At 39.1% G+C, this 108,176-nt stretch overlaps 1 protein-coding gene across 1 annotated transcript; it reads right to left on the bottom strand.

The window, feature by feature from the left end:
* Window positions 1-5,754: 5,754 nt before the first annotated feature.
* OSBPL10 (oxysterol binding protein like 10) lies at window positions 5,755-103,365 on the bottom strand (the record flags this gene model as incomplete). The annotated part of the gene is made up of 12 exons (XM_079538321.1): window positions 5,755-5,799; window positions 6,537-6,690; window positions 8,224-8,406; window positions 9,472-9,658; window positions 17,864-18,347; window positions 24,606-24,752; window positions 41,290-41,444; window positions 50,206-50,416; window positions 64,086-64,271; window positions 71,633-71,712; window positions 72,974-73,149; window positions 103,058-103,365. The coding sequence occupies 12 exons, from the start codon at window positions 103,363-103,365 to the stop codon at window positions 5,755-5,757; spliced, it is 2,316 nt and encodes a 771-aa protein (XP_079394447.1).
* Between the last annotated feature and the right edge of the window lie 4,811 nt (window positions 103,366-108,176).

Genomic DNA, 108,176 nt, shown 5'->3' with positions numbered 1-108,176 from the left:
CAGTAATGAATGCTATAGAAACGTACAGCTGAGCACCATACTGTGGCTGGTGCTTCAGAACTGAAACTAAACTATTTTAGGAAAATGTTTACATTAGTAGAACAAGCAGAGCCTGTTGTAGGAAAGAAAAAGGTTGACAGGTATACAACCCCTTTTCTGTGTCTGGCAGTGGTAGAGGGTTTACAAACCTCTTCGCCCTCACCACCTTCACCTGCGAGGGCAGAAGTTCTTCTGGAAATCTGTTTCTCTGCATCTTTATTTAGTGCTCAAATCAACTGAAGAAATCCCTGCTGTAGCGCTATTTGTTTCCTCTGTCTTTTATACTGATTTCTTGTTTGTTTTTTGTTGTTTTTCTTTTTAAAGAAAAAGGTGGTGAAAACTGTCACATTAAATGCACTAAAGTAATATAAATGGAGATTGAACGTGTTCACTTTCCAGCTATAGGGAAGCTTTATACAAACTTGAACATTTTCTTTTGATAAAATGCAAGAAAGGGTTTTGCAGTTTGTTTTCCTGCCACAGATTGTAACTTTTTACAGAAACAAAACTTGCATCAGTGACTTGATGTGAAGTGCAGAATAGTATGTACCTTTCATGAAGAAAATGTAAATTTACAGTGTCCTTATGAGAATGTTACTGCTGACTTCTTTCCCAAGGTGTAGAATATTTTTGATTTACGAACTCATTTCCAACTCCAGTGGTTTTTTACAGACCAGTACTACAGCTGAAGCGTTTTCACAGAGGTAATTAAATCTGGATTTCTGGCCCCGTCATTTGGAGATTTCATTTATTTTGTTGCTTTCAAGTTCAATGCAGACCAGTTGTTGACTGTAGGGGAAAATAAAGTTAATTCAAGTTTTGTGTTAATAAGGGTGTTGTGTTGGTTTTGTTGTGGTTACTCAGTAATGTGGTGCTTACAGTCCTAGCAATAAATTCATGCATTCAGACTGGGTAATGCAAAGTTACTGACCTCAGGAAGTTGCTGCAGTGAATCCACAGCAGCTACTTACTAAAGCTGGAAGGTGTTAAGTTAAACACAGGACCTCTGCTGTGAGGAAATCCAAAGCAGCTGTGATAGTTTCAGGGAACACACCCTGCAGTGAATACTGCCAGCAGCTGGAGAAGCCTGAGAGGTCGCCATCACTTACATACAAGCAGAAGGGTGATGCATAACTTGTAGTATTCCAAGCAAATCTACACCTTGACTGCTCAGCAGCGGTACGAAAAAAGCAGTCAGGCATTTGAAAGAATGTGCAAAAGTCAGCTGAGCAGGTGCTGCTGGTCAGTCTGCTGTTTAGCTGTAATGCAGCCTTGCTTAAGAGGTGACCCTTCCATCTCCAAGTATCTTTACAGTTCTGTGAAAAAATACTTTCTATGTTAGCTGTCAGCATTTTCCTACAGTAGAGCAGAAATAACTACTAATTTTATAGTATTTTTAAAGCAACATGAAAGGATAAGCAGCTAACTCCCAAGAATCTCAACGAGCCTGGGCCCAGGTTTAACTACTACTTACCTGAGCATTCTTAAATCTAATCTGACTTCAAGGCTTTTACTAGCAGTCTGCATTACAATGAAAATTTGCTTTGACACCATTAGGGAAAAAAAAAAAAAGCCTTTCCAACATACCAGCAGGCATTGTGTGACCTTCCTTGGTCCCTCAGGAACCAGCACATTGCAGGTGCCCACTTCTCCCATCCTTGGTGCTCTTACAAGAGCTGAACCCCCCTTGTACCAGCAAAGGGCAGCACGCTCCGTTCTCGTCATTCTCAAACCTACCTTCCATCCCGGGGTGCTTCCTCACAGCAATCTTCTTGTTGCTCTACTGAATCAAGGGTGCTAGAGTTTGAAGCACAGTTACTACAAAGGAGTAAAAATCTAAAGGGAAAAATATGTTTGAGCCAGGCTCAGCCCTTCAGTTGCCGAAGAACTACACCTGTGCACCCATAGCTGATGCTGCTCAAGTTTGGCATCACTTGGGCACTGCTAGGAAGAGCAAGGAGAACACCACTGCTGTTGTTTATCCCAGCAGAAACGTTCCGAATTGCAGAAGAAATTCCGAAAGAGGAGGAGGAAGCTGTTTGTTAGTTAAGTACCTATCTTGGTAGATTACTCTTGGAAGCAGCAGTTAAATGCTTTGACTCAGCCCTCTGTACATATCAATGCCACTGAGAGAAAACTGAAATGAAATCCCATTTGGCTGTGACTAAAGCTGTCAGTAACGATGCTTAAAACACGCCATAGCCCTGAAGCAATGCAACGAGAGGTGAGGAACATGACTGAACGGTATTTCCTGTCTCATTTACAGCCACGGTTGGTCTCTGTTTTGCATTAAAACGAAGTCCTCTGGCATGGTGTTTCCCAACAATGTGGATGAATATTTAAAACAAACCAGACACATTATCCGACATGTGAGAAATGCAGACCACACCAGTGTCCAGTGCTGCAGTAATCCAGAATTTTATTTTAAAATAATCTCTGTTAATGATGAAATTTAAATGGAACGAATTTCAGAATTGAGGGAACATCTGAACCTTTTTCCTTTTTCTTTGCCAAAACAAGGCCTGTGCTTCCCAGCCTTTCCAAAACCACTGCTGCCCAGCCCTGTGCTCTCTGTGTAGTGCTGCCCAAATCAAACACCACCAGCTGTATGGTGTCTGGCAGGAGTAACAGGGAGGGAACACTCAAGTACATAAACAAAAGGCAGAGTTCCGCTGACCAGAACCATGGAAACGGATCACATGTGCCCTCAGCACTGTGGTAGCCCTGAACCTGGGAATAAATGCTCCTCATTAACTAATGCTTCAGTGGAAAGAGAGAGGGCATCCCCACTACTAAATGAGACACCTTTAATTCACGAGCATCGTAATTTTAACTTCACAAATCATGAAAGGAAGGCAAATAAGAAGAGACTGCCAGAGCATCTTTTAAAATGTTGAAGGTAAAAATTTCTGTTCAGAAAGTTCTTTCTGAACATTTCTAATTCAAGAAAAAAGTTGCATAGGCCTTCCACAGGTGTGCACAACAGAAATCTGAAGTACATGGATTACATTACAATTCCAAGTGTATACACTGGCTACTTAAAATGGAAAGTGATCTCTTGCAAGCCAGGCCAGCTACTGGAACACCTTACAGAATAAGGCTTAGGAATACTTAAGTTTTCGGTCCTGTAAAATGTACTGAACACATAACCATCAGAAAAGTAAAATGACACTTCTGAACATCGTTCTGAAATCTCCTGCTGATGGGATCTTTAAATAAGAAACTTTAATGTTTGTCTCTCCCAAGTTAGTTGGGAAAAGTGATGGTACCTGGGGACTCAGCATCAAGAGACATTTATCAGAGCACAAGTGGAATGTTCTCGGTATGCACCACCAACCAACCATGCAGACAGAAAAAAACCTTCAATTACAAGCATAAAGTTACTCAAATGTCCTAAGAATGACTACAGTATCTCTGCAGCTGCGACAGTGATGCCATCGAAGCCATGAAAGCTCTGCTCTTCTCCTAGCAGGGGCTGGAACCTCACAAAGAAGTTTCCAATGGTGATTTTCAGTGAGTGTGTGACAGTCAAAGGTTCTGGGAAAATGTTCCATTTGTTTAATTCTGCATTTAGAGTGGTCTTTGTGATGATGCTACAAACTGCACTGATTGCTCTAGTTACTTAGCAGACTAACCTGAAACAAGAGCAGAACCATGACGGGCAGACTGCCAGCAGGTGGTAAGGAATGCATTTTCCTGACGATACCTGGTGGTGGTATTCAGTGATTACCACAACTGCATCACTGTGGTGGTTACAGAGAAACACTGACTATAGCTAAAAATAAGATATTTCTTTAAACAAAAAACATCAGTTACAAAACTAAGCTCATTCGGTCCACATTTTTCTTAAGAAATAGTATTTAAATCACTCATAACATGAATCTTTCTAACGTGCAAAAAAATAGAGTATATCCAAGCAGACAAATAACATTCATGAGAGAAAGGCCACACTTCACTACACAGGGTTCTAAAGTTCAGCTTGGGAAGACTTATCAAGAGTTATATCCAGTGAACTAATGTTTCCTTGCACACACACCTCTGTATGGCCATCAGTTACTCAAGAGATTTTAATATCCAGCAAAAAATAAAGCATAATAAAATGCACAACATACAACAACAGATATAAGCAACACTTTGACCTAAATGTATTAGCGTAATAGGTGCAAAGCAAAAGTCATCCTGTTAATAAAGCAGACAAAAGGCACAACATAATCCACACTACTGCAAGACAGGGCCCCATGCCAGAGGGTGAGAAACAGAGGGGTTTCTTTGCAGAGTGCTGTTAGAACAGCACTGAGCAGAAGTCAGCACGTCTTACATCTGTTTGCTGTCACTCCTCTCGAAAACACACCTTCACTTGTAATGAACACAAACTAAAAAGCAATGAAGGTTTAAGAAATGTATAGAATCCACATTCTTTGTGTCACAGTGGTTATCTTACAAAGCAAGATCAAGCTGCAGGATTGTTTACTCTTTTATTTTACAAAACAAGTTACATCCCATTTCATTCATTTCATTAATAAAGTTCTTGTTTCAGTGTAGTAATTTACTAAATCATTACTTGGACATCAGAAAATCATTCATCTGAAAAGGCTTCTTATCTCCTCCCACGAGGAAGCATTCAAAGCGATCACAAGCAAAAAAAATGAAGGTACAGCTCTACCTGACCAAGGACTGAGGGGCTCTGACTCCACAGCAGCAGTGGGCATGGGCAGCTCGGAAGGCTCAGACCCACTGCAGCAGCTGCACCCAACTCACAGCCTGGCATTTCTGCACAAGTGCATCAGCAGCAGTTTGATTTTAAAGGCAGGGCTGTGAACTGGGGCTCCTCAGACACAGACTGGGAGGGCAGGGAAGCTGAGGCAAGTTTGAAGACCTCAGCTCTATCTGCCAGGAGGGATTTAGCAAAACATGTAACCAAACGCATCGGCATGACAACAGCCAAAAAACATCACACAGCAAGACCAAAAGCAGCTGGCTAGGAGCGACCAGAGACCTGTGAAACTTCTGAAGTAGGAACAAACGAAACAGTGAGGACACGCCGGGTTAGTGCCAACAACGTTCTTGAGAAGGTATTGCTACGTCTTGTAAGAGCAGAAAATTCACACCGCAAGTGACAGAAACATGCTCTCAAATCAGCATCCCAAAGAGCGCTGTCAACGCACCATTCACACGTCAAAGTGAGTTACCCCGTGACTGCTGGAACGGAATGACTGCCATTAAGTGACATCACGTTTCAAGTGCAAAACATTTTTGGCAAAAGTGAAAAATAGAAAACCTTAACCAGTACTAATAAAAAAGTGGTTTTTAAATACTAGCACAGGGCCTGATCCTGCAAGCACGCAACTCGGGAACCCCAGTTGATGGCAGCCAGAGTTCTGTGCCCTAAGGTTTAAAGGATAAGGTCTTTAAATCACCATTAGTGTTTATACTTTGTTTATGTGCAGTGTAAGTAACACACACACAAACACACATGCATACTGTGTGTCTGTATGTGTGTATATCGTACACGTGTGTGTGTCTGTGTATCCATACACATCAAATGGCTCCTGAATCACCTTGAGCTTGTGGCTATTTGAGATGCACTGTTCACAGTATATAGCTTCTCATTTGTATCTTCTGATAACGAGACCTACTCAGTGACATTTTACAAGTTATATACTGTGTCTTTATAATGCCTTTAAGGTAAGGTTATAAGACAATTCCTGCATCTTGTCAAAGGCTCTTCCAGAGAGGATTCAAGTATTGCCAACCATCTCCCTGTAAGAAAATTAGGGACAGGTTACAAACAAGATTTATTCATAATGCATCTGCATACATCCACATAAAAGCTAAAACGCCACCAATCGACACTAGAAACCATCCCTGTTCTCTGCAAACTCTGTGCTTAATGAACTTACAGGTAATTTTTGCAGAATAGAAGAAAATTCCCAACGGGGAAAAAAGCAAAGGGAAGATGCAGCAGCTGAACTACTGGTTTAAATAACTGCACACACTAGCTAACTTAAACACATTTGTGTAATGATTCTCTCAGTACATCTTATTTCCCCTTCCCCACTTCTCTAAGGGAGAACAAAGATGAACTTTGTAAAATCTATCTCATTCTGAGCAGATGAATCCCAAGGCTGCTTACTTACATTGGGCAAATGTCCCTAAGAGCATGTTCACCTTGCCATGCTAAGAACAAGATTATCAGGAAAGGTATCTGCAAATCTACCTTCAGATTTCAAGGTAAAAAGCAAAGCTTTAGGTGCCTGCCACAAGATACCAAAAATTCAGTGTTAAATTCAGTCTAATTGAACAAAAGCAAACAAACATACAAAATAAACATGAAACAATCTATTGCTTCTCTCTAAAAGCCAGATTCCACTAAGAATAAAATAGTCAGTGATACATAAGAACACTGGGCCATGGTAAAACCACAAAGGTCCATCTGTACAAGCACTCATCTGCACAAAGATGCTACTGGTCTTGAAAAAGAAAACATAATGCAGTACCTCTTTGGCGAAATATTTTGGCTTCCACGGGGTTGTAAGAGCTGCCCGCTGCCTCTCCTCTGCTCGCTGCCTCTCTTCAAGGTGGTGTTTGTGTTCCGTTGCCGCATCAATGTTGCCTTCCTTCAGAGAATTGGTGACGTGCTGCCAGAGGTGCCTGTGTGATGGGGAAGGAGCACACGTGACAGTCAGCGCTGTGCCCCAAGCAGGCATAGGGCTACAGCAGAATGCAACCAGCGTTGAGCCCGTGCTCACCACAACTCACACGGTGCTGAACCACCGCTTCCACTACAACAGCATTTGTGGACCACATCTGCAGAAGCCCAGTTCCCTGCAATCCACCACATTTCTCAGCAGCTTTTGTTCCTTGACTCTTCACAGCCTGACCGTTTTTCCTCAAAATTGCTGAATGGTTTTACCATTTCCTGTTCTAATCCTTTACTGATGACCTACCCCAAATGACAAGCATTTATTCTGCGTGTCTTTGCAGCCAGCTTTGGAATGACATGGGAATGTACGACAGAAGCCAAGAGAACATTAACCCGGGACACGGACTGCTCCTAGGCTTCCTAACAGAGGCGCTGACACACTGATAGTCAGAAGCCCTTCAAGGTCTATGCACTTATTTCCAGTTGACAATAACTATCAGTACATAAGCACATTTGTTTTCCACCAGCATTGAGATGAAATGCTTCCTCACACTGTGTTCGCTGAGCATCACCTTGGCCCCAAAATGTACTAAGAAACTGACTGCAACTCCCACATATTTCCAGGAGTGTTTAAGTGAGTTTGTTGACAATCTGATAAACTGCATATCCTGCAGAAGCACCAGGTAGCTGTAATTTGCTCACCGGTGTCAAAAAATACAACAAATACACTGCAGAGTTACTGCTTTCATTATTTACTACAGCCTTTCCTTGTTATTAAACTAGAGGGAAAAATGTGTTTGTGATAAACAGATATGTCTAGAAAGTACAAAAAATGACATCTGACCTTGCACAATGCCTCAAGATACACCACTTACAATAAAGAAATATATTTAAAGATTATAAAATGAAGTTCAACTTGTGTTTTTAAATCCTCCAATAAAATGTTTCATAAAATGCTCCTAAATTCAATAAAAATATTGATTTTTCTGAAGTGAAAACAGTTATTGATGGAGAATAACAGAACAAGTTTTTTTCTAATATACCTGAATCAGAGTAGGAGCATAACATCAGTTCTGACAGCCTAGAAACACCTGCATGAGTATTTCTGTGGCACTGTATCATATTTTACATTTCTGTATATACACACACATCACGTATATTACATGTATATGTATAAAATACATAAAATGTGCAGTTCCAGCATGAACTATAAGATGCAAAGTTACCTGCAATAAATGCACTAGTTTGGCTGTCAGTGTTACAATCCAAGAAATATATAAAAAACTGCATTACCATTTTCAAATGCTCATTAAAATGCATGTGAGCATTTTTCCCCACTAGAAAACTCATGCTTACATCACTACAGTGTCATTTGTATACCAAAGAGCCAATACATGGCTTCAGCTACTTGCACCTAGATTAACGTGCTAAATGAAAGCAAGGGTTTTTAGAACCACGCTGTTGATAACTGCAGGTTGCTTCACCATCCTGTTTTCTCACTTGGGATTCAGCAGCAGAATGCTGTAATTACTCTGCCTTACCTCGATTCCAACGGGCCTTGTTTTGCTATTGGTCTAATCTTCTTCTTGGTAACAGGCAGTTTGCTAGTGTCAATCACTTTGGTTTCTCCATTGCTGTAAGTGAATTCCAGCGTGCCATTCCATTCTCCCTGTGCCTTGCATACAATGGTATTAGTGGGATTATGTTTCACTTCAGCTGTAACCCTAATTCAAGAAGAAAAAAAAAAAAGTAATAACTGGTACCATTCATTATCAGTGTATGAAAGCATTACCACTGTACCGCTGCTAAGGCTACAAGCATGTTCTTACATCTACGGAACAGTTTTTCAAGCATAAAGACTGCTCTCCAAAAGACCCAGCTAAAACGGGAAGGAGTTTCCTGTGTGTGTGTCTGTATGAACAAGCACACTGTGTGCTTCAGCAGGTTGTGTCAAGTAATCTGCAAATTTGCTTTTTTAGATGATTAAACTATCACAGCCCTGCCCATTTTGATGGGCACCAATTAATCTGTCCCTTTTAGAAAAAGCCCTGTCAAAACAGCCCATGTCAATTATTAGCCAGAGCACAGTGTTGAAGTGGTTGGCACACATATGGAAGAATAATAAGATCAACTGTAATTAAACAGAGGCAACCGTGCAAAAGCACACCTTCCCAACAGGCAGCACAGCCATGGAAATGGCTACAGTCTGCAGCAGAACAGGAAAAGGAGCTGTGTGTTTTAATTATCAGGTCACCAACTTACGCATGGAAGGAAGATACAAGCTATCTTGCATCGCTCTTCCTGACACTCTCATAAAGGGGAACCAAAGACATATGAGCAATAGTTTCATTCAGAATTTCAGTGCGGAAATGGGACTTCTCAGTGTGGAGCTACTACTATGGGCAGTGACATACTCCTTAGGGGAATAAAAGCTGGCTCCACCTGCACCATCAGCTCATCTAACAGCACTTGCACAGAAACAGCAGCTGGTTTGGCGGAAACACTGCCTCTTCTGTATATATGTTTCCTCATCCTGCACTGTGCAGAGGTATACAGGTTATAAAACAGGTAACTTGAGATCAATGAGAGATATTAATCTAATTTGGTCAAATGGTATGAAATGTGCAACCACAATAAACTGAGCTCTAAAGCTGTAATCCACCTGAGACACTAATACAGAAAGAAATTCAGATATCTATCTACAACGTGGTGCAATAGAGGAATCTAAGAGATGGCCAACTAAGTCTTTCCTTGAGATTCATAGCAGGTCAGCAAAAGTAATTCTCTACCTGTGGACTTTCCCTCCATAGAAGGGCTTGGTGTGGAATGTGACTGTAGCAGAGTAGCCAGTCCTGGCACAATTGATGTTGACTTTGCCTCCGAGCTCCACCCATGGGATGGTAAGTATCGATCGAGCATAGGCACTGGGCAGTGTGAAAACATATTCTTCTTCGTGCTCCAGCAAGTAGAGAACACCTACATAAGGAGGTTGACAGAAAAATGGTAAAAGCTCACTGATAAGACCTGAGAGTCACTGATCAATTATTGTCATTAAAATGCACTTCCACAGAGGGCACAACATGAAACTTGCTTGAAGGAGTGTACTGCCAGCTCCTCTCCACTAAACTATTTCTGACTAATTTGATGGTGGGAACAAAAGGTTCTCGCTGGACCTGGCTGGGTGCAACCAAGAACCAGGCTTAAGGTAACCTAGGAATTTCCTAGAAGTTTGCTCCTTTCTTTCAAAGTGCCCAAAAAGTCTTACATAACCAGTGGGAGGTCACTTCTCTGTTCCCACTGACACCAAACTCTACCATGCAGAGAAAATTGCTGCCAACTCCATTTCATTCTGTAATGGTTTCTAACAACAAAACAAGCAGCAGCCATAGTTTCCACAGTGTATTATTTGGACCTATAGTCCAAAACAAGCAGCAGCCATAGTTAGCCATAGTGTATTATTTGGACCCATAAAGTTAGTACCATATCTGATGAGAAGATCAAATCAGCTTTCCTTAAGGTTACTGATACAGCTCTATGTCCATAACAGCTGTACTTCAGTCTTTAAGACGGCAAAGAATGGGACATAAGATCTAAAATCAGGTAAAGAGCACTTTAAACCTTGTTCAAAGAATTAGGTAATGCTAACTACATGTAGTCTATTTTTATTACAGTTCTACACTCTTTTATATCCAATTCAATACCTAGCTAAAGGCAAAATTACATTTTGAAAATATTTTTTCACAACAGGGAACAAAAATAACCCATCATGAGAAGTACTTAGACCCCAGAAACCTCTGAAAATATCAGGAAAATTATCTTGACATACAGAAATTAATAGAACAGTTCAGCAACAAGATGAGCATAAGCCGATTTACCTCGCCCTGGGGTGGAGAGGGGAAGAATTGCAACGCATTAGTAGATGTATTTATTAGTTTGTCTATCTGTTAAAGATAATAATGATACATCTTGCAAAGTGATCTGAAATGTAACGATGAAAAAGCACCGAATAGAAACACCACTAGTACTGTCAATATAAAAATGTGCCCTTAATGCTGTACAAAAACACAAGCCTAAGTGACATTCAGAATTTAAAAGTACAGTGTTCTATGAGAGTCATCATTTTAAATACCAGCTCCACCTGCTAGAACAAAACAGTTACAGGAAGCTTCCTAACTTGCTGTTCCCATTTTTCAGTAATCTCACTGCTTTCTGCAGCTGTTTCAAGATCTCTGCAACTGCAGCCAGACAGCAGCAATGCAGCTAGCAGTCTATTCCAGCAACTCTGACACAAAAAATCCAGAAACTGCAAAAGCATGAGCCCAGTACAGAAATGCCACCAAAGAACCTTTCATCATTTTGCCTTAGCAAGTCACAAGCTGTTTGTATCATGTGCCGAACCCTCACCTCACTCTATGGACAGAACACAGCTGGAACACACACACATTTTGCCACAAGTATCCTCAGTTCCACTCCTGTAAGTAAAAGCAAGCTTAACACCTTGCAAGAAGGCTGAGCTACATAATCCATCCTGGATGCCGACCAGGAAGAATTTCTACCTAAAAGGCAGGCTACGCTTATCACAGAATTCACTGGACCTCATGGCAGCCTACAGCTCCTCACAGGGCAGCGCTGAGCTCTGTCTGTGTGACAGCAACAGGGCCTGAGGGAATGGCAGGGAGCTGTGTGAGGGGAGGGGCAGCTGGGGGTGAAGGACAGGGTCTGTGCCAGAGGGTGGTGGGCATGGAACAGCCTGCCCAGGGCCGTGCTCAAGGTGCATTTGGACAGTGCTCTCAGACACTGGGTTTGGGTTTTGGGAGAGGCTGTGTGCAGCCAGGACTGCACTCAATGGTCCTCGTGGATCTCAACACAGAATACTACATGATTCTTTGCTTTTATGACTCTATAATGGCTACAAATACACAGAAGCTAAATGTCTGCGGTTGCACAATTTCCAAATGGAAAATTGTTACCAGTTGTAGATCCAAGCCCATCAGCCAGCAAAAGGATGCTGAAGCTCCCCATTTCCCACAGCCTTATAATTGTCAGGGCCCAGGCACCCTCCTCTGACATAAGAGGATCAAAACTGCATTGGCACAGGTTTGCTTTCATCACTCTGATGGGATCAATAGCTCTACTTCTCCATGCAGGAATGGGAGGGATGCAGAGTTCTAATGATCAGTGCCAAGCACACTGAAAAGTGAATGGCAAATAATGGTGGTGACCTTCAGTGTAAATATTTAACAACCACAGCAGGTTATGTATTAAAAATTGAACCAGCTTGTTTAGCAGCATTTCCAGCATTTAGTAGCTTCACTTTTTTTTTTTTCCTTAAATTCCTTAAACATCTCAATAAATACATTTCCTTAATGAAGTGCTACCTCTCTTGAAACATGGCTCCAGCTCAATGATTACAACCTAAAGAAGAACAAAGGAAAGATGTGAAACATCCACAACTTGATAGTGCTTTCAGCACCAACAGGTGACTGCCAGTTTCCCATTCTAACACTTGCAGAGTCCACCTGCAAAACCTCATGTGCCTGAAGCAGCACACGGACTGCAGCTGCGCCCCTGGGCCTGAGCTAACAGCCACATCTCTTTTTGAAGAAGCCAAAGGGATGCTGAGACACAACAAATATAACTGCTACCACCACTGGAGTTCACGTTTTAGCCCCCCAGCTTTGAGAAATTAAAAGGCACTAAAAAGAAAACCTAACAGTTACTTTTAAATGGGTTCCGTACTTTCAACATCTGCTGTTAAGTGTCATTTCATTGTGATTGAGTTTCAAAAAACTCAGGTAGGCCACCTGTGGGCTATGTTTCTTCTCTTGCTCCCCAGCTGTAAGGGAACATTTATATTTTGAGTTTTAAAAAATGGTTACAAATATACAAGAAAAGTCATCAAAAGATTTTCCTCCCCCTCCTTTCTTTTTTTTTTTAAACTAAAGTTTCCTCCTCTCTCATCAAACAATGATTTTGGAAACTGCAGATTCCTTCAAGAAATCGTTAAGTATTTATAGGCAGCTATTATAGAGGGAGAATGCATCACATAAGCACTCTGGGAAGAAAAGTGGATTTAGTAATCTAGCGTATTATTAGAACAAAATCCCATAGAGAAGAGTGAATTTTTTGTAAACAAGCACTGAATTTTGATATCTCCCCTTGAAATATCCTCAACACCACTTACTCTTGCTTTGATTAAGGCAACACATTCACAGACACGCTCCTTTCCATGCCTCCCCAGCCCACATGAAAGGAAGCAATGTTCGTGGCATATCATTTTGCCCATTTGACTGTTACCCATCCCTCGCTGATGCTGTAGCTTTGTGAATTGATTTTCCAGTAACACATATTGACAGAATACCCAGAGGAGACTCTGGATCAACAATTGCAGAAGAGGCATGTGAAATTTAATGCTTCCCACTGATTGTTCGGAGATCAATCTGAACAACAAATGGTATGTGGGTCATAAATGGCCGAGGGCAGTTTCCTGATTTAACTGGTTCTTCACAGCCTGCATTATTCATAACAGGGCACAAACAGAGCAAGTTACACACTGGGATGAAGCACACATGGATGCAGCCCATCAGCAGCCACCACAGTTCACACAAGATGCCCTTGTCTCAAATGTTCTAGCAAGCTGTTCTGCACTGCTTGTTTTCCAAAAGCTGGATGCATTTGCTAAATTCAGTAATGAGGACCGTGTCATACAGAAAGTTCTGACAGCACTAGGCTAAAAAATATTAATTTAAAAAATTAATGGTAGGGAAATATTTTGTTAGTTCCAGATGCGTGGAGCAGAGCTGGTGAATTAACAAGTCACTAATGCCTCAGGAAGGGAAGTGATATGCTTTGTTAGATGCACAAACAGATGCACATACATACATGTGAATGGAAAAAAACCAAGAAAAACAGCACTTGTTGCTTTCATTTGTATTTATCCTGGAAAGAGCACTGAGCCTTTCCCTATCTATCAATCTTCTTCCGGGCTGATTTCAGTTTTAAGAAATAATCTCTGAAAGCATGCATCTCAGGAGTTTTTAAAGCATTTAAAAAAGAAGTAAAAAACCAAGATGTAACTAAGCCACTTGATTGTACACAGCAAACCACTTAAACTGCTTGAGCTGCAAATTAACCCGTGAATCAAAGGTAACACTTTCTGTTGGATTTTGCTGCTTTGCAACAAAAACCAAAGACAGATTAGGAGCACACAGTGAGGGTTTTCTACCAGAAAACCCTTATCTTACACTCAGAATCTGTTTGAAGATTCCTTGGACCATGTAAAGCACATTAAATATTTACTCTGACTCTTCCATCCCCTGCTAATTTAAATCCTAATACAATTCTATTCATTACACCCTTCTCCCCTCCCTCGCTCTCTCATTACTACATAATTAACATTAATCAGAATTAGGGACTATGCATGCAACGTGAATTCTTACATGCAAAATACTCTCTCTTCTAACTCTACTTTCTCCGGGGGAAACTCAGCTTTGGCTGCTCTGAAGAACGTTTTTGTCATACAGTGAAGACGCTAAGAATTCTCTTCAGCAAACCAGATTTGGAGCTCTCATAACCAAAGATGAAGGCCGAGCATAAAAAACTGCCTCTGTTATGGACTTCCAGCATTGCCTGTCTACTCATTCTGCATCACTGGAGTTAATAAATAAAAATCATAGTTGAAAATCTTAGTAACTCTGAGTTGCAACATACACTAAAAATTGCACAATTTGAATACATTTGTATGGCAGAACATACTGTTGTCAAATCCCCTCATTATTTAACTTCCTATAGAAGCCTTGGCAGCTCTGCTGCATCCTATTTCAGCAAGGCATAAAAAGCAGCATGTGCTGCACATCTCAGGACATTGTGACAAGTTGAAAACACAACTTTGCGAAAGAGCCACAGAAATGTTATCGGCATATTCCTTACACTATATAGGTCCAAACATTCAGTACTACACTACCTATCTAAATAGCAAAGTGCAATTCAAAAACTCGGATGTCTGAAGGCCTCATACCCACAAAAAAAAAAAAAAAACAACCTTCAGGAGATAGCTTCCACATACACCACACATATTTGCATTCAATGCTAAGGTCACAACAAAGTCAGAGGGTAAACAAAAGGATTCTGTTAAATACCTTAAGTAGAGTAAGATAGTCACTGCTACCACTACATTATGTGAATTCAGCAGTTTGTTTCTCTGCTGCTCTGTGGGGAAGGATTTTTCTTCCCCACATACATCAAGCAGTGTTGAATGAATACACAGGGTAATGAAACTGCCATATGAGCACCAGAATGATCTGAATATCATCTCAGAAAGGACATACACATATGGCAAGTCAAGAAAATTGCCTTTTCAGAATCTAGAATCCAAACTAATCTAGCAAATATTCAAAGGCATCTACATGTACAGAAGTAAACTTGATAGGTTATCTTAGACACGCATCAACATCACTGAATACATATCCTGCAAGAGCAAGGAAAAAAAGCTGAATGCTCATAATGAAAATTAAAAAAAAAAAAGAGGACAGAAAAAAAAAGTATGAACATGACATGATTAGTTAGGTCATTGAGTATGGAGTAACAAAAAAAAGAAGCACAAGAAAACACCAAATAGGGATTTCAATGATTCATGAGATGTCAATTTGCCTTTCCCCAGAAGCAGCCGTATTTAAATCACTCCCGAGAAACTTCATCCATCACGTTTTAACAGCTTCTAATAGTAAGACTATACAATCCTGTAGCCAACCTTACAGTCAGAAAGCCCCTCCTGGTAGCTAGCTTTAGTTTCTACCTCTTTCAACTACCTTTTTCTGTAATTTTTGAGTAATAATGTGCCTTTTCATCATCTACTTTTTTCTAGACAACAACCTCCATTTGAAATGCAGCAATGTGTACATTGTCCTAAAACATCAAGAACCCTCCAAATGATGTTTCATGTAAAAAAATTGTTGGGCTCTGCTCCACCAAACATGTAAATACAAACACAGACTTCCACACCATAAGCCCAGTGGCTACTTTTTATTGGTTCAACAACATATTCCCCAGCTTTCATGCTGACCTCAATCTAACACAGAATTTGTACTTATGTAAGACATGATAAAGAGAAGCCTGCAGCAGCTTTTCATTTTCGTACAGCTTGACAAATCTATACACCAACTGTATCAGGAAGACCTCCCTGGGACTAAAATAAAAGAAAAAAAATCTATATTGGAACAAAGTATAGTCTTGAGTGAAGAAACCACACAGCAAGCAAACATTTTCAATAGAGGCTGCCAGATTTGAGCTGTCTGTTCTCAGATTATAGAAAAGATTCCCTGGTACAATTTCCTGCTGCTTATTGCTGGTTCTCCACACACAACAGAAATGCCTGGGCTGCACTGGCGTTTCTCTATCACTTCAAAGAATTGCTGTCACCATGAGTCCACACGCTTCTGCATTGCTTATGTGAACAAAAAAGATGAATGACAGCTATAAATTGGTAACCCCAAACTTCTTCCACAAATGTTCATCACAAAGACAGTGGTAAACCTTACACTAAAAGGGTTTGTCACTACAGATGATCCCCAAAGAACGCCTCCACTGATGGCACCTCTCTGGGATCACATAGGAAGGAAATTTATTCTCACAAATGCACACTAAACAATCATTGGAGTGGGGAAGCAGTTAATTCCTATACCCTTTTCTCTCTCAAAACTGGGACACATCAGGACTTTGAAGTCTTAAATAATCCCCACAGTAGACACCCCCAATCCCAGGGAGCTGTATGCTAGCGGCAAGAAAAAGAAATTTTCTCACTGCTAAAAAGGCTTTGCTTTTGATTGTAATTCTACTAAACGGCTCCCTTCACTCAGAAAACAGTATCAGACTTGTACATGTACCAGAAAAATGTGACAAGTGAAACCAAAGACTTGGCCTGTAAGTAGGACAATAAGGAGATGGACAAAAGGACCTGCTTCCCTTCTGATTCTCTCTTCACCCCATATTAAGATAACGAAATCTCTGGAAAAAGAAAACAGCAGCACGATTATGGACTTCAACTATCACAACTACCACAATATCAGATCCAACAGCAAACAAGTTTCAAGGTTCAGGTACGAAAAGTGAATATATTGACATCAGGAAAGAAGCTACTGCAGCCATGTCTATTGTTTGACTTTGCTGCTTACTTCCAGCAGGAACAACAGAACATATCTGTCTGCTCTCAAGTATCAGGGTATTTCGGCACCCCAAATGGTTGTCCTCACCCTCCTTTGTTACTATCTTCAATGTTGATATTATTTAGCATAATGGCAAAAATAAACAATTACTCTAAGTTGTTCTGGTGTTTCTAAGATTTCCTATCTGCCTAGAAGCTAGTTAACAAAAAGGAATAGATAACACAGACAGAGATTACCCTCAAATATCAAGAGGGACTAAACTGTTTTGAAACATTAAATTAATAAATTAGCAGTCAGTAACAAGATGGATACAGGCGTGTTTATCAGTTCATATCACACATTAATAATTTGTTGACTCCCTGCTTTTCTGAATTCCTATTCAGCAACAGTTTATCACAAAGCTGAATGCGCACATACGAAATAGCAAATTGTGATTAATACCTCAATTATTTGGCTTATCACAAAGCTTGAGACAATACATTACTATAGCAAGCACTACAGAAGCCACGATTCTTTATTGAAACTGTGAGAAAGGAATGTTGAGCTTAAATACAAATGCTTTTCCTTTCTTATTTCTTCGCTCCACTTGTAAATCTCCAATATCTAATTGGATATTACTTTAAAAGCAAACAAGAAAACTAAAACCGTTCTTACAAAATATACTGTCCTCAGCCAATTGCTACTGCAGCTTAACATAGGACCGTATATTAGGAAAAATTTTTTCCTTGAAAGAGCTGTCAGGAACTGAAAAAGGCTGCCCAGGAAGGTTGGAAGGAAGGAAGGTTGAGTCACCATCCCTGGAGGTGACTAAGAAGCATGTTGGATGTGCTAAGGGACATGGTTTAGTGGGGAAATACTGATGGCAGGTAGATGGTTGGACAAGATGAGGTCTTTTCCAACCTTGGTGATTGTATGATTCCATATTTCAGATATAATTAACCACCGCGTATAAATATACATTCCTGCTGTTTTGACTCTAATAACATTAGCTCAAGAAATAAAATAAAGTCACATTTCTTACCTTCACCTACCATAGAAACACCTATTGACATGCCCATAAACTTGCTTTTGGTCCATACGTGAGCGTTCACACACATTTTCTTCTCCTTGCACTCACAGTAAAAGCAAGATACCGGTGGATGATGGGACACTTGTTCAGCCACAAACCTCAGCTTGTAGCACGTGGACTGGTCCTGGCCAGACTCCTTGGCTGGGTCCTTAGAAACCGCAGAGGCACCGTTAGTTCTGAATGGTTTCACTTTATCTTTAGGCACATCCCATGAGCAATGAAACGTTTCACCAATTATAGGGTTATAGGGCTTCTTGGCAACCGCTCCCTTTCGGCCTTCATGAAAAGCTGTTAGATAATACTCCACAAAGCAGATAATTCTTTCCTCAGGAGTGGCTCCAGCTGCAATTGACAAAAACAGGTCTGGATGGGCCATGAAATTTGCATACATCTCCAGCAGGGATCTTTTCTCCAAAATAAATGTTGGAAGCACTACCTGTATGCAAAGCAGACAAAGGCAGATATGATTTCCCCATGATCATACTACGAGGGGTAGGGGGGGAAAACAGTTAAGACAGCTGCAATTCTGGCCTAGCCAACTTTCAGGATAATGTATTTTCCTCCCCTCTGTAACAGCAATTTCCCTTCCTCTGCAGTGTATATAAATGGGTAAAGGAAAAAGCAGCAGTGTTGATAGCTGCGCCGGCTGCTTCCTATTTCATTATGATTCTCAACAGCAGCTCATGCAACAGAGATGTGCTGTTCCAATCTCATGGAAATTCTGCTTTTCCTCTCCTCTTAGTTAATAAACAAACCATTGTTCTCATTGCTCTCCTGGCTCACAAGGCAGAAAAATACCCATACTCTGATGTAAATTGATTTAGTTCTAACATCAACAGACCCAACTGATTATGACTCTCCAAAACAAAAGCACACCTTCCCAAACCATTAAAAAGATGGGTTTTGTACATAAACATATGCATCCCAATCTAAGTGATGGACAATATAATGTGCACAGCTATCCAGTACCTCAAGCACCTGGGCTCCCAGTTTCACTCCAGGTCCCCGGCCACCCACTGTGCATGCGTATGTAACTCTGTTCCCTTTTAGTCCCTTCCAACCAGGCTAACAAGATCCAACCCAAGGTAAATCTTGAGTGGGTTTCCAAGGATAAAATCACTCCAGAGGCCTTTCCCAAGAGGTTCTAAGGCAGGAAAATGCTTCAGGTTGGACTATGCCTGCCATACCCTGTCACTGTATCCCCCTGACCTTCCCACTCCATTCTCCAGTCACCCCAGAGCATGTGGCACTCCTCTTCCACTTCACCCCCCACCACATGACTGCAGGAAGCCACTGCATGCCTCTACCTTATTTCACCCAAGTTGAAACAAACAAGTGCACAAGCTGTTACATCAGTGTCCTGGGACTAGAGAGGCCCATGTGGCCTAGAGGGATGCTGGGACTGAGTGCGAGTCAGGCTGCACGGCAGGCAGCCGTCCCGAGTGAATTGGGCACAATCTCGAATGGCTCATCTGGCAGCACAGATGTCACCAATGCCCCCCACTTCCCACTTAGGAACAAGGCTTTGTTGGAAGTTTTCAATAAAACTTCTTGGAGTGACTTAGAATAATTTATTTCTCTCCATTTTTCCACATTCCCTCTTCCCCCTGCCCTCCATACCTTGTTCAGGGAAGCTCAGAGCTCACTGCTGTGCAGCCAACAAGGGATTTCTGGCACAGATATCCCTCTGGAGTCAAATGGGTTGGTGATGCCAATTACAGAACTACTGCCATCCTCTATTAAAGCAGCTCTTCAGCTTTCCTCTTCCAGCTCGCTTCCTTTTCCCTTTTAACTCTCCTCCATATTTACTTGTTCCCTTCCCCAAAAGGGAGGGTTATTCAGAACACGCAGAAAATCACTTTTCAAACAAATACATTTGCTCTGCCCTTTCATCTCATACATGGAACCAAAGCCCAGTTCAGATCTATGCATCCCATGGATAATGGAACAGAAGCCATCAAATTTCTATCCACAACTTAGTTCTTTCTAAAGAAAACTCGCAAGTGTGAAAAAAAAATTCTCTTCATGATGGCTCAAACAATCTTAATTCTTCACAGTAAGTCATCATACCCCACAAAACAAAACCAGATCGCTGCTCCGTTTGGTAACATGCATGCTCATTTTCTCTCTCCTTCTGTGCACGTGTGAGTATAAATAATACAGTCATTCTTAGGCTAATATTTTTACAGGTTTAGACATAAATCAAGTGAAGTTCTCTCTGCAATATTCCTCAGACTCTGTAACACTTGAGGACTCTACACAGTTTCTATTACTAAACTAATGAGCCCCTGAAAGACGCCAAGACCTTAACTTTACACTATTCATGGTAATCTACTGAGTGCCAAATACCATCCTCAGTGCCCTGTGGTTCTGTGATGGGTGGAGAAGTAGCTGAGGAGGTTGCTTTTGAAAGGTGAAAGTTAAAATCTGGAAGTAAAAGTAGAAAGAGATCTTCTTACAGTATTTTTAGCTCTCGAAACTACTCCCTTTTCCTTGCAACATTCTCATTCTGACCAAATATTCGTTTTCTGATATCACCTTTAAAAACTTAATTCAACATTAGTGACAGAATCTCATTTTAATATGAACTGTACACTAAAAGACCAGGGTACCAAAAGGGAAACAGCCAGTAACACAGAAAAAGCCTACCACTGCTGCCTAGAAATGCCAGCAGTTGCTATCACTGTACAGAATAGAAAGGGCAGGGAAACTCATCTGAATAAAAAGCACTGCATCTCTCTTCATGTCCAACTGGCCCACTCTAAGAGTGACCTTTATTAGCACAAATGGAGGAGAAGAAAAGGAAGCAATGGGCTATGCTTAAGATCATGCAAATCTGATGATACAACATTAAGACTGTTGTGGTTTCATCCTGTTGGCTTGCCTGAAAACACAGCCTCGCACCCACTCTCTCGGACACCAGTTGCTTCACATTATATGCTTAACACAGCCATGCTAACACAGTCACTAAAGAGACATTATGAAAAACCGGACATTTTTGTTATTCAGTTTCAGTAATCAATTTGAAATTTGGAAGCCAGCTCACAGGATCTTGCTTTGAAAGCCCGACCTACAATGGAAAATGCACCCTCAACTGTAGCAGGTAAGGATCCTTTGCAAAACAGAGTAATTAAATTGTTTCCTCAAAAGGAGGCGTAAGTACATATGAAAACTGAGTTTCAAAGCTTACAAAGCTCTAGTGTTTTACAAAAATATCTAGAAAACACTGCCCCTTGTGAAGTAATCTCATTGCCTGGAATCTTCAGTATGCAACACCATCACCCTCTAACAGAGTCAGAAAATCACACTAGGAATTTTTTGTTTGTAACTCATCCCTTCTTGATTTCCTCAGGAGAAAAAAAAAGAAAACAAAAACAAACACATACAAACAAGTTTGGAAGGCACACTGCATTTTTCTTGCCAGCACAGGATTGCCATGCACTTCTGCTACTACTCTATCTTTCAAATGAGTGAGTTTTTGGACTCTTCTGCAGTCAAACAGAACTCATTCTAGCAAAACACAATTACTATGTATGTTTGGGTTGTTTTTTTTTGGGGACTACATCAGCTTTTTTTTTTTTTTTTTTTTTTTTTTCTCATTTTTTTAATTACATTAGGTCAATGCTATCTCATATTTTCCTATGAGGAGAAGCTGTCATGACAACTAAACAGACAGCAGAATCTCTCCAGAATAAATATCAAATTACCAAAGTCTGAAGCAAAGAATTGCCTGATGGTGCACTAAAATGTTGACTTCCACTCTTGGTCTCCCTACGAAAAACAAGTTGTTTAACTGATATCCTTCCCTTTCCCTTGATGTTAAAAAGAGGATTTGAATTCAACATATTTAATCAGATCTGAATGCAACTGAGAAATGTACAGCATAAGTTCTTACAAATAAAGATACTGATCACCATTTCCATGATTTACTAGGAGGCAAAAGATGGGTGTCAGCACTGTAACCCACTCTTTCAGAAACCTGACCAGCACACCCCAAGCTGGGATTTTCACTACCTTAGAGAGACAGAAGCCTTCTACGGTCATCTGCATTGTTGTGGGAGTAAAATAAGGGTCTTTTCCACCCACTTATGTTTTTAATTACAATATGAATTCATCTTGCAATTTTAAACCATAAGACGTTGTGAACAAACTGCAGAACTAATTTACAACAGACTGATAGACTGCAAAACTACCAGTAACGCTTCTACTCTGATCGGCAGCCCCTTGTTTTTCAGTACAGTTACAATGCACATGGAAGGTAAGGAAATGGGGTGAGCAATCACCCATCTCTACAAACTGTTAGCACTAATTTCAACCCATCAGATGCCATTTGCCAACACATTTATTAGGCTAGAAGAGATTTCTGGTACTGTTTTTTGTTTTTGAAAAGCCCAAATAATAAGCAATTTATAAGTGTGACAGGATTTTCCTTTTGTTTTTCTATCTTTTCTTCTTCTCCTCCCCATAAATGCCAATTTTAAGCGAAATATAAAGTCTGAAACCAGTCCAAGGCATCGGTGCTGTGTTGTGCTCTGCCACCACAAACTGCTCACCCATCTCTCAGTGGCTGTTGAAGTCCATTTAGCCACCACAGGGCTTAGCCTGTTCTAGCAAATCCCCGTGCAGATTTGATTCTTCATTGTGGGGTTTTTATTTCACAGCGATGTTTTACTGTTTAATTCTTCATTAAAAGGCATGGCAGCATGACACGTTTCAAAAGTGAAACACCTCTACGACGCTAAATGTGGCTATTATCACTGTAGGAAACTCGTGGCACTGCAGGCAAGGCCAGCACTAATGTAATGTTGTTTCCTCTGACGCGATGCAAGAAGATAATGATTACGCATCCAGAACCAAAAGTCAGCAAGGGCTCAGAAGAGCTGTTTGTTCACGTGCACCTCATCCTACAGTCCCTAGCTCATAAAAAAAAATAAAGAAACAACCCTAGGGAAGACGGCAGAGGAAAATGCAAACATACAAAAATATCCTCTGATGTTAGCAACTACTGTGTCAGAAGCACTTCCAGCAGAAGCTGACTAGCACCAAGGCTATCTGAAATCTGACTTCCACAGGAATAATGAACAGTAAGCGGCACAGCCAACGAACTGAGCTTTATTGTCACACGTCTGTGGCCCTGAGGGCCTCATGTCAGTTAGCAAAGTTAATAAAAAACAAGAAAAAAAAAGCAGCCAGCTGTCCTGTAATTTTTTATTTTAATCCTTAAAATGGTCAGAAAAGTGATGTGCACATGTGGCACGTCTCATCAATACTCATCATATGTGTAGCCATGCATCACACACACACGAGAGAGATCTAACTCTGCCATATGCCTGCTCTTCTTTTCAGGTTGTAGGCATTATACACACATTCATGCACACAAACATTCTGCCGTAGCACAGATCTGATGATACTCATTGCTGCCCTCAAAAACTATGCTCCAAGAACGTTGCATAAGAAATAGGTTATCGTATTCATTTACCTACATACTTTTCATATACATGTCTACACTTCTCTTATTTACAGAAATTTATTTACATCAATGGTGCATCTGGGATTTTTGCCTCTGAAGACAAAAAGATGACACCAGGAGTCAGAAAGAAAAGTCTTATTCAGGTAAGACAGAATGTTATAATGCACACAAAACTAATAGATAAGGAATCTTAGTCTAGTTTAAACATCAGAGATTCCAGCAGCCACAGCCAACCAAAACAGAGAAGAGGAAGGGTTATTAATGACTGAATGACAGAGAAACAAAATAGAAATGAACTGTACATAACACCAGACGTACTAAGAAGTGACAAGTATAAATTATGAACAAATTAAATGATTAAAATTTGTCCTCTTTAGAACAAAACATTAACTTCCCAGTAGTTATTCAATAGCTATACTTAGGAACAGATCATGGGATTGCTCAGTCTTAAAAATATAAGTATTTATAAATAGTGTCAATTGTTTTAGAAGAAGCAGAGAAGACTACATGAGAAAGTCTTAGTTTGTACAAAATAGTAAAAACAGATTTTGATTAATACATAAGATTAAAAGGAAAGCAGATGCAACTCTTCAAAATACACAAATGCCTGTGAAAATAATCTCCTGCACAGCTACTTCATAGCTACTTATGGGAAATCTCTCAGTAACCATAACTTCTCTGTTCACATCTGTATGGATAAGCTCATGACAATACTGGCTCCAAAGCCAGGAGGATGTACAGAATGTCTATCTGCCGAGCTGCTGAGCACAGACATGCATTATGATACACTGAAGACTGTCCTGTTTACCATTACTTTTTTCTTTTTTTAATTAATTGAAGCTGCCAAGTAATTAAAAGGGATTCAATCCGCAAAGCAGTAACTCAAGCACAGATCTCCTTAAAACTGACACTATGGCTCCTCACATGCTTGATGCACTCTGACTTAATATACATGTGGGATATATACAGTTGTTTTGGAGGATTTGTAAAAAAATTAAGAAAAATTTCTTAAAAAAAAATTTCTAAATCCATTTTTTTCCCCCTAACAATGTCTTTCATGTGAAAGCCTGCCTAGCAGACAATAGGAGCCCACAGCTGTCCAGAACCACCCTTTTATGAAGAGGTAAACATCTTTGTCTATTGGGTCAAGCACGCACGCACACACACACACACACACACACACACACACACAAACACATTAGGAAAAAGATACTGTGCCCATACCCTGGTAAGGTCCATGCCAAGTTTGAGTTGAGAGATGAGATGGAGAATTACACTACGTTGATCCTCCATGACTCCTAAATCTTCCTCTTCGTTATCTTCTGTATCCGTCGCTTCATCTTCAGCTAAGATCAAGTCAGATGTTGACCGCTGAAATGAAAAGAAAAATCACCATCCAAAATGACAAAAATTATTTTCTCTACTACATACATTTAAAATGAAGCTGTTCAAGGGAACAAAAGACAAGCTGTTGAAAAAGAAACGTACGAATAAAAAGCCAGTGATGGGTTCACAGAGTATCTTGATCCTTTCATTTGAGCACCAGTATTAAGTATCAGACGCTAATTTACACATTATATTCTTATCTATATTGCAGTCAGATGTCAGGCAAAACAAAAAATAAAAAATCACAGCATGTTAAGTAACAGCATGTTAAGCTATTTAATAATCAGAAGTACACAAATGCAAATAAGCCTTCACAAGTTTGTTGCACATGTATCTTCAGCACATATTCATGTATCACCCAGATGTTGTAAGATCAGATTTAACACTTTCTTTTCCCCATTCTTTTATCCCAGTTCTAAAGTTTGATACCTAAGCAAGCCTCAAATAGAACATCAACCAGCAGCCATTGGCCACTATAGTCCATACTATTAACTGAAGAAGATAAAGAAACTATATACATCCTAGGGAAAGAAAAAGAGAGAGAGAGAGAGAGAGAGATGACTGAAGGTAGGGCAATGCCATGAATCCTTGACATGTGCAACATTATTCTGCTTCCCAGTGTAACAGGGGCAATGCTGCCCATTTTGCAGACAAGCCAGCTGAAGCTCAAAAGACATCAAGCCACCTCCCTTCAAAAGGAACTTGACAGCATATAGAGACCATGATTTGTGATACTATTTCCCTTGGGGTTTTACAATATATTAACCACACTAACTCAAACAGGTGCTAGTAGTTTTGTTCAGTCCACTTTGCAAGCCTTCCAGATTTTTATTTTCTTATTTTTTTTAAATGAAAGATGGGTTATGTAGTCAAAAAAATTTACAGCCCAGAATTGCATTATTCCCCATGAAGCCCATGCTGCAAATGTGCCAACAGCACCCGCAGAAGTTAGCATTCCTTCATGCTCAGCAGCACATTCCCACAGAAACAGCGAGCTTGCTGCGTAGAAGGAGAACATTTTCAGCTCAATGAAAGTCTCTGCAAGTGAAAGTTTCATTAAAAAAAGCTGATGCACAGAATTGGGTTTCAAAGGAAGTACTTCTGAATATCACGTTAGTGACCCCGCAGGTGAGCAGCTGGTGTAAGAAGGATGTTGCTGAAATTTAGTTGCTGCACCTTTTCAAGATTTTAATTAAGCCCTTTCCACTTTCTTTTTAATTAAATACATGTTAGGTAACTAGTTGCAAAAGACTATCTATTTGGTGAGACCCAAGGACAATTAAAAGACACCCCGCAATTACTTTATTTAAGGCAGTAGAACACGTAGCTTACATAAAACAAGATCTGGTGAGCTGTAACCCCAACAGCTTAAAGCTTTTCAAAAGAACAAAACCACACTTTCCTCTTCCCACTCCCTCAGAAAATAAAAAGACAGAACAATAATCCCTTTCCTCCCAAAGCACACAGCAGCTGATGCCTTATTGACAAGTTCAATCAACATAAACCCGACAACCTCACACAAAACTATCAGTCAGGGGAGACATAAAACACGAAAGCCCGGCTCTGTTGTCGAGGCGACGTTTCATTTGGAGAGGCTGTGGAAAAAGCAGAACTTACAGCAGGCGTTTCCACAGGAGCTTTGCCTTTGATCCAGCTTGACCTCATTGAGAGCACCGAGCTACTGGGTAAGCACTGCTTCTTCGTTACTGCCATGAAACAAGCTCGCGGCAAACAAGCTCCAGCCGGAATTAATAGTGCTGGGGAAAAGCAAGGGAACCTCCCTCCTCACTCCCACCCCCTCTTCTTTTTTTTTTTTTTTTTTTTTTTTTTTTTTTGGCTATCCAAAGAGTTGGAGTGTGTGTGCTGGACGTCAATCTGCTCCGCATGTTGCGAGTCATGTGACACTGGGATCAGTGAGCTTAACTGCAAGCGGCTCCCGGGGGGAAAACACTATTGCTGTTTCCCATACGACATCCCACTGGGCTGCCCTCCAGGTTTGGGCTGGGGGGTGGATGAGGGAGGAAGAGAGAAAGCACTTGCAAGTAACAGCCAGCATCAGAAAATAAAAAAGCTACACATCAACCAGTTAAAAGAGGAATAACATATAATTTTCTTTTGCTCCTGAAGACTGCAGACTCAGCCAAGGACAGAAACACTTCTTCCTTGCCTGCTAAAACAGGTATTAAGTTTTCCATGCCTTTCAAAGTGATGCTAGCAAAATGCCACCTGCCTCCCATTGCTCCTGGACAAAATGAACACAGTGGGTGGGAGCAGCTCTAGAATCAACAGCAGTATTCAGGGAAATAGATTTTGCATTGTTTCAAATGAAAGACTTCCAGCTCCTCAGGGAGGATAATAAGTACAATGTAATACTGGGATCAAGCATCTTTAATGACCATTCTGCAGTAAGGACTGCGTTTTTCATTATCTTAACTATTTTAGTAGCACACATAAGGACACTGAAAATCCTCTACTCCTTCTTCCACTACTAGAGTTTTCAGTTCAACAGTGATCTTCATGCATGCAGAATGACATCACTTCTCCATAGCTTTCCTCACTTTCCAAGAAAATCAGAACACAAGTAGCAGTCTGCTCCTTATGTCACCAGACCTGAATAGTCATGCTCAGTAGCAATATCCTGTATGTGTTTTCTTCTCTTCCCATTTGCTGTTCCACGTAATTAATAGTAGAAAACAGACTTCTCTTTTAAGAAATGCAAACTTTCTTAAAAACAAACCAATAAGCAAAAAATCCACCATGTAAGTACAATACATTGAGTGTGCACAGACAGCCACAAAATGCAACACTATAAATGCCATAAAATGCAAAAGATAATTTATCTTCAAAATGTCATTAAAGTGCCACCAAGTTTTTATTTCTTCAAACAGAAAATAGTAAACAGTTTTGTATAAACCTATACGTAAGCATGCAGTAAAATCTAAGGGATTACACTGACCGATCATCCCTTAATGGCAGCTTTTCTGAATTATTAGACAGACACGTAAATGACTTTTCCCCATTAAATATAATTGCATAGCTGAGGTAGGAAAGCAGTGATTTGCTTCATTCCTGAGTGGTTGGCGCACAAAATAAAAGCTTTGGAGCTGTGCAACTCAGCCTGGGAACAAACAGCTGAGCAAGATGGATGCTGAACCCAAGAATCAGAAAGAACCACTTACAAACAAACACCAAGAAGGCACTTCTATTTACCATCAGTGTATGTTTCCAGCACTACACATTTCCAACACCGATCTGAACCACCAAGATTTTTCAGAAAACACAATTTCTAGAAAACCCTTTGAAGCTTACTCCTTAGACTTTAAAAGCAGAAAACACATTATGGAAGAGATCTATTTTAAATAAGTTATTTCATTAGAACTGGAATTTAGAAAGGTCATCTCCTGGGATAGGAAACTCATGTTCAAGCCAAACGTCTTGGGAAAGAAGAAAGAAATTGCTTCTGAAAGAAATATTGCAATTAAAAACACTCTTCTGGAAAAAAGACATTTCTACAAACTTGGGACAGAATCAAAGAATTAGAAATTACATTTCTGTCAAAGGGCAAAACTCCTTCTGTTCTCCCAAAGACTACTCCACATATTCCAATTTTCAAACTGTAACTGTTTACTGGAAGTTAATTTCAGATAATTAGTTATGTTATAAGGTTCAGGGCTCAGTTTCCAACATACTCATAAGTCACACCATGTAACAGTTTTGTCAAGCATGGCATAGATCTTGTTTATTTGAAGGAATGGAGCGTAGAAAAAGGAATATACAGAACCACTGCACCAATTATTAGGTTAGAAAAGATCTCTCCAGATCATCTGGTTCCAAACCCATCTGCTCAAACAGGGTTGACTAGAGCCAATTGCTCGTAACTGTGTCCTAATCAGATCTTAAGATCTCCAAGAAGTGAGACTCCACAATATCTCTGTGCTACTGTGTTTGACCATCCTTAACAGTGTTGTGCAGAGGAAAAGGAGCACTTCCCTCAATCTGCTGGCAGCACTCTTCCTAATGCAGCCCAGGAGGCTGTTTGCTGTTTCTGTCATAAGGGTACGTTGTTGGTGCATCAACAGCTATCTACCAGGACTCCTGGGACTGATTTAGTGCAGGGGCTTATCTGCAGATAGTTCCAGATGCATTACTTCGCACCTCCCTGTGTTGAACATGAAGACATTTCTTGCTATGCTGCCTGTTACAGTCTGTTTCAACAGCAGCACAGCCCTCTAATTTATCAGCCAACCCCTTCCAGCTCTGTATCATCTCTAAGCTTGCTGAAGGTACACTCTGCCCTCATCGTCCAGGTCATTAATGAAGATGTGGGACAGCACTAGACCCAACAGTGACCCTTAGGTACATAGCTAGTGTACTAGCCTCCAACTGTACTTTGTGCCACTGACCACAACCCTCTGGGACAGGCCATTCAGTCACTTCTGATCCACTTCACTACTTAATCCATTACCCATCTGTCTATGAAGATGTTATGGAAGACAAGGTCAAAAACCTGAAACAAAACAACATACACTGCTTTCTCCACATGCACCAAGACAGTCACCTTGTAGAGGACTTTCATGCCAGCATTTTAAGCAGGTAAGCTCATAAACATATACTGACTACTAGTCACCCTTCTGTCCTCTGTGTGTTTGGAAAAGGATTCCAGGGTCAGATATTCAATGACCTTTCCAGGCACTGAGGTGAGGCTGACCAACCTGCAGTTCTCCAGATGTTCTTTCTTGCCCTATTCAAAGATACAAAGGGCATTTGCTTTCCTTCAGTCTTCATGAACCTCTTCCAATCACCATGACTTTTCAAAGATAACAGAGAGTGGCCATGTAATTACAATGGCCAAGTACCTTCATGCTCAGAGATGTACCTTGTGGAGGCCCACAGACTTACGCACATCCAGTTTAAATGCTCCCTAATCTGGTCCTCCATGTGCAAAGGTATATCCTTCTTACTCAGCACCTTCTTGGAGGCCTGACAATCCTGAAGGTCAATTTTAGAGCAAAGAATGAGGCAAAAAAGGCATGGCATAACTCAGCCTTTCTTCCATCACAGCAATAAGTGCTCAAGCACAGTAATAAGCAGAGATCTACATATCCTGACATGCACACAGTGACAACTTGTACAGGACTCATAAGGCAATTCTGCATGTAACTGGACCAAAGAATTTTAAAAATTTTTATCAAGATATGGAAAAGTTTTATGTAGTACAAGAAGACCTCTAGTCAGGTGCAACACGATGAATTTGGAAAGCTTATAGCATTTGGACAAGAATTTCACAATATTCCAACTGAAGTAGGCATTAAATCTTTTTGTATTTAAAAAAAATGGCAAATGATACTACAGAGTAACAGAGTCTGACACACTTCGCTATTAAGAGAAAGGTGGAGTAAATTAGTTGCAAGACTTGTTCAGAACCCACATTAAACACAATTAGAATTCTCAGACTAGTCAAAGATTGACATGTTTTCCATAGAGTCATCTGATTACAATTAGTCCTAGAACTGCACATAAAAGTCAAAGGCTTAATTTTAATTTTCAGATTCCCTCCTTAATGATAGAGGCTTGCAAATATCATTTACATTTTTACTTGTGTAACTTGAGAGCTCGCAAACAGGTTTTCTGTGGGTGTAAGATTAAATATAACTTGTAACTCCATGTAAGGCCAGAGAGTTTTAGCATATTTACACTAACGCAACAAATTGACTCCATACAATTTTCATCACACTGAATTCCCAAATTAGAATTCTCTCTGTACAGTAGATACAGTAGATACAAAAGTGGGTGTTGTTGTATAATTAGGCACTGGCTTCTTTCAGGACTTGTCACTATATTAGAATTGATAAAACTGCACAAACCTGTAGTTGGGTCACTTGTCTTTTTCCAGCAGGTACACTTTTGAAATATTTAATTACATTTACTATCAGTTGTGGCATGCACCTGCCAGGAAAACATGTGAGCTTACATCACCCCGTACATTATTGGAAATGATCTGAATCTCAGATAAAGCTTTTACCGTATTTATTAAACTATTTCATGTGCAGACTAATTCATTAGCACGCAATGAAAGGAATAATTCTCATACAAAGTGTTGAAGTGAACAGAAATTAAATAAGATTTCAGTTCAGACATTAACCTGGATCTTGAAAGAAAACGCTCAGATGCAGTTGCTTTAAAACCCATGATAAAGACAGAAATCACCATCATCTATGCACTTCTCTAACTTACAACACGTTGCCATTCACACATTAACACTTTTTAACCAACATGTTCTTTTTTTTTTTTTTTTTTTTTTTAAATATATCCAGGAAGATTCTAATCTCTCTTAAAACAAGCTTTTCTCCTCCTCAAGAGCACTCCAAATAAAACAAAGAGAAACTACTTTTCTCAGCACTTATCATCACGCTATTAAACAGTGTAAGCACACTGTGAAGGAAGAGAAATAAGACGTTGGAAAAGCAGTGCTAGGGTGAATTGAGTTTACTCACTGCTTGAGCCCTGGCCTCCTCCATCCTTAAGTTGAAGCCTACTGAAGCCTTAAGTTTTGCTCCTGTTAATGCCTTGGACTTTGATTATTGCAAAGAGTAGATGAAGGATGAAACTTCAAATGCGCCAACACCTTATACTCTGATGGCAACTCTGGCACTCGGATACTGAAGTTCCAGTGACTTCCAAAGAGATTTAAGGGCCCCCATTTGTCAAGTGTTTTATTTATTTATTTACTTATTTTAAATATGGCTTAACAAGCCTACATACAAAGCAGAGCTTAAATGGGGAAGTTAGAAAGCAAAACTCATTATAGCCCACACACCTCAATTTTGCCCACAAAAAGGTCCCTTAAAAGCAACAAAAGTAGGTGGCTGAGCTGATTTTTTTCATTTATTCAGAATATTTCCATAAAGCTGTTTCCTCTACTACCTTTGTTACCAGCTTTTGATTTAATTGCTAGGAAAAATTTTTCACGGTATTAATATACAAAATGTCTGCCACCTCAATGAGAGAATAAAACACACAGTTTTTTCTAGAATTCAACTGCTATAGCTTAGGGCTAATACTGAAAAAATATAACTTCTTAAATACAGATGTAAATACTAGAGGATACCAATCAAAGGAGAAAGATTTTAGAACTAAAAAGTGTGCACACCATAACTTAAGTATAAGTATAGCAAGCAAAAAAGTCCTTCTTTTTGCTTTGACACAGTCATCTACATACAGATCCAATCAGCAAGACTGTTTCTCTTTCTTCCAAACCGCATAAAGGAAAAAGCAGAAAATAAGTTGGTTTTCTACTTACCTTATATTATAGGTACCAAGATATTTTTCTATATCTAGATAGGTAAGTAATCGCTGCTGGGATACTGTGCTCATCACTGACAATTAAATAAAGAATATTTGGTAGGAAAAAGCGTATATCAGGAAAGGAAGCCTACAATGTGCTTTGAAATTAATTTCTTAGCAAAGCTGTTATTTCAGTTTGCTAATTCAGATCTCCAGAGGGAAAAAAAAATTCTTCAAAGCTGAATTATCAATGATAAAACATCTAAATTTCTTGTATGGATACTTGATATGCATTTTGTGGGTTACTGTATTTTGCTTTGTCAGAATATACTACACACTTGGATGTCCATAAAATTTATCCAGCAAGGGACAAGTGCAAGGATCAGAGATCAGCGAGGTGAACGACCTTTCCATTACACAAGATCTTAGATACAACATGTAATTGCAGTCATTTATGGAATAAAATAATACCTTGCTCATTTTATGAGATGCTTCACTATGAAGGAAGTATGTAAAGTCCATTTTGCAGAGATGATCTTGATATTAACCACTTAGTAAATGCAGACAAGCTGACATACAGATGGTGCAAGCAAAGAAAATAATTACAAAAACTAGCTCCTGGAGTTACAAATAAATCTGCAGTCTTTCTTCCCAACAAAACCAATCTGACAAGCATCTTGGGGCAAGAACATTATCTGGATATTCACTATCTTGAGAGTTCCACTAACGTGTTTTGCTTCCCACCCCCACCCCCAAGTATCTCCAGTGACAGAGGTCTTTTTACACATAAATAAGCTCAGAAAGCTTCCCTTTCCTACATGGCATAATTATTTAAACTCAGCAAATATAACAACATAGTAGTGAAGAGGGCCAGACAGCATAGGAAATTTAAGAATGGAAAGCTCTGATGTGTGGTAAGAACAAAATGAATGTAACATGAAACATGGGGCATCTTCGTAAGCTTTCAGATAAAAGTACTGGAAACAAACTATGGAAATGATCTTTTAAGATTAAAGTAGTAGTCAGTGAGCCAATACCCTTTTAAATGCAGAGATCCTTACTTGGATTACTCATAGCACTGTAACCCTGTCCAGCATCAAATCAGGTCTGACAACCCAACATGAACATATTTTCTTTGTAAGAAAATTCTTCTTTTATCTTAATTTTCATTAAACCCCAAGTACTCAGTACATAAAATCAGCTGAAAAGCAGCTCATTCCTAAACATAGACTTGAAAGAAAAAGATTAAGTATCAGCACCAGTCCACACATCTTGTGAATATCTATCATGAAGCAAGCGCAACTGAATTATGACACTGTTTAATGTGAATCCTAAAACACCAGAGGACTTGGCAATATTGCATAAATTCAGTATGAACAGGGAATAAATATTTTTCATCACTGTTATCAGAAAGGGTAACAAGGAACAGCAAGTAGAAGAACATACTAAAAAGAAAATGCTCAAAGAGAAAAGCCCTACAGACTTGTCCTAAATTGAGGCAAAAAAAAAAAAAATCTTGAAGGCTACAATAAATAACAACAGTGAATTTTATACTAACCTAAAAATACATGAAAAACAATACAGTATCACATCATCTAATGCCATACAGACACTACTGAAGAAGAACTTCCTGTAATCAGTTTTGTTTTGAGAATTAATTTCTTAGAACCAAGATGGCTTTAAATACAGCATCTGGCAACTCAAAATAAGTTCTTTATGATTTACAAGCTCGTAAATTCCAATGTTTGGAAGCCTATATAAAGACTCCCAGCAGCAGCCAGGCAAAACTTCAGAGACTGCGAAAGGTCTGAAAGTCGTGTGCCTGTGACTCTTCCTGAGCTAAAGACAAAAAACTGCACGGAGCAGCAGGCTGGTAAAGGAAACAAACATGGATGAAAGCACAGCAGAAAGTTTTACCCTCTTGATTTCCTCCTGTATCCTCACTAGACTGAGATCCTTGCGTAGAACCTTGATGAACGTGGAGCAACTTGTCTCTCACACCCACAAAGTAGGGAAGACTTTTTGGTAAGGGACTCAGCAGGCAATGTTAGTCATCCACCATCCCATACAGCACACTGATAAGGAAAGCCATCACACTCAAATGAACTTGTGCTCATATTGATAGAATCCCAACTTCAGTGTTCTACTTTGACCAGAGAAATACTAAGGAAGAAATGTTACTCTATCGGTCTCCAGAGCAAGCAGTCACTAATCAAAAGAATACAGGTCTGATATTTGATAGTTGGAAATCACTCTCTTTACAGCTTAAGGGATATACACAACATCTTTCAACAAACAAAAGACAAAAGAAGATTTGTATTTTTTTTCTGGTATGCTTTCATAACTATAAACTTAACATTTACAATCATCTGGTCTGGCAAGATTACTCCATACATATATCCATTTCTTGCTTTGCTACTACTTCTATGCAGAATAACGTGCCAGGATATTTATCAGAGGAAAGAAACAGAAAGGATGCTGACACAGGCAACACTAACAATACTTCCAAGGCAGCAAACTCATTAAACTATTATGATTCCTCCTCTCTCCCTCAAATTCTTTGTCCCATCCACCACATACATTCTCACTGCTGCCACACACAGGCACAAAAGAAGAGGGGAAAAAAAAGAAGACAGGCTTGAGTCTTTCAAAACATCCTCATAAGAGAATGTCAATCCATATACGAAATAATCTGAGCCTAAAAAACTACCACCTTTTACATGGCTACATTCTCGAGACCAATTGAAAAGCTTCAAAGATTTGTTCTCACTCTCATGAATCACTTGGTTCATTCTTGACCATAAAGAAATCTGGCCTCTGCCAGTTTGCACTGTAAGGTAAAAGAGTCCTGACTCCTTCACTTTCTCCTGCCAACTCCTCAGCTGAGGTAAAGTTTTAGTCTTAAGCACTTTCATCCCACCTGTTACCACAAGCAGAGCTTTTCAAATAAAGAACCACTAAAATTCATCATCACAGGTGGAAAACCCTCTTTCTAGCAAGACCGGATGGAACAGCTGAGGTCAGTTTGAATGACACTTTGCTTAAAAAGATAAAGCATAACCAACCCGAGACAAATACATACTGTGAAAAAGTTCAATCCACCCCACTGAAGTCTAGGCAAGCTACTGATAGCCTTAAAGAGATGGGTACGCTTACTAATGGACAGTGTGGCCAAATCTGCACACTAGAAAAGCGAAAATGATAGCACAAAGCTACTCAGACAACAAATCAGTTAGTGCACAATCCTGAAATAAAATTGATATTGGCTTTGGAAACAGATTTACAAGGGGGCACAGGTTTTATAATTAATAGAATAAGCAATCTGTCTATTTTAACTTAGTTTTTAAGTCTTGCTGCAAGTGAATCTGATTTTATAATGATGAATTTGCATTGAAATTCACTATTAATTATGAAATGCCAAATAATCAGAACCTCATGTTTATTCAAATTAAATATAAATTTTGTATTAAAGCCTCTCTTCTTGTTTGAGGCAGAATATACTCCCGAGTATATTTTACAGATATTAGATGGAACATACGTATTTGGGGCCTTCGGCTGACAAAATACCACGGCTTTGGCTGGAGATCAATTTGCATCTGTTATTTACATAAACAGATTTAGTAGATTCTTTGCTGACACAGTAATTACTTCAGAAGGTTATAAAAAAAAGTAAACCCAACATCGGTTAGCCTACCTTAGTCATTTTCTGTCAGGGCTGCTGTAGCAGGCCTATGTCACATAATTCTACTTTCAGTATAATTGTATATTTAATCCCTACGCATACTTTTCCTCAGAAGTTTTCAATCGATTATCTCAAGAGTTCATTTTTCAGATGGCCTGATAGAGAATAGATTAACTGGTACCATTTTTGCCTAGAGGTTAAATTTATCTAAGTCATTACAGTTCATTTACTGTGCTCTTCAGCCCAAAAGCACTTAATCACGCAGAAAGCAAAACGCAGGGCACATTTAGCAATTCGGTAACATCGATGCTAAACAGTGAAAAGGGACTGTGTAATACCATTAATATTACTTTCCCACACTGATCTGTTTCCTCTCCTTTACTGGACTTGCAGATAGCACTGCCTGTTCATTGCTAAGCTGACCTCCCAGCACTGATTACAAACACTTACGTCAAGTACAGAAAGGAAATAGGAAACACTGGGAAAAGTTTACCAGGAAATAATTCAGAGTCTTGGACAAGACTGCCTCAAGACAGATGTACACAGAAAAGGTAATACCAAATTAGAAATTATTTCCCTTATCTAGTTTTGCTTCTAAAATGACAGAAACACTTAAAATTACTTCTTACCATCTCTAAATCATCCGTTAATGGCTCTAAAAGAGAAAGGACTCTAGAGAGGATGAAGCATCATCATATTAGGATCCATATTAAAGACAGAAAGCAACTTCATCCTAAAAGACACAATCTCCTGAACAGATTGGACAAAAACATATCTTCAAGAACTAAGAAGAAAACAATTCTGCAGTTCCCTCTTGCATTTGAAAACATCAAAGTTCAAATCACCCAGGGGACAGAAATATCCTTAATGATCAGGACTAGACTACACTTGCAATCACTATCATAGTGAAAACCTGGCTTAACAGTTAGATAATCAGAGCTAAGCCTCAATCCTATAGTGCTGAAACTTCAATCCTATTAAAAACATACTTTTGTATGGAACACGTGTACAGTTTCTCATGCACGTAAGCAAGGGAAAGTTAAGAGACAGGAAAGCACAGAGACTGCACAGATGCCAAATCCTCAGGACAGCAAGAATCAGCTGGCATGGCAAGTTAAGGAATTAAAAAAAATAAAAATCACAAGAATGGACATAAATTGCAGATGTAGATACAGCATATTACAACATAATAGTTCTTAATCAAACTATGAGATGTGAAGAAAAATAGCATTTCCCTCTCGGGTCTCCCCTAAGAACCGCCATTTGTATTTGGCTACCAGGGGAAACGTTTGGCCTGCAGTCCCATTCTCGTTGCTCAAAGGGGGACTTTGACACCCAAAATGACAATTAGTTGAACTGGAAGAGCAGCACACAGATGGAAGTGATTCACAGCTTTATTCTACTTAGGCACAAACTTTATTACAAAACTCAATAAATTAATCAATTTCAGAACGTCAAGAAAGGAATTTCCAAGTTGTAAACAATTATGAGCAGGTCACTGTTTGTTGCAGACTTTACAGAGATCAAGTTCACATCACAGCTCTGAAAGGTGTACAAAGGCATACTTGTCCACTTCTGCTTTAAGGGGAAAACTCTGTAAAATACCTTATAACTTACACCAAAAACTCCAGGCAGGTTCATTAGGGGTTGCACAAAAGTATTTTAAGTCATCTCACAGCAGATGTAGAATAGCTCTGTTCAGATCAGCCCTTAGCCCTGATGAAAACAATATGAAAAAGCTACCTGGCATTTCACTATTAGTGGTAACCTCTTCCAGTTGATATGACAGGCTTTAACCTAATGCTGTTTTATAACACAAACTTGAAAGGAAATTCTCATCTAGGAAGAAAAAGCAATAATAACAATAGTAACAGCAAAGGAGATGACAAAATAAGCAAGTAAGTACACATGGAAATCAATTCTGCTGCACGATCTTTTCCTTTCTGAGCTACTTTAAGAAGTATCTCAAATGACATCCCTCTGCACTTGGAAACAAGAAACATTTTAAATAAGAAAAGCAAGTAAAGAGCAACAGATTGTTTAAAAATAAGACTCTCTAGCTGCTACATCGTTTCACCACGGGAGAAATTGCAACCTGAAACCTTAACTGGGCAGCAAAGTAAAAACGCTTTTTTTTCCCCTTTAGTTATATGTGCCATCAAAACCCAGCTCCACAACTTACTATACTCCTCAAGGTATTAGGTATTAAGATTGCATCAGATAAATCTTGTCCATGCTTTCTTTGTAAACATTAAAAAAGAGAAATTGTCTTCTATGTGTTAATGACATTTTTTAATGCACAGCTACAAAGAGCCTACCCACCATGCTGAGAATTAACTATCACTAAACACATTTAGTAACTCGGCCTTGTGGCCAGGGAACTGCTGCCAGCTTGTAGCCTTCTGTATTGGGAACAATTCCTTACAATCTCTTTCCAACAAAACAAAGGTCTCTATTCTCTTCTTCAAAAGCACCATTGATTCACATACCTAAAATGATCTTTTCCTTATAAATAACATCCTCTAACATAAGCAGCTAAGTCAGTTGTTCCTCAAGGGCAGCAATTTAATGGCATTTTCTATTTCAGACCACAGGTCAATTCACAATTTGCTTAGTTGGTACATCTAATACATTATGCTGAATGTCGGCCAAAAAGCTCTCTCCCATTCCTTTGGGGCATAGCTTCTGACTAAGAGACAGAGGAGATACTATCAAAAAAATAAAGAATTCTTTCATAAAAATCCAGGCATGGCCAAAGAAGAAACCAGAATTAACTTGATAGCACTGAAAGAAGAAACAGCACTCTCTTCTCAGAACTTCTTTAAAATTAAGGCACTTTTGAAAACTAGCCCAACTTACACACTACCAACTTGTTCAGAGATGAAGATCAGCCAGGGCTCAATTTGTTGCTTTTCTTTCTTGGTGTCAGGGTTTGGGTTTTTTGTTTAATTTTTAAGAAAGCCATTGAGATGCATGAACATCATTTGAATGACACTTTGTGGATTCCTCTTCTTTTTTTCCTCCTACACCTAAGAGCAACTGCCAGGTAGACAACAAGAAGTCATGGTGTTCCACATCACAAGTTTCTTCAACAGTGACACCTAGATGGATTATCTCAGTCTCTACTGATGCCACCACAGTTACTAACAATATAGGAATTAACATCTGCACTAGGAAATAAGTGGAGTGCGATGACTTGCAGTTGTTTTTATATATAATCTCACATACTAAGTAATTATGTGAACTGGCTACTCGGTGTCACTCACTCTTGCCTCAGACACACAACATGTCTGAGTACATCTGAAAATGAGCATTAAGCAGAACACCTCTGATAGCCTGGGTGAAAAAACAGACAAATTTTTTAAAAGTCAGATATCATCTATTGGGTAACTGCTGGATAGCATCCTTTGTGGGCTAACAGTTATGCTACTCAAACTATTTTTCTTTTCCTCCTTCCCATAGTCACAGCAACAGAAAGCTTTGCCTTCTACCTGACACTTTGCTCAGCTTACACAATTGGGCAGAAAACTTGCAGCTCTCTCTGAGACCATCTGTTCCAGTAAAGAATCTGACCACAGCAATCAAGAGATGTGTAACCTCTGTAACAGGCCATGACAGCATGCCAGATCTGAAGTTGAACACGAAAACAACAAAAAAAAATCCAACTTCAATGGGCTTCAACCTTCCAAGCATACAGTTACGTTGATCAAAACTGAAAATCTATCAGCCACTTTTGGAAGACAATTTCTATCTGTGAGCCAACAGTATCAATCTTGGACAACTTGAACCACAAAGACTCTGTGGAAGGAATATAGCTTTGAAAAGAGCTTCCAGGAATGAGTCCTGATTTACGTCCTTTTTTGGGGCAAAACAGAATTTCTGCTTGAGAAATTGTACTACCCTAACAAAAATTACATGCACAAGATGCTTATTGTTGCTTCAGTCTACTAACTTCCAACTACTGCTTGTGCCAAAGCCAACATCCTGAGCTTTCTGTAACCTGTTCCACTTCTTTTTTTTGTCTGTTTTTTTCCCTTTTGTAAGTGCTAGTGCCCCCAAGGGATGCAAATGCAGGCTGCTGATTTCAGAAAGATGGTCCACAAAGCACTAAGTATTCTGTATTGAAACTAGTATTATGTTCCCTTGCTAATATCCATCTCCGGAAGGATATTCCCTCCTCCACAAATTATGAGCTCCCATACCTCAAGCCATATGCAAAACTCAGTATATCACATTAGCAAGAGAACGAGAAGAGCTGAGTCTTTGAAAAAAATAGTTGTAATTCAAAACAAATCATAAATGGCTTGATTCAACTGGAAAAATGATGCTCTCTAAAAATAAAAAATTATTTATTATATATTTATAATAGTGAGTACAGAAAGCTCTCAAAAGAATATTCTTAAGAAAATGCTGTAAGAATTGTGGTTGGCTCATCTAAAAAAGGAATTATACAACCTCCTAGTAAAAAGCAAATATAATTCATTTAAACACTGAGATTATTGGACATTGTAAAATAGCAGAACTTGAAGCTGCTTTTTAAGGACAGAATTGGAAAAGAACCAAAGTAACAAACAACTGAAAGAGAACCAAAGTAACAAGCAATATTTTAAAAAATCTACTTTGGTTTAGCCCAGGATTTTTTAAACTATATTCAACTCAAGATACTACAAAAGACCTAGAAAAAACAAACAGCTTTATTGATCTCCCCAGCCATTACAGTTTGTTAAAGGCAATATATTTTCAGTTAAGCAATTCCAATTGCCAAAGAGCATTCACTTGTAACAAAGGGTTCCTTCAGCTCTCAAAAACGTCTTTCCAGTTCTCCAGGTCTTGTGTGCTCCAGGTGCCCAACAATCTGTGAAGTCTCAGTGTGAAGTGTTTTCCTGGTGGGCAGCACTGGTATCCAAAGCAGACAGCAGAAGCTGGACAAGTTTGACATGGTGAGAGAGTTTCAGTGCACCAGATGCCTGATACGCAGCTATGAGCCTCCTCAAAGAGTCGACGCTTCAGAACTGCCCTTTACCAAGTAAATGCCACAAAAGCACAAATCAACAGGCTGGTGCAGATGATGTGAACAACTTTGCCTATAATCACTTAACAAGAAAATGGGCCAGAAAGCAATGCACAATTTTGAACTCAGAGAAGCTGTGCCCAGAGACATTCAAGAGCAATTAGCAACATAGAAAAATGGGTAGCAAGCAAACCTTGTGGTCCTAATGTCTCCTGTCTCAAAGAAGAATAAAAACCAAACAGCTTATTCTATCATCAAAGATAGATACGTATACTGAAGACCACTAATGGGTTTTAAACTAGGAGATGATATGCTTTCCATAGTGCACTGTCTCTCAGTATCACGGAGAAGCAAAAGCACAGAGCAACTCATAAACATTCTGTTCTAGTTTTCGGAGTACATTCTTGCATAAAACACCATTTTAGCAATTATTTCATACAGAACGATAAAAAGTACAGTAAGTAATTCATAGAGGCATCCACTATTGCACATCTTTGCATCTGATCAATGTCTAGTCTCAAATACAACAGAAATGGTCTGCTTACCTCAGTACCTGGCTGTAGTGTCTGCCCATCTTGGGCTGCAGATGGAACTATGGCCCATGTGATGTTGGCACTAGCAGATGATAAGGAGCTGAGGGCACCATTTTTCAGTTGCTCTGAGGAATGCGACTTGGGCCCAGGCCATCCCAGGATACCATCTGAAGCAGAAAACAGGTACCAACTTACAAGAGGCAGATGACTGATTTTGCCACTCCTCTCAGCATTCTACTCATATTAATGAACTGCTATTTATTCCCTGTCCCCATGCACAGTTTTACTTCTGTAATAAATGAATGAAGGAAGAATATTTTACAGTTTTATTCTTACTGCCAGACAGAATTACACATAAATTATTACACATAATTATACATAAAGATTATTCAATCTGACACATTTTTGTAATTAAGCAAGCATTCTCTATCCAATATTTTAATAGCTAGGAAATTATCCAGCATTACTGCACCTAATACAGTGCAGGTGCTTGCCACATCTTACATATAGATCAGTACCAGAAGACAGATGACTAACCATCTAGCTTTTCCATCAGGCCCCAGGCCCAGGACTAGCTCAGGTAATACGCTGACCACCTCTTCATTCACTGTGCCTGAAACCACAGTTCTAAACTTAACAGCTGTATTCCATTTCTGCCAGAACTTACACCAAAGCTTTCCCTAGATTAAGTGCTAAAACGCTTTCCTTGTACCAAGAGGACAGTTTAGAGGAGCTCTCATTAGAAAGATGCGCATTATATATGAATCAAACAGAACTAGACATCAAGACAACCCCTACTTCTGGAGGCACCTAATTTCCAAGACAGGCCAGTATTGAGGGATGCTAAGGCAGAAAAAAACAATCAGCTAAGAAGGCTACAATGTACAATGTGTAAGAAGGCTACAATGAATCCCTCCTCCCTCACTGCTCTAAAACACAGTGTTGCATTCATATCTGTAGCCCTCGCTACAGTGCTTAAATTTCAGCTATCCATTACATGCTGTTATAAAATAGAGAGATATGGGTAAGAAAATTGTGGTTTTTCAGTCATTACCCATAAGAAGTGCATTAAAACACTATTAGTGTCACCAGGAGGATCTCTTTCTCTCATCACTGCCAACATTTTAAGATGATCTTAAAGAACAAAAAGTACATTAAAGATCACGCTATTTGTTTTCTCCATATCACTGGTGGTTAACAGAGGTTACTTCCTAATTAAGACAGTTTGATCTGGTGAGATAATCTAGGTACTAGTATACTAACCTAATATTTGTATTGTTTAAAATGAGTCAGAAGTCCTATAGCTGAAATCCTCTGAATTCCAAAGATAAAACAATTACAGAATATTCCTCTCATCTCAGATGGTACCAAGTTATAATAATATGACAAAACTACAGATCTACTTGCTTAGCAGGATTTTGTACCACCTTTTGAAGAAAGCATAAGCAAATGATCTGTAAAAAGTGTAATATGATTTTCAAAGATCAGAGAAACTAGCAGAGAGAAAATAAAACATTAAATAAAAAAAATCAAACGTATTTCACACAACTCAAATTTCCCACTGACAAAGGATGAATATCTTGGGTGCTATAATATCAGGCCTTTACTTTTATATGCTGCAACTTCTGGATTTTAGTAATTCTGAGTACTGTGTCAGTAGATATTCTTAAGATTAAGCAGAATTACATGAATACACGAGGAAAAAATGGTGTTTGTTTGATTTGCCCTACATATTAGTTCAACACACCACAAAGTCAACATTTGCTCCCATTTCAACTGAATTAAATCTACACAATGCTGGTATACATAGGAAGGAATGCAGAGCTCATGACTGCAGTCATAGTAGCACTCTGTTTGTTAGGAAGAACGGGCAACCCCAGATCCCCCAGAATAAGCTCTGATTCAGAGGATAATCTGAAGATTGCTCTGGCAAATCCAAAATGGACTCTGCATGGGAGGAAGGAAGGAAGCATACCTTCAGCATTTAAGGATAAAAGCAGAAAACCTAGAAAAACTGTATGTGAAGAAATCTTCACATAAACTGTGAGTTCCTTGAAGGGAATGTGTGAGGCTATAAATTGATAAACAATTTTTTTAAAAATCATTCTAATGTTAATTGATACAGATTTCATAGAGAAAACCACATCAAGAAGTTAAGTAAACTTGCTTCATTTCAATAGTTTTATAGAGCACAGCTATCCTTCTCATTCTTCATTACTTTGCAATGTTGTAACTGATCTGTTTTTCCATTTCTCCCTGTCAAGCAGCTGAATATTGAATTATTACTGTTATTTTCCTATTACAGAGAAACTAAAAAAAAAAAAAATTGAACTGACTGTTCTTTATGCAACTCTTTGAAAATAAGTCATCCACTCATTTCCTTGGGCTATCAATTTTCTCTCTTCACACACAATCTATTTTGCCTCCGCTGTGAAGAATTATGCTTTTTAACTAACATTTTTAAAAAAGCTCATTTCTGTAAATAGCCATAAGAAAACCATTTGAATAAACACCTCGCTTCAGGGGAAATTTGCAAGCGTGAACATTTACTTAACTGTTGTTTACATATTTTTTAGAATACTGGATCAGTTTTCAGTACAAACATACCTAGTAAAAAATGATTATTTTAGTCTTCATCTTTCTCTGCACATTTTAAACTCGATCACAAAAACAGCATCTATTAGTAGTATGCCAGCATGTTTTTCCATCTGTCCCAAGGGCAGTGATACTCCTTCAGAGAACGATGCATCTTGTCAGCTTAGACAAGTTTTTAAGCGGATCTTAACCATGCTTTACAAGAGGATGTTAAGAGTTGAGGTCCAAAGGATAAATCACATCTAATAACATCACATTCAATATGCAAATGTACACTGACACACCAGTATTCTCGGGTTGTTCCAAGGGAGTTGCCTTATACCTTACAGAACTTTACTTCCCAGACAAATGCAGAGTATGAAGAGAGGATCATTAGAAATAGTCTGAAAATCAAATAAGAATCTCTACATATAGAACGTTAGAGGACACAAAAAGCACTAGGCTAATTAAAGCAAAACATCTACTACTCTATAGTACAATGCAGAAATCAGAAAGATGTATTAAGTATGATATTTGTATAATCAACCAGATCTCTTCCACTTGTATGGTGTTGGGTACGTGGTTCCAAAAGAGAAAGTCAATTCTAAGCCCAATTACTCTGGCAGTTCAGTGCATATGTACACACAGTATGATGGCTCTTATGGAAAGTACACAAAAATGACACCGATTTCTACTGCAACTAACAGGCAGCAGGTAAATTCCGACAAAATAGAGAAGAATACTTCCAGGTAAGCTAAGTGCAGCACCCAGACACAACCTGATCTTCCTTCCCTTTAGCAATGCTGCAGTTCAGAAAAATCATCCATTTCAGGTGGCACAATACAGAGTATTCTACAGAAGTGTCCTCAGGATAAAGACTTTACCCCTTAAGAGTTGCACTAAGCAGGAGGTTCTACCAAAAGAGGAGGTTTGGATGAGATTTTTCAGTTAAGCACTATCATTTTCTTTTCTTTTTTTATTCTGATGTACCTTCAAACTATGTTTCTGTATTGCAATTGATGTATGAAATATGCTTAGCACCTACATCAATTCTGTAACAAAAGAAACTTTTAACTTCTCTGCTCTTGGCTTATAGACAGAAAAAACCAACATCATTTTCCCTTAGCACAATCATAAACAAACAACTATTGATAAAACTCTTACAATACATTGTAACTACACTATAATAAATATTCCCTTAAGAATTCTAAGTAGCTCTCAAGGAGAGACCAAAATTGGTCCCTGCTGGGCTGGAACTAGAAAATAATGTTATCTTGCAAAGCAAGATGAGCATGTAAGGAATGATGTATTAGCATATAGATAGAAGAGCAAATTGTTTTGGTTAGTCCCAGCAGAAACAAGTCTAACACTGACACATTTAAAGGAGACCTGACTGACTAGGGAATTTAGTTAAGCTACACAGGTAATAATTGTTTCTCACCTGTCTTCTTTCCTCATTCTTTCCTGCACCTTCAGGAATTTGGGGGTGGGGGGGAGCAGGGGGAAGGGTTGGGGATAGCAGGTATTAGGCAAGAAGGAGGATTCCCCTGCTTGCTCATTTTTCTCTCCTTTTGACATCTCAGCTAAAGGAGAATCCACAGCTGTCATGTGTCATCAAGTTGAAAGCATCTGGATTTCATCTTTCCTGGCCACTTATTTTCTCAAAAGGAGGAACTAGAGAATCTGACAAAACAAAGAACATTCTGCTCCTCCTCCTCCCCCCAAACTCCAGACTCCAGTATCACCTTCAGTCTATCTGTTGCCATAGAAGCCAAAATAAGCAGCATTTGCACATCCAAATGAACTCCAGAAAATACATAGTGAAGGTGGGTTTGGGCTTTGGCTTTTGTTTTTAGAAAAGAAAACAAAAATCACCCCTCAAAAAGGAAGAAAATAAGAAACATTATATTTTCTACCCAGAAAAGACAGGCAAGAGAGACTTAAAATTATATCAAGGAATTCATGTCTGGTAGATGCTTTGTTCAGTAAGCGAGCATGTGATGCAAGATAGTTCAAAATAAGGGATATATCTGTACACACTGCTGATGACTGCAAGGCAGGATTCCAATTGCAAAAATATTAAAATAAAGAAGAGTCCTAAAGCACAACGTAAGGTGATAAATTAGCTTTAAAGCAAATGCTCAAATTTGCTGCGTTTTTAGTTTGGAATAGAAGAAAGAACATTAACCACAGCAGTCAACAGGCTCTAGAGATACTCTTCTGACAAAGGCTACGCATTAGGAAAAAAGTAACACCAAAGATTTTAAGGTTTTAAATAGAGATAAAAGTTTCTTCTCTGTAGTTTTATTTTGAAAGCCATCTGTTTCCTGTTGCATGCTAAATAAACTCGATCTTGTCATATGGCACTTAATGCTGAGTAGAACACACTACTCTGCTAGGTGACACCCTGGAACAATTTTTGGCTCTGTTCAGCAGCACCCATCTGAGACAACCTGCTTGACAAGCTTTTGAGGTTAACGGTTACCATGAGCACAGCAGTAAAGAGAAACATATGCGACTGGGCGACACGGAGAAACCATTTTCAGCTGTTGCTCATTTTGGGCATTCAAGCTGACTTACGGGGGTGGTCACACAACCAACAAGGCATCACTGATCCCTGGTGATGACTATCCCCACTTTATAAACTGTTTGCTAAGATTTCACTCTTTACTATCACTAACTTCCCCATCTTCCCCACATGTCTCAGCTGCTTAGAACTTGCAATAAATCAACTGGACAGCATTTGTCTTCTTTTACTGCTTTAGTCTTCCTCCAGATATATATAGATAGATAGATAGATATAGATATATAAATGTCAAACCATCTCCTCCAATAACTGGAGCTGGACAGCATGTAAAAAAAATCTTTGAAATGTTTCTCCTCCCTACAAAGACAGCAGAAACCCAGAACTCAATACAACTTGTAGGTACAGATGGAATCACTCATTCTTTTCCCCATTCTGTATGTAATCAACACTTCTAGCTAATAACATATTTTTCTGGCATATCTTTCAGTGAAAGAAAAAAATGACAAAACTCAGCCAGAGATCAATGCAGTTACTTTTAACAAAACGGCTAGGTATGTTTGCCATTATTTTGTCTCAAAAGCAGAAACAGACAGGATTTTTGTCTCACTGACTGTTCCTGTTGATACATTTCCAAAAATCAAGCACTAACAAATAGAGAATCACAAAAACCTTTCCTTGAATCTTTACAGTAAGACTAAAACATGTGTTGACTACCCTTCAAAAAAGATTGAAGATTTCAGTTTAATCTTTAAAACTGCTTGTAGACTTGAGTTATGTGACTGACAACTTCTGAGAAACATTAAAACGAAAGGCAGAAAAATCACATCTTCCTTAAGCTATTCCATGCCAAACAATATCATAAAATATTTAAAGTCAAGAACTACATAATTTTAGATTTTTGATATGATTTTATTGCACTGACTGCTAAAATGCTTTCCTTCTATTCACACTACTAAAAAACAAAACAATAAATAAATTACATCAAAAAAGGAGATTTTTTTCTTTTTAACAGTAACAGCCCACAAATCCGTTTAAAGTAGCTTCTACTAAATAACTATCTTTGCGATTGCAGTTCCTGAGTATTATGTCAGAAACCCAGCTACCTTAAGTCCTTGCTGTAGCAAGCATTAAGATTGTAAGGCCTACAATGCACAGAGAAGTTAACAATCCTTATCTAACTGGCCGTAACAATTTCAAGAACAGAAGCAGAGCAGAGTTGTTCAGAAAATAGATACGTATTACCCTTCAGGCAGTTCTCCTTATTTGGAACATAACAGTAAGAGGTTCTGATGCTGAAGTAAAGGTAATCACAAGGATAAGTCAAATTCAGCAAAGCTAAGTCACTGCTTATTTCTCACACTCTACACGAGCAGCACTGCTCTGCTTTGCTGGACTACTTTTGTGAACTGTAGGGCTAGAAGCAAGCACGTTATCAAATACCTATCTCATGTGTCAATACAAAAACCTGGGGGATTCTAGACCAGGATACCCACTGCCTTCTCACAGAAGTTATTCATCATTATCTTAGACCTCAAGTAGCAGGTAATTAGACAGCATCTGAATAGAAACATTTGGCAATATAGTACATAGGGCCATCATATCATATAGGAAAGGTGTTTTGGACTTCTTATCAGAGGAACCTGAGGCTTTTAAAATAAGAAGTGATTTTCACCTGGCAGCATCAAGAGGTGATTCTTTGGTTGCTCCTTCTGGATATGCAATTTTAAAAAAAATCGCCAGGAGGACACAATCAAAATGAAAGATATTATCTCTCAGAATTAGAGTTTCCTAGAAGATTACTTCTAGTCTGATTAGGTATGAGTTTATGCAGCTTTGATGACTCAAACTCCATCGACTCAGCAGAAACCTTAAGTCCATCAAAGTACGTCTGAAAAAGATTAAGTGTAGGAAAATCAGTAATCAAGACTTTCAGGCCATGTTCTTTCAGGCAACTGTGTTGCATAATAAATCCTGGGGAAAAGAAAAGGGAAAAAATATAATAATTTTTGCAGACTTTTGGTTAAGGAGAATAGACTAAATATTTCAGCAGCTTTTAGCCCTCTCCTCTCCCCCTTCTTCCCTCTCTCTAAATCACATACCAAGCGGTAAGCACACCTACACACTGAAGAATTAACTGTCTGCATTCGGGTTCTCACAGTTACACTGAAGATTCTGGTAGGAACAAGTGCTACAGAATTCCTGAAAGAATTCTCGTGCAAGTTTAAGGTCTAAGGAGAAGCGAACAACAGCATTTATTAGACTTTTTAAAATACTTCATAATAGTGACTTCCAGAATTTTTTTAGAGTAGGGATTAAAAAAAAATTTAATAAAAGATTTCAACAGCTTTTCCCCATTGTGCACGTATCTACAAAAATCATTACTAAATCAAAATAGATACCAATTTAAAAGAACATTAGTTGGACACAAATTCAAGAGCATGTACAATTCAAGCCATCTATCTCTGACAGCTCACTTAGATCACATGAACATGGGAAGCAACATCCAGAGAATTTGAAACTGGAAACTGACCTTTCTTTGAAGGATGCTTTTCATCTTCTATACAACCCATGCTGTTTTGAAATGGCATTATATCAAAGAAATCTATTAAATGCCCTTCATCATTACTATGAAGATGTGCACAAATTTTCTAAATTAAAACCAAAGTGTAGAAAATAGGGGTTTTGTTGTTCTCCCTTGTTCCCCTATGAAACATCAGAAACTGGATTAGGGAAAGTCATAATACACCACAGTACAGGCATAACAGTTTTTAATGTCTTTTTTTCCCTACTTCTCAGCTGATCCTCTCATATTCCACTTTCCCCATAGGGAAACTCTGGAGAGGGCCTGGTTTCTTAACCAGTTGTCTCAGCAGCTCTGAAGGTATATTTGCCCAGAAGAAAACCTACTGTAAAAGTAAGGATGTTTCGCCTTTTTGGTTTTATATCTTTTTTTTTAAGGGCCTACTTGAAGTCGGGCTTTGTTATTGATTCACCTACAGAAAACACACAGAGCCCCCATATCCAGAATTCTGCTGTTGCTCTTCCTCTTATATCAACTCCTGCTCCAGTGCTTAAGCTGGATAGTACAATAAGAAAGCAACAAGTACCCGTTCAGAAAGGTTTAACATCTTATATTATGGACAGAGTTCTAGAACTGTGTGAACTGAAAAAAAAACTGAGCTACATGGAGATCGAGAGCTTCATGCCTACAGAGCTAAATGCAGTATCTAACTGTTTGATATTTTAGGCTCACAAAAATTTGTCAAATATATATCTATATTTTAATAGCAGCAGGAAAATCTCTTCCTAGATTTAAATAAAACCAGTGACTGGAATAAATCTGCTTGAATAGGATCCTTTCACATACGAAAACTGGTAATATGACTTTTCAGAAAACAACTGAATTTTAACAAACAAATCTGTATTGGGATTTCTCTCTCTACAAAAAAAAAAAAAAAAAAAAAAAAAGGTTCTGCACTGTCATTAAGAATACAGGCTTATGCACCTGTTCCCCATGCCATCTTTTTGTTGTTGTTGTTATTATTATTAACCCTACTCTGCCTTTCTATCTTCAGAATCTGACTTCCTGTGAAGACTTGGGACATCTTTTTCTCCCCTCTTCTGTTTCCAACTGATTTTGTGGCTATTTTTTTTTTCAGATTAAAAGAAAAATCCTGATGCCTGATGTAAAGTTCTGTAACAAGTTGCTCCATCCAACTTGCTTTTTTAAGGGAGGGTTCATTTTGCCTGCTTCAGTAGCATAGTAAAAAACAAAAAACAAAAAACCCAATACACACAAAAAAATACCCAAGAGAGATTATGCTCACCTGAGGACAGTGTCCTGTTATGGTGCTGGCCCACTTGATGCATGCTTTGCTGTAGCAGAGTCAGGCATTCTCCAAGGCAGCTCAGGGTGGCAGCAGAGGTAGCTTTTAAAAGCAGCAAGTCCTGATCCAAGGCAGAAAGGGGGCCAGAACTTGGGAGAGCTTCAATGGCTTGTACAAGATTCTTCTGTTGTCCCTCAACTTGGCTCATCATCTGTAAAGGTGCAAAAACATCTGATGTCACAGGAGATATCACAGACTCCTACAGCTCAATATGACAACTAAATGTAAAGAGCTGCCTCAAATGAATGTTAACATTATCATCCAAACAAACCACAAACTTACAAAAACACAGGGCTTGAGACTACCACATGTCCATTAAACCGTTAAGACTACAGTAGAGAGAACAGTCACTTAAAATAGTAGGTTCACTATAGATTAAATAATGGCTCACATTCTCCGCAAGTCTTCATAAAAAATACATGAAATTTCTATCTCCTTGTCCATTACTAATTTAGATTTACATTTTCTTTCCTTGGTATATGATCTGAGACACCCAAGGAAGATACAGTATCCATCTTCTTCCTTTCCTACATAAAACATCTAATCACAGTTTAAGAGCTGATATTTTTCATTTCTCATGCTTCAGTAAGGAACTGCTCTCAAAAAACACGGTGACTTGGAAGTTTATAAGCATTAACATGGGATGCAACTTAGAATACTTTATTTACTGTCAGATATGAATACCAGCTGTCAGGGAGAAAGTTAATCAGTTTCTAGATTTTAACCAGACGAAGATAAAATGCATGCTAGTAGTGCAGATAAAAAACATGATAGAAGTAGGCTGTTCTTAAATAAACTGGCAAGTTTCCAAAGTCATTCCTATAACCAAAAGAAAGAGCTTATTAAAAATTCTATTTTTACAGTCTGTAGCAAATTGTACATGCACATCGACAGGCCTCTTCATTTCACTTACCTTTCCTTCAAGTGAGAAGCCACCTTCATGTATCACACTGCATCTGGCAGTGTCTTTGAAAAAAATCATATCATACCCACTTGGGCCAAAACTCAAATTAACTCTAGATGTTTTTTTCTTTAATGCCCTGAGATACTACCAGCCTATGCCTAAAGAGACAGAGTTTATATACCTCATCTCAGACAATAACTTTAGTTAAGCCTTCGCAATATTTGTTTAGTGACAGAGCATTACACTTCTTCCCTTCTTCACCCTTTGGCAACATAGAGCAGAAAGAGTATCTACTACCAGACAACTCCGTTAACATGAACTGAGTTGCTCAGTATCTCTTTCTCCTGCAGGTGCAAGACCTATCAATATAAACCCAAGATTCAATTACCTGTGGGAGCCCATGCTAATCAATGGCTGACACGTGTTGAATTATCATCCCTTTCCTGAAAAATTTCATGTTCATTTCTTTCTACTTTCAGTACAACTGCAAGTTTATGATCCTAAAAGGTGGACACAGAAGAAACAACCTACCCATCCTCTGCCAGATCGATACAAGAGAAAAGTCCTTTTATAAAGCATGCAGCATCTCATAAACAGCTTCCAAAAAAATAAAGGATAATCATGTGCCAGTCATTCTTCCCAACAGGAGATGAACGCATTTACTGTATTCATCTCTGCATTCCTATAGGAGGGTTTCTTAAACTAAACATGACATTTATTCCACAAACGTTTCTTTATTACATCCCCCTTCCCTCCCTTCTCAGAGAGTCTGTTTTGCTAAATCTGATGTTTTGACATAATCTAAGAAACTGCTATTTGAAGAAAACAAGCTTGAAGAAGAAAAAAAAAAAATCAATGCTTAATAGGTTTATTAAGCTAATTCAATCTCACATCTGAAGTTCAAACTCTGAACATGACTAGAGATGAATCAAAGTCCATCTCCTTCAGCTATGTGAATGAATCATATAAGGCTGAGATTACAGAATGGGTCAGCACTGAACCCATTTACCATGCAATTTACCACACTAACTGCAATGTTCCTGTATTAGTTCACAGACTCCAACCAAGCTTAGACAAACACATTTGGCTTAATTATTACAAGATTCATGGGACAATGTGGATTTTTATTTAATGCAACAATCTGTAAATCCATTAAATTCCAAAGAAAGCTTTTTGAAGTAGGTGCTTTTGATTTGGGGTTAACTTGCCTTCAATCTCTTTATTCTACATATACGCAGCATTTAATACAACACTGATCATGTCTCCTCTAATGCAAGTAAATACTAAGCCAACCAGATCAGAACACCTGAGGACACCAGCACAACACTATCACTGACCACAAGAAAGTTATAACCCAGTTATAGATACGAAAGATGTTGCTATGCAAAGTCACAGTTTGAAAAAAGGCAGTCTGTAATGCTGAAACGCTTGACTATAAAAGCAAGCTAGATGCACTCTGGAAAATTCAGAATGTTGAGATGCACTTTGCTAAGTAAAGTGTTTTAAACACTGTATCTTCCAAACAGAATACTTTCACTAAATACACACACACACACTTGAGATGTCCAAAGCTTTCAAAAGAAAAGATTCATAAACAACAGATTCAAATTCCCGTTGTCCAAGCTACTACAGTGTTTAAAAAAAAAAAAAAAAAAAAAATTCACGAGCTTCATCAGGTTTTTAATTATTACATTTTTGACGTAGGGCATGCTTCCTGTGGCTTCCCTACACTGTGGCAAATACACTGATAAAAAAGGCTACACTGAGTGCACTGAAAAGAAAGAACAGAAACTGAACTCGAAGAAGCAAATAAACATTCCAGTAAACAAGCATTCTCAGCATGCTAAGACACAGTGATTTCAAGCTCCTTGAAGAAAACAAAGAGTGACATCAGCCATTTTACCTCAAAGGGCAAGCAGACACTTCCCTTTATCATGTATGGCCATGTGGAGCATGGCACATTCATTGAGGACTCACTTTGCTCTGTCAGTCAATAGCACCCTTTCTCTGCTTCAGTATTCTTTGTGTGGGCTGTCAACAACACCACTGCTAGCAGCACATTGTCTGCCAAGTTACCTCTGGGCACCTCCCCTGGAAGATTCAATGCAGTGATTTATTTATTTTAAAGCTTTTCCACTGCCGGCTGCAGTAAGCTGAAAACGATCACAAAAAAATTGGAAAACAAACAACAGTGTTCATATGAAAATCAGAGCATCTATATAAATAAACAAGTGACCACAAAAAGACACCTCTCACAGGGGAATGACAATTAAGTAACAGAAATTCAACACACATCACTTTTTTTTTTTTTTTAATTCCAGAAATACATCAAATTGTATTTGGGAGAAAAGTATCACAAATACCTCCTAGTACTATCAATTTCTTGCTTTTGGATAATCATGACAGTAAAAAAGCATTTTGAAATACATTTGGAAAGGACAAAAGGAGAAGTCAGTTTCTGAAACCTCCTGAGAGTAGGTCCAAAGTGATGAGTCCAGACCTTGGTTCTCATTTTTAAACAACTGTGTACCACAGGGTTTTTGTTTTTTTTCTTTTGTTGTAATGTAAAGCATTGCTTTTCTTACAAAGAAAAGCAGACATGAAGGAAGAACCAAGCCCACACAGAAATAAAAACCTTCTAAGGTACTGTGAATCAAATACATTTGATTGTTACCTAATCCTAATAAAGTTAACTCTGACCTTGAGCAAGGACTCCTGGCTTGATCCAGGTATCATCAACAATCTTGACCCAGATATCATCAATAACAATATCAATCATCACATTACAAAATTAAAAGTTAGAACAGTCAATCAATTTCTATCAAAGCGTAATATAGAGATTCATATACCAAGTATATATCAAAATGTAAGGCAAACACATGGAACTCCAATGTCACCGAAGTAATCATGCCAGTCACTGATGTGACACTCTGGCTAATAGCACAACTTCATGATTCCCCACATGGTATTTCCATGAAGCTTTCCCAATTTCAATTATTTATTCTGAAAAGGAAACATGCAAAAAACAAACAAACAAACAAAAACCACTAACAAATATTACTTCCTTCTTTAGCTTGTTTTCAGCTACATCTGGAGAATTCAGTGCTGCCAATCACCAGCTCAGAAAGTATACCTCTCCTATTGAAATGTCTGTCAAATGAAGATAAATTCTACAGTTGCAGTAGAAGTGTGGAATTTGGGTTTTTTTTCCCTCCCATTTGATATGTTCTTATTTTGAGTTATAACCACTGCAGAGTAAGAGCAGTTTCCTTCCCTGGACCTAACCTCTGAAAATTCTCCTCCAACTTTCTCAAGATCACTTGATACACCTTCCTACTTAATGAAGGATTTCCTGACAAGGATTTATAGGTTTACCCCTTTTCTTCAGTAAAGTCACCTCCATCAACATTCTAGTGGGATTCCATCAACAGTATGCAAGGTAGAAAGGCAAAATTAGAGCTTAATATATAGTTGAAGTGAAAGAGTTATATACAAGAATTGTTGCTAAAGGTGCTGCAGTACATAACACCAATCTCTTATTAAAGAACTTTCTGCTTTTCAGTCTTGAATCTGTTTAGTGTAGAAAGGTACACATGACCATACGACTACAGACATGCTTACTCTACAATTAACAGACCTATATGCTTTGCTTTCAATAAAAAAAAACAGTTTTTGACCAAAAAGGGCTTTCTTGAGCTGTACGCAGAAAGAAATTCTTCCCACAGAGCTTCAATCTGGACAAAAATACACAGCAGCCTCTGTGAACATTGTTATTCTAATGAAAAAAAAAACTTTGCCAAAGGATCCTAGGACACTAAGTGAAATATTCTGAAAGCATCTTGGAAAGATGGAACAGGATAATGATATCCATATCAACTGCTCTTTCTTGATTAATACTCCCTTCCATTATGAAGAAAAAGCACGCAATTCTCCATTATTGTCACCTCAGGATAAGAACCAGCTTGACCTCAATTATTTCAAAGATGCAAACAACGAAGAGTAAATCTGAAATGACTCTGTTATATAATAGTTATTAAGGCTTAGACGCACACATCCTACCAAAGAAGCTTCAAAGGAGCAAGTTAATTTTCGCTTGGCATGTAATTTGCAGACAGAGGCACAAAAAGTGACAGAACAAACAGAACTATACGTCTGACAAACACAACAGCAGCTAACCACCAGGACAAGTTTTCCTTGCAGTCCTTGCTCCTTTTTCCACAATTCTATTTCCTTCCTTGCAGAAATAAAAAATAAAATGAAAATAAAAAGCACAAGCCTCCCCACTCCCATCTGTTATTTTGTTCTGTTTTCCCAAACCAGAAATTCACATAATCTGTTACAGGAAAAGCCAGTTCCTACATATCCTATTGTCTCAGCTGACATATAATAGCATAATTTCCTTTAGGGTTTTGTTTTGGTTCTTTTGCTCTGTGTACTTGCAGGGCACTCCACAGGGCGATTCCTGTTGTGGAAACCCTTAAAGAACAGAGAAACAAATGTTATTAGACTGGACCAATTCTGAGCAGAGCCTAAGACAACCAGTAGGAAACAGAATGATTTGGTTGCTTCTTCCCTTTCCAATCAGCTCTACTCTTTCCAATCTGCTGTTTCCACTGATGATGACGCTGTTCCACTGGTAACCATTAGGAGGGGCTGTGAGCTCCCCAGGGACTGTGGCACAAGATGTACACACCAAGGAGCAGCTGGCTCTTAACTGTCATCTCCCACTCTTTACTTTCAAAACTGACTGCTTAATCTGTCCATATATTCCTATGCTCCACTCTTCACCAGCACTACACATTCAATCTATGGTTTATACTTTTTAAGATCCATAAACTGATTACTTGCTACATATCCTTATAAGACAATATCACTGCATTTTTTGAAAATATGATTCATTACTTAATTATCTATAGACTTCTCACTCTTCGGCCTCCTGTCCACTAACTTATTAATCATATATTCAAGCTACTTTCCTGCTAATTGTACATTTACAGCAATCAGACTGTATTTAGCAGGTCTGCACACTACCTTTTTTTTTTTTAAGCCCAGAAGGCTGTTGGGTATTAGAGTGAGGAAGGAAAGGGGAGAGAAGAGTATTTTCTGGTTATTGATCTGGAAGCTCTAAACATTGCTTCCAGCACTGGAGGAGAAAAAGTAACCTTCCCTGACAAATTCTCAGACTATTGCAACCTGGGCATACAGGACATACCTCCTCCTTTCCTTCAGTGTTTTAAAACAGGCACAAGCTCAGTAAGAAAAGGAGCTGATTAGCCACCTGTTTTACAAAAGCATTTCTCTGTTCAGAAAAAAATAAACAAAAAAACGCACAGGATATTCTCAACAGATCTCATCTTTAAGTACTAAGAACTATATGAAAATCTGTAACTGTTAATATTCTCTGAGAGTCTATTTGAGTGCAAATACTTTATTTGGATGCAAACATTCTGAGTTTCCAGGAAATTCTGTTTCTCTCCACATGCAATGATAGATGTGAGGGAAAAAAAGAGAGGTTGCCACAGGTTGCCTTTGCAACATATATGCAACTTTGCAGAGAGCATTCAGCAATTCTGGCAGAATTCCCAAGAATGCTATCAGAAATCTCAGTAAAACAGCCCACTTACTTGGGGGCAAAAGACATCAGGTGTTTTTCTTTGCTGTCTCAGGCAGACTTACTACCATACTTTGTTAAGATCACACTTTCAGACTTAAGATTAAACACATGCTTTCTGTATACAGTCTGCCCTACTCCTCACCTGGGAAATGAGATAGTGAAAGATGGAAAGAGGAAATACTTTTCATCTTAATCAATATCCTGAGATATTTACCTTCTGGTGGCTCCCTACTGAGCTATTAAAAAAAAAAATACTGCCAGTTCTCAGTCTCTTCTTTTTCCTTAAGATCAAGAGAGGACAATAGCTCTCCCTTCTAAACCAACATACACTTCAGCTTCTTTTCCTTGCATAAGAGGAAGATTTCAAAACAAACTAAAGTGCTAAAAGACTGAAGTAAAAAGAATTGCTCTGATAGCATCAGCTATCTTAAGAATGTTTCAAAGAGCCACTAAGCAAGCCTTTGGGTGAGAAGTCAAAGCTTTTTAGTAAGATCTGGTTTTTGTAATTAACACTCAAGTAAAAAAACATGATTCAGACAAACAGTATCAATGAGCACTGTTTTTCTCCACAAATCAGAGTGCGTGGGCTACACTTTTTTTTTTTCCTCTTTCCAAAACACAAACTATTAATCTAGCAAAGGCCATTTTGCCACTGGAGGGAGCTGTCTCGGCATCAGGATCTATTTCATAGCAGTAGATAATGACCGGTTTTCTTCATTGCCTGTTTTATTAAAGCTCCCTTTGGATAACCTGTACATCTACAGGTAATGTTTGCCATTTGCTGCCAACAAAAGGCTGAAGCAAAAAGTACAACCAGTATATAGTAACTATCAGGTTCCCCCTGCTATCTTAAGAGCTCTTTCCTTGAATATTTGTTTGCCTACCTGTTAGATTAACCATATCCTATTAACAGCTACTTACTTAGACTTAACATTTGCTATTAAAGATAACTCAAGAGGAGCAGAACACAAGGATCTTGAGGCAAAAACAGAGAAGAGTAAAAGCAAGTAGCAGCTGTAAAGGTTGGTGGTGTTTTGTTGAGGATTCTTTTCACCCACTGGAAGTTGCTTCCAGTGATCAAGAACCAAAAATTAAGAACCAAAAGGAAGAAGCCTGCAATTTCAAGTAAATCTTGGACAGCAACTGGCTGCCATCCAGCCAAGCAAGAAGTGCATTTTTGAATTTTAAACCACAGAACATAGCATTGAGAACACAGATTCTGACAAGCTTCTGGTGGAAAATTAGATTGTTTCATTTCACTATACAGATTAGTTCAAAATCTGCGAGGAAAGTTACTTTTAATGATTGTGTTACTCACAAGTGCATGTTATCCTATGAGCTCTTCTGAACAGCAGTTTCTCCTACATTAAATAAGGATCAGTTAATAGTTACAGCAGAAAACTGGAAAGCATATTTTGATTACTGGCAAGTAAGGCACATTTGTGACTGTTAAGCATTCAAAAGGACACCTAAAATGTTGCTGCTAGTCATTAAGTCAACATCAGCAGTCACAGAAATATTCTGTTACTTCATCACTGTATAGCATACTATTGACAAAAGCTATTGTTGGTAACTTAAGCTGCATTGCTCTAGAAGATGAATTATACATTTCAGAGGTAGATTTTTATGCGAGGTGATTCTCTGAGAACACATCACTAATAATTTTGGATTTTAAAAGAAAACAAACATTCTATCTCACCTCAGAATATACAGAAACACCTCTGGTGATACAGAGTTGCCCAATACTCCATACAGGTAATTCTTACAGAGATTTCCAATGTATCTATAATGGGTTTAAGTGGCAAGGGCACAGAAGCTGCCCCATGTCAGATATGAGCCAGCTCCTCCAAAAGAGACACCCTGCAAACACCCAGGTCAGTGCAGAATGAGGGCAGGAAGTACTCTAAGCACTTCAGAACTTCCCTGCAGAACTTCCCTGCAGAGCGGAACTTCCCTGCAGCCCAGGACTGGCCAACAGAGGAGCAGACTTTCCCCCTGCAGCCCATGGGCACCACACAGAGCAGATCTCCGTGCGCAGCCATGGAGGAGCCCGTGGTGCAGCAGGGGATGAGGCCTGAAAACTTTCTCCTGGAGGTCATTTACTTAAGTACTTTCTGTAATTAACATTTGAAAATTGACTAGCCACCTAACAGTACATTGTCATCACTGAGAACACTTGAAAATATCTTCTACTTCATTTAATAAAAGTTGAATTTTAAGTAGGTTAACAAAACAGCCCATGCATCTTGGAAGCAGTTACTGCTGTTATAAGCACAGCTATCAAAATTAAGCGCACCTTATCTCATTAAGGACTTGCTGTGAACATCACTGCTGCACCAGCTAGCCAGAAATGTGCACTGAAAGGAAGGCTGCTAACAACCAGCCGTGACATGACATCCTCACATCTCAAAAAAAGGTTTGCAGAACCATGTTTGCTTCAAAGCTTCATTTCCAAACTGTCAACTCTGAAACAAGTGCAGTATCAGCGCAAGAGAACAGCCTGGTAGGTTTTCAAAATGTAGATAAGCATATGATAGGGTACAAGCCTTTTTCACACAGAACAGGTGAATTCTGCTTTATGTTCAACATTAATTGAGAATTTTGAAGGTGTGAGGATGATGAAGACTGACTTTCCCCTCAAATTTCACTTCTAAAGCTCCTTCACAAGCTTTCTGTTTAGTTAAAATTTAATGAAATGCTCTGAAAACTGAAAACAGTAATCTTAGCTTCTCCAAAATTGCTTTAGAAAACGAATGCTGCAGCAGCCTCCAAATGTAGCTATCATACACGTAATATCCTTAATTTATAAAATTGCCATTTAAGTGATTGAAAATGATCATCTTTCCACATACTCAATTACTACTAAACTACTGGCTGAGAAAAATTTAATAAAAAGAAGCCATGTTTGCATTATTAATATTTTTCAGATTAGGAGTAACAACAACAAAATTTAACAAATAACAAATGACATTCACTCTTGACATTACTCACACGGGCAAATGGTATAATTCAGCAGAACATTTGCTCTATGATTCCCATAGCAACCTTAACTCTCCCTGCTTGTGTATTTGGAGACCAAGATGACGCTGTGTTTGATTTCACATTCAAGCAAAAGTTAAGAGCAAGGTGTAGTTTAGAAAGGTGCAGCTCGTATGCATTGAACTACAAAGACGAGGTGAAGATCTGCATAATAAAAGTATTCCACTCTTGCCTACACAACTTCATAGTTGTTGTTTTATAGTACTGTAATTTTTATAAGCACAAGCACATTTACTACTTGGCCTGATACCCACAGAGATTTAAGCATCCCATTTATTCCCTAAGGAGACTTTTTTTTTTATTAAGTTAAGCAACACTAACTTGTGGTAGAACCAATAGCCTTAGGAAATGACACATCTACAAACAAATCAAACAGTCTCCAAAGAAACTGCCCTGCAAGACATCAAATAATTGTATCTGTTCCTACGTGGTCTAATTTAACTTTCTGTCTACAACAGTATGGATAGTAATTAATCACACCAACACTGTTGGACAGCTAGGAAGAAAGTGCAGCATGCTTGCACTTCTCATACTGTATGAGGAACACAAATTTCTAGAGGAAGCAAATAACTTACCAGTCAGTTGCGTAATTCCTGCAGGGATCAAAAGGTAATGATATACATAATAATAATAATAATAATATATGGCCATGGAGAGGCAAGAAGCAGCAGGATTGTAATCTTGCAAAAAACAGTCCTCACCAAAGTCAGGGACTGTCCACCTGTGATGTATATCGCCTTGGTGGAGGCCTCATGAAATCCAGATCTCACTACATGTGCTCAGAACACATGCCAATGATAAGTCCATTATACAGTATCATAGCTTGTTAAACACACCATATTCCAGAGGGATCCAAAATTTTCTTTTCACTCCTCAAAATGATGGAAAATAAATATTTCTCTAGATTTCTTCCGGCTAACCCTATTTCATTTCTCCAATGGTCAGGAAATTATTAACGTACGTTGTTACAAAACATTCACATACTGCGATCCTTGGTTCTTCAACAACAGCAGTAACCCTGGCAGAGGCTAGATTCTAATCACTTATTCTTAGCCAAAACAAACACTGTTCCAAGATAAAGTGTGCCACTATTACTTAGTTCCATGGCAGCTAAAATTTAATAAGGAACGTGATGCAGCCACTTGGCTTTATGTTCCAGCTAATTTTAACCACCTATAGGAAAGAATTCTGCAGGTATAGCTCTTATCACAAATTGCAAAGAGGATAACGATACGTATAGTTTAAAAAACAGAATGTGATGTCAAGACTACACACACTTTGATTACTATAAAATAGTCAAAATCATTCCTTTAGTGGTAAGTTATGGCCAAACAGAGAGGTCAGATCTGCATATATACATATGCAGAACTAGACATACATATATACACACATACATACATATCCGTTCTTCCAGGTCAATATATGATGAATTTCACTTCTGATGAAGTATTTCAAAATCAATACAGACTGGACAATCAAGATCAAGTTAATTAAAAATCTCATTTAAGAGAATAGTAGAATTTAAATTAAAAAATACACCATACTGAAAACCAATGGTCCTTAGCTTCTTTTTAACTCAGCACTATGGAAAAGTATTAAGTTTTATGGCAGTCAAATGCTCCGTGTTACTGCTTAGTTTTACACTTAGATCACTTTTTAAAAGTTTTGGTAATTTTTGATTTTGAAAAGCTCTGATTTCAGAACAGAACCACTTCACTGCATGAGTCATTTTGGGCACCTACACGGGCACTTATATAACTTTTATAAAATTTTGCACAACAGTTTTGTTCTAATTACTCCTCTTTGGTATAGTTTATTTTATGCTTCAATTCTCTATTTTGTCAAAAAAAATTAAGTCAGCCAGAACAAGCAACAGCAGAAAACAATCTGTTGTTAATTTTAACTATAAAGGAAAAAGAACAACCAAGTATCACCAAATATCAGTGCAAAATGTCAGCCATTCGTTCTATCTGCTACACAGAGATGCACTTCACTGTTTGCAAATAACTTCATCATATCAGAATAAATCGGTCCAGAATTGAGCAACAATTTCAACTTTCCAAGGATATTACACAAGGTAGTGAAGACTGTACATCCCAAGTGAAGGATGAGCTTTCTGCTGCATTCCTGTTCTTCATAGGTCTCACAGATGAAATCACAGCATTACTATAACGTTGTTTAAAATATTTCCCTCCTCTAAAAAAAAGGAAAAAGGCTTCTTCTCATTTTCCAGAAGCACATCAGCTCCTTCCATTGATTCAACTACTGCATTTTACAAGATGTAATATGCTAATATAGTCCTCTTTATAGCACATTAAGGAGAAAAAAAAAAGCTTATTTGGATGTCGAAGTTTCAATTACTTCATCAGGGAGGGAACATTAACACACAGATCTGTAAACCTCTTGCAGACTTGTCTGCACTGTAACCATACCCACGTCCAAATAAAAAGCAAAGATTCAGCTGTTGACTCTCTTTCTGCACTTTTACATTCCACCTTTCCTCTTTTCACATAAAAAAGGACCAGATTTAAGGGCAGTTTTGTGAATGCCTCTGGCCACATCTCTTAATTCATTAAAAAATCCTTATAAAAACTTTCTATATTTATCTTAGCTTAATTTTCTCTCCTTGAAAAATATTCATTTCTTTGAACTTTCAAACATATGTTCTCTATCTTTTTTTTTTCTTTTTATTGTTGCTCTTGAAGCTTTTCTCACAGGATTTGATGCTCTACCTGAGCTGTGACTCACATAAAATATAGTAAAGTTATTATCTATAATTACAAAATAAAATCCTGTCATATTTACCTTTAAGCAGTGACATCACACTGCAATATTCTATAAACAAATGAGTCAGCATTCACCAGCACTTACTGTAGAGATAGTATCGTGACATTTTTTCTGTTTAACATAAGCTAGTATTCATTTCCTTCCCAAATACAGTCTTTCAGATTTGTTGATTTTGTCCCTTTCCAAATTATTATGAACAGTACACATTAAATCTCTCCTTTTCAATTCCTTTCAGTCTCAGTCAGTTTTATTCAATGAATCTGCTACAGCTCCCACTGTTTATTCTATTAATTGAAGTAATGTACTCTCTGGATTCAGCCTATAAGAGCAAATACATTTAGTAAGGTAGAAACAACTTGAGGAGATGACAAAGACAGGGTATTCTAATGAAAAACAAATAGATGTGTTTTCTCTGTAATATAAAGTCAATACCAGTGACAATCAGTGGCAGGGAATATCAGACAATCAGAACAAGTATTGTTAATACAGTACTGAATACAAGGGAAATTCTCACTTTTACTGTTAGCAGAAAAAAAGCATTCTTCATCAGAATGTGTAATCCAAGTCCTCACTATTAGAGCATACAAAGACAATTTATTCAAATTCTTACTTTAAAAGTCCTCAATTCATAAAACATTCCAGGAGACAAAACTTAAAAGTAGATTCTTCAGATTGTAACTTAAAGGATGAAGGCAGATATTTTAAACTAACGTGATAAAAGAATGCTTTAAAGTTAGGCTGCCAACAGTCTCTTTGGTAGAAAAGGTGGGAAAGGGACTTACAAAGGCACTATTAGAGAATAGCAAGAAGTTCAGACAAAACAAAAATAAGAAGGGCTGAAAGATGAAAGTGAGCTCTGTGAATGTCTGCCACATTAAGCTTTATCTCTGTACTATTTTTGCTGCCTAGAAGACAGACTTTAATCAGTATAGGAGTTACAGTTTTTAAACTGTGGTAGACACACATAGAAATAAACATTTTTTCTTTGTTTGTTTGGGTTTTTTTATTTGTTTCCTAAGAACACATCATTCTTCCATCGCAGGCCAACAACAGCAAAATGTCAACGAAGTGAAGACCACGGCCGTATAGAGACAAACTGCTGATGGGGGGCAGCTGCTCCTTCTTTCACATTCATTCATCAGAATAATTCTTTTCCAGTTACACTTAGATCTTTTACGGTCCTTTTTCCAATTGAAAAGGTTTTGCTGCATGCAGCTTAAAAGAGATGTTCCTCCAGCACTGAAGCACCACTGCAAAGTCTGGGTGCTACTTCACCTTTTAATGTATGTGCACAAAGAATAAAAAGCCTGCACACACCAGACTTCAAGCTGAACCAGAACTAAAGAGAGGCTTTTGCTCAGCAAAGGGATCAAAACAAAACAGTTATAGAGAGTAGGAAACAAAGAGAAGTATTGACTTGTCAGACTAGACTGTTTACTCCAAAGCAATGCAAGAAGTCTTATCAGATTCTCTTACCTCTCTAACTTCATGGAGTTGGCCAGAACGCTGGCTCTTAGCTCTTCGAGCAGCTGCAGGTGATTTGTGATGTGTGATGGTAACAACAGTTGGCCCACTTTGATTCATATGCTTCTGGCCACTAGGAGAATTAACTGTCCCAGGTGGCAGCAGAGATGAGCTTCTACTTCGGGAAGATGAAATGCTCTAAAACAAGCAACAGAATGTTGATGTTAACAATCTTTACGCAAATCATTAATCTGCAGTTCAGGCTATAGATCTGCAGTGTTCTGCCTTCCTCACAGACTTGGACCTGGAAATCTAACAGCTCAGTATTGACTTATTTCTTTTGAAGCATCTGCATTGCTCAGCACAGATCTTCTCAGAAATATTGTGGCCACTGCCTTTCTAGAATCATCTGAACTTGGCCTCCTCAATAATCTCCACAAAATCATAAGTGAGAACACACTTCTAGACTCCTACAAGCACACTTTTTAGGAAAGATTAGGAAGGATTCTGAAGACTGAATAATAACATTTGTCAACACAAACATTTTTAATGAAGATGTTGACCCATAATTCAAACTATTTAGTGAATAGCAAGGAAGACATCTTATAATAATGCTTTTACCTGATAAACTTTTGAAACAATATAGTGCTGAAATTTTACCATGAAAAGAGCTGTAATTTTGGCAAAGCCAATGCACAATCCGTTCAACTAAATATGACCTATCCAAAGTATAGTTTAAATTGTTAACAGGTGTTGGAGTGAGCTTAGGATAAACAGAAAATATTTAAAATTTAAAAGGCTAGAAACAAGTTTCCAATAGTGTTTGCAGCATGAATACTCCTTACATACAGCCTATAAAATTCATCTAAACATTCAAGAACTTTCTTCGTTCTTATCATTAATCAGTGTTGCTACCTCTGTTTGTTTTCTGTTGCCAAGCTCAGATATGCAATAGACCACTCTGACATATCATATATGGGTACAATATAAAAAAGCTTTTCTATTTAAACTGTTCATTGCATCTGTAAGGTTAAAACTGAAACAGAATAACTACTACCTCATAAAACAGAAGCCAATTCAGAGCATGACATTTACTACCACTTTCAGAAAGTGAGGTAAATACACAGTGCAGTGAATGAAAAAACATTTCCTATCTCCTACCAGCTCTGCACAAGCAATGACAGCAGCCTTCAATATTTCTGAGAGTTACTGTGAACGTGGGAAACTATTTCTAGAGTCTGTTGGCAAGTACACAGAAGTATTACTTGAGTACAGTCTTTCTCCCTGTACGTTAACAAGTTACTCACAAGCACTGCAATTCTGTAGTTATTAAAAGAAGACAAAATACAGGGTAGACGAGTGTCAGCTAGCACTGGAATTAAAGTCATGCATTACCACTACAGTGACTGTAGATGATGAGGCAGATTATCTGGCTCAGACAAGATGAAAGAGTTAACTACGTTACATCCCCCTGCCACCCACTCTCAAATACAGAGCATAAGGGTGGAATTTATCATAAAGGAAACTGAGTTTCACCATTTCTTAAAATTCATCTTTCATATGACATAGCATTGTTTAGAAACAACCACAACTTAAAATAACTGAGAAAAAGGTATTTCAGAAAAGGAGTTGAGTAAAACTGGATGTGACTGAATTTTCTTTCTAAATACAAGTCTCACAGAAAAGGGTTAGTTACCCCTAGCATGATAGCAGAACATATTTACTCATTTTCTTTCCTAACTTGACTAGCATGAGAATACTTTCACTTCACTCTTCAGCATAAGAGAAACATATCCTTCAGTTTAATAAAAGTTATTTTTAGAATTAAATCTTCTGAGAATCACTGATGTTCTAGCATCATGCTATCACAATATGAAAAAAAATCCACGACTGCTACCTTTATATAGCTACACTGATCACAAAACATAGATAAGCAGCAGCAATTTAAAACAGTGAGTCCAGCCATTAGTTTCACTTGAAGGCAGGCAACGCTCTATGAGAATTTTAGTTTTATTATGGTTTTTTATTTTCTTTGGGGAAAAAAAAGTTATAGATCTGCAAATAACAAAAGAAATATAAAATAAATAAGGAAAGGTCCATGCAATATCTCTGTTTAAACACAGAATCAGAAAGGAATGAGAGAGAATGAGCTTTCAGAAAAAACAGCAGTCAAAATAATTCCATTTAACTTGCACGGTTTGAGAGACATTCATAAATTGACTCGTACATATTTCACACAATTATTTTATTTTGCTTCAAGACGTTGTTGCAAACCACCATGAACTGCTTGCAGCTGGGCCATGGATCAGAACAGACTGAAAGTGCTCCCAGAGCTTTTGAATGCAGCTGACACCACACGTTCTCTCTGACAGCATCTCCACACACAACACAGCTTTCACCAAATGTACTTCTGGAAGTCAAAGACTTGATAGGGCACCATTAGCACAAAAGCTGCAGCTAGCCCACCATACAAATCTTCTCGCATCTAATCTTGGAATTATTCTTTAGAAGATGCCCATAACATACAGAACCCAGATGAACTCTACACGAGGACCACTGGCTACTCAGAAAGTTCACCCTAAGCGCATCCCAAAGATAGGCATAAAACCTCAGCTTGCAAGTAATCTTTCTTCTGTTCCGTGCCTTAATTCATGAGACTGGTGCAAAACCTGAACAATGACCAAAATGACACAGAACTGCAAGGAACTGATACTAGTAAGCATGAAGCACTTAAAGATGCAAAATGCAGAAGAGTGTTTGCAGTAGGCAGTTTCTACAATCACTCAAGAAAGCCTTCTGAAGTGGAACAGCACTCCCCAGAAGCTGGAAGCAGCAGACCTGCCCCAGGCATCTGTACCAGCAGCAGAGCACCGTGCATACATAACCCAAGGACATAGGGCTGGTAACCAACTTCTGCCAGATTCTTCCTGCAACTTCCAGGAGAGACCTTTCCTGGAATGACACACTCATCCCTTCCTGTACTTTCTAATTTTGTTGTCAACACTTACATCCCAGCCAAGCACTTGACTCTTCTTTTGCAGAACTTCTTCAAACAAAAAACTGGGAATGAAAAGCATCTTTTGCATTTAGACACACAGCTGTGCAAAAATCAACTTTAGTGTTGCTGTTAAAAATGTTAAAATCAATGGGATTTTTTAATTCTTTTTTAAACAGCCAAAAGCCATCTAATTACACAACATACTGCAACAGTGATTTTCCCAAATTCACTCTCCCAGGAAATCAAACTGACAGAACTTTACTCCTAATCTCCTGCTCTTTCCTCTATTGCCATAGATGTTTTTCTTTGGTGCCGCTGCCTTCTGGCTTGCAAGTAGATAGAAAAAAAATAATAATAATGAAAAGAGAGACAAAAGGAAGATAGAAGTTCTTCAATAATCAGTAATGCATGGTGCTAGTAATGAGCCAGGAAACCCACAAGCTGAAGCATCTGAAAGGGATTACAAATACCCTTTCCTGAGGCTACACTTTACCATGGCTCCAACACTCTGCCTGCTAGTAAAAAGAACCCAATCAAAGAAAAATACAGAAGATAATAAAAGGTTATTTGTACTCACATTCATCCTTGTTTTATGACCTAAAACTCTCTAAAGTATGCCTAGCTAATATAGTCCTGGGTTAAGCTCCTTATTTTGACTGTCCATCTCCAGGAGAAAAAAAGCAATATACTGAATGCTTCAATTTGGATATGAAAAATCTCAACAATTAAATAATGTAACCATAGAACAGCAAGTTCCAGCTATACTAATGTTTCAACTACACTAATGTTTCATGACTCATTTTCCCTAGAGGTTACTCTTTCTCCTCACAGAGAAGAGTTTTTCACCATTTACCAGAAGCAAACAGTTTTGTTTATTTTCAAAAGCAAATGCAACGTTCCAGAGATCAATAAACTAATTTTTGAAGTGAACTGTCATATCTGTTTATGGATGATAATCATCATCTGCTTCAGAGGCACTGTGCCACAGATGTTTTCTACAGAATAATAAATACTGAAACGACATTCCTCTACTCCTCCATATACATATCCAGCACAGCACAAATCCCTGTGTACAGCTTTAAAGCAGTGAAAAGTCAGTCAGAAAGTAATTACTACTGAGACACCACCATTCAGTATTTTAATTCCTATCTATTTCTTTCTCCAATGCATCCTAAGTAAGCAAATACTGAAGAAGAATATGCACAGATCTGTTTAAATTACATTCTGATCATTCAGAAATATTAAAATGCAAATAACAAACTACATAAAATCCAAATTCTAGCATTGAAAAGGGATTAGCTTATGGAATCCTCTGCATATTTGTGTAGAGCTCTATCTACAGCACTAACTTTTCTAACAGATTATTACCATGCTTTATCATCTTTACGTAAGGCGATACATTCGTCTGCTTTTAAGCAAGAGACTAACGTTTATTTGCTCATAAAAATATTTTATTTGTCAAGAATCATTTCAGCATGTTTATGTTCAGCCTTGAATATTTTTTCTCCAAGACTTCTTTCAAAGATTTTGAAACCAGCGATGTGAGCAACTCTATCTTCATGCAAGTTCTGAAGGGAAGTGAAAAACACATATCTACAGCCAAGCAATGCATCCTTCTCAGCCTCACTACAAGGATTATTTCCAAAGCGTGTTTTAATTAGAAGCACGATGCTTTATTACAGTTCTCCAGATCAAGAAGAGAGAAGTGGAAAAGCATACCAGGCAAAAGGAAAGGCAAAAAGAAATCTGAGAGAACTGAAGAAGAGCCTGCAAAGATCTGACAGTCATTCTTACAGCTGTAGAGGAAGTAGTACACACTCGCCTCAATTATTTCAGGCAAGTACTGACTTCTATTCCAGATTTCCAGTAATTTCCAGAAATTACTATGGGTGCTGTTTCTAAATTACAAATAAGTCACTGCAGCTGTCCCAGGTGGAGCAGTTTTAGTTTTGATCTTCATTCTTTACTCTCTCTCCATACAATGATGCCCATTGACTCCAATGACAACAATGTCAGGGAGTTAAACCAGAGGAGAGACAGAAAAGTAAACAAAATTCTCTGCTAATTTAGTTCACCAAACAGCCTTTCCAAAGGGCCAGACGATGGTTGTAACAGGCACGAGGAACAATGATTGAGAGGAAGGAGAGCCAGAAAATCTCTCAGAGACAAGCAGTCATCAGGTTGGCTCAGTTTTAAATACATAGCCTGAAACTAAACCAGAGGAAGGTTAGTTTCTAGCCAGGTTCATTTTGACCATTCTCAATTCAGGAGGAGGAAGACAGCAGGGCTTTACCATATGATAAGCAGTGTCATGTCCCTTGCTTGCCTTTTATCAGCGCTCACCTGATTCCTCAATGAGCCAGTTTCTTATGCCCAAGCTCCCATAGGTGTGAAACACAGCAGAATCTGTACAAAAGGTGGCAGCAAAAGGAAAGGGAAGACGGGATAAGGTGAAACAAGAAACTGCACCACTCAATTTTCTGCAGCTCACTGCTCAGCTCTGAGCTGAGTGTTGGAACAAGGAGTCTAGTCCTTTGTTCTTCCACAAACCTAAGCGGAGAGTTTTCATCTCACCACAATACAAGGCACAAGCTGCTTCACAAGATAAAGGCTTTTGTTCCTTGCCACGCTGCGGATACACGCTGGGAAAAACAAGGGTTATATATGCCAATCCAACAACTGATACATATGCTGAAATTACAAGAGTTGTATAAAAAGCATTCTGTGTATTCAGTAATGGTTTTACAGCCACCATCATCAAACATTCGAGAAAAAGGGATAAGAAATTGAAAATTGATCAAGCTTTGGACAAGTCTCAGAAGTTACCAGAAAAAATCATGCATGGGCCTACTTTTTGAATTCACTTTCTCTCCAAACTCCAATTTGACTTTAATTAAGACATGGACAATCCAATTGAGTTAGAATTGTCTTTAAAAAAAAGCAGCAATCCTATCCAGACACAGATGACTTCTTCCAACGAGTGTGATTTGGCACTCTCTGGAGGCTAAGTGCTCTGTAATTAAGCAAAATGAAACTCGTATGGGGATATTGAGAACACTGGAATTATCCTACAGCACGGGTATTATTTGCCAGAACATTATCCTTTTATTGCTTTTATATCATTAAGATGTAAAATTTAATTAGAACACAGCAACAGACTTAGCTTGTATTATGTCTACTTGTCAGCTGTGCAGCTCACCTTCGGACGATATTCAGTATGCAAGCAACATTTTCATACAACAGTTTTGTGTTGTAATAAGAACATAACATGTTATGAGAAAGGGATATCATCAGATGCAGATTTAACTGTGTGTTGCTTACACCTGCAGGACTTCAATAAACCTCAGGAAACTTCAGCAAAGGAACACAAACTCCACAAAAGATTCAAGAAGAATATCAAAATTATTATAAGATATCATTATTAGAGAACATGATGATACTATATAGTATATATAAATAAAATATATGGAGAATAGCACTGGGTCACAGCCACACAAAAACAACATTTAAATGTCTGGCATAAAAATGAAAAAAGATTAATGAAAAACTAAGTTACTTATTTTTCTCAGAAAAGGCTTTTACTGAACTAGAATAACTTCCTAACAAGTCACCATCACTCAAAAAAAGCAGAAAAAAATGTTTCTATTTCACTTCAGTCACTGCAGTGAATGCCATTCTCTTAAAAATATCATCCAGCTGTTCAGCTGACATATGATGATATATCATATGCCAGAGCAGGGCAGGGCAGAGCCCTTTCCAATTGCAGTTAAATGTGTTTATTTATTTATACAGCAAGCAATTCACAGCAGGAAAGCAATCTTTTCATTCTTGGATATATTAAGATATATTAATGGAAGTGTTTAGAGGACTGAAGGTGAGAACAGAAATTGCTGGTTGTTTCTAAGTGACTTTCAGTACCTACATTAAAGACACACAAAATAAAAATAGCGACTTATTCCTGAAATTGTTTTTATTAATTTTGTAATCTCTCCCACCTTCAAGGGGCACTGGAATTCAAATAGGTTCAAGCCATTTCTGCCAAGAGGCAGGGAACACTCAACTCATCATTCTGCTATTTTTGAAGTACCTATTCAAAACATTCATCTGTTTGAAGAGAAAAATTCAGACACCACTTTTAAAGAGAAGGAATTAATATTAATCTTCACATGATGACACCTTCCAGATTTGTTAAAGAACTTGCAAAACTGACCACTGCTAACATATACACGAAGCTTTCTAGTAACAGCCATTAAATACTAATCTGCATATCACACAGGTATTTATTAATGAATGGTCAATTTTTCAATAACCATCTACTGACAGCATCCAAAATGCACTTCATGAATTTCCCATGAATTGGACAATGTTTATTTAAAAATAAAGAAGCCCAACTGACTAAAAGAATTCTGTTCCAGATAGCAAGGAATTACAGCTTGCTGCTTTCATTCAGAAATACCTGAACATAAACACAGATTACAGCAGTCAGTCTGTCATCCAGATAATTCTGTTCCTCACCTACATCACTTAAAACAGTCATTACTTCTCCCTCTTAATTATTTACCTTCGAATTACCTTCCTTGTGATGTTTGGCACAGGATCGAAGCTGATTGATCCAATATTGTTTCTCCTTTGCATCAGCAGCTAGAACAGAAGCAAGAGAATGCAAGGGATCACACGAGAACTCTTTTTTGGGATAACATAAGATGAAGGGAGGAGGAGACAAGAGGGAACGGAGAAGGAAGAAAGAGAGAGGGAGGTTATTTACTCGTTGGGACTGTACGTTCTAGTTTACTCTAATTTAAGTATGTGCAATTTCTGAAGCACAACATGTAAATCTCACTTTAAGATGCTGCAGCCAGCTGGAGCAATAAGCTTATGACACTTCTTCATGGTTATCACTACCAGTTGCTCACAGAATCACAAGGTTGGAAACGACCTGCAAGATCATCCAGTCCAACCGCCCTCCCATTCCTATTAGTACCACAAGCACTAAACCATCTCTCGTAGCTCCTCATCCAGGCGCCTCTTGAACACTACCAGGGACGGTGACTCCACCACCTCCCTGGGCAGCCATTCCAGTGCCTGATCACCCTCTGAGAGAAAAAGTTTCTCCTAATATCCAACCTAAACCTCCTCTGGTACAGCTTCTGGCCGTTTCCTCGGGTCCTACTATTAGACTGGGGGAAGAGGCCAGACCCTTTTGCACCACAACCTCCCTTCAGGAAGTTGTACAGTGCAATAAGGTCTCATTGTTATTTGTCTCATGTTGATTTGAGACACTCCTTACCAGTTTCAGACATTTTTAAAAGCAGAAGTACCTCAAGATGGCTTTCAACTTTTCCTTTAATCATCACTTTCCGTGAAGGACAAAGACCATATCTCAGCATTTAAATATGTGAAAACTCTACATCCAGGCCTGTCAACCAGACAAGTTACACATTCTGCAGACACTTCAGGTCTTCTTCAGTACAGTTCAACTGAACCTCTCTTTACACCTGTATTTTGCTGGTATGCCTATTAAAGATACAACATCCCCTGACCATCCTTGAAAAACCTAAAATTTAAAAATTGAGAATCTTAATAGTATTGCACTGGCATTCTTCCTTCTTCAACCCAGATTGATTATTACACCTTGTTGTCATGACGGTGGCAGTGGAGAAGATTAGAAATTAAATGCCATGATGTGGACAGCACATAAGGTATCTCCCACAGACAATATGCATTTTAAACTCACACGTACTTAACTCCACATTATTATTCCATTGTGTTTTATAGTGTAGCATGCAAGAATACAGCTGTACAAACACTACCTTCTGCCAGTACAGGGAAGTAAGAGATGAATGAGAGGAGATGCAGAAGCAAGAAAAGAACACCACAGCTGGTACTTTAAGCAGCACCTTACCTCTCAGCTTAAATATCTCTCCGTTAGCTGAGTAGACCACCAACATGTGCGGTACTTCATCGCTGGGCGATATTATAGCTCCAGCTAAAGACAAGGCTCCTCGAGGCTTCTGGGTTTTACTTTGTTCATTCACAAAATACTGCAGAATTCCCGTCTCAAAGTCCAGCACGAAGTACCTGTTCAAAGAAATACAACGTTTCTGTGAAATGGTTTTTCAAGCAGTTACTTAGAGGAAAGTGGATCTATCTTTAAAAAAAAAAAAAAAAAGATCATAAACAAACAAGGCTAAGCCAATCTTGGTAAATCAATTCTATAAGGTAACATTATTTTGACTAGTAGTTGTTTTGAGGGTTTGGGGTGTTTTTTCTCAAGGACATTTGATTCTTTTGCACAGGTTTCTTCCAGATTAACAGTGAGGTTCACACAAGTCACAAAAGCAAGGAAAGAAGGCTTTAACTAAAGAGATGCACTGAAGATAGAGACTGCTTCTTCTCCGTTGGTTGCTTTTTTCCCTTTGCATTTACAACCTCTTTATATATGCTAATTTCCTGCAACTAGTCTTCTGAAAAGGAGCAGCTCTTTTTGCAGAAGGATGAGCACAATTAATGTTATGATATTTTCACTTCTGTGATTGTATTTCACGTGCAGATGTTCTGAGTTTAGTTCTGAAAGTCAAGCAAAGGAAACTGAACATTCAGTTCCCATTAAGCACTGGGTAGGTAGGAAGTACCAGTAGCTATCTACAACAATACAGCTAAGATGTGGGAGCAAAAAATAATAATAATAATAAGCAAACAGAAGGTACTGTGTTTGATGATCATCTAATTTCCGAATTAGCTATTCATAGAATGTTTTTTGCAGGATTCTGAGAAAAGCCCTGCGAGGTTGAAACACAAAACAAATGCTTCATGTAATAAAAAAAATACATTTAAAAACAAACAAGTGCAAAAATCAGAGTCCTTACTCATATCTGAAGTCATTAAGCAAAACATCTACTGTTTGTATGGTGTGAAAAACTGTGCTCCATCACAGCTGTTTTGGAAAGGGAAGGAGCAACAGCCTCCTGCTGAAGAGTAAACAACCAACATTATTCTGCTTCAGTCTTCACTCGTTCATCTTCGACTGGCCCCAGCCATTCTATGATAAACTGAACTGCAAGGACTGTAAGACCATACAAATGAAATTAATTGTGCAGTTCAAGTGAGTCAGAAACATTATTTTAAATATAGCCATCTTTCACAACAGCACATATCTTAAATAGCTTTCTCCTGTAGGAATCACACATATAATCAAACAAAACAACAATTTAACTCTTTGCCAAGAGGGGACAGAAAACCTCTTAGCTCACATGAAGGATTCCCAACAGTGTAGAGTGAATATGATGCAAATACGACCCACGTGCTTTCCTCCACAAAAAAATAAAAGTTGAAAAATTTCCAAAAAACAGCCCTAACAAATTGACTAATACCATTAACGTGGGCACTTGGAACACGCATTTGCTATTGTTCCTCCAGTTATATCATACTTAAATATACAAATCTCTGTTCAGTATTTCAGAAACTCTTACTAATCAGACTTGCTATCTCGCATACCTCAGATTTGCTCAGGTTATTACTTTATTCTGAAAGAGTCATTTTGTTTTAGCCCTTTTTTTTCAATATTTCCATATTAAGAACACCTTTAAGCTTTTCCATCACATAACATTTGTTTTCATAGCCTACTGAGGTTCCTGTTGTTCTTTCCTGCTTCTATTTTTCCAGCTAAATAAGTTTGAGTACAATAAGCAACTACTGCCTTAGATCATCAGTGCTTCAGACATTTTGCTTGGGCAAGCATCCTTTGCCACCTTTACACACAACTCTACTCCCTCTGCCTCCAAAACAGAACAAAGATCACCTTTGCTTTAAATTACCCATAGGTAAACAATCCTTGCTTCAAATAATCTTAAGCTAGTGCATCATTAATCCTCACACTTCTGCCCTGACTCCATCTCCCATAAGTATCTCCACAACCCTTCCCTCACTAAACAAATGGAAACCCTCTCTTTGTAATCATGAATCGTCTTTCCACCTATCCTCTACAGAGTTTATCTTCACAGCATAAAAAAGAGGAGAGCAATGGCAAACTGAATGTCAACCACCATCATGTTTTCAACAGCAGTGCTAAAAATAAGGGAGCTCTAAACAGAAATTGCCAACATTTGAAGATTAACTTATTGCCATCTATTACACCAATCTATAATCTCCATGTTTTGCTTGACTTTTAAATGATTTTACAATACTGCTTCCTCTCTTACAAAGCATTTTTCCCTTCTTCTGATTGCTCTGTAGGGAGAGATGATGCACTTAACGGTAAAAATAGCAGAACTGAAAAACATCTGATCAAAATTCTGACTGCACATTTCATAGCACGTTTTCGTTTCACTTACTCTCAGTTCTCCTTGCCCACTTTAGAAATATCTGTTACATATTCAAAGGGATAAAGCAGACAGAAATGAAGCTATGCCCCTGAGAAAATGATATGGTCGCTTGACCCTTCTGCAAGTGTTTCCCTCTATCCAACTGATAAGTTCTCAGTTTTCTATTTATTTAGATTTAGCAAACAAGTCCATTCTGAGCCTGTGACATCCACATGATAACTGCCCCACTTTACTTCACTCCTGTTATCAGGCCATCTTTTATGAACTACATCACATGCAGTAAAGCACTGCATCTTCACAGCTTAGAAAAAAGCAACAACTGCATTAAAAAAAAAAAAACCTCTTCTCCTACCAAGGAAAAAAGATCCTTTGAGTCTATTAGAACAGAGTCTATTAAATTACATCTAGCAAGAGCACTTCAGTTGAAAAATCTTCACATATTAGACCAGCAAAGCACCCCCAGAATGAACATAAGCTCCACAAAGACATGCTTTGCATTGCATAAAGCTACCCCACAGAAGGAAACCAGCCATTCACGTACCAAGTACCTTTCACCAGCACCATGACATCCTGCAGAAATAACTTTTGAAATTCCACATATGCAGAGACGATGGCATCCTTCCATATGCTTGTCATCATAGCCATAGCATCAGTGTTAATTTGACCTTCTAGTCAAGCATAACCTATTTTATATATAGTCTCAGAAAAACAGAACATTACCACTGGCCTCATCCCTTCCGTTTTATAGATGCTTTCTTCGTTGCTTGTAAAAGCATGCAGAACATTTTCAGTACAATTTGAACAGTAATACTAAATGGAAAGAAGATTCAATTTTCATAAGCCTTCACATTGCTCTCTTCAAGTACTCTGCCTTGTTTTGTCATTCCAGATGAATCAGTTTTTATGCCTGACAACTTTGAAAGCCAGAAAAGCAAAGAGAATTATCAATAGAAAGAAGAGTTCTAACTCAGCAAAAACTGTTCAGGTCAACAAAATAGCTTTCCTCTGATTTTTAAGAGGTCAAAAATCAGTAACTTTTCATAGTCATCCATTCTAACTGTGACCTTGTTCAAGTTGAACAGAAAAGTATTTGATTCATGACTCCCCTTCCCACCTTTCTCACAGCAGTATCCCAGAGAAAAAAACAAAAAAGGAGGGAGCTGCACAGATATCTATAAGACATCTATAGCCTCACAACAGAGGCAGGTGGATAACACTTTCAAAAACATTAAAGTGATAAAAAGGAGCTAGGAGAAGGAATGAGGGATAAATGTTCAATCAAGCAACACAAGACTTCAGGGGAAAAAAAAAAAATAGAAGAAACAGAAACAGCCTCCAAAAACATTTTCTTATGTCACAAAACAAATAATCCAGATGAGACTATCAGAAAAACACAGGAGAAATGGAGACCAGATTCTTTCATTAACTGAGGATGGAAAAGCAATATATATATAAAGCAAGAGAGAAGTAATGATGCTGCATGCCCTATTTTAGAAGCTTGATGTAACTGTAATCAAAAGAAGAAGGGTATCTGGTAACTTGAGTTCCACAAGTCATTTGTTCTGCACACCAGGGAAATAACAGCATTAACTTCCCTAGAACTGATTAATCTTGTCATCTTTTCCTCTGTTACTTTACTGAGCTTGCTCATAGAGCACACAGTTACCCAGGACATCGCATTTCTGTAATTAATTTACAGATTACCGCTGATGAAAACTTCAATATACTCTTAAGAGAACAGACAGGCAGGAGGTAGCAGAGCTGAGTTATCAAATACCAGACATACAACAGCAAGAGTCATACAGAAGTTACAAAATAACTGTAACTGCCACACACTTCCAAAAGAACCCTTGGTATTTCTCTTACACTAAAACTGGAAAAAAAATCTTTTATTTAATTAATATTCATTAAAAGAGACCACCACTATTGTTCTAACCTCACAGCTGCTTAAGCACTGTCCACATTTGATACAAACCGTTTGGAAAATACCAGCTTCCTGCTCCTCCGGCCCAGCTCCAGCTCAGCAGTCTCCATCAAGATCCTGAGATTCACCACGGATCTTCCTATTCCTCCCCCACTTCTTCAGGGCACTTGCCACAGACCTCCCTGCTCATGGGATTCACTCTTACATTTCCTCCTCATCCACGGAACACAACTCCACAAAATGAATTGGCCATATTTCTGACATTTACTCTGGAATTACTTTCAACTTCAGCAGCTGAGCTCCCTGTGTTTGCTCAGCACAGAGCAGAGGAGCTGAGGGGAGGCATCACGGCGGCTGCAGCTGCTCACGGGGAGCGGAGGGGCAGCGCTGAGCTCTGCTCTGTGTGACAGACACGACAGAACGGAGCTGTGCCAGGGGAGTCAGGTTGGGAGTTAGGGACAGGGTCTGTGCCAGAGGGCGGTGGGCATGGAGCAGCCTGCCAAGGGCTGTGGGCACGGCGCTGAGTGCCGGAGCTCAAGGTGCATTTGGACTGTGCTCTCAGACACTGGGCTTGGGTGGTGCTGTGTGGAGCCAGGATTGGACTCCCGGGATATTCTGTGATTCTTTGCTTACTGCCCAGAAGTACACTGTGTCAAACAAGTGGAAGATATAGCTTCTTCTACTGTCCACAAGTTACAGCAGAGTATTTTCAAGTATTTAATTCTCATTGTCCATAAATACCTAACAACTGAGTCCATCAGATGTATTACCAACTGATATCAATTACAAGGTAAAACATTCGGCAACACTCAGCAATCAAGAATTGTATTTCTGCTTTAGAAAAAACAAAAAAAGACTGTCAGGTTTTTAATGTAACTCGTGCATTTGTTAAAAAGGCCTGATGACAACACAATTTCTATTTTACTTGTATTTCAAAACCGTTCCTCTCCACCTAAATCCCAAGCCTCATGAATTTTGTAACTACCTATCCTGACACTCATCATTCAGTTCCATTCCTAACCCCTCTATCCATCCACCTTGACAGCCATTTCATTAATAAAATGAAAGTCAAGCAGTGCAAGCATTACACACTAGGAAGCACAACTCAGTTGCTTTCTAAATTTGTGAAGCTGAAAAAAAGAGACTCAAACACTGTACAAATCAACTATTTCAACTGGATTTCACATTTACTGTTAAGTGTATTTTTATAGCAAACTATGGAAAGCTTACTTTTGCTTCCCCATTCAAGAAGAATTTAACAAATAGCAATAGTTTTGGTTTAGGGAGCAATAAAATGCTTGTGGTATATTAGAACAAAAATGGTCTACCATCTGAACCTGCCAGAACAACAGCTACAGCATTTTCTGCAAAAAAACAAAACCAAACCCACTCTCTTATATTGCCAATATACTTCTTATACTGCCCCAGTTTGAGAGGATCTGAAAACATCTAAAACTATCAGAAGAACAACATAAACATTTCCCATATGATTTATTTACGTCACAGGTTTTCAAGAAATATCACTTACACATTTCCACAAATGACAAATTTTAGTATTCTCATATGGAAATATATTTTTTTTTCATTAAAAAAAAAAAAAAAAAAAATCAAAACATCTATAGGCATTTAAACTTTCAGTTTCACACTCATAACATGGCACATTGCCCACTGAAGCTGACACTGAATAGAAATCTCAACTCACACATAGGTGTGCCCCCAGCAGAAAAACACCACCTCTTATTATAGCTACGATCTTTTCTCTGCTCTGAACACATCCAACTGTCTGAAAATAAGTTTTCATTACTCTGTAATGCCAGGAAGTTCTCTAGGTAGGACTGCTAGTTCTCCTTTCAGTCCACTGCAATTCACCTCCAACAACTACCAACCAGCTGCATGTCCTTCACTGTTTCCATAATCTTCAAGAAGATGGCATTTTCAAAAATAATCAAACTATTCTATAATTCCTTATTTAATGTATGTAAGAATCGCTTGACAAAGTAAATGACTGCATCCAAGGAAAGTTTATGGTTCTAATAAGTGGAAAAGAAGTCATACAGAAATATTTCATTTTTAGGGAACTGTCTTGTTAGGCCACCTTGGAGATACGTATGCAACTAATTAACTGCTGTTGGGTTTCCCCCCCTCTTTTACCTTGAGCCATAAGATTAATGAAATTGTTCATTGTCAATAAAGAAGCCTGCGTACACTTTTGACAATCAAGGACTTTGCTGGTGAAAGTCATCTCTGAAGACATCATTTGAAGACTGGTGGTTGGAGAGCACGCTTACATTTTGGTTACCTTTTAACATCCTTTACTGAGGTTCTTCAATTTCTCATTTTTTTTTAAGTAAGAAAAAATCAAACCTGCAGTATTCTTTAGAAACTTTACTGACTTTGAGCAACTCAGAATGAAAACTTCATTTTTAAAAACAGTTCTACTAATCAAGTTGAACTGCAACTGGGAACTTTTGGAAGCATTACACATCTAAAACAGAGATAAGAAGTAGAATTATTACTCACAGTTAATAGATGACTTGTTTCTGATTATCACGCTCTCCTTGATTTTAACCACAGATCCACAAAATCTCAAGAGAAATCTCTACTGCTTTCCCAAGTCCCGGTCAATTTCTACATATCTACGTGAGTACACGTCATGAACAGAAATGTCACTTCTCATCTGAAGAAGCTACATTTGCTTCATAAGTTCAGTTTTTGCTTCCTCAGCCAATTACCTTCCCCTGCTCAACAGTCTGAAATTCTATAGACAGCAACAGACTAAGGTCAGCTGCCCTTTTGTAAAAGGAGAAGACAGTAAAAATAAAGTAATACTATATAGTTCTCTAATTTCAAATGGACTTGCTTAGAGGTTGCTTTTTTGGGCTGTGAAGAAAATATAGCCTTAATGATAACGCATCTATTTTTCACTCATCAGGCTTGGAATTCATACCAATTACAAAAAAGAACATTAATTGTCTTTATCCATGCTTCAGCACATCCAACACCACCACACTGAGGGACAGCAATTTATAGCAAACAGATAAACAAAAGGTACACAATTGAGATTGATACCATAAGCAGCACTTAGAGCTTACACTCCTGTGAACTGGCTGGCTGCCCAATGCTATTTGTGACATTTAACAATCCTTCCTATCTTCCTTTTTTTTTTTTTCTTTTTTTTTTTTTTTTAATTTGTTCTAAATTTGCTACTACTTAATTCAGCAGACTTCACTTCTGTATTGCAGATCACAGAGAAAAGGCTAACAGTGACATAACTGGGAGGAATAAACAGGTCAGTGCAATCTTAATTATAACAGTATTATTATCCAGTTCAATTTACGTCACAGATGAAAAACAGAGTTTGCAGATGGAAAAATAAATTTTCATTTACAAGGAAAACAACTTTGACACAAAACAAGCACAGAGCAACTCCATGTTACTTCTAATAACTGGACTACAGCCAAAAGGGAATTGGGCTTGAAAACACTGGAAATATCCAAATAATTTATCAGGACAGCATCTCTGATAAAAGCAGATTTTATTCACAATTGCAGTGGCGGGCATCCTGCAAATAGGTGCACATGCACTACTTCAGGTTCACAAATCTTCCCAACACTTAACTAAACATATGGATACCTGCTAAACATACATAGCTGCTATTTACACATGCTTATTGCTAATTGCTTAACTTCTCCTCCTCAAGTTTTCTATCACTCAGGTCTTGCCTGTCCAGCACCAAAAATTAGTAGTCATTCTACATAACAAGCCTGTTGATATCCTTCTAAGTCACTAAGTCACCTTGTGTCACTAAGGAGTGGGACCTCTAACTCGTCTTCAACTCGAGGCTCAGAGGTATTCCAGATGGCTGGACAGACAAGAGCTGCAGTCTTTGTCCCTATAAATTACTCCATCTACCTAATCCCTGTGACCACAAATTACTTCACCTATCTGCTGAGCATGCAAAGACTATCAGAGATCCCTGATGAGGTAAAAAGACTCTCCTGAAAAGAACTATTAGGAGAATGTTTATCTTGTCAGTTGGCAGCCATCAGAAATCAAGTTCTTTACTTTCTGTTTTCCAAAAATCCAGTGGGTTTAATATTGTTTAGATTTTGCACACCAAGAGGATGCAAAGAAAATACAATGCATGTACTCTGCTTAGTCTAGAATAGACTAATATAGTATATAATAGTCTAGAATAGAAGACTATTCTATATAACAGTCTAGAATAGAAGAATATTCTCACAGCAAAGTGCCACAAGACTACTCAAACTAACTCTTTGTAGAGCCTAAGATCAATCAAGGTGAGACATAAGGAAAGAAATCAACTCATTTGCTTTCATCATACAATAAATCACGCTCACAAAAAAAACCCTAAATATTGAGGGAATCATACATCACTACAAAGTCTTAAGCATCTCCAGAAGCAACACAATCAATAGAATTTGATAGGTTTGGCGTTTATGCTTCACATCAAAAACTGCATTGTGTCTAACAAACTCCTTTTCCACAAAGTATTTAAAAATTCAGTACGAAATAAGCAGTTTCACACACCAAAAATACATCTCTCCAACAAGACAAATACCAGATTGTGGAAAGCTGAAATTTTGAACTAGAAGGCTCTATTATGTCCATTAAACATACTGTAAATGACCTTAAAACCTAAGAATCTCAGAGGCTTATTTGAGTGTAAGTAATAAGATGACACTGAATGTAGCCAGTGAACACAGCTGCTCCAATTGACAAGTCTAAGTCTGACTGATGCTATTATGCCATATTCCTTCAGTAGTATCTACACAGAGATGTGCACACAGGGAATGCATTTTCTGTACAATCACGTATGATGACAGATCAATAATGAAATTAAACTTGACCAAGAGCCAATACATTACAGAGATTTCTGACAACTACTTGCCATATTTTGCAGGATTCTTCATAGACTGAAAGACATGACATTACCTTGGGTTTTTTTGGTGTTTGCTATTATAACATCCAAAAATCAATGAAAAATAATCATTTGATAACTTGGTTTTCCTACAACATAATGGGAGAGTAGCAAATTCAGACATCTTGTATCCTATCTCCACCATGCCCAATGGAAGTCTGAAATCGTTGGGTTTATACCAGCATGATCATGCAGCAAAGTTTAAAGAAAACCACATCCCACAGACATGTGTCAGACAGTCAGGTCTACATCACAATTTTATCTCAAGCCACTCAGTATCATCCATAATCTAAGTTCTCTGCTATTCGCTGCTAGTAAACTTCAGTGATGTCAAAACATACAGCAGAAAAAGACTGCTGAAAACAAAGAACATCTATCCAACAGAAGTACCCACACGCCCTTCTTCACCTTTAGCTATTGGAGCCTGTCCTCTAAGTTATGTTAAGTGAGGCAGACACCATTACCAAAAGCACAGAAAATGCAGGAAGGAAGGAAGCAGTGAATATTTATCACAGGTGCCTACTACACAATACCTTCCAATTGTCCTATCCTAAACTGTCCTATCACTTCCCTTGTACTGCATGCCAATGATGAACCCAACCCATACTTGCAGAGGTAAATCTGGTTAATATTTCTCTAACCTGTATCTCCCAACTCTTCCTTTCTCTTCTGTGACAACCTGTAAGGATTAAGTCCAACTCAAACCTGCATTACTGTGACTAGATATTATGTCCAGCCTGGCGAAGGCACCTTCACCCATTTGCTGATTTTGAGACATCTTCATTACCAAAAATTACTGGTTTCAAGCAGAAAAGTACCTAAGCATAGGACAGCCACTGCGGGCCTGAGGTTTTATGTCAGATCTGATATTAGTTTGGATGTCACCTGGAGATGAAGTACTCTCGGGGACTGAAATATTAATAAACCAAATAACAAAGGCACAGAGAGCGACCCTGAGCAGCAGCAAGAGCACTGAAACTGAGGAAGAGATGATTGCTGGCTGCCCAAGCCCAAACACCTCCACGTTGGAAGTCTGGAAAACTATTCAAGTAATCAAGACCACAAAATGGACTGCAAATAGAGCTAGCTCAAATAACAAGAATACTCTGACTTCAATTAGAGTAGCTGTAGAGTAGTTCAGCTACTCTAGATGCCTACTTCTTTGTTCAATTTAACAGTGAGAGAACGGAAATTAGAAACAGTGTTCAATCATAGCTTGAGCCAATTTCACAAAGAAAAGGAATCTGTTGTCTTAACTCAGAAGTTATTTGGGCTGCAATGTCTTAGAGTTAAAAGCCATGGAAATTGCCTGTGCAGCTGAAACACAATAGGTGAAATGTGCTACAGTGACAGCCTGTCACTTAAAACAGGTACAGCACAGTGGTTAGTCAGGGAACTTCAGGGAGTTGACCAGCATATAAAGAATGAAGAGCAAATACCAGTGCAAGTAAATTCTTCTTTACTGCTTGCAGGATACTAGGGTCAGTTTAAGAGAGCATAAAAACCCTGAAATCAAGGAAAGTTAAATTTTATGCTATAAAAGCTGCTCTATTTTGTAGATAACACTTACTGGAAAAAATATCTACTAGAAAACAGGACTGTCTCTTACTTAGTTCTTCCCTCACATTTAAACACGCAATACAATAAGTGAGAGGGGATTCATAGAATCTCTTATTAAAAGCACCCAGAAGTTTTCATTAGAAAGATATTACTGAAAATTAATTAGAGCAGTCACTCATGTAATGGTTTATGGAGACAGGAACTTGGTTTTATCACAACCACTCTGCTGCCAACGAGCGATGGACAATTTATAGAGCAGAAGAAGATGACAATTAAGGAGCAGACAAGCAGAACAGTTTGGTCATTGGATTTGCCAGAAGCCTTCAGCAGATATACCTAAAACTAAGTAAACAGAAATCTGAAGACTCACATTGACACTACAGTTCAGTATAAAACACTATTACTTTGACTTCCACCCACAAACAAAAGCAAAGCATACAGTCCCTCACTGGACTGTATCTTCTAGGGACTAATAAATAAGTTGGTGAAGACAGTTTTCTTTGTACAAGTTCTTACCAAAACTAGCTCACCAACAAGCATCTTGGACAACTTAAAGATGAGAACTAGTTGGTTACTCCTTCCTAGGCTTATTAGACAACTGATGGAGGGGAGGGGGAAGGGGGTCAACTGCCACCATAGGCCTGTGTTTTGACAATATATTGGTGTTATTCTTTCAAGTTATACAGAACATTGGACTTTCTCCTGCAGCTTCAACAAACTAAGCAAGCACTTACTGGTGACAGCAAAGATTTAACTGTTATCCTTGAAGCTGGAGTACTTTACAAGACAGATATTGACATTTAAGATATACTTACAATTTTTTCATCTTTTTTTTTTTTTTTTTTTTTTTTTGTCAAGTTTATTTGTCACTTCCGTAAGTGGAATCCCATGGCCATGAGTGAGTGCAGTGAGGAATAAGTAAGAAGTTTACTTCCGTTAGGTGACAGTGTGTTTTTAATTCAGTTCAAAAAACCTTGTGAAACCGAATCAACTGAGGGCTGTTTTAGTGACATATTGTGTTGTTGTATTTATCAGCACGGATAAAACTGCAGAAAGAATTCTGATGTTTAGACTTTTCTGTATTCAACACTACTAAGAATCACAACTGATGGCACAATGGTCTGAGTATTTTCCTTCAAAGAGAGGAATAAACACAATACTAGTTTCTTCCCGTTCATTTCTACCTTATATTATCTATTTGACCTCTGGCTTACCATCTGCTAATCCAAAAACCTATATATAACGAAAAATTAAACCTACAAGTAAAAGCACAAACCTAGTATATTCTGTATTTTCAACACCCTCAGGCACGCTGTGTAAAGCTCTGGTTAATGTCACTTCTGCTAAGCTTAAAAATGACCAGCAGGTAGAAAAAGTTTCCTCTGTTTCTTTTGACGTATGAGAAACAGCCAGGATGTCGTATGAACCTAGAGATATTAGCTCCAGCTTTCTCTAGTCTTCCTGAGAGAGCAATGTGACAGAAATACTACCAGAAGACAATAAATAAATTAATACAAAAATGTGTTCATGTAGAGCAAGCAGGAAAATACTCAAAGGTACACAGGAAGCTACATCATCCCATACATTTTGAAAGTTTTCAGACAAACACCATTCGAAAACACCAAAAGTCACCTTTATCGCTGAATACACCCAGGCTCCAAATCACAGGTGCCATTAATGTATTCCAGGCAGAAGAAGCTGTTATGTCTGCTCCCACTTCACTGCTGGAGATCATCGCCCCTGCAGAGTGAATAAACCTGTCCTCAGTGAAATTAAAATTGATGGACTCATGCTGGGTGACACTGTCTCTTGCACTGATCCGCTTTTCAAACATTGTTATTTGGAAGAAAGTAGGAGATATTTGTCTATGTGAGTTGCTTGTATAAGACTGCAAAGAAATGACATCTGCTGGAAGCCAAAGCCCTTCCAAAAGTTACACTTCATCTAATTTGCATGTGATGTATTTCTATGGAAGAAGACCAAAAACAAAACAACAACAAAAAAAAAACCCAACACAATCATCTTATTCTTATAATTGTTTAGATTCTGCGTGAATAATTCAAAACAAGTACACTGAAAATAAGAAAAAAAAAAGTAGTCCTGGTATTTCTTAATACACAGAACTCCTTAATGATCAGTAAATAGTAAATATTAAATATCTAACGTTGATCTTTTAATCTGAGTTACTTATTTTTAAACAGAAATACGATATCTTGGACATTTACACCACAGTCCACAGCAACTGTACATAAACAAACAACAATGTGCCTCCTAAATCTCAGATAATTGGGCAAATAAAGTGAACCGCACTTAGAAAACTTAAGTGAAAAACAATCTTACTCTTGTTCCTCAAGGAAGAATTACAGAATGGCCTGGGTTGAAAAGGACCACAATGATCGTCTTCTTTCAACCCCCCTGCTACGTGCAGGTCGCCAACCAGCAGACCAGGATGCCCAGAGCCACATCCAGCCTGGCCTTGAATGCCTGCAGGGATGGGGCATCCACAGCCTCCTTGGGCAACCTGTTGCAGTGCCTCACCACCTCTGTGTGAAAAACTTCCTCCTGATATCTAACATAAACCTCCCCTGTCTCAGTTCAAGATGATTCACCTTGTCCTATCACTATCCACTTTCATGAACAGTCATAAGAACTGAGGACCATCAAGACCATAAAGGACCACTTTAAAAGCCTAGTTCAACTGAAGAAACCCTCCTCTATTCATCGTTACATCAGAACTACCAGTCTGTCGCCTTAGTTTTTCACTTCCTGTCTTTGGCCAACAGCAATACTGAGCACTGCATTCCAGCAGAATCTGTACAATAATAAATGTTGTTAGCTAAAGCAGAAGATGGCACATAATTTGCCAGGTCAGACTTCAGGTAGGAGAGGAACTTCAGAGAATCATCCACCTGGTAGGACAGTGATCCATTGCCTCTGCCAGCTACTAGCATCACATGGAAACCACTGGCCTGTGTTTTCAGCTGTAGATCTCAAGCCTCTGGTAACAGTACACGGCAGAACTCACTTCAGTTTGTCCTGCACACAGTGAAGCTCACTTACTGCTGCATTAGGAACCCTCAACTATTCCAGACTTCTGGAAATTCAGCTTCCATGCAACTGCATGCAACACCTTTCTCCCACACTGAAAACAGCCTCTCCCACACTAACAACCACTTTACTAATATGAATCTTTTATGACCAAAGAAAACAGATGATAAGAACAATTTTACCACTCAGCATCAGCAGCCCTGCCAAGTCAGATTCCACTGTACTCAGTGCTACACCAATTTCAATTTTAAAGTCATGAAAACATGGCATTTTGCAGGGACCTCCGACACTGCGTATGTTTCTGTCAAATCCCTTGTTATATCTTACTGAATTGGTCAAACCATATTTGCTGGGCAGCCAGCAAGTAGGTAATTTTCAATCAGATTTGACAAGAGTTAACACAGAAGCAATCAGGCTACTCTACAGAAGGCACAGGCTCACCAATAACTTTTTACAAGCACAACATGATTTCTGTTGTCATTCCTAGCATTACAGCCAAGCCAGTTATAACAAAGCAATTCAGGAATTTCTAATTTAATCCACCCTCCCACATGAATGAGTACCTTTGCCATAACTGATGTTATGAATGACTGTGATCAAGCATTGTGAAAACAGAAGTTTAAATTCTTCGCTGTTGCAATATGCTAGTGCTTTGATATGACAGAAATTTCCAAGAAAGCTTTAGGCACAGTCTTTTTACTCACTGGAACAATCCGAGAACACAGCTAGGACAATAAGCTTTTGCACTGTCTCACCAAAACTATAGAAACTGCTTTCCATTAGCCTTAGCTTGACAGAAAGATGCAGGTACTTCCTTTCTCCCCTGAACACCCAGCAGTATGCATTCCCACTTCCAAAACAAATCATGTAGAAAGCAAGATTCCCAAGATTACCATCTGGTTACCAGGAGCAGTTTCGGAGTTGAAGTGTTTAAAAGCCTTGTCTTGTAACTATTAAGAGCAGGTTGTTAATCTCCTGTTTCCAATATTGGACACCCTCATCACTTTAAGTATTGGCAATTATGTTGCAGATGCAAACAGCCAAACTCTAGTAAAAGAATCAGCGGGTGTATGACGAAATAAGGCAATGACAGTGCCTTCTAGTAGGACACAAACCCTACAAAGCAATAGCAGGTAAAAAGGAAGGAAAATTTGCTCATCCCTGCCAATGACCAGTGATAGCTCAAGAGCAGTGCAATCTCTATCCAGAGAGACACGACTCCCTCAGCTGCTAACCCTTACATGAGAGTGAGGATGGATGGATCCAGGCTCCACACCTTCCAGTCCCTCAGGTGCACTGCTCGTCCCTGAGCTCCCTGGGATAGCCATGGCTTTTCACCTGGTGCTCAACCATCGGTTCAGGCTGTGACCTGGCAGTTCCACTGCAGTGGGTCAGAACAGTTTCATTTGATTTGTACAGCTTGAACTCTCCCATTTCTGCTCTGCTTTTTGTGGTGGTGTTTCTTCCTTCTAGCTTCTGTCACCGTCTCTAATTATGACAAAAAACAATACTGTACTAAGTACTTGTCTATTTAACCACTTCTTTGTAGTTTTCTTCCATTTTCTTCCCAAATGGTACAAACTACTCACAAACACTCTCAGCAGATGCTGATCCTCAGCTGTTAGTTTCTCTTGCCTAGCACCCCAAACAGAAAAGATGTGATTCAGAACATACACCGTTATTCTCCCTCTCCTCAAAACAACTTGCTTCTAAGACATTATAATTGGAGATGTTCAAGTGAAGAAAACAAAATTCTCTAATGGAACGCAAGTCTCAAATGAAAACAGAACCCACAAGTCATGCATTTAACAGCCATATCTAAAAAGCATTATTTTGCACACACATTATTTCTCACAAGAAAACACTGTAAAGAAGTAATACTTCTCAACGTAGAGAGCAAAAACTAACACATTTTCCTAGCAGTGATTTGATACTGAAAGGTCATTCCTGTTCTGCAGTGCCCTTTGGTACCCTGCTGCCTCCCTCCCATACATTTCTCCATACACCATATCCAGCACTGCACCCTCTTTGCTCAGAATGAAATGAAAAGCAATGGCAAGGAAATAGTGTGATAGAAGGAGAAAAAAAAAAACAAACACTAAATACACTTGGAGAAAAAGTCCCTAACAACAGACTAAAATTCTTGCAAATAACATTAAGGTATTCCTTAGATTCCTCCAGTAATCGATGCTTGCTGTTAAAACTGCAATCACAAGCCTGCCTACCACAGTCCATGAAACCACAACAGAGAAGGGAATTTTGGGGAGGAAAAAAAAAAAAAGGACACAACATAACTTCTGCATCGAACACTGGGCAATAAACCAACTCCTAACTTTAAATACTCTTTGAAACAGAACAGATTCATCAAAATTAGTTCAAGTAACTAAAATATGACAATACTATTATGGAAAAAAGAAGCAAGCAGAACAAGTATAGATCATTATAGATAAGGCACAAAAGCAGAGCTCCAGTAGTTTCCAGATTTCCAGAACTTAGTTACAGTTCCATAATTTTTATAGTTTCCTTTTAAAAAAGTGTGCAATTCAGTATTCCAATAACTAAATCCAGTTGAAGGAATGTAATGAAAGTCAAAACTCAACATATGAGTACAGTAGGCATTTTCAGTCTCTTAGACATCTGTTCTTGATGTCCTGACACCATCTCAAAAATACAATCTGTGAGAAACCGTACTGTATACTCTTCCTGTACCAGCTGCTTTCTCTATTATCACTGACAGTTCCATTTAAGCTGTCCAAGTCCCTTGGTTGAGATACCTATTCCACACCCCTAGTGTTCAATCTGTTCAGACATAAATTGTGAAAAATCCAGTCTTAAGCTCAAGGGGAATAAAATTCCAAAAGGTTTCAAGCCATTGCCTAATCTCTGGAACCAACGGTCAGCCTGCCCAGTTCTAACTATTAGAAAATGCAACATTTTTACAGCTGATCTCTTTACCTTCAAGTATTTTCTCCAATTCACTTCCTAGAACACCTACCAACCCTACACTCATTGCCACAGCATCAAATAAAAGATCAGATAAAGGAGAAAATATTGAGAAGGACCCTTCAAACACTAGAAAGAAGACAGGTAGATTCATGCCACTTATCTGGTCCTACTTCGTATCCCTTCAGACTTAACTGCCAACCCGGCAATCCAACACAGGAAGGATCAAGACAAGATTCAGCACCTTTTCAACACTTTTTCCTCAAGACTTTAATTCTTCCATTTAAAAACTAGAAAAGACGTGAACCCAAGCCATCAGGCTAACAGTTCTAAGCTGCTCCAGCACCTGCTTAGAAGGTCTCGCCATTTCCTATGACTCATCCTTCAGCACAGAACTCCTACCGGAACATCTGTGCCCAAGTAAGGCCCACCTGAGCCTCCTACCAACTTTCACAGTCGTCTGCACCCTCTATTACAGCTCATGCATGACAGAGACAGTCCCAACAGACTTCACACACTGACAGTGTGGCACAGTCACAGTGTGAAAGGGGAACCTTCAGTTCTTCCTACGTTTGAACAATCCGCCAGCCTCCCAAAGCCTAGCAGAATTGCAGTATGTGTTACAGGCTTTCTTCTGAGCAATATTGGACACTTCAAGCCCCTGGGAAAGACAGGGCAGCTGAAGGAGACTGCCCAAAAACACCACCTGCTTACCGCCTGCAACTAATTCCTACATCTATATCCACATATATATATACATATATATCCAGAGATTTGCTTTCAGATAGTGGCTGTTCTCTTACCTTCTTATGCTAAGTCTCAATTAGTACCTTACTTAAGAAAAGTGTAACATGTTATTTTCCCAGCATAATCACATTTTGCTATCAAAATATAACTGGGGATGTGAAGGGGGTTTGTAACTAGCAGTCCCCCAGCAAGTTATTTAATTATAGAAGAAACCTGAAGAGCTAAAAGTTTCTGGTATCCCAGTCTTTTCTTGTGTTATTTTTCTGATTTTCTATGATTGTTCTCAGGACATTCTGCACTGAGACCTGCCAAAACTAAGTAGCCCATGTATTAATTAAAAAATTCAATTTAAAAAAAAAAAAAAAAAAAAAAAAAAAAGTAAAAGCAAGAAAGTATTTACACAACTAATCCTGGTTTATTTTCATATTGGCTAGGTTTCAAGCTGACATATTTTCAACACTCAGAAGCCAACCCCTTAAAAAGTACATCCAGAGAAAGACACTGACTGCACTGCAATACAACACTACAATCCAACAGAGTACAAAGCATATTCCATCCCATCAACAAATAATATAGCATAAATATAGCTACCTTGAGTCAGCTAAGCTTTATGGAGGTTTTATCACAGTTCACTGACTTCTCTGTCAGACCTTCATAGTTCAACCTTGTTTTGCAATGCCCTGTCTTCAGCAAGAATCATTGCCAGAAGCCAGCAACTCCTCAGCATTATGTTTCTAGCTACGTATGGAACATCAAGGAATAAGAGACCTCAAGATGTAATAACTTTCCTGTAAACTGAAAGACTACTGTTTCAATTTGAAAATCACAGCATCTTATAATCAATGAGAGCCACTTTTGGATCTCAGTTCTGCTGCAACAGATAAACCTAAACACATATCTAAACCTCTGACAATGATTTAACAAGGAAAGGCTCTTTTATTAGGGATCTAGCACTTCTTCCTCTAATCTCAGTAGACGGTGCTTCATTTAAGGCTTGCCCAAATTCTACAAAGGACCTATGGTATTACCTGATAAAACAGACAATTTTGGGGATGGCTTTTGTTTTTTAAAAAACACCACAGTGTAAAATATGGGTTTGTTTTTGTTTTTTTTTTTTTAAAGAAAAAAAGATAACAGCTGTGCTACAACTTAGTTCTAGAAACTACTTTTACAGAGTAATGAATTGCAAGGCCGACAAGGATACAACCTCACTGTCAGGTTTTTTTTTCAATTGTATGTGTTGTAATGTGTTCCAAGCATTAATAACATTTCCAGCAAAGCAGTAAATTAGAACAGTTCATAACTCACTTTTATCTGAAATGTTCTTGTCTTCATCATCTAGGCCAGGGTTGTAATGCCAATACAAAACTGGTGCATACAAGAATTTGGCTCCTTTTTTTTTTTTCCTGATAATTCTCTCATGTTCATCTAGCTATTGTAGCATGTGGACCAGCGTACATTACCCGTGTAATTTATGTGGGAGAAACAGCCTGGTTTTAGCTGTTTTTAAACCCTGGAACACATCATAAGAGCTGAAGCACCACTTACAAAAGCAATAAGCACAAAGATTTCAAAGGCAGTTTCCAGATGCAGAAAGGCATGCACTGATGCCAGGAAACAGCAGTCCTCATACCAGTTCTTCATTCCTCTCTCATTCCACGTAGCATCGCTTACATAATTCATAAAGGTATATTCTCCACAGTTATTCCAGACACAAATTATTATAATATATTCTATATGATTACATGGACTCTCAGACACTTTCAGGCAGACACACACCTTCTGAACACACCTGTTGGTGCAATAATTTGCATGCAAGTTAAAACCAGATATATTATTCCATCAAATTTGTTCTGTGTGATTACTACACTGCTTAAAGCAGCTGTTATTTTTCACTTTCAAGACGATAACTTATCATCTAGGTTCTCCAAATTGAACCTCATGAATATTGGCACTTCTCCCAACAGCAACGCTCATTTAAAATACTATTTCACCCACAGAACCTGTTGAACAAGTAATATTTATTCTATGCTCACACACAAGGGGCTGAGAACTCAGCTATGTTAATACTTACGCCATTTTTGTGAGTTGCCTGTATTTTTTTAAATATATTTATTTATATGAAACTAAATAATGCAATGGACAATTTAAGGAGGTCCTGCTTCTGGATTTTTTGTATTTCTCAGTTTCTCTCTTCCCTACAGTTTGTTTTCCTTAGCTTTAAAAAAAAAAAAAAAAAAAAAAAAAAAAAAAAAAACCTGTAATCACCAAATCCCCAATTTGAAATTACAAACATATTCAAGACCACGCCAAGCCTTCTCTAAACATCATATGTGTAGTTAACAAAATACGCAAGTTAGAGATGTAGTCAATGAAATACGTAAAGTGGGGGCTGTCAAGGTCACCAGGGGTAACCAGGCATAATCTGCGTGGGCCCCCTTGCGTGGTTAACGAATACGTGAAAGGGGGGCTGTGGAAGATATCAGGCTCTGCGGGGGCTCCTTGACTTATGAGAAAACCATGATGAGACATGGCAAGACAAGACATGCCACACGTCTATTGGGCACAGATAACCGTAGCAAGGGTGATTGGTAGCACTGTGATATAAGGGACAACTATAAGAAGAGTGTGCTGCTTGCAATAAATGCCATTTTGCCGCTCACCACATTGGTGTCATAAAAGCGTGTGATTTGGCCGCGGCGGTCTGAGCACTTTACGATGGGACATTAATCAGAGGTTGCCAAAGCAAAGGCAACACATATGGATGAAACTAAGACACACAAAGTAAGGAAGCTGCTTTCTAGCTACCACTGCACTGGCTCATTTCCATCTCTTATCCAGCTTACTTCTATCTCTTCTCCATCTCAACAAGTCCAAACAAAGCTCTGCGGAATCCAGATCTTTCTTTCTTACTACATCATCTCACGAGACCTGGAATTTCCCAGCTCTACATGTCAACTCTCTGAATAGGGCTGGCCCTACCTTTTCTCTTGAAATCATTGATTCATTGACTAAGATGAGAAGTTCAAGTTTCTGTGTTTGGTCTTGACAGCTGATGTGCAGCCCTCTTCACAACACAGTATCTTGTCAACAGCGCTTCTAGAAACATATGCACAGAATCCACAGCCCACCAAATGGTGGTTTCATCAATATGTTGTGAGATATTCAGAGTATTAGCCATGATCCCCCTGGAGACAGCGTATTCTAATTTACAAGCAACATTTACTTTGAAAGACCTTTAAATGTTAAGTTGCTGCTTTATATCTATTTCTAAAATCTCTGTCTTCTGTATGCACAAAAATCCAGATACTCATTCTTTAATGAAAAACAAAGGAACAACACACATGACCTTTAAAAGGAAAAATCATCACATACGCTTAAATTTACACATGAACAATACTGTGTTTAAAAGGGCAAAGATAAGCCTGGCACAGAACTATATGTCCAGGTGGGCGCTGTCAGTAGCTTCCCCTGGCTGCAGTTCACATGCTATTAATGTGGAACAAACTCTGTCACAGAAGGTGGGAGAGGTAAGAAAGCAGAAAAATGTTGGCACTGCCCAGAGCGTTCTGCAAAGTAGAAAAGAATAATTTCTGCCTACTTCTTCTGTGTCGTTCTTACAAGTGGGATTAAAACTAAGAGCAGATTTTCTCACACAGGCTTCCTCGACATTATTCTGAATATATATTACATGATTTCTAGACATTCCTTTTCATTAAAAAAAAAAAATTGCTCAAGGTCTATCTCTGTACTATCTTCAGGTTTGTACCTACTTCTTCATTCCTTCCTTCGTTTCCTCCTCCTCCATGGCTCCCTTTCCCTCCATCAATCCTCTTCCAGCAGCTTTTATTCCTTTCTAAGTTTCTCTCACCATTGCACACCTCATTTTTCTTCCCCTGTTCTACTGTCAAATCACCCTTTCCTTCCATTTGCTTAATAAAAATAAGATAAAAAGACTGACACGTAACCCAACAGTAACAAAATCCAAGCCTACTAATCAGGTAAGTATTAAATGTGCCCAAAGGAAGGGGGGGGGGGAAATAAAGAAAGAAAAAGAAAAAACCTATCCTATGGTGTGAAAGGCAAACCTTCCAATTGAGAGAGATTTTTTCCGTTTTCAAGAGCAAGAGCTTCTATAAAAAGCTTACTGTGATAAGGCACCAAAAGAAAAAAAACATACCTTCAGAAGAGGTTTTTGTGCTAGTGCAAAATGCCCAAATGCTTGCAGCAATGAGTAAGGCACTTTTTGTTGCTCCATCCTGCCTACACCTAGGTAACTCAGTCATGAGCCAATTCACTTTTTTCTTCCCCTAACCAGAGTAAAAGAAGCATGGAGACCCCAGTACAATTCTACTTCAGCAACAGACATTAAATGCATTGAAAAACAGCTAAAGGACGTCGCCAGCCTCAAAATATAACAGAGCAAGGATCTTCAAGTGAATGCATTTCTAATAGCATTCCTTGGCAATCAGTTCTCGGTTATAGTTTTTAGCAATGACCTAGATTAAAAAAATCTCAATAAAGATTGCTGATAACATGAAAATAAGCTATCCTCAGCAAATAGCACGTATTCTAGTAACGTCAAAATAAAAATCATACATCTAGTGACAAAAAGAGCTGTAATTACAAGAGAGAAGATTGGCCTGGAAAAGCACTATCTATATATACATATACTCATACATATATATACATACATATGTGTATATATATAAAGAGAGAGAGCCAATCCTTACACTAACATATTTTTCCAAAGTAATTCTTCAACTAATAATGTTTCATCAGTTATATTTCTTAAATGCTCTTAAATGCTTTTAATGTTTATAAACAAATAATTACTACTTTTCTCCCTACAAAAATAAGGCATCCACAAGCCACCAGAAACTCTAAGATGAAAAGAGAGGAGATGGGGAGATGAAAAACTATGTGCTAACCACGGATAGAGCATATAGCAAAGAGACATTTTATCACCTTCCTACTGGAAAAAAAAGTAAAGGAGCATCACAGTACTTTCAAAATGAGTATTCTAATGGACACAAGAAAGAAGAATAAGAAGCAACACATACAACTTAGAGAAAAGCCTAACAAGCATTAGACCACATACAACTCAAGCAAGGCAAGCAGACAGTTGCAAGAGATGGGGTACGGATGTATCTGTCAGGAGAACCAGAGCAACACCAGGGAACACGAAGTATCAGTGTTGTGTGTAATGAGAGTTAAATTCACAAGTCAAAACAGAGCTAATTTCCCAAAACTGTAATGGAGACCTTAAAAGCTAAGTTGTGGACATTTTAAGCAGGAAATACTGAATTGGAGAAAATGGGATGTATTACATTTGCATTTGTTCCCTAGTGCAATCACAATTAACTGTATATCATTCCAGTGTCCAGACTTGAAGGAAAACATTGAAACGGCCAATAGTAATCATAAGGTCATAAATTATTAAAATTACTGGAAATCTTGACTTGTAGCTCCACTGAAGATTCTACTGGTTCAGCTATCAACAGAGAAATGATAACACCACCATTCCAAAAAGATGCATGAGGAAATGAAATTTGGTAAGCAGTGTTTTCTGTCTCCTACACAGTACACATAACAATATTAGAGTAAAAAAAATAAAAATAAAAGGTTGACACATATTAAGAAAGGCAATTTCTTAAGCAGTGAGTAATTAAAAGTTGGCTCCAAACACTCTATCACTGGAGGAAAAAGTCTCACGTTCCCAGAGAAACACAAGTCCAGGTGGAAAGGAAATCAAGACACGCTACGGCTTGTGCTAGGTAACTGGTACTTAGAATCTAAATTACTCAATTTACCTGTTAATTGTGGTTGCTGCTCTCAAAGTAATGCCTCCTACTTTATTATGTTGGCCTGCAAAAATCAGAGGTCATCACCACCGTGACTAAGCTGAAGGCTCAAACTTCCAGAGTCAGGGCAGAGAAGAGAACCACCCTTCTCTTGCAACATGACAACACACCAGCTTGAAGATCACGGAGCACACTGCCAATCGTTACAGGACTGTCCTACCACACCCACCATACAGTCCAGATTCGGCACCTTCTGAATTCCATCTGTTCAGGCCAATGGAAGATGAACTGCACAGGCAACATTTTCCTAGCAACATCATCATCACAGCAGCTGTAAAATAGCAGGTCACTCACTGGTGCAGGTTTTGTTTGTTTGTTTGTTTTTACAAGCAAGGCATACTGGCTCTTGTTCATCACTGGTGAAAATGCATAGCTAATGGTGGTGGGTATGCTGAAAAAATAGTGCTCTGTAGGTGATAGCTTACTCTACCAGTCTTATTGTATTCTTTGTATCTTTTGTAGTTTCCAAGGAAATATATAGGAGGCATTACTTTTGGTGTGATGTAAATGCCATCTTGGAAAGAGAAGTACAGTAGTATTTTAATAGTGTTTACTGAAATATATTTACAGCAGAAAAGAAAAAAAAAAAAAAGAAGCCTTGCCTCCCTGGATGAGGTTCTGAAACGTGCTCAGCCATCTCAGAAAGATATTCCCAAAATCCTAAAAGACCTAAAGCATAACAACATGATACTTGGGGAGAAAAAAAAAAAAATTAAGTTCTGGAAATATATTTGGCCAAGAAAAGAAACTCAACTTTTTTATTTGTATCAAATTCAATACTTTTTGTTTCATCATCCATTATAATGCTGATTTAAAATACATCATTTTACATTAAGAGTTGACAGTGATTTTCAGCACCCTTTTCACTTGGAAGGTTTTAAATATAATAGAACCTTTTAAATATATCATAAAGAATAAGATAAGACTTATTATATTAGTTATGCAAAGAGAAGCTAAAGCCCAAATGCATTCTTCTTATTTAATAATTGCTTTTAAATATAAAGTGATGTGAAAAACCTCTTGAATACACTTCTTATATACTCACAAAAAGACTCCAAGGCACATTACTTAGTTTAACAACTTACTGTCACTTCACCTACTTGAACACAAATCCGTATGCACAAACGGGTGCATTTTTTCAGCTGAGCTACCATGAACATGTGTGCTCCCTCTAACCACATTTATCACTGCGTTGCTAAGCACAGAGATCTCCATTCAAAAAGACAGCAGTGAGATGAACTAGTAATAACTAAATCCAGATAAGGGTAAATGCTAGAGCCAACTGCCACTTCTTTTCACTGTCTGAAAATGAAGTGTGACATCTGGGTGAAAGGAAGACCACGGTCTATTTTGTCTGTCACTTCATTCCCTCTGGTACCAAGACTGCTGCTCAGCTCTGAAGTGCACTTGAAAATCCCAAACACACTGAGTGAAAGTGCTCAAGTCTCCTTTATTTTAAACAGACTTTTCCTACGCCTACGATGCCGTCAAACATCTTACACAGTAAATTACCATACGTTATATGAACTTATCCTTCACATGGGCATAAGTAGCAGTGAGGCTACGTGACATGGGCAGCCAAAGAACTAAGAACTTGGGTTACCTGCCCGGGGACAAGAGAAATGTGGATTGCTTGGAGAACTGCCATGGACATCTCCAAAGTCCAAATCACAAGACCATTATTTTTAAATTTCAACATGACATTCAAAGTTTTTTTTTCTTCAAAATGTTTCTTGCAAGCATCACTGAAGGGCAGAGAGACAGAATGATCGATTTCTCTTCCTGCCATTACCTTGATAAAAGCCATTCTCTAACTTCACTCCTCTGTTCCAACAGCCTTCTCCATTCTCCTGACATCTGCTTAGAGGCAACAGAAAAAGCTATTCAAGGTAAATCAAGCAGTTAGTGATCAAACAAGTTAGGTTTAATCAACCATTACCTAAGCACAGACAGGGTGCATCTTCACTTAAAATTTTAACTTTCCTACAATTAAATCAGAGGTATACAACAAAGAGGTTTTGCTTTTTTTTTTTTCTAACAATGACCTTCAACAATAAACAATTAGGAGCGAAAAGTTTCGATAATAAAAAGTGAAGGAAATAGAGGACTAAAAAAAGAAAAGCTCACATTTCTACCTAGAAGCTACCCAGATTTCAGGATTAAGGAAAAAAATGATTAGCATATAGTCTAAAACAGAAATTACTAATAAGTGATTTTTGACATTTTAAGTTCCAAGTTTATGTGAAACTAGCAACATACATTTAACTTTCAGTAACATATTCAAGTACAGTCATATTTCTCCAGTAACCACCTACTTGCTTTTTACACTGGAAAAAGGTCACAATTCATTCCTAGAACTTGAATGGTACCAATGAAAGAACCTGGAGCAGCCATCACTGTACTAGACTCTTTAATCTTTGACTCTCAACAAGTTTTGCGCCTCTCTTATGACAGGGAAGAAACAAACAGAAAGGCTGGGCTGCAGCACTTTCTATACAGTTAGCACTAAGACAATTGCAAGAGTTGGACAATCTCTTTTTCCCTAGGCAACAGTTGCCTACTAATACACCCAAGAATATCATTAGCTTTTTTATCTGCAAGGGCCCACATCTGACTCACAGCTACCTTGGTGTCTATCATGATTCCCAGGTCCTTTTCTGCTGTGCTGTGTGGCCCCCAGCACATCCAGCATTATCACTCCACAGAACAACTTGCCATCTCTCTTTGTTGGACTCCACATCAACCTACCTCCAGCCTGTCCATGTCACTCTGGATGGCTGCACATTGCTTTGAATAAGCCACTTCCCTCAGTTCCGTGACATCTGCAAGTTTACTATACCTCATCATCCACATCTTTAATCAAGACGTGGAACAAGACTGTTCTCAGAATCAACTCCTAGGGTACTCTGCTCAATACTTGCCCCCAGTTAGATTTTGTACCACTAACCACTACTCTATGCACTGACATTCAGCCAATTTTTGATCCACTTCACCATCTGCTCATCCAGATCATACTTCAATAGCTTCTCAATGATGAGCATATGGGATGTACCAAAGATCCAGGTAAGTAACTTCCACATCTCCACCCTCATCTACAAGGCTGGTGATTTCACTGTAGAAGCTTATCAGGTTGTCAGGCGTTACTTCGCCTTGCTGAATCCACACTCACTACTCCTGATCATCTTCTTCATATGTCTGGAAATTGTTTCCAGGATCAGCTGTCTCATCACCTTTCAAGTGACTAAGGGAAGGCTGACCAGCCTGTAGTTACCTGTGTCCTTCATCTAGTCTTTCTTGAAAATAAGAACAATGTTTGCTTTCCTTCAGTCTTCTGGCATTTCTCCAAGTTTCCCTTATTGAGCAAAGAATACCAAGAGCTGCATCTCAATCATATCTGCAAGCTCCCTCAGCACTCATGGACACATCCCATCAGGGCTTATGGACTTAAGAACGTCCAGTTTGTTTAAGTGTTCCCTGACTTGATCCTCCTCCATTAAACTTACAACTTCCTTGCTCCAGCCTTTCCTTCTGATCTCTGGAAACTGCTGCTCCTGAAGGCAACCATGCTGCTGAAGAAGGCCATTCAGTACCTCAGCCTTACCACTGTCTCAGGTAACCAGATCTCCTGTTTCACTAAGGGACGTCTTCCTAGTGTTATGTCACTAATATTCTTGTTAAGGGGAACAGGAAGGGCTTTTACATCCTTAGCCTGCTTCAACTCTATCTACGGACTTTAGCTATCCTAACTTCATCCCCAGGTGCTCTCTGTATTCCTTTCAGGTTACCTGACCTTGCTTTCATCCTCTGTAGGCTTACTTTTTGTATTTGAGTTTGGCCAGAACCTTGTTCATTCATGCAGGCCCCTTGTTGCTAACACCAGTCCTGCAGCCAATGACTGACCTGTCCTGACAGTGAGATATTCTAGTATCTCAGATCAGACACAAATGTTCTTCCATGAAAGTGTCTGTGTTTGAGGTTGTTTTGCTCTTTGCCTTCGCACCTGTGTAAACCAATGGCAAGTCAAGACTTCAGCAGAGACACTCTAAAAGCCCAGCCCCCTTGACAACTTTACTGTGCAACAAACTGCCTCAAAGCAAACAAAAAAAAAAACAGCCCTTCTTTCTGCAGGTGTGAGGGTAAAAAAAAAAACAAAAAAAACAAAAAAAAAAAAAAAAAAAAAAAAAAAAAAAAAACCACCATCTAGCTCTTTTTCTTTTTGGAAGGTTCAGGCTGTTCCTGAACCTGCTGGAAGAGAACAAATAGATTTATTTAGTAATAGACAATAAACCCTCAGAAATTCTTAAAATAGAAATTAATGCAGCTCTCAAGATTGACTGAACCGGAGGCCTTCAATTACTTCAGCTATTGTTCATCAATGCAGTGTTACGCTTCAATATTGCCCCATCCAAAATAGGAATATCTTGCATACTCTCCTTAAAGGAAGATTGATAAAAAAGCCACACCAATGTATTGTAATTCAAACAAGAGGAAAACGTCTTCAGAATTTTAGAGGTCACCCTGCATAATAAGCGTGGAATAACTTAGGAAAGAAAGCCTATCTACTTCAATACCTCATGGCAAAAGCTAACGTTAAATGCATTTAAATTATTTAGGTTAATGGATAAGGTACTTTAAAAAACATTTCAAATCCACAATCACTGAACTCTATCAGTTTCCTCTTTATCGTTCCATTTTATTTATATTCATGCCATCTGGCTGTATCGATCATGAACTTAAAACAATCCTGCATTTTTTCAGATGAAGTAAACTCAGAACTAATTTCTACAATCATTCCATAATACATACACTCCCAAACAGACAACCTCACTTTAACCCACGCATACTTGTTTATTGGAAATTATAGTTAAGACCGACTTTTGTAATCTTACAGTAGCAACTGTTTTGTTTAGAACTGCCATCACCAATCCCAGTCAACATACACATAGATCAAGGAACACCTGAACGAACTAGAAACATCACTTAGCCCAGAAGCTGTCATGTAGTCAAATAGCCAGATTTACACAAAATAAGATCAGCGGTTGACAAAGCATTATACAGCAGGATTAAAATAGACTGCTAAGAGTAAAATAATATTAATTAAAATGCGACATTTATCTCTGTAGTGTTTTCAGACAGAAGTTTCTCAGACATATGTAGATCACACACGTTGTCTTAAACTGCCATCCTTATCAGAGATCTCATCAGTGCTAAACGCTGCCCAAAACTAACAGGCAGGCAGTTCTAGACCCAAAGATTTACAAGCAAAGACCTCAATTTTGCAATTTTCATCAGGTTACCTGAAAATGGCCTCAGCAACACACACATGATTAGGAAAAGTTACTGCTTCTACCAAAAGGTATGGCAGTACCAGGAAAAAAAAGTAAAAAAAAAAAAAGTAAAAAGGAGGGAGGGCTAGTTGTTCATTTTGATATCGAACTGTGTTTATTTGGTTCTTAAACAAAGCGACAGAAAGTCTGCATAAGTCAGTAACAGACAGGATTCCGACACGAATCTAGCACAGAGCAGCAGTAGCCAAGAGATAGTCAAGGGCCTTTATGGCTCCATGAGAGCAGCCTATACATTAAGTGAAAGACACCTGGTTTATGGAGAGAAGTGCCTATCCATATTGGGTATGGAGCATCACCCACAGTGGGTATAAGCTGTGCATGCCCTCCCGCACATGAAATCAGATCCGTTTCTGAAACTTTTCAGCAAGTATTGCTACAGCCCTGCTCTGCAAGAGTCAGCATCAAAGCATCCTCGGCATCTGTACCATTTAATTTTCTCACTTACAAATGCTTTAAAATTACTGCCAGAGCATCCAGGAGAGAGCTATGCCTGCATTCTCACTGCTTGGTATCACTCAACCTAAGCAAAGTTTTCTTTCTCATTTTCCTAAGGTTTGTGACTGGACCTGCAGACATTCTATTGCCACTGCCTCCCTTCAGAGCCACCACCACGACGCCGTACATTAAAAAGTTGAGGTACAGATACCCAACCTCACCCACCCAGTAAGTTCAGCAAGAAGTAAAGCAGCAATGGAGAGCCTTCCGCGTTCCACAGACCCCAGCGCACGGTTCTCAGTCCCACAACCCGCGGCGAGGCCCCACGCCCATCGGGGCGCACAGCGGCCGTCCCGCCCGCAGCCGGCCGCCACCTCAGCGCAGCGCAGCACCTGTCACGCAGGAAGGGCAGCGCGGCAGCCCTCAGAGCACCGGCTAACCGCTTCCTCGGTGGCCCGCCCCGAAGCCAACAAATCGCACCGGTGACTGCAGACACGAGCACGACACCTCTCTCTCGCTCGCTCCGTGAGGTTCGCCCCCGTTCCGGTTGTCCCGCCCAACTTTCCCAGCGTGAGAAAGGTAAGTTCCCGAGGAGGACCGCGGAAAGGGAGCCGGGAGCCTCCCGCACCCACACAGCGGTGCGCCTCTCCTTCGGATGGAAAATAACACGAAACGAAACGAAAATAAATACCGAGGGCCGCAGGAAGAGAGCGGATCGGAGCGGCGGGAAAGGGCCGGCTCACCGCACCGGCCTACCTGCCCGGGGCGGGGAGGGGGCGGCCCGGGGCGGCGGCTGCCGGGCACCATCTTGGGGGCGGCGGGGGCCGGGAGGCCGCGGCCCGGCGGCGCATTACCTGCTCTGCCAGCCCTGTAGGAGGTTGGTGTATTTGCTCAGCGTCCCTTCCAGCACCGGCTCCCGACGCCTCCCGATGCCGCCCGGCGCCTGCGCGCCCCCCGGGCTGGCCGCCGCCGAGCCGGGGCTGCCGCCGCCTCCTCCTCCTCCTCCTCCTCCTCCATCCAGCCTTCCCGCGGCCGCCGCCCGGCCCGGCAGCCCGCGGCCGGCTGAGGAGGACGAGGGAGAGGAGCCCGCTGACGCGGGGCGGCTGCTGCTGCGGCTGCTGCTGTTGCTGCCGCCGCCCTCGCTCGCCGCCGCCTTCTCCATGGAGCCCCGCGGCACAGGGTGCGAGTCCGCTCCGGCCGTGGCCGCCGCTACCGCCCGGCAAAGCCCTGACTCACGGGCGGCGCCGGGAGAGAGAGGGGCGGCGCCCGGGGGAGAAGGGGCCGGGCCGCGGCGGGAGAGGGAGCCGCGCGCCGCCCCTCGCCGGGGGCCGGGGGGCGTCGGGTGGCCGTTGGGGCCCGGCCCTGGGTGTGCGCGGGCCGCGCGCTGAGCGCAGCAGGGGGCGGCGGCCCTGTGGGGCTGTGCGCGTATCGCTGCGACGCTGCACGGTGCGTGCCCGGGGCGCGCGGCCCTGGCGCTACGAGAGCTGCGCCCGCGGAAAGCAACGCTCGGCAGGAGGGCGGTTCTCGGTGCGGATGGATGCGCGCGAGTGCCCGCGGCCACGGAGCGTGGCACCGAAGAGGCGGCCGTCTGTGAGCCGTTCGCGCGGTGCACGCCGAAATGCGTGTGCCCAGCAGCGGCAGTGCCAGAGCCGTCCCCAGCACGCTGCAGGACGCCGTAGTGTCACGGAATCGTTAAGATCGGAAAAGCCCTCTCAGATCACCTAGCCCAACTGCCAACCCCACCATGCCCACTGAGCACGTCGCTCAGTGCCACATCCACACAGTTCCTCAACATCTCCACAGATGGTGACTGCACCACCTCCCTGGGCAGCCTGTGTCACTGCCTCGCTGCTTTCTGAGAAGAAATTCTTAATACCCAACTTGAAACTCCCCTGGTCCTCCTCAAGGCCGTTCCCTCTTGTCCTTTCATGTATATCAGTGCATTGCATCAGTTCTATCATCGATCCAGACTTTGCAGAAAATATTTTTGTGGGCTCAGTTGCATCTCCTGAAGACAGAGGATGATTTAAGATCATTCCGGATCACTGCAAAAAGACAAGCAGGTCCTTGTACAGTCAGCAAGGTACAGAGCTGTGTGGTTACATTCCCCCAGCTCAATTCCACAGCCAGCCTTGCTGTTTTAGCCAAGTGCCTCAGCCTTGTTACAGTACACATCCTCACAGCACACCTGACATGCAGTTATGTCATCTTGCGACTGGAGACCCGAAATACAGAGGGTCTCAGTGAGACTGACAAAGCATGAATGAACCAACCTTAGTGCTGTACTTTAACCCTTGAAAAGCTGTGTGCTTCCATGTGTTAGAGATCTAGAGATCTTTGGACTGTTCCAAATCTCATATGCCATTTCCTATTCTGCACCACTGTAGATTTTCAGGCCCTCCAAACTCCCACAACTAGAGGCCTGCATTTCCAGTATAAACCAGACAGGAGGGCTTCTTGCTCAGATTCTCCCAGTTTTCCCTCTAGAAAATCTTACCATATGTGTTGTAGTTGGTTAGCTGAAATGTTGGACAACTCGATCCTGAATTTTGGGTAGTTAAACTTCTATGTTGTAGCTAAATACTGAGGCACTGCAGTCTGGAAACTTGAATTTTAATCTAGCCTTTCATTGGTGGAACATTTAGTGTACAGCACTAAATGCAGCACAGACAAAGATTGTTAGCTTAGTTATTCTTTAAAACAGAAAATATTTGACAGTAGTTTTTCAAGGCAGAGATATTACTTAAATATTCATATAAAATTCCCCAGTCTTTGTTTACTATAGAAAGAAAGAAACTGCTACTACAATCTGAAAATCGTTGTTCTCTGACTCACCTCCCTCAATTTGATGGCCATACTTTTCAGAAGACCTTGGAATGAAGGAGCCATTCTCCTTCAGGAAGCTCAGACCTCGCTCTCTGGTGACGAGAAGTATGAGATGCTTTCATTTTTCTCATCATCAGCTACAGCTACAGCCCCCAACAGTGGAACAAAATACTTTACAGAAGTAGCAGTGTCATCACCATGGCTTCCCACCAGACACTGCAACACATTGACTGTGTGTGTTCTATATTACAAAGAAATAAGATTTGTTTTTCTGTCTTCTGTAGAATTTATTAGAAGAGAGTTATGTCAGGAAAAGAAGTCTCCTCGTAAAGTTATACAGAAACCTCTCTATGTCTTTCTATACAATAAAACCCAAGTAACAGTTGTGTTCCCACAAGGGAGTTTCTGACACGGAAGAGGCAATGGACTGCCAGCATATCATATCCCCAGGAGAATTTTGAAAAATCTCAAACCACCTCACTGCTGCAAGAAGGTTTGTGTGATGTGATAGCATACAAGGTCCTCTTACAGCTTGCAGGCTGGTTAACAGGGGGAAAACAAAATAGAGAAGTCAATGGCCACTTTTCAGATGGCGGAAAATGCTGCTCTGATTTGGGATCTATGTTACTCAGTATCTTCTAAAATCATTAGTCCTTCAAAAATGATTAAAACAAGAATCAACTGGAAGGAAAAAAAAAACATCAGAGATTTCGCAGCAGTGACTAATTTGCTGATAAAATGGTAACTGAAGCAACTAACTTATATGACCTATACGTTAGCTGTAGCTTCCCAGGAAAGATATTTTGAAGTCATTTGAAGTAGTCCTCTGAAAACCCCATCTCAGTGTTCAAGGGTAATCAAGCAAATAGCTGGGATGAGCTCATTAGGAAAACAGAAATATCAGCATGCTGCTATATAAATCCATTGTACACCCTGTGAATGTATACTCTGTATTAATAACATTCCTTCAGAAAGGATGGAATAGAAAGAGAAAAGGTATAAACCCCAACTTTGTAATGAGGAGAGAGTTAGCTCAGCAGGATTTTCTGCTGGAAAAGCAGAACAGGATGGTATTTAGGTTAATGGGTGTATTTCTCATGAAACTGGAGCTACGGGGGAGCTGGTTTAAAATAAGCACAAGAGAATACTTTTTCACATGATTTCTAAAAGTGAAACTCATTGTTACAAGATGTCCAAGTTCCAGAGGAATAAAAGAGCAATTTGATAACTGTTTTCAAAGACCTTTAAGCAAGGTTGTCCAAAGTGTTTTGTAAGCATCCGAAGATCAGAGAAACCCTAAACTTCTGATGCCTTGAAGAGTGTTTATTGATGAAATAATACCTATGTTGTTCTTGATCTTTCTCTAGGCATCTAGTAGTGGAAGAAATGAACTATGCAGACCTTCAGTGTGACCTATAATTCATTTACTTAAGATTTCTTCCCCTTGGTTAACCAAAGATCCTTTTGATTCCAACCGTGGCACTCTATGCTGTTTTTGCATCATATCTAAGAACAAGACTGTATTACAACCAACTTTCTTATTCCCTTTTCCTTCCCAGTATGTACGTACTGCTGTGATGTGACAGAGTTGGACAACCTTTCATTGCAATCTTGATATCAGTGATCCCCTATTCTCACTTATTTTAAGGCACTGATGTTTTCCAAAATGACTGAACCTGTTTTGCTCTTGTGTTTTTTTCCCCCAGCTAATGATCTGTCCCAGTAGAGCTACCCTTCACAGTAATAAACTCTGAGTTAGTCTGATGCAATCCTGCATGATCTATGCTTTGTTACAAGTATTCTTAATTAGCTGTTTATTAACAGCAACCTACCTAATGAAGGCTTTTGCTGTTTCCAAGGTAACACAGCCACTACTTCACAGTCCTCCTCTAGTATGTTAGTTTCACTCTGTGGTCAAACCAAAATTTTGCCTTTCTTTAAGTACCATAAGAACCAAAATGGTTCATTATTTATCCCACCTGCTAGAAAGCAGAACATCTGGCAGGATAACAAATTCATCTGTGTTTGCTTTTATCGGTAAACAGAGAAGTTTCTCCATTCTATGATCCTTTGCTATGCTACACAGTTTCATCGTATTGAACAAGGCCATCTCACAGCCCATTTGCTGCTTTCTGTTTTCTAGTCATCTTGTTTTGGGTTTCTATACCTTTTTAATGTTCCCTTAGCAAACAGTTTTCTATAATTGCTTTCCATGTTCCTTTTCTACATCTTGCCCTCTCTGCCACCAGCTTTCATACAATTTGTAACAATCATAGTCATAGGGAGATGAATTCATACAGGCTTTTCTCCAACAATGGGGTCTACTTAGTTTTGCCTGGTCTGTATTCAAGCACTGAACCTATTCCATGAAAATGACACAAGGCTTCCGCAGTTTTTCCATCTCCTCCTTGTCCTACAGAGTTCTCCTGAGACACTGCATCATTTCCCATGAGCTTAGAAGAGTAAAGCCAGATGTCACTGCACTGCAGGCCGTACTTACGGCAAAAACATGCCACTGCACACCTCTCCTATTGCTGTGAGCACCAGAATGAGTCAGACGCGGTCCCTAAGGATTAGTTCATGCCATGGTCACACTCATGCCAAGGCTACTCTCAATAACACTTCCCCAAAAGTCTGCTGCAGCTGCCACAGCTTGAGTGCAGCTGGCACACATGCAGCAGGTGGAACAATGCAGAGAAACAGAATGTTCTCTGGCCCTTCCTCAGATCTACTTCCCTACATTACTGGACTTGAAGTTCTAAAAGAAGCAGTGATCTCTCTAATCTGACCTTTCCATGACATAGTACTAGAATCATAATACAACTACTGTGATCTATCTTACATAATGGTTTCATTTAGACTTAACCAGCACATCATGCACACTTCTGACCTGACGATTTGGAAGACACAGAATCTGCCATTCATTTTGCAGTCTGCCAACTTTAGCATTAGTTTTGCTGCATCAGTATGCATTTTATGCTCTTTCCCTGGTGCCTGTAAGTCTGTAAGTGTACTAAAGATACTTCTTTGACACTCTTCATCTTGCTGGCAGCAGTTTCTCATCGATGTTTCTCATCCACCAACAAGACCATCCCTCACTGAGGTTCAACCTGATGACAGGGAAACCAGCATATGGCACTAGTACCC

This window comes from Tetrao urogallus, assembly GCF_951394365.1.
Source record: "Tetrao urogallus genome assembly, chromosome: 7".
NCBI lineage: Eukaryota > Metazoa > Chordata > Aves > Galliformes > Phasianidae > Tetrao > Tetrao urogallus.
The sequence above is the reverse complement of the archived record's forward strand: the minus strand, read 5'-3'. Positions and strand labels throughout refer to the sequence as shown.